Source organism: Mchenga conophoros, linkage group LG6, assembly GCF_057382185.1.
Source record: "Mchenga conophoros isolate Kocher_MC1m ecotype Shallow Benthic linkage group LG6, M_conophoros_male_GT1.1, whole genome shotgun sequence".
In the NCBI taxonomy this organism is placed as follows: domain Eukaryota; kingdom Metazoa; phylum Chordata; class Actinopteri; order Cichliformes; family Cichlidae; genus Mchenga; species Mchenga conophoros.
The window spans coordinates 21,723,237-21,867,415 of record NC_140531.1 but is presented as its reverse complement, the minus strand read 5'-3'; positions in this window follow the sequence as shown (position 1 = coordinate 21,867,415).

Below are 144,179 nucleotides of genomic sequence, written 5' to 3'. Positions count from 1 at the left end.
AAGGCAGCTGCTCACTTGGAAATTAAGCACTAGCTGATGGCAGTACTTACTGCATTTTTACACCACGAGGAGGTTCTTTTTTTAACAGTCAAAAAAGTAAAGCAACAACTGTTTTAAGGTGTTCCAAGGTATCAGATGGCAAATCAGCCAATACTGACATTTCAGATCCAGATCCTGCTGGTTTGGGAAATGTCAACCTGACAGAAGAATTAATATATATAGGTTATTGTTTATTTATTTGTTATGTGCATTGAGCAGTATGATTGTGGCGGACAACTAAAGGTAAAATTAAAGATCCAGGGTATTTTATGTTCCAGCTTCACTATTACCTTCTCTTTTCCCTGACAATGCAACTTAACAATAGGTGTGCAGATGGCAGAAGGCCTGCACTGTCAAAGTGATGGGATCATGTCAGATAGATGCTGGAGATCAAAGGGTTGGTCATATGGGGCCATAATCAGTGGCACTGTGAGAAAATCTGCATAGGTAAAATCTGAAATATACCAAGATCACCTTATGAGTGCCTACAATTCTAATGAATAATTACAGCATCAGTGTGTTGACTGCATGTGGGGAACAGGGTAAAGGGTAATTTAGTCAAGCAGAGCTCCTCAGCAAGATACAAAGGACATTCACATAATGCAGATACAAATATGCTTAATGGTATAATGGCTTAAACACATTTATCCTTTAAAATTCTCTCAAGTAGTGTTTGTTTAGTTGATCTTTAGGATCCTGAGTAGATCTGTTAAATATTAATTAACATCTCAAACCCATACATATATGTGACATGTGGCATTCAGCCATCTGCTTCATGCCACAAATTGTTGCCAAAAGTAAATAAAGAAGTTGAGTTAAAAGACAGAGTTACAGATGACAAGAGGTTACCACACCAATAAAAGATGTTAAATGCGCTGCACCAGCACAAAAGCAGAAGAATGATGAAAAGGTAAGCGTCCAGAAACCACTTTAGGAAGAGGAAGAGAGATTTTTCTTTAATCCCTGTGAGGCAAAGCAACTTAATAGAAACTTCCTCTTATCAGGCATGATGCAGAGAACTTACCATTGCCTCTGCTTCACTTTGATGTGTTTTGTGTAGAGAGCTCATACTGCTTCACCACTTCCATGCACATACACAGCATTGCAACCCTTTAGTAGGCTGCACCATGCAATAGATATTTGCTGTGAAGATATGGTACTCCAAAAGTGCTGTGTTTTTTCCTCTTCCTATATTTACACAAACACAGTGTTTTGGAGTTTCAGATCAGATTCACAGACGTAGAAAACAAATGATCATCCATTATAAACAATATTTTAATATAAGAAATGTTATATTATTATTATTATAATATTAGACCACCTGTCAAAAAACACATAATTTAGAAATTGTCAAAAACTTGTTTTAAACAAAAATTATATTGTTATTTATCAGGTAAAAAGTAAATTAAATTCACATGGTTTTACCCAGATTCTAGGTGGAACAATAGTTCTCAGAAGTCAGCAATAAATCAAGCATTACACTCAACCACTAAAACTAATTATTCTGTTCAGGAATGCAAGTAAATAATTGTAATGTGGCATCTTAATTAAAAAAAAAAAAAAACCCTAATAATGCACCTTAGTATTTATTTCTGCTCTTTTGTGAAACAGTAAATGTGAAAATTCGTGGCTACAACAATAATTATATTTTAGCATTTAAATATCTTTTTGAATAAAGAGCTTGTGCACACACTGGTGGATTTTATTTTTACAGAAACATCAAAAACAATTTTGATCATTAATAATACCGTTAATTGAAGACATCTGTGGCATAAACCTTACTTCTTAAATTGAGTAGTGCTCTAATGAGTTTTAAGTCCTGTATATAATCTACATATGTATACTATAATAGCTCATCCACAGACCCTGATCACATTTTTAAAGATGACTATAGCTGGGGTTCCATATTATTTTTTTGCTGTTGGGTCTGGTCATGAGTGATGAATGAATTTACTTCCATTATTATTTTACGTAGAGCTGCAGCTAAAAGAAAAACCAAAAAACGACCTACCTTCTCCATCTGACTTTTGTTTTTGTTGCTGTGATTCCCAAAAGATTGGTTAGCAGTTGTGAAGGAGACAGTTCACTTGTTTGGCAGTTCTAAAGAACAAGCCAGAGTGGTTAATTTTCTGTGTTATGATTTGTTCTTTTTAGCTCAAAAGGAACCTTGAAAAAAGGCTGTTTGTTTGTTTTTATTTCTGTAAAGAAAACTAACCCGATTACTCCAAGTTGGTCACCTCCTACAAAGAAATAATACCGTCCCTCACCTGAAAGTCCTGCCCTTTGCCACTGTGCTTGTCTGAAATGTTGCCTTTATTTCTTATCAGTCTACAATCACTGCCATGCTGAAAACTGAAACTGTTCCTAATCCAGTCCAGGTGATGAAGCTTCAGTGATCAGTAGAAGGCTCAACTAAAGAGCCAAATACCAAATCTCAGGTCCTGTATTAGGTCTTTATTAATGTTATTTATTTATTTATTTTTCTTAGGGACATGCCTTTTAGATGCCATTTACCTACTGTCCATATTTATTAGGCCATTTCCCCTTTTTTTCTCCATTTATTGAGTTTCCACAGTTTTCTTTAAGGACACACTGCACACCATATGTTGAGATATGCTAGGCTTTTATCTAGTAACGCTTTGGGAAGCACATTGTTTGTGCAAAAATAGTATTTTGTGTCTCTCTACTTTGTTATATTTAGCATTTTTCATAGATTGAGCAAAAAAAAAAAAAAAGAATAAATGATGTGTTTTTTGGGACAGGTTTGTATTAACACAGTGCCAATAGCACCAATGAGGACCAATGAGCACAACTCACCTTTGATTGTCTGTCTAACAGAGAACTATACTTAGCTGAGTTCCACTGCTTTTATTCTGGATATATACTAGAATAAAGTCATTATTAATGTGAATTTCTGTGTTGGTAGAATATACAATAGATATTACAAAAGATTTAGGCTTTTTGACAATTTATGATAGTTTCTGACTTTAGTTTCACAAACAAATTGCCTTTAATTCCCAACTTGAGTTACACCGTGAGTTGTTGCAGATCTGGTCAAGCAACCATTGTTGTTACGCCCCTAGTCTAGGCGGGTAGGGACGCACATAAGGTTGGAGGAGAGAGAGACAAATCCCCGCCCTGGTTCCCAAGCCAAACATCCAAACCAGTTGTGAGTAAAAAAAAGTGATTTTATTTAAGGACAAGAAGCATAGCTCCAGGGTGAGCCCAGGCCAAAATAATAAACAAAACCAACTAAGTCCCACCAGAAAAGACTAACTAAACCCTAAGAAAGAAAAAAGAACAAACAAATGACAGAGCTATCCCTCGCTCCCTGACCAAGAAAACAGGAGAAAACGATTCCAAAAGAAAAGGCAGCTCACCCCTTCCGCTTCAGCCCACGAGTGCCTAAGCTCTCAGCTAGTGCACTAGGAGCGGCTTTTACAATTCACACTCCCACAAATACACAAGATAAACACAGGCTGGGAAAACCAGGGTCAGGACTGCGACGGCTGTCAGGCTACTCGCTCGTTCCACACTCTCTCTCTCTCTCTCTCTCTCCCTGTAGATCTGTCAGAGCGGCTTTTTGAATGTGGTCACCTGTTCCATGGTCCAATCAGCTGCTCACTACTCTTCATTAGGGGAGGGACCTGTAAAGAGTCTTAAACACAGTAAAGAGACACAGAACAAACAGCCCACACAGTGTTCTTATGGCCACAGCCGTAACACCCCCCTTCCCAAAATCAAAGACATCTCCTTTGTAGATGTTTTGGACAGTCATGTTTAAGGGAAAACACGGGCTAGGGCATCCGCTAACACATTCTCTGTGCCCTTTTTATGACGGATTTCCAAATTGAAGTCCTGCACCAGGAGGGACCACCTCATCAGCCTTTGGTTCGAGTTCCGCATCCGCATTAGGAATACCAAGGGATTGTGGTCGGTATAAACAATCACAGGCGAGGGACTGCCACCGACATACACCTCGAAATGCTGCAATGCAAACAGCAGAGAGAGGGCCTCTTTCTCAATCGTGCTGTACCCTCGCTGATGGACATTGAATTTCTTTGAGAAATAGCCGATTGGGTGATCCACACCATGATGGTCTTCCTGCAGCAATACGGCACCTGCCCCGTTTGCACTGGCATCCACTTCCAACTTAAAAGGGCGTGCAAAATCAGGGGCGGCCAGCACTGGCACTCGGACACTCCATCCTGTACCACCGTGTTGGAGCATGATATCGATGTGGGGGACCATCCTCCAATCAAACAGCATGCCTACCGGGTGAATCCCACTAAGCGTGCTCTTTTCCAGACAGAAGTCTCTTATCTGTTGGAGAATTGTCTTGCTGTCCCTAGCTCTAGTGCGTGGAGTTCCCCATGTCTCCTAGTGCCTAAAGCGGATAAGACCCCACGGTTTTGTACAGATTTTCGGAAGGTGAACAGTGTGACCAAGCCTGACTCCTATCCTCTGCCCAGAATGGAGGATTGTGTTGATAGGGTCGGTTCTGCGACCTTCGTTACCAAGCTGGACTTGTTAAAGGGCTATTGGCAAGTTCCCCTAACATCACGTGCGGCCGAAATCTCTGCTTTTGTTACTCCTGACCATTTTCTCCAGTACACTGTCATGCCTTTCGGGTTGCGCAACGCTCCCGCCACATTTCAACGGCTCATGAATATCGTGCTGGGCAGCGTCTGCAAGTGTGAAGTGTATTTGGATGACATTGTCGTCTATTCAGACACCTGGTCAGAGCATATGGAGACACTCACTGATGTGTTCCATCGCTTGGAAAGGGCATCCCTCACCCTCAACCTCGCCAAGTGTGATTTTGGTAAAGCCATGGTAACGTACTTAGGAAAGCAGGTGGGTCAGGGGCAAGTGCGCCCTATCTCGGCCAAAATCCAGGCCATACTGGATTTTCCTGCCCCTCAGACTAGGCGTGAGCTTCGCCGTTTCCTCGGCATGGTGGGCTACTACCGGAGTTTCTGTCAAAACTTTGCGGACGTGGTCGCACCTCTCACTAGCCTCACTAGTGTGTTGAGACCTTTTGTGTGGACCTCTGCGTGTCAGAGTGCGTTCCGGGCTGTTAAGACTCTCCTGTGCAGTGCGCCAGTGCTGGCCGCCCCTGATTTTGCACGCCCTTTTAAGTTGGAAGTGGATGCCAGTGCAAACGGGGCAGGTGCCGTATTGCTGCAGGAAGACCATCATGGTGTGGATCACCCAATCGGCTATTTCTCAAAGAAATTCAATGTCCATCAGCGAGGGTACAGCACGATTGAGAAAGAGGCCCTCTCTCTGCTGTTTGCATTGCAGCATTTCGAGGTGTATGTCGGTGGCAGTCCCTCGCCTGTGATTGTTTATACCGACCACAATCCCTTGGTATTCCTAATGCGGATGCGGAACTCGAACCAAAGGCTGATGAGGTGGTCCCTCCTGGTGCAGGACTTCAATTTGGAAATCCGTCATAAAAAGGGCACAGAGAATGTGTTAGCGGATGCCCTATCCCGTGTTTTCCCTTAAACATGACTGTCCAAAACATCTACAAAGGAGATGTCTTTGATTTTGGGAAGGGGGGTGTTACGGCTGTGGCCATAAGAACACTGTGTGGGCTGTTTGTTCTGTGGCAACCCCTCATCCCACTCCTTTTGAGACTCAAGGCAAAATTTCCGCATCATCGATTTCAATGTCTGATGAAACCGCTCGAGCGCACCTTGCGACTCCGGATGATAGGCACTAGATTTCCGATGTTTAATGCCAAGTGACTGCAAAACCTGAGCAAAAATCCTAGACATGAAATTAGAGCCTTGGTCAGTTTGAACAGCTTTTGGTAAACCAAAAATAGAGAAAAAGTTCACCAATGCCTTAACAACTGGTTTAACCTTAAGGGTGCGCAACGGAATTGCCTCGGGAAAACGGGTAGCAACACACATCAGAGTCAAGAGGTACTGGTGACCCGATTTTGTTTTAGGGAGCGGACCAACGCAGTCGATGAGGATGTGTTCAAAAGGTTCCCCTAAAACTGGAATAGGGTGTAATGGAGCGGGTGGAATGACTTGGTTAGGCTTACCACTAATCTGACAGGTCGTGACAAGAACGACAATACTGAGCAACGTCATTCTTCAATCCTGGCCAAAAGAAATGACGCAGAATGCGGTGATAGGTTTTCCTAATACCTAAATGTCCAGAAAAACTGTCATGGGCAAGGCCAAGAACTTTGGGTCGGTACTGTTGAGGCACCAGAACCTGTTTAAACACATTCCAACCCAAATCACCAGCTGTAGGCGGATACCAAGTACGCATCAACACGTCATCCTCGACACTATAAACACGAGGGTACTGGTCGCTAGAGTTGGCAGCGGAAAAACAACTCACAAGAGTTGGGTCACTCTGCTGTGCCGAAACCAACTCCTTTTTGTTGATTTCCAAAGACAGTTGAGGTGTCACTGATGGGCTAATAGGCAGCATCGCCTCAGAGTCGCCCGTCAGTGGAACACGGGTTTCAGATTCAGACTCCGGCCCACCACCAGCACAGAGAAAAGAATCAGATAAATCCACGTCACCGTACTTGCGCCTATGCGCACGAGTTACCGCGCAAGCAGGAAAAACAGAGGAGGAATGCTCCTCAGCGACAGGGTTAGGTAATGAAATATCAGGCACCGGTATCTCAACCACTCTCGGGGTAGAAAACACTTTTCCGTTAGCCAAATCATTCCCCAGAATCATCGCAACTCCGGGCACTGGCAACTGGTCGCGCACGCCAACCGGTACCGAACCCGAAACGAGCGGCGATTGAAGAAACACATTGTGCAGTGGCACACGCAGTACATCCATTTTTACACCCCAGACAAGAGCATCCGAACCACAAAAAGAGTCATCAGAAAAAGGTAGAATCCCCTTCAAAATAAGAGTCTGCGCGGCCCCAGTGTCACGCAGAATCATGATCGGCACCCGATCCTCCTCTTTTTCATTCAACGAAACAAACCCCTCCGACACAAAAGGGCGGTAGCTCTCATCAAAGCCTTCACTTCCCACTCCATTGCTAGGTGAAGTGGAAGCTGACATAGAACGAACGAAACCCACACTTTTCGGCTTCCTCACCGTGTTGGCCTGCTCCCTGCGCTGTAGTGATGGGCAAGCAGCAACGAGGTGCCCGATTTCATGACAATAAAAACATTTGCGATCTGACATAGGAATAGCAGCAGAACGTGTCTGGCGCTTAGGGGAAACCCTATAACTTCTGACAGGACGAGGTGAGGAAGTGTACTCACGGCGCTCTGTCGAAAGTGCAGCACGATGAGTTAACACAAACTCGTCGGCAAGGACCGCGGCTTTAGACAGTAACCCCACCTTCTGCTCATTAAGATACACGACAATGTTTTCAGGGAGACATGTCTTGAACTCTTCCAGCAGGATCAACTCCTTTAGCTGAGTAAAGTCCTCCGCGTGACTGGCAGCCACCCACTTGTCAAATAAGACAGTTTTCTCACGTGCAAATTCCACAAACGTTTGACTATCAAGCTTGCGACAGGCACGAAACTTCTGTCGATACGCCTCTGGGACAAGTTCATAAGCCCGCAAAATAGTGGATTTGACAACCTCATAATCCAAGCTGTCCGCAATAGAAAGACTCGCACAGACCTCCTGCGCTCTTCCTATTAATTTGCATTGCAGCAACAGACTCCAGACGTCCTTTGGCCATTTTAAAGTGGTTGCGATGCGCTCAAAAGCAGTGAAATATGAGTCAACCTCTCCTTCCCTAAAAGGAGGTACCAAAACAATCTGTTTGCTAGCGTTAAACTGGTCTATGGTGGGAGTGTCGGGGAGTGTACTTACAGGAACGGGAGCAGCGTCACTCGCTCGAGAACGATCAAGCTCCATAGCTCGAATGCGGAGATGCATGAGCTCGACTTCCTTAGCCTTAGCCGCCAACTCCACCTCCTTCAAGCGAAGGGCAAGCCTGAGATCCTCCGTCACCAAACCCGCCCCAACCTGGCCAGCCGGGTCAAATACAGGAGACTGAATGGCGACAGGAGCTTCCGCCCCCGACGGCATCCGCCCCTTGGAAGGCTTCGGGACGGCCCCAGCAGCTTCCGCCCCCACTGCCGTCTCCAAACTCCCAGACCCACTCGGCGAGGTTTTCTGCCCCCCAAACACTCCCCTGTCCACCAGTCTCTCCACCAAACAGTGTTTAATTTCCGCCTTCTTAGCATTCAACGGAACATCCACCCTGAACAAGTTAGCCACTACCAACAAATCTGCTTTTGTGCACCGCTCCAACTTTTCAATGGAGGGACGTTGCGCAAAATCATCCATGTCAAACGACATCACGAGCAAAGCGAAAAAGGAAAACACAACACCGCAGACACCCAACCGCATCCGCGCACTCCAGAGCCGCAAAACTCGCGCACGACGTTTCCCCCCCACCACAAACGCAAAAAGGAAACGAACCAATCACACGAACGAAAAGGGACGAGCCCCCATTTATGTTACGCCCCTAGTCTAGGCGGGTAGGGACGCACATAAGGTTGGAGGAGAGAGAGACAAATCCCCGCCCTGGTTCCCAAGCCAAACATCCAAACCAGTTGTGAGTAAAAAAAAGTGATTTTATTTAAGGACAAGAAGCATAGCTCCAGGGTGAGCCCAGGCCAAAATAATAAACAAAACCAACTAAGTCCCACCAGAAAAGACTAACTAAACCCTAAGAAAGAAAAAAGAACAAACAAATGACAGAGCTATCCCTCGCTCCCTGACCAAGAAAACAGGAGAAAACGATTCCAAAAGAAAAGGCAGCTCACCCCTTCCGCTTCAGCCCACGAGTGCCTAAGCTCTCAGCTAGTGCACTAGGAGCGGCTTTTACAATTCACACTCCCACAAATACACAAGATAAACACAGGCTGGGAAAACCAGGGTCAGGACTGCGACGGCTGTCAGGCTACTCGCTCGTTCCACACTCTCTCTCTCTCTCTCTCTCCCTGTAGATCTGTCAGAGCGGCTTTTTGAATGTGGTCACCTGTTCCATGGTCCAATCAGCTGCTCACTACTCTTCATTAGGGGAGGGACCTGTAAAGAGTCTTAAACACAGTAAAGAGACACAGAACAAACAGCCCACACAGTGTTCTTATGGCCACAGCCGTAACACCATTTCTAAGGCAATGGCTGTGCCATGGTTTCAAAACAGCAAATGCACTTTAGGTGAATTCAGGTGAAGGCAGTTATAATAAAACTATAATAAAACTTGTGTGCATTACATTTGTATAAGTGGTTCAGACAGAGCCCATAGTTTCTCTGTAACAGTAAAAATAACATCTTATTTCGTATGTTTTCTTCACGATTTTCCGACAAAAGACTTTTCAGGAAGCAAGGTGAAATGAAGCTAGTCAGAAGTAATTGGAGTTTGGGGACTTAAAGAGACAAGGATATAACACTTTTTTTCAGAATACTGAAGAACTGAGGTCCAGCATAAGATGTAAACGTTTTCAAGAAAAAAACAACAACAACAGAGTTGGAAATGAACAGAATAGATCCCCTTTGAATTTTACTTAATAGTGCATTAAATCCCTTCCTGGTTTTTGTGTATTGAGCATCTTTTCCTACAGAGGTGGCTGTATACCATGAGGATTTCACCTTGTCATAATTTAACTGAGAAAGAAATATGATACAAATCAATAAAACTAAGACGCCATTCCTCATACAGTGATTAAAATACTTGCTGGTAAGCCTGACACATGATTGCAGTGCTTATAACAGATTGTGTGAAGCGCTTTGATGAAATATTAATACAATCATAACACAATGCCTTTGTTCTCTGTGCCAACACAGAGGTGGCAAATCCTCTGCAATGATAAGAGCAATATTCTGCCATCACCATAGTGACACTAGTTTGGGTTTTAATCAAAACGTTGTGATGATCATGTAACATTAGCTGGTCCCATTAAAACAAGTAAACAAAGGCAGGAACGTTGTCTTTGTCAAAAGCACTTGTTGCTTCTGCACAGTTACACTGGGCACCTTAATTGGGTTCTACTTATGTGTCATTGTAATTTACATTACTTTATACAATCTTGTTATCATAAATGGCAGTACTGTGCAAAGATAATTATGTAATTATGTTAGCTATACAATAGTTGGCCTAGCTGACTTCAAATCATTTGAGATGTCTTTTGAAACTCATATATTCTTTTCTTAAATAATACATTTTTAAAATAATATAAACAGAAGTAACAAAAATTATCACACTTATACAATCAGGTCAATTCATCGGGAAAAAAAATAGACATTATTTTGTAGTTTTAGCTCTGCACTGTGGATATGATGTGATTGAAGAGCAGACTACCAGCTTTTAATTCAAAGGGTTTAACAAGTATTGCATGAACATTTTAGGAATTACAGCCCTTTTTACTCACAGTTCCCCATTTTCAGAGGATCGATTTAATTGGACAGTTGACTGACAAGCAGTTTGGCTAGTTAAGGTCTGTTCCCTTGTGATTTCATCAAAAATGAAGCAGATATAATATCTGAAGTTGATTCAAAGCATTGAATTTATATTTTATAGCTTTGCAATGTGATTTTAAATATGAGGACCAAAGAGACATCAGTGCAAAGGAGAAAAGCCATCATTAGACTGAAAAATCAAACCAATGAGAGAGCGAAAAATTGAGGTGTGGCCAAATCAGTAGTTTTGTCATGATCCTGGGTCCTTTTGACCCAGCGTTTTGTGTTTTCTCTTCGCGATTTTGGTTCTGTTCTTCCTCTGGTTAGTGTTTACTCTGTTCTGCCCGTGTGTTCCTGTATCTAGTCCGCGTTTCTTAGTTTGTGTCCTTTCATGTGTAAGTTCCTGTTTTATTGTGAAGGTCTGTGTCTTATGTGAGTGTTTTCAGTTTGCCTCCCTAGTCTCGTCATGTTAATTACTCCCAGCTGTGTCCCCACCTGTATGTAATCCCCCTGTGTTCTCTGAGTGTATTTAAGTTGTGTCTTCTGTCATAGTAGTTGCTGGTTCGTCTGTGTTGTTTCCCCTCGGTCTCCCTGTATGTATTTCCCCGGACCTCCCTGCACCGTCATTCTTGGTTTGTGTTGTTAGTTTACCCAGTTTAGGTTTCAGTTTCATGTTCCTAGCGCCTTTGTTGTTTGCATTTTTGTTGTTAATAAACACTCACCTGCACCAGAGCTGCCGCCTTTTGGTCCTATATATATTCCACACGGCTTGCCCCCGCAAACCGTGACAAGTTTGGTATATTCTTAAAAAGAATGAATGCACTGGTCAGCAACACCAAAAGTTAGAACACTCTCAAGAAGGTAGACATATAATTATCAAGCCCTATAATCAAGAGATGTCTTCACGAATGGAAATAAAGTGAGTTTACAACAAGGTGTAAAACACGGGTTACACGTATGAACAAGAGGGGCAGATTAAACTTGGCCGGTAACAACTATCGCATTTTCTTGTTGAGGTCAATGAGATTCAGATTTTTTCCGAGACTTTTAGTAGATGCACCTGTGACATCATTTTGAAAATCCTACATCATCTAGTTCTCGAGTTATCGCATTAACAATCTTAGGTATATGTGACCTGTTATTGCTGAGGGGTTAAAAAAAACAACAACAGATAAACCCAAGACTTGTAGCAGAAAGACGGGAAGACAAAAAATATGGTGAAAGAGAGAAACAGCTCATGATCCAGAGCATACCACATTATCTGTCAAAAATGATGGAATCAATGTTATGGATGGGCATGTTTGGCTGCCAGTGGAACCGAGTTACTAATGTTCATTGATGATGTGACTGCTGATAGAAGCACAGGATGAATTCAGGGCTATACTCTCTGCTCAGATACAGCCAAATAGTGCAACATGGATTGGACTCTGCTTCCCAGTGCAAATGGATAATGACCAAAAGCATAGCGCAAAAGCAACTCAAGAGTTTCTTAAGGCAAAGAAATGGGATGTTCTTCAATGGCCGAGCCAGTCACCAGACTGAATGCAGAATGACCCACAAACATGCAGCTGCAGTAATGGCTTAGCAAAGCCTTGAAAGAGAGGAAACACAGTATTTGGTGATGCCCATGTGTTTGGGACTTCAAAGGGTTTTCATCAAAATATTAAAAAACAATCTCATGCCTAAATTTAAAAATGTGTTAATCTGTCCACTTAATTTGTAGCTCTAAAAATGAGGGACCGTGTATAAAAATGGCTGCAACTCCTAAAGTGCTAATGCAAAATTTTAAAAGTTTAATTATTCATTGATTTAATAAAGTTCCAACATAGTGGTGTATCAAGGTAGAGCTACAAACCACAATTTGTGTTTCTCTGTCCAAAAAGTTATGGACTTATTTGTAGATATAAAAATTATACATATTTTTTCTTTACAAAGTAAAAACAATAGAAACAGTAAAAAGAAATAATTCTAGGAAAGTGATGTATACAGTAAAGTTATACTGGACACAACACAACCATTATAACCCTGACAAAATCTTAGAACAAAGTTTGAGAAGGTGTGTTGCATTACATGTAAGTCTCAGAATGCCCTCTGTTTACAAAGACCAAGTTGATTGCATGTATGGTTTTAACTGCCCGTCAAAGTACAACTCCTTTATTCAGCTCAATGTTATGCACCTCCACAATTACCTCAATCAGCCAAACTGGTATTTTGATCAAAGTAGTACTTGTGGTTCACACAAACCTTGCTCTGATTATTTGAATTCAACAATATACACAATAATAAAAAAACTGGCATCCCGTACTAAGATGAATGTGATAGATTATCTACTGATGAATTACAAATTTCACTCACACTGCAAGATTAGAAAACAACAGTACATCACAGACTCCAGGATATTACTGAGATTATCTGTCTAGTGGAGGTACACATCACCTTGTTTTCAGACTCACATAAGCTCATCTCAGACAAATTCATATTTCAGTGAAATCTGATTTAACCCAGATGCTCCAGAACACCTAAGCCCTAGCTGGTTATTAAATACATCCTCTGTAACTGCTGCCATGTCAGCCCTTCACACTGTGAGAGTAATGGGGCAACAAAAGTGAAAAAAACAAAACAAAACCCTGAAACATTTGTTGCTTGCACAGTCTCGGTGTCTGCAAGAGGTCAAAGATTATAACACCCCAAACCTGAAAGCAAAGAGTCAAATTATCATCTTATCCTGATGTGTCACTGTCAAAAGCTGGAATCATTCATATTGAATATTCAACAAATGGGTTTATTCAGTCGAATCTTGATTTTACTGATGCTCTAGGAGAAAGTAATATATAAGAATGAAAATAAGGACAAATTACACATAAATTTAAGAGATTCAGAAGACGTAAATACTTGTCAACTATGACCTGTCTCACTTAGGTTACTGAACAGCTTATTCAATACACTAAATAGTGTAGCTTGAAACAGCAAAACAACAGTTTTGAGATATTTCACAAAATAATTTTCATAGGAAAAGATATTTGAAAAATATATAAAGTAGATATGACAGCTAGAAGATATATTTAACATATTCACTGATTCTTTTTTTTTTTACCTGGTACCTCTAGAACTACTGAGCACATTTCAATTTCCTATATCGTAAAATGAAAAGAAAAATTGAGCTGTTCAAAGCAGCATGACACACTATGTTGGACATTTATTTGGCTTATTACAGCCTCACCACGGCATGATGTATTGCAGCAGAGCTGTTTTGTGTCATCATTTAACCTGATCTACCAGATCAGGAAAAAGGACTACACTCTGTTAAGCCTTGTTAAGATGCCAAAAAGCAGGTCCATGTTGCATCATTCTCTTTCTCACACTACACTGCATTACAGATAAGAGTCTGTTACTGGTGCTAAGAGAGGCTAGTCAAGTGTGCTGAAATGGCAAAATCAATATTATCTTTAAATAATTGTCTGGGAACAGTAAACAGCCCTGAATATTTAGTTTCTGTCATTCTTGTATTAGGGCAAGTGAGGGTGGGAATTCATTATTACACACAGATAGCATGACACTTTCTAGAGGTTCCAAGGTTTTATAGGGTGAGTTAGTCTCCCCCACCAACCTGACATGCTGAATAAACAGTGATTTAGTCATGCTATGCACAGGGGAGGATGCACATACATGGTGCATGATTAAAGTGATGGGATCCATTTACAGTTTCAGCTTCAAGTAAAAAATTAAAAAGGTTGCATGCGAGAATATGAGAGATTGTAAGAAAATGTTAGAATGGTGTTGGGGAAGCACAACTACAAACTTTTCTCTAAAATTATATGTAAATTTTTGGGTTTGTGCACAGTTCTTGATAGACTTATTTGGTATGATTTTGCTCTGAAGGTGTTTTTGATTGATTTGTGCAATTTTTAGAGTAAATGTGTTAAAGCTGTTGAATGAGACCACTTTAAGGTCACTGCAATTTATTGAATTAAACTCACTTATGTAGAAAGGTGTGGCCCAAAAGCAAAAATCAAAATCATTATAATTTTTGGTGCTTTTTTGGTATAGATTTCATGAAGAATGCATAACAATAAAAGTATTGTTTATTTTTTGTAGTGATGTAGATATCATTGGCAGTGCTCAGATATGGGTACAGAATGCCACTAGATTGTGCCACAAGACCAGGTAATATTGAAGCAAGTAATTTTCTTTCATAAACTCTGCATTTATTGTACATTTTAACAGCACAGGACACATGTCTACAAAGATTACTTCCTGGTACAAATGTGGATAAGAAGCGAATGGGATATGCCCTTGAATCTGATAAACCCCTTGAAATAAGTGGAACAGATTCTGTGAAGGTTTAACTGGGATGTACACTTATCGACATATTGTATTTTTCAACTGGGTGCAGCACACACTGATTATTTCACAACTCAGTGGTTATGCCGAAGCAATGTCTAATTGGCCATCTGTATTTTATATATTAGGAATTTTTTGTTATTGCTCCGTTTGTTCTATACTTTTGTTAAGAGTTCATAAGTGAATCCTCACTGAGTTTCAGACAAAAAAGATGAGCTGTCAGAAAAGGGTTACCGTAATTGTCGGGCTATAAGCCGCTACTTTTTGCACAAGCTTTGAACCCTGCGGCTTTTAATCAGGTGCGGCTTTTCTATGGATTGTCCATGATTTTTGTCATATCGTAAGACGATTTGTTTTGTTTGTTCCGCTGTTGTACGGCACTACGTTGCCTGGCAGAAGGGCATGTGATCAGACACACAGTATCGGGGTTCAAGAGTGGTATGTTGGTCACATGTCCATCCGCCAGGCAACATAGTGCTGTACAAGTAGCGCGAAAAACAAACTTCAAAGTAGCACTACGCGTTCAGTTGGAGGCGTGGATGATGAGCGGCGATAAACTTGCGAAAAGCAAGTTATGCTCAATTCCACCGGTGGATTCTGACAGCGTGGAAAAGTGTGAAAACATCCACGATCACCAACGGATTTCAAAGGGCTGGATTGTGTCATGATGGAGAGGAGGACACCGCCACGGCCCTTCAGAGGGTGTTCGACTCTGACACTGACAACGAGGATTTCTTTGGTTGGTTTTGTAAGTGACAACGAAGGAAAGAAGCGGAGAGTGGATGACGAAGCCATCCTGAACCTGTTCATATCCGACACTGGAGGAGAGGACTTTGGTGGTTTCAGTGCGCAGGAAGAAGAGAAAGATGGTGGTGAATGACTGACTTTTCTTCTTGTTAAAGCTGTGTCACTGCACCTGAGCCTAAAAGGTAGTCTGAATCTATTTTTCTGGTGTGCTTTAGGTTATTGTTATGTACTACATTTGTTACTCATTTATGAAGCACAGTACATGTTTCCTACTTGTAATTACCGCTATTGTACATATACCTAAAAAGTTATGCAAATATGTATCCATAACTTGTTTTTCAAAATATTAATAAAAGGGGTGTGTCTCCAAACAGCCATCTCTTTCCTGACAATTCCCTTTGTGCATATTCTCTTACATATGATAAGTCAACATTGAAACACCTGCGGCTTTTAGTCAGGTGTGGCTAATGTATGTACAAAACAGGATTTTCCCCTGATTTTAGCTTGTGCGGCTAATATTCAGGTGCGCTTTGTAGTCCGGGAAATACGGTACTTGAGACTGTGCATGAGCTCCCGATCTCTGGATGACTACCTTTGATTACAAGACAATTGCACAGGTCACCTTCCAAACAGTTGTGGTCTAACCTGACCTGACTGCATGTACTCTCAGACATATTGGCAAAGGTTTGCAAATAACTGCTGTCTAATTTATAACTTCTCTGTAATGGGAACGTTACATTATTATAATCTAAGTACAAAGAAGGTGTTTACTCTCACTTTACTGCAATCTTTACCCTCTATCATGTGCCCACCTGCAAACCACTTGTTTATTTTCCCATATTTTCTTGCCCTATATGCCTCACACCTGAACATCAAAGGGGCAGGACACAAGAATTAATACTTCTACATCACATTACAGTCTTCCTCTCTGAATATGATGAAACAATTTGGCTGTCAGAGGGCTTTAGAGCTCATATTTGAAAGAGGAAAATGTCTCAGAATTAGACATTTAGACAATTAGATCATTTAGAAATCAATCAGTTATGCAATCAGTTAGTGTCTATATGCAATTTTAAATGCATATAGACATTAAGGGTTTTCGGGAAGAGCCATGCTGCTCTCTGAGAGGAAGCAGGAACCATGCTCTCCTGTGTTTTAAATGCACTTTAGAACAGCACACAGCAACACTACATATGAGCGGGCGTAGGGAGGTTTGGGGTCTTCACTCACCCCGGTTCTGTTAGCCGTCAGGGCTGGGGGGCTGGGAGGAGGTGCTGGCCGTTCTGATGGCTAAAGATCCAAACGGGATCAAACCAAAAAAAAAAAAAAAAAAAAAAGAAAGAAAAAGAAATCAATCAGTTAGAAAGCCAATGCCCAGAATTACTCTGATTCTGGAAATGCATCTCAAGATGGCCCCTTAAATTGGAATACCCAAGTAAGAGAGGGTTAACTGTTTACATAATTTGAATGGCACCAACATCCACACAAATTGCAGTGAGTCGTGTTAAAGATATCAAGTCATCATTTTTCCTGCCGATTCCTGACTCAAATCAGAAAATTATTCTGGATATGACCAATCTTAAGGGTAGAAGTATTTTCAGTGACGAGTAGAATGATGTGGACATCATGTGTCTGCACACCTACTTTGCCATCCTCATCCTTATTGGTGTCTACAGGTCAAGAGGGGTGTTGGCAGAAAGTCTGTGGCATCTATGAGAGAAAGTCTCTGAAAAGCTTTCATGTAGTCTCCAGGGTCAGATTTGATGATCGGGAATCAAAACCTGTTAGAAGGCAGGGGCAGTCTGCACTGTTTGACACACGTTGGTGGAACAGCTTCCCTGTCTTTGTGACACTGGGCCCAGTGTAACTGTGGACGAATGGCTTGTGGGGTTTAGAGCCCGCTGCCCCCTCAGTGGCAATTCCTTCAGTTTTTTTCACGTCATACACTTTGGGGCAGTAGCTTCTGAAAACAAGGATGTCGATGGTTGGAACACGTATTAATGTTAATAAAGACATTGCCTCAATTCATTTTTGTGGATTTTCAGCATCAGTCATAACCAAATGACAAAAAAATGAATCACACTTCTTTTGTTAATTGTGTTCTGGTATAGATCAGTTTCAGTCATTAAACATATGTTTTCCCCACTGTTTGAAGCTAAAGCTAAAGGCAATATATTTTAATGGTTTATGAAGTAATTTCAGACTTATTATTTAAACCCCAAATATGTCCTAGATCAATTTGAAGCAGAACATTGTTGTATAAGTTGTGAAGGCCATACAAGGGTTAATGTGAATTTTTGTGTATATAGACAGCAGCATCAGATTTGCAAGTTAGTTTTACAAATCCATACTTTATGGAGTTATTTGCCATATTATCACAAACTGATTGCACATAATTGCCAACTTGAAAGATTTAACTGCAAACTGATAACAGACTGAATTCATCTCCAACGCACCAAAGTCAGTTTAAAGACAGCGCCTGAATATGGTCCCACACCAGATCCCCCCCTCTTCAAGACAATCATTTGAAATTCAGCAAGCTGCAAAATAATTTGCTTCCTGCAGTTTCCTTGTGCTAGAGCCCTCAACTGCGGTGTTCCTAGTGTGACTGTAGCACTGTTTGACAAAACAGTAGCAACAGGCTGTAAATGTTCAAACTAAATGCGTCAGTTTAATAGCTGTTAAAGCTTATATCAAACAATCTTAACACAATGTTTGCATAAAATGAATTCAGTGGCTCAATCTTTCGTAGTAACTTAAACAATATTTAAGAAAGCACTTATTTTTAAAGGCTTAAAAATTTTCACTCACACACAATAGATTTTGTTACATGGCAATGCTATTTGAAAGTTTCCACACTAGTGCGTTTATGGAGCACACAGACGCTACAAAGTGAATTAAATAACAGAATGACTACTGTTACTGTTAGCTGTTACTATCATATTACAAATCTCAGAATGAAACAGCCAAGCCAAAACTAAGGTTGACCTTTTTGAATCAGTATGACCTCTTTCTGCAGAAGTATCAATCTCATCTCATACCACTTGCCATATGCCATTAACCCAGAATGATATGATGAAACCCTGCACAAAACAAATTACAACTGGTCATTTTCTCTGAAATGAAGCAAATGACACTACACAATAGCCACAGAGACAGACACTCAGAATGATTGCTGTTGTGTGCAATATGTATGCCAGTGACAGTTAAGCTTCTGACACTGGCTCACTTAGAATTTTTGTGATGCACAGTATGGTAGAGGTTATTCACAGCGGCGTCATCAACAAGGCAGTGGAAATGCCAGCTATAACCTTTGCACAGACCTATGCCAGAGTAGAGGTCATGCTAACATAATAGGATCTTAACATGCTTTTTGCATAATCACTAGTACAATATCCCAGGATCAAATTTATGCTGAGAGTCTACTGAGTCTGGACATGGTAACGTACAGTATCAGTGCACATATTTCAAAATGTGTCACATAGCAAATAGAATATGAGCTAATGCTAAATGATTTACTGATGTTTTTCAGTTTGATGCTGGTGAATCTGGACACACAAAACACTGCTGTCAGATACTAAAAACATTTAAGCAGAGGCTTTAGATCTTTATGAAAGAGCACACAGTCAGTACTTAAACAATATTTCGCTATTCTGGCTTGTGGTCTGTCTCTTTGAGGAGCTGACTATTTAGATTATTTATGTTTTCTTTTTTCTGGGAACAAGCCACGGCATGAAACAACAGGAGATTATTTCAAGGATTTTCATGACTTGAGAATATATTGTTAATAACAGGATGATAGTTACACTTCAATATTTGCTGAATGCAAGGACAAAGGTAATAAAGAAAGTATCTAAAATTGATTTAAAACTGTAAAAATACATCTAAGTGACAGAGTAAAAGCAGTGTGATAATGGAACTCGCATAGCTCATTCTCTGGCTGTCTTTATCAGTTCACTCTTAACACTTTTATAGTGTTTTTGGATGTAAAACAAGCAGCAGCAGACAGAAAGATACCAGCTGGTGAAAATTAAAAACACCTTAAGAGCTGTAAATTTTTGTCAGGAGACAGTGGAGATGAGACTTAGTGATAATGCTGTTGCATATCATATAGACTGCCTACTTACATATTCACCTGTTGCCTACTGCTGGTGGTCAGAGGGCCCAGTGTCCGGCAGCCTCGCCTCTGTCAATGAGCCCCAGGGCAGCTGTGGCTACAATGTAGCTTGCCATCACCAGTGTGTGAATGACTGAATGCAGTGTAAAGAACTTTGAGGTCCATAGGGACCAAGTAAAGCGCTATACAAATACAGGCCATTTACATATTAACTCATATCAGTCAACAATTTATCATACATAACTTATTCTAAAAACTAGTTCTCCACTGGATATATGTCACAACAAAGCAAATGACAAATAAAAAGTAAATTGCATACTTCAGTCAAACATTCAGTCCTAGGATCAGTAGACCCCCACATGTCAAAATAAGATACTGAAGTAAATGGGAGACAAATCTGGTGGCCATGGATACATATGCTTACTCAGACACTAAGAAACAATCAAGGATTAGAAGCAGATAAATGGAGAATGAAGATACAGGCTTTTGGCTTACCGTGCAGTTAATTTATTAGGATTGGCAGATGGAAAAGATGGCATTAATGGGTTGCTATAAATTAGGTTGCAGAGTCCTTTTTTTTGATCAATAGTGGCTTAAAAAAAACTATATCAGCTGTAGAAAGCCCATTTTATCTTAATAAACAGTACAGTCCTGTAGATACTGTATAAAGATATGTAACCTTTTTAGACAGCTTGCAGTCTGAATGTTCAGTAGCAGTCTGAATATAAATGTAGGTTAAGCCGGTTATCTCATGAAAGTAGGATGAATTTGACAGGCTTTTGTCTGACTGGAAACCTTTCAATGTTTTCAGACACCAATTTTCAATTCCCTAAATATTTCTCCAACATCACAATCAGCCATCTGTGAACATGGACTATTTCCAACATTAGACGTGTCTTCTTATTCCAAGATAAACAATCCTTTATCTTTATTTCTTTGTCACAGTCAAGAAATTCTGACCAATCATTCTCTTGAACCTGAATCATAGTGCTTCTAAGTTGATAGAGCACCAAATACCAAATTAAGAGGCAGTAACAACACATCTAATTTGTCTTTCACTACTACTACTACTTTCACGACTACTTTCAGTGTCATGTCCTAATTTTTTAAACACACTTCCTTAGCCATTAGCTTCTGTTTTCACTTACTATTTAGCTAGGTGTGTACACTAAAAAGAAAGAAAGACAAGACTTTGTTAGAGTAAAAACAAATAATAATAACAACAAAAATATTATAGTTACGTCTGTTCATCAGTTTTCTTAAATGCTTATCCAGTGAAGAGTGAGGCGTCAGGTAATGGTGAATTTCATTCATCATAGGGGGTCAGGGTACATCCTGGACAAGTTGCCTGCCTATCACCCTCTGCTTAACACAGAGGGACAGACAATCATAAACTTTCAAATCCACATCTAAAGAAAATTTAAATGAACAAGTTAAACTAAAATTCAAGTTGTCTTTGGACTGTAAAAGGAAACCAAAATATGTGGAGACATAACAAGAATATATATATGAAGTCCTTATCCAGCCAGCAAGTTTGAACCCAGAACTTTATTGCTGTCAGTCGAGAATTTACACCACTTCACCACTCTGCCGCCCTGGCTGAAATAGATTTGTTTCCAATTTATTACACCCCCCCCCAAAAAAAAAAAATAAAAATAAAAAATAAGAAAAGTACACCAATGGATTTAGGCAAAGCATAGAAATTCACTGCAGTTTTTTTCATTTAGTCATTTGAGGTTCATGTTTTTCTTTGCAACATTATATAAAGTGCATACACACTGAGTTTTTTATTGTTTTAAATAAAATTGGCTTTATTATATGGAATATATTACAAAGTAGCTTTAATGACTAAACTGCCTAAACAAACCTACAGTCTGTAAGTGGTAATTAAATAGGAGGTACCTCAGGTCTCTGCCAAAAAAAGTAATGTGTCAATTTTGGGTAAGCAGAAGTCAAAGTGAAAATATTCTGGTTGTGGCTTTGGTGGCATGGGGAGTTAATAGAGCTTGGCTAATAGTTAAAGTGGAAGCATTTGCCAACCTTTTTATGACAGAAAAGTGTTTAAAAAAAGAAACTAAATAAAAAGGAATCTAAGTCAGCACTTTCTGCTTATATAGATCATTTGGACTCAAGTCTCAGTCAGGTCCAGGATCTCATTATATTTATAGTCATATTCAAGTATCAAATGAGCAATTACACCCTGAACGCAAACACATAAAAAGGACTACTACGGAATACCTTCCAGGTTATGCATTTTCCAGTAGAATTATGTCTTCATAACAGTTAAGTGAGATAAAGAAGAGTGTGATGGAGCAGAGTACTTGATAAATTAAGGTCCTGCCTCTGGTTATATAGGATAACAAGATAACAATTCACTATCATTTCACTGCATCAAAGAACTACACAGCTCTGAATAAAGCTGTGAAGAGCATCAGTTAATCGACAGCAGCAGGGCCGAGTATTTAAAGTGACAATCCCATAATGGACAGGGAAAAGGTCAAAACTGCAGTCGCTTGTGCTGTCAAATTGTCCTTGAGCAAGACACTGAACCCCCTGACTGAACAATAATTGAATTCATCATAAAGAAGCACCAGTTACACTTGCTGTGCTGTAAATTTCTACATTTGGGTGAGTTATTTTGTTAGGAATGAAAAGCACAACAGCTGTCTAGAATAACAGTTTCAATGAAATGTTGGTGAAATTTTGTTTTACAAATCAATAACAGCCAATTTCACATTTCAAATGAAGTATCTAAAGGGCGACCGTGGCTCAGGGGGTTGGGAATCGCATCTGTAACCGGAAGGTCGCCTGTTCGATCCCTGGGCTCTCTGTCCTGGTCGTTGTGTCCTTGGGAAAGACACTTTACCCTACCGCCTACTGGTGTTGGCCAGAGGGGCCGATGGCGCGCTATGGCAGCCTCACTTCTGTCAGTCTGCCCCAGGGCAGCTGTGGCTACAACTGTAGCTGCCTCCACCAGTGTATGAATGTGAGAGTGAATGAATAGTGGTATTGTAAAGCGCTTTGGGTGCTATATAAATCCAATCCATTATTATTTCCCATCTTTCTGCACCTAACTGTTCTAGTTATCAGTTTTGTGTAAAACACAAAGTTTGTCTACCCTGATTCAATGCAGTAGCCGCATGAATTTCCAGGGAATATGAAAAAAACCTCACAATAACACTGACATACAGGACTTTTTTATAGCACAAAATAAAACAAAGGCATTTGCGCAAAATCTGAGTGCTCTGGAGTCCAAGGACTTCATGTCTAGAGCAAGCAAATAAATAAATCCCAGGTCTGACAGCCCAGACAGCCCTTGGTTAAAAGTGACAGGTCATCAGTTACAAGCAAAAAGAAGATAATACATCAAATAGTCATTAATTGGACAATGGAGTCGAGGGAACGCTGAGGTTGAGGACAAGGTGTCTTTCTGTAATCAGCTTAATCAGATCTGTAGAGATCAACTTGTTCAAAATGTTAAAAAAAAATCTTTCTCAAACTTGAAATGCATGTACTGAAATATTTGTTGATAATCCTTACTAACTGAAGTGGAACCAAAATAGATAAATATGTCACGGACCCGGTGCCGGGGACTCGGGGTTCGTGAACAGTGTGGACCTTTATTGTTATTAGTGTATTGGATGTATGTTTGCTGCACTGTGCTCTTGTGTTCCATGCTGGTGTGTGTGTGTGTGTGTGTGTGTGTGTGTGAGGCTGGAGGATGAAGGACAGCCACCTGCAGGCCTGATGGGTGTGGCCCTGCCAGCTGCTGGTCACGCCTAGCTTACCACACACCTGCTTCTGATCAGGATCGTCGGGGGAGCTACTTAACAGAGCGATGGAGCTTCCTCCGGCGCAGGATCGTTGAGTTAGACTCCATGTCAGTGTTTCTAGTGTTGTTAAAGTGTATGCCTGCCGGAGTTGGTGCCATAACGGCTGTGTCTGTGTTTTTCCCCAGGAGGACAGTGGAACACAGGACTGCAAGACACACGGGGTGTGTGAAGGCACAGGGGCAGAGAGCACGGGATACCAGCACTTGGGAGAAGACACGTCACGGGAGTCGAGGGAGCACTTTTGGAGATTTCATGTGTGGTGTATATTTACCTCACTGTAAATAAACCCACTGTTCATTCCATCAAGTCTGCGTTTTGGGTCCTTTCTCCTACATCCCCCACGGTCTGCCCTCCAGACCGTGACAAAATAGAAGTTTTACTTTTACAAAAATAACTGTACTTTTTACTTGCATTTTCCAAACAGGCTCATTACTTTAGGTTCAGCTGTATTATTTATTACGTTTATACTGGGAGTTAAAGTGGAAGGAGTGCACGTGCTTGTTAGTTGTTGTCACGGTACTTCAGTATCTAGCTAGCCCTACTAAGGAGGGGCGAGCTGAACGGTAATGTATTTTTTTTTAAACTATTCATTTCAAATGCAACATTTCTACTAGTAAACACACAAACTGTGTGTGCTGTGTGTGCAGCTGCTATATTTCCCAGGGAGAGGTCCGAATGAGAGCTAACGTCACTGAGAGGCGGAGAAATATATACAGTGGGGCAAAAAAGTATTTAGTCAGCCACCGATTGTGCAAGTTCCCCCACCTAAAATGATGACAGAGGTCAGTAATTTGCACCAGAGGTACACTTCAACTGTGAGAGACAGAATGTGAAAAAAAAAATCCATGAATCCACATGGTAGGATTTGTAAAGAATTTATTCGTAAATCAGGGTGGAAAATAAGTATTTGGTCAATAACAAAAATACAACTCAATACTTTGTAACATAACCTTTGTTGGCAATAACAGAGGTCAAACGTTTACTATAGGTCTTTACCAGGTTTGCACACACAGTAGCTGGTATTTTGGCCCATTCCTCCATGCAGATCTTCTCGAGAGCAGTGATGTTTTGGGGCTGTCGCCGAGCAACACGGACTTTCAACTCCCGCCACAGATTTTCTATGGGGTTGAGGTCTGGAGACTGGCTAGGCCACTCCAGGACTTTCAAATGCTTCTTACGGAGCCACTCCTTTGTTGCCCGGGCGGTGTGTTTTGGATCATTGTCATGTTGGAAGACCCAGCCTCGTTTCATCTTCAAAGTTCTCACTGATGGAAGGAGGTTTTGGCTCAAAATCTCACGATACATGGCCCCATTCATTCTGTCCTTAACACGGATCAGTCGTCCTGTCCCCTTGGCAGAAAAACAGCCCCATAGCATGATGTTTCCACCCCCATGCTTCACAGTAGGTATGGTGTTCTTGGGATGCAACTCAGTATTCTTCTTCCTCCAAACACGACGAGTTGAGTTTATACCAAAAAGTTCTACTTTGGTTTCATCTGACCACATGACATTCTCCCAATCCTCTGCTGTGTCATCCATGTGCTCTCTGGCAAACTTCAGACGGGCCTGGACATGCACTGGCTTCAGCAGCGGAACACGTCTGGCACAGCCAGAGATTTTCCTTGTTTGAGGTGACCAAATACTTATTTTCCACCCTAATTTACGAATAAATTCTTTACAAATCCTACCATGTGAATTCATGGATTTTTTTTTTCACATTCTGTCTCTCACAGTTGAAGTGTACCTCTGGTGCAAATTACTGACCTCTGTCATCATTTTAAGTGGGGGAACTTGCACAATCGGTGGCTGACTAAATACTTTTTTGCCCCACTGTAAGAAGAATAGAGAGGACAGGAGAGGAAGAAGAGGGGTTATATTTAAAGGTAAGGACTGCTCAGTAACCCTCTATAAACTCCAACTTTAAAAACAACATGTATTATCATTTTTAATCACTTATTGGATCTGTATATAGTGTGTTTTGATAGGTATTTTTATGTTTTAAACATCCTGCAAACTAAGCTATAAGAACTTTGTGTTATTGAAGTGTGGCATGAAAATACTTTTGTAGTTTTGCGCAGGATAAACAGGTTAGTTTGCAGTACTATGGTGAAGTTACAGTTAAGCACTTTGCTGGATATAGATTATACTGCTGTAGCATAGGGAATGGAAATCAGTCAAGATAGCTTTAATTCAGTTGTGTAAGTCCACAAGGACCAGCAATTCAGCTGATCAACCTTCTATTCTATACTGATGCTAGCAACATAATTTATTTTGAGTTTTCATTCCCTTTGCATTAAAATAGATGTTAGAGTCATCCTTCAAGGAGCAACGTTTTACTTGCTTACCTGGAGTGCATTTCAGAGCGTGCACTTTTTTACTTTTACTCGAGTAAAGATAAATGATAAAAAACATCAGATCAGATTTTAGTGTAAACTTTAACTTTGTAGGTTGTTCTAGATTGTTAATCATTTGTTAATCTTTTTTTTTATATACAGTATATATTTTAAAACTGTGCCTCTTTTAATTTAGATCTCCTTTAAAATGCAAACAAAATATATTAATACAGTTTTGTTGGTTCTTGTCATGGTTGCTTAGGACACATATCAAAGGTAGTGTGCTAATGTTAACTCTGGAGTGTAATTTCTATACATTAACCTTCCACCCCCAATTGTGTAGAGCATTTGGCCTGTGGCTAGAAATTGATTTTTCTTTTGTGGGAGTGTGTGTGTTTGACAGACACCATTAATCACACTTTGAAAATAATTTGCTTGGGATTCCACAGGATACATTTGTAATTTCATGAGCTTAGGGATACTTAGTATGCCACAAACTCTATCCATTTCTCCAGCCATCCATGCATTTAATTAGGAGGAATCGTTTGCAAAGGCAGGTAGCCTTCTCAATCACTTCACGTCTCCTCTACAGGCATGGAAACTCTGTAATCTACACATAATTCGTGACAAACTACCCGTGTTCTTACACACAGGTAAGTGTAATGCATATCCTGTGAAAATCTGCACCTCAAGTATATTCCAAGGCACAGGCACTGTAATAGAAGATAATGAAATACAACTGTTTGTAAAATGATTGGATTTATTAATAGAGACCATCTTCCAAAAGATGGTCAATATATTTTTCTTCCATTTCTGAATAATCACACCAACAGTTGTCACCTTCTCACCAAGGATCATCCTGATAGTCTTGTAGCACATTCCAGCCTTTTAAAGCTCTACAATCTTGTCCTTTGACAGCTCTCAAGTCTGTCTTAAATGATCCATGAAGGTGGATAATTTTCAAATAGAAGAGAATCTATAGGGAGGTCTGCTTTGTACACATTATAATTTGCAATAAGGGGTATCTGCAATTGATCAATTGATTAAATCTGCGGGAGCCAGATTTCAGGCTGGATTAAAGGGGAACATGAAATGGAAATCAATTTATATTTTTATGTATTTTTTTTTATAATTTGTCTCTCTGTTAAAATTGAACTACCATAAAAAAAATTCAGCAGGAGATCAAATAATTATTTCCCTTACTCTATCATTGTAACCATCTACCTCGTATAAGAAGATATTGGTGCCCCATCACAATATAATACACATACTGAAGCACTAGACTAGAGTTTGGAAGTAATGCTTTATCAGTGTTGCTCTAAGAAAAGTGGTCTAACTGCATAAAGTTGGCCTGAGGCAATAAACCCCAAAATGTTACATTAGTAGCTAAATTAAATAAAAATGTTGTGTATTTAAATAACCAAATACACTTCCTTTAGTATTCATTCATGACTGATATTAGCCTTAACAATGGCTGACACTGCATCCTATGTGGATTTGTATTCTAAAAAGATTTCTCCACTTGGGTTGGAAAAATCCTTACTGAACAGTGAAGTGTCTTATGTCATTAAATAATAAAATAAATTAAACATTTAAGGGGTAGTGCAATAACCAAAACTGTGGTTTGTTGCCTGAGGGCAACAACATGCCATAGAGGGTAACATCCTTTGCTCTCATTTCATTGGTAATCAGGGGACAAAACCACTACATAAGGCTGGGTGCATTTTTTATTATATTTTTAATTACCACAAGACTTTCAAGTGCATATTGTATTTCTTTAGCATTCTATAGTTATCATAATGATGCCTTCTTTTTTCAAGGAAAAGGATGCTTGGGACTTTGCTCTGACTATCAGTCAGTTTGATAGTTTAAAAGAAATGCAACGTTGTCATAGTTCACAAGTTTTTACGTATTTCGTGTGACATTAAGCTTCTTCATGAAAGTCTACAGATATACTTGCTGTCTAGATGGTTTTCAAAACGCAAATCTAAGAATAATTGGGTGCTTCACTTTAAGATGTTTCTTTCTTTTATCTCTATATTATTTCAAGCACTGAAGGGCACTTGGGTGACTCAGCACCAGGGTTTTAATAGTTTTGCAATTTTCATTAGTTTTTATTTTTATTTAGTTTTGACTTCAGATTTTCAATTTTATATGAGTTTTAATTAGTTTTTACCAATTGTTTGCTAGTTTAGTTTAATTTTTATTTTTTGAAAATCCTTAGTTTCAGTTTAGTTTTGATTAGTTTCAGTTATAGTTTTAGTTGTGTTTGCAATAATTAAGTGTAACAAAATCCCAGTTTCATCATATCAGTCATGCTCTTCTGCTTATCCTTGGGTATGTTGCTATTCCAGCTACCATACCCTGCACCCTGGACAGGTCGATGTCTGTCGCAGGGTTAACACACAAAGACTGACAACTCACATTCCCACCTATGGGTTCTTTAAATAAATAAATAAATAAATTAGGGCAGATGAACAACCATTGATACCAGGCAACTATAAAATGTATATCTTGGCCCCAATGAGACTATTAACTCTTGCAGCACCGGGTGTTTGTAATTTTGGTTCAAGTGAATTGATAAACTTTTTGAAGGCAATTGACTCACACCCTTGACTATTGTATGACACACACACATCAACGAAAACTAAACACAATTTTGCTATAAATTCAGGTAATTTTAGTTAGTTTTGTGAACACTCATTACAGTTTTAGTTAGTTTTCCTTTTTTCGTAAAGTCTCGTTTTTATGTTTATTTCCGTTAACGAAAATGTTTTTTCACTTCTAGTTTTCGTTATTTCGTTAGTTTTCGTTGATGATAATAACCTTGCTCAGCACTGAGTTGAGCTGCAGTTTGGACTGAGGTAGACAACATGAACAGGAAAAGGTAACCTAGCAAGTTAAAAACCTGACAAGATTTACAAAAAAGGCAAACATATGTCAGACTAATAACAAAAAGGTATTATTACTTGAGTATACTCTCAAAAAGAGGCTGAATATAGGAATACCAGATAATCAAATCAAATGATCAAATCATTTGGCAAATCAAAAACTCTAAGTCTGCAAAATAATTTCAGGAGAAGATTTAATGACTAAATCTGCAAATAACTCACGACATTTGACACAAATGCTGCTAGTTTAATAATGACCTAGTGTGGTGCATAAAAATGAAACCACAAAATGTCAATAGTAGTAACAACTAGACATTTGCTGTGTGAAAAATCCTTTTCAGAGATTAACAGCCTATTTATGGCCTGTTCTGGACTTTGAACAGGCCACTCCAAAACCTTCATTCTTGTTTTTGTTTTGTTTTCTTAGCCATTTAGATTCTTGCTGCATAACTCATGTGTGCTCAAATTTCAGGGCATTATCTGATGGTTGGATATTCTGATTCTATCAAATTACAGCAAGTTGACCAGGTCTCCAAGCAGCCAAGCAGCCCCATGCATGAAACTACCACCACTATTGTTTGACTGTTGGATTTTTTCTTTTTAATGAAATTTTCTGCCAGATGCAATGGCATGCAAACAAGTTCAGCCTTCTTACAGCGGCCCCTGTATCTAGGGTTATGTACTTTTGGGTGGCATCACTAAGAAGAATTTGGTTGACTACAATCCGCTGACATGAAGCAGTGGGATTTCACACACTGTACCTTTAATATATTGCTGTGTTTAAATATGGCAAAGCTCTACCTTTGCTTTAACTTGTTTTGGTCTCACATCTCTCAGACTTAAGAACAGTCACAAAAGACCTGGGGGGAAAGTCTTAAGAGAAAATAATGAGTTTGAAAAAATGATTTCACCAGTTGATGTTCAATAGGTGAAATTAGTGTCTGAGATTAATGTATATTCACATTTAATTATATTATTAATTATATGTTAGAATTGATTCCGTTCAGAAAACCTACTTTTAAATTGACAAATTTTTAAAGCATTAAAAAAACAGTACTGCCAAAACTGCACACCTGAATTTAATTTCTGCACTGCTGTTTCAGAGTTCTGACATGCTCACATTAAACAGCTCTGTAGGGACAACATGTCATGTTTTATCGCAACATTAAAGAGAGATGAGTTCGCAAAATTTAAATTAAATATGTATTCTGCAAACTTGGAGAAACCTTCACCCTTTTAAAATTATGCACACTGTATTTTTTATGTAAACAAACACTGGGTTTGATAATGTGCTTACCCCCAAGAGTGTCATAATTTGTCAAGGTGAGAAGCTTTCCACAAGCTTGAGAAGCTTTATTAATTGTCGAGGCATGTGGAAGGAAAGGGGAGGGAAATGGAGGTGAGATTATAACCGAAGAAAAGGGAAAAAAATAATTGTTGGAAACAGTTTTCATTTCATCAGGCCCTGGAGCTCAAGGAGACAGGCCAAGGATGAGGGATGGGTGGAGGAGGGGGTCAGTGGATGAATTAATTGGAGGGGAAAAATTATTACTTTGCTGTGAGCTGAGGGAAAAGGGATGAAAGAGATGAGGTGGTACCGTCTCAGCATGGTGCAGGGAGGTCAAACATTGATCATTGTAAATGAGAAAGAGTCTAGAATTTCTTTCTGGCGGCAATGCAACCATTTCCGTAGGCACTGTAGGGATCGTACTGGATAAAAATAAACATGAGATCAAACAGTTTATGTAGTACACATTGTGTTCCTACTCATATAGGTCTTCTTATACATAACTAGAACTCATTTTATCATTAGGAGAATACAATAAGATAGCAGTAGAGGGTGATTAGCAGCTGGCGAGCTCTAATATAGAAGCTCTGATCATACCAATCTATAACTGCTACACATTGAGACAGGATAAACCCTGTCTTTCAACAGAGTCAGACAACCACACACTCTCAAAAATGCCTAATAACAATTTAAAATCTCCAATTATTCACACATATGCCTTCTGAAAATCAACACAGGTACAGTAATAGGAGAAAAACTTAACACAGACAGGCCCGAGCAATCTAGGTGTATCAAACTAAGAACCTTATTGGTAAGTAACAGACTACTGAGATGCCAAAGGTGCATTACTTAGCTGCATACCGTTTTCTGAACTTGCTTGAATTTTCAGGGACCCAAGGGCCAGATTTAACTACATGCTCAAAGCCCTTCTTTTGACATTTTGAGATTTACTGAAGAGGTTCAGTGTCAGTTTCAATTCACATAAGCATAGACACAGATAGACACAGGTGTTTTCTGCAGCTGGCCTTATTGTTTATGTGTTTGTGGTTTCCTTTCAAAGCTTATTCAATGGGATTACAGAAACATGATTTAGTAAGGTTTTTGTTTAGAAATGTTCTCTTCTTTGGAATTAGAGAGAAAGAGTTAGGAACAAATTCATAATTGCTGCAATGTCAAAGCTTTGGCAAACTTGTGAGCATGGCACTAAAAACGCTGTGCCTCCTCACCCCAAGTGTTTAGAGCAAAAACCCACATACTCCTGCTATTCTGATGAAACACAGCTGAACTGAGCTATATATTAATAGTTCGAGGGAGGAGGAGAATCCCCAACATGCACATGGCTGAGTGTTGTTTCACACGCTGCCCAGTTACTTTTTACAGCAAGTTGAGCATGTTGCCATATTTAAGGATTTTAGTCACATTTCTACACAGTGACAATATCTTTGTCTTTTCTCAGCAGTACACAAACGCAGAGCTTTTATGTTAGTACATAACATATTTAAAAAACTGTTGAAAATCAAGTATCTTGTGTTATTTCCAAATATGTTGATTTGTAGAATAAATTTTAACAATTCCTTAACAAATAGGCCAGGATCTAATTGAATTAGAATCTAAACCATTTTACATGTATTATAAGTCAGCTGTCACATAAAAGTTTTAGGTTAAGCAGAAGTATAGTACAAAATAACGCAGCTCTCCTCTGGATAATTGTGTGCTGGGACCTGTGTATCACCATGCTTTTGGTGGAATGCTGCTCATTATTAAAAAGAATCGTCTGTGCCTTTGTTTTGTGTAATTAGCACATTGTTAGTAGATCACCTACAGAATTTTCCACTCTGGTGCATTTTTAGAATATGGTATCAGGCTAATTTTCCCATAGTGTAATGGGTACATGTAGGTGAGAAATAACTCCAGCCTAAGGTTTTAAAAGCTAGTGTAGTCCTAATGTTGTTCCCATGGTGGAATAAAGGGGACAGAGAGAAGAACATCAGGTGTATGACCTGTCAAATCTAACATGCAGAACCATCCACTGTGGTAAACCCACGAAAAAAGGCAAGTGCAATAAGTGCCTAGTAAATAGTCCTAAGACTTTGTGACATGTCATCTTTTAAGTTTAGATGAACAATTCCATCATAAGGCAATCTGATGAAATTATGGTTCAGCTTGTTTTACATGAATTTACTAGTTGACGTTTTTACAAGCAATAATTCAGAAACTAAACACTTGCTGAAAATGCCAGATTAATCCAGATGAATGGAGGTACTGACCATTTAATTGAGCCTCACATTATCAAAAACACTAACACTAACAAGCATGTTGTATATAATGAGAAATAAAATAATGTAAATACAACAGATGAATTACAAGCCTGTGAGTGCCTTCTGAAAGTTAGGACATGTTCTCAGTTTCAATCAGTTAAAATTTGACACAAGCACTTCTTAGGGCCCATGATTCAGTGCTGGCCCAGTCTGGAGGAGAAATTCAATTACACATATCCACCATCATCCTAGCCTTCATTTAACTGTCATCATGTAGTTTCATAGGGGAAGTTCAAACATTTCACCTCTGGTGATTGATAGCAGTTAGCTGGGTGACTGAAATTGCTGTTCTCACCTCAGTTGTAAAACAAGCCACCTCAGCAGATAGTAATTGCTGTGTGTTCCAAGGCTCATCAAAGCATTAAGTTATTGGCTTGATTAAAGTTATTAGTCACACAGAGCAAAAACTGGACTGAGAGAATCTTTTTCCATTTTTCAAGTGAGCATGAAGACTGCAGAAGGACATCACTGGTGCTTAACACCAGTTAGAATATCCTGGCAGGGTTCCCTTTATAAGACTGACAAATGTTAACAATTAACTCGAAAAACTCCATGCAACCCTCACATATTATTCAGTTTGGCATCCCTGCTAAAAAGCTGTCAGTACTGTATTACAATTTGTAAGTTCCAATGAAAAATTGCTTTTTTGTGTAAATTTCACAGTTCTGTGAAGAAAAAAAAAATCAATATACAAATATCCATGAGGGCATGATTTAGCTATAAAGCAAAAGGCTGTACATTTTCTAACATTTTATGGTACGTGCTTGATCTAATACCATGTTTGCATAAATCTCTGCATAAAAAGGCACAAATATACTTTGACTGCACTTAATAACATCTAGTGCATACATAAATGCAAAGACCTTGTTTGAACTGAGGACTTCCCATTATTATGGTGAATAAGTTATAAAGTGGTTTATGCACCCAAATAGTCAACTGTTTTTCTTACAGGATGAAAAGAAGTAACATGAAACCACCTTCTAAACAAACAGCTTGTGGTCATATTTAAGATGCAGTACTTTGGGGGGTAACTGTTAGGATTGGGGAATTATTGCAAATAATGGGACATCTGGAAAGACTTTCTTGTGTTTCTCAGACATAATGCTTTGAAAACCACAATAATGCTTCCACTATTTTCCATTGATTTTCAATCATTTTGCCACCTGCATGGTTACACTACGACTAGTGGTGTCTATGAAGGTTGAATTCAATGTCAAGGTTCCACGATGGCCAATATGATTCGTGATGACCCTCCAGTCAAGCTGATGTGTTAATGCGTTAATATTCTTATTATGTGATTCATAAGTTGAATATGCTTAAATTGAATCTGCTCTACTATATTTTCATGTTACAACTCCACATATAAGTTGGCACTTACAACATAGACAGGCATGTCTAGCCATGCACAGTATGCTGATCACACAAAATTTTAGCGTAACCTGTCTTTACTTGAAGAGATGCACAATCACCGCATGTTATTAACTTTTTTCACACCACAGGACATTAACAAATGTGTAGAGCAGGTACTTAATGTACTGCCCACAGTAAGCATAGACTACTGGATTAAAAATACACTGAGTATTAAAAAAATACAATTTCTGTAAATAACAACATTAGTGCTGCACCAATTATGGAAAGATGCAATAATTCCTATGAATAGTATTATTTTTTATGACATTTTGAACTTTTTTATTTACCACTTGAAGGTTTTTGGAAAGCCTTACAGATATATTACTGTTGTCATGTTTTACATAAAGACAATAACTGTGCAGAACATAACACAGTAGGATTTAGGTTATGTGCCAGTAGGGTAACCATTTGTTATATATGCTGGAAGGATTTGGGGATTGTTTTTCCAAAGCTTTCAGTTCAAGGTTTTTTAGAAATGAACACCAACATATCAAAGTTCTTGGTCAGTCTTGGACTGACAATAATCCCTGAAGCACTGAACACTCTTAAGAAGCATAGCTTGTTGTAGCAGTACAGCTATACCTTCTGGCGAAAACAGGGAGCTGTGGTGGTCTCACTGGTTTCCCACAAAGTCAGTGGATCCTCCTCAACACTGAGTTCTGGCATTTTGCTCTACACCAGTAGCTCATTCGTTAATTTATCACTTGTGGTGAGCTCAGCTTTAGCTGATGGGCTATCATTGCTTTTTCTTCTCTCTTTGTGTGTTTGAAAGGAGCAAGACACTTCACCTACCACCTACTGGTGATGGCCAGAGGGGAATTATAAAGTAGAATTGTAAAGCACTTTGAGGGTCTCATAAAGCGCTATATGAATGCAGTCCATTATTATTTAAACCAACTGTTAACTGTATATTTCTGTACATTTAAGTATTATTATTCATATTGCCACATTCATTGACCTTGTTTATAGGTAATTTCATTGTTTAATCACATTAAATTGTTCCTAATTTAATGTTTAAAAGCACTTGAAAAAGGCTAAATCCCATGTAAAATTAGTGCAACAAACTGTATTTTAATAGGAAAGTTATTTTCTGTTATTTTATGGTATCATTTTGGCGCCCCAGCTGCTGGAATATTGCTGTTTTTTAGGATTTTTTTTTTTTTTTACAGTAAACTCTTGACACATGGCACCAACATTCCCTGCTTTCTGCAGGAGACTTTCTTTTACATCATCCTCTAGTACAATAAAACTGTCCTTAAACTTTGGATCTTGGTGGGTGGCAGTATCCAACAAGAGCTGCAACTCCCTGCCCTCATAGGGCTACTTTGATTCTTTGATTGAACCCTTCATCTCTCCAACAAGCCTACAGATTGATCCTCTTCATCACTGAGACATGTGAGTATCATCCACATTTGTTGTGAGCCTTTCACCACTGAGTGCATCAGTAAAAGGACTCAGTGGTCCAAGAGCTTCTTTTTAGCATTTGTAAAATAGTAATGTCTGTGTCTTTTGGTGCCATTTTTTTCTTGTCCTCTGCTAGGACTGCACACACAACTTGCAGCTGTTTCAAATGTTTTTTCAGCATATAAGGAATTCTAACAGGAGGAATAAGGTCAATCTGTTTTTTTGGTGAGTTGTCTTCTCTCTAAACTGTCACCTGTGATGTCTGTGTTCATGTTCCTATAGAGTACATTGCCCATAACTTGGTTTTGTACTGGATGAAAATGGGCATGTACAGTGCTGTGAAAAAGTATTTGCCCCCTTCAATCAAAATATTAAACATATATAAATTAAGATAAACTGAATAAACATAAAATGCATTTTTTTGATGCATGATATCCAAACCTACATTTTTCCCATCCCAACCCACCTTTAAATCAAGTAGCCACATGCATTCCTGATTAGCTACTTATGAGCAGGCCTATTTACTTGTAGCCAATTTTCTATAGTGTAGAGCTTTGACTTTCCAAATACAGTCTGGTAGGGCCCATATCTGATTTCTTTGCTTCGTTTCAGTAATATTTCCTGTTCTTCTGTAGAGTGTTAAATGAGATTTCAGTTATTAAGTAGTGATGCAGATGAAAAGTAACTCTGCGAGTAAATTCATGACAGACCAAAACCTTTGTTACTTTTGATAAGCAGTAAACAGAAACAGCAGAGGCTGTACATGCAATGCATGGAGACCTGCATACATTCACATCAACACGTGCACACACAGGTAGTTGTTCTAAAATATTTTAGCATAGATATTTTATTAACGTTTACTGATGATCACTACAAAAGTTAAATTTTACTCTTCTTCTTAAAGGGGTGTTCATCATCTCTGCTTGCCCTTCTGAAAAAGTCACCATTGGTATCAGGATATTACAAAAAAACATCTGATGTTTAGCACATCTTAAAATTAGTTACATACATCTTCACATGAACTATAAAATATCACATATTACACTGGATCATTATTTTCTACCCAAAACCCAGCCAAAAGCTGTACATGAAAACGTAAGTATGCTCTTACTGCTACCATGGGAATTATAAGGGTAAGTAGCAACCTGGTGCAGCTATTCAAAAACACTTGATTAGCTGATCATCAGCTAGTTTGAACACCTCTATAAAAGCCAATGTGCTGGCAGTTCGTTGTAGCACTCTGGATCTTCTTTCTAAAATAGCATGGCAGGATGGCTACAAAGCTGGATCAAAACAAACTGTGGGAGTTTCAATTTTAGTGTCGTAATATATAAGTTAACAAAGGGTCAGCACAACAAGATGTGTTTGACAAGCTGAAAAACAAGTCATTCAGTATCTGAGAATGGGGGTGTGGCTGTATGTAAATAGTATGCCAACTGCAGCCAGGGAGCCCGCTAATTTAGAACGAGTCTGATTTACTAAAGCGGTAAGAAAAACATGTCAGAAATCTGGTTTACATCAACATAAGTGACTGTGATGATGGACACACAGGACCAAAGTGGAAATGTTTTGCTAATAAAGCCTATTTGATGCCCACCAGCAGCTGCTAGGCAGTATTTTAGAGATCGAATGATTTGTCTTTGATTTCACAGACACAAGACCAGGACATCTTGCAGTCATGGAACATGAACTCTTTTGTAAACCAAACTATACAAATGTGAGGCCACCTGTCCAACAGCTAAAGTTTGTCCCAAATTAGGTCATAACACAACAAAATAAACCCAAGCACAGCAACAAATCTACAACAGAAAAAACCCCAAATAATCAATATGTTCCAATGGCCAGCCTCCAGACCACAAACCATTTAAATTGCTGCGGCAGGACCTTAAGCGAGCTGTGCCTAAACAAATTCACACAAATCTCAATGAACTGAAGCAATGTTGTAAAGAAGGGAGGGCCAAAACACTTCCACTAAGACGTGAGAGACTGATAACGGACAAAAAACAATGATGTTAGTTAAGATCTTTACTTAAAGTTATTGTTACTTAAAGCATTTCTACAAAAATCATGGGATATATTTAATTTATTATACTATGTACTTTTCTGAAAAGTACATAGTATACGGGATAAGTTATTAATGAGCCAGACAATGTCATGACAATGTCATTCTATTTTTAGCTGTTCAGCACGTATCAGCCCAGATAGGGCCACAAGTATTTGGATAATGACACAATGTTTTTCTACTATGTTCCCCACTACAGAGGATAGTTTGAATTTACTATATAGGTATTAAAAGCCATTTTTATAGCTAGACAGACCGTTTTAAATACTTGTATGGAAACCCTCTGTCTGAAGTCTAGAACCCATGGACATCAGCAAATGCTGTGCTTCCTCCCTTGAGACGCTCTGCTAGGCCTTTTACTAGGGCTGCTTTTAACTGTTGCTTGTTGTGTGGCCTCTCTGCCTTCAGTTTTGTCTTCAGTAACTGAAAACCATACTCCATTTTTATGAGATTAGATGACTTAGTCAATGAACAAAATCTTGTTTCTTTGCCTTGAGAAATTCTTGAGTTGCTGTTGCAGTAAGCTTTTAGTCATTATCCATGTGCACTGTGAACTGCTGTTCGATCAGTTTTGCAACATTTGGCTGAATCCAAGCAGAGAGTATAACCCTGTGCAGTACATTTCAGAATTCATCCTACTACTTCTATCTGTCACGGTTCTGGGTCGGTTCGACCCAGCATGTTGAGCTTATTATGTTTTGGTTTATTCTTGAATGATCGTTTTGTTACCTTTGTGATTTGTTGATTATTATTAGAATTCTATGTTTCTGTTTATTCATGTTTAAGGATTTGTTCTTCGGTTGTGTCTCACTTTTAGTATAGTTCAGGTTCCACGTGCTATATTCTGTCTGTCTCTCAGTGTCGAGTCTGTTTCTCCATTTGCATTTTGTGTTCAATAAACCACCTCACCTTCACGAGTGCCTGCGACTGGATCCTCCTTTAATATTTCCACACGGCTCACTCTACTCGCTGCGACACTATCAGCAGTCATATCATCAATAAATATTACTGACTGATCCCACTGGTCTTTTCCCCATGACTTATTTTGGAGCACAAAGACAGCCTACCGAATGTTAAGCAGCCAGTTTGATTGTTTTGGTGTAAATCATTCTGCTTCTAGTACTAGAAGTAAACAACTTTATCATCTTTGCAACAAAGTGAGCATCATTCTGTATCACTATCATTTGAAACTAGTGATTGAGATCATACACAACATGCCATGTGTTGTCAAATGATCATTAAAAAAAAAAAAAAAAAAAAATATATATATATATATATATATATATATATATATATACACAGATCAGTCTTGTCTGTTGAGGGAAATTGGTTCCAATTTTATATATTTTATCCTCTGCTAGCTAAATGTTTAACCATATGGTATTTTAGATTGTAATGTATGGCAAAATTTAAAACATATGTGTTATTACATTCAGCTTTAACCTTGTCGTTGTTTTTAATTTGTTAACTAACTAAAACCATAACTTAAATGTCTAATTAACTATCAGTTTTAAATTAGTATTATTATTATTAGTAGTAGTAGTAGCAGTGGTAGTAATAATAATAATAATAATAATAATAATAATAATAATAATTTATTTTAAATTATTTATTATGTTGTTTTATTTCTTTAGATATTCAGATCTTATACCCCTCCAAATAAAGGGGATATAATCGTTAATTACAATGTAAAATTAAAATGCCTTTGTGAAACTGAGAAAACGCTGCTTGTAATTATCATTCTGAATCATTTATTGCACACAGACTGTAGGCCATCATCCTTGCTTGTTTAATGTAGGAAAATCATTGGTGGATATAAAAATGTAAATATACATAAAAATCTAATTAATGGATCATACACCATGTTAGTCTGGTTGCCAGGAAAATGCTATTTGTGATGGTCCTGATTAGCTTTCAACTGTTAAGGTCAACTTGTTGCTCACTGGTGAAAAGTGACAAGACTCCATTAATGATAGCCACCTTTCCAGGCAAGAGAGCTGCAAACAAAGACTTTAAAGAAAAGAGAAGGAGGGAAAAAAAGAAAATGAAGGCTTTGTGTCTTTGATAATAGGCTGATGGACAAACCTTTGATCACTCCTTCCAATAAGCCTTTCCTCAATGCATTTATATGGCTTTGGGAGCATTTGATACAAAGGTTCTATTGGCTGTGCAGAACACCACAAGGACATATTATACTGTTATTGATGAGATTATTAATCAAACATCAGAAGTTTAATAAATGTTGACAATTTAATTGTTTTACCATTTTTAGTTGGCAGGAGACGTGCGTATGAGACTGACATCCTTTCTTTCCTCTCAAAATAGGTGCTGCAGCTAAATTGATCAGTGATTAGGGTTGGACAAGATTGATGGTTTACATCAACATAGTTGACTGTGACCGTGTATGGCACTGATAAAACTTTTCTCTGTATATAATTATTTATTCTGCAATACCTAATTATGCTTATATTTATGTTAACTGTGCTTTAAATCACACACATGCACACAAAGACACATCCATTCTAGACTTTATTACCTAAAATATCTGATAAGCCTTATTACAATGTTTTTGTTCTTCTTAACATTTCATAAAATTTACCTTAAAATACCTGAATTGTTGTGTTTGAAAGCAAAGTGTGTGAAATATATTATTATGAATAGTCATAGCGATGAACAATTTCAGTTAATACAAATGTACTAGACATGTAAACTAAATATACTCACCACTAAATATTACCATCAACCAGCCAGTGTTAGGGCAAGACTGATGACTGGCAGGTAAGCTTCACATATATGATTACAAGCTGGTGTATTTCATGTATGTGTAACACACAGGAAGTAGTCCAGGCAAATATCCAGACAAATTCACAGCATCTCTCTGTGAGAGCCCAGTTTATCGTATTTGATACTTGTGTTTTTGAGAGTTTTTGAGACGTCCACATCATCAGTACAGCTTTTGTTTACCCTCAAATTATTTAAATTGCACAGCACATTTTAATGACTAAATTGCAAAAATATGGCTAATGTAGCAAATGTGATACAAATTAAAACTCATATATGAAGATTAAAATTTGACATGGTTTTTTTTATGTCTAAAGGTTCAACAAACAGGGTTAAGTAAATCTGCTGCAACTGCTCTTGTTTGATAATTTCAAACATGTCAGTTAAAGGTGGTTGTATAACCACTCATTTTCAGTTTTAGTATTATTATAATTATTGTTATTATCACTGGTGTTGCTATTTCAGTTTATACCTCTTTCCAGTAGCAGAGCAGTTCCTGTAACTTACAGCAATTTGGCAGACACTGAAAAAGTTCAAAAAATTATTTTACCATGAAAATATTTTGCATTGAACACAAGTTTATTTTTTATTTATATATGGTGTACGTGTGTGGTGTCAATTACAGTTCTAATAGCCTTCTAATACCATTTCAAATACACATTTATAGCCATATCACGCTACGTGATGTGGCTATAAATGTGTATTTGAAATGGATTACAGTTACAGCTGAAGAAACTTTTTGGATAAGAGCTGAAACGTCTTCAAGAAACTGAAAGTCCAGATGCCTTTCTTTCTACACTACAATGACCTGGATGACTGAGAACCTTCACAGACATATTTTTAAATGAAAAGAACTTTTCAGTAACCTGAACACATACAGTAATCATTGATGGCACAGAGGAGTACTGATATAGCTAGTATTTTGGTCAATTTATTTTCTTGCAGTGACATTAACGCAACAGCAAATCCAACTTTACTTGTCATTCAGTACAAATTTCCATGCAGTGAAGGTGGAATGCCTGGTTATGTCTCGGTTAATTTGGTAAAACTGATTACTTCTGATGCATTCAAACTGTAAGAAACTCAAATACAGAGCAAAGCAGATGAAAAAACAATTTTTGGGTGGATGGAGATGAGCGTGGAATTCAGGACCCTAAGATGAAACAATGATTGAGGAATGATGACATATGGTAGCTGGTTGTTACAAAAGGAAGTCACAGAGGAAAAAAATGGAGGCTTTGTTAGTGCAGGAATAAATATGCACTTATGGATCTTAAGAGTGAACATCAGTCTATCAAAACTGTTGACGGGAGCAATTTAGCGAGGAGTGGATGGAAGCACAGGGGATAGAGATACTCCAGCTTGGTGATTTGTTGTCGAGGACCAGGTGTCAGCTGATGAACTGTTGGAAACCGGAGCAAAGCTGTACCTAGAAGCTTTGCCCCCACACAAACGTGCATACACAAGGGGAAGGGGAGGAGAGCCAGGGAAACACACACAAAGCATCCCTGTAGGCATAGGAAGAATTTCACAAGCACGTGTTTTCTTTTGTTTTCTTTTGTTTTCAGATATCACACAACACAACAAAAAACAACCAAAAATGTCTACTCAGATCTCCTTATGCTTCAAAATAACTAATTTATTTTAAGCTTTGATCCTTATAAGCTTTCCCTTAACTCAATATTATCAGGTCTGTCCACGTGTTTGCTGAAATTTGTTGAATCATAAGTTACGTTCTCAAAAGTGCTGCAGAATAATCAATTTCCCAACAATTAATCCTCCTCTTTAGTGTCACAGTTCGATATTACTACATATACAATTTACATTCAAGCAGCTATCCATGTTTTTGCAAATACATAAAGATATGAAAAAGTATCACCGCACTTCCTATTTCTGTACCTGGGTAAAAAATATTTCTATTATCATAAATATTACGTTTTTTTTCTTTCTGTAAAGGACCTTTTAAATGTTCTTTTAATTTCATTGTCACGTCTGTGCTTGTCAATACCTCACAGAGGAGCACACCTTTGTTAATTACCAGAGAAAATTCTACATCACTATGGTAGGATGATGGATCACGATATGCATCCCTCTAGGCAATTATTCCTTTGTAGCACATGTAATTAAGTAGGGAAATATAATGTAGCAAATTAATTAGGATTAATGGGGCTAATTTGAATGGACAGATTAAGTGCAGTGTTTTAATGCTCTCATATTTTACGTTTTTTTTAATGAAAGACATCTCAGTCCGATCGTCCTCACTGTCTCTCACCACACATCAGTCTCTGGAGACTGAAGGTGACAGGAGAGAGATAGTGTCGTTGACAACCTTGTAAGAAGCTTAATTTAATACTCACTTTTCTGTGAATTTCATAAGCACTGCACTACACTGTCACAGTTTGAGAATGGTATGCTGTGTGATGGCGGCACTTAGTATTTAGAACATTCTCTAGATTCCAACTTTATTTATTAATGAATGAATGAAAATGAATAAATAGCTACAAAATAAATAGGAATGCATTTCAGTACTTTTGGAGGTGAGTGAATCTGTAAGTCTCAATTGACAGTCAGCTCTTCAGAATAAACTCACAAATAAATGTCTTACTGAAAAAATGACTGCTCCTTACAAGCAACTTCTACACTACATGTGATTTATGTGTGTGTGAATGGGTAGATACTGGATGTGTAAAGCGCTTTGGGGTCCTCAGGGACTAGTAAAGCGCTATACAAATAGGCCATTTACCATTTACCATTATGTCTGAGATGATACTGTTTTATGGGCATGCTGCACCCATGTGTTTGTTTGTCCATGTAGTGGAGGTTATTGTCATGCTGCCTGTGTGTCTACGTTGCAAACTGTCTAACACTCCTCTTGTTAGTTTGCAGATGCTCTGTCCTACAAATGACAGGCAGACACATGGGAGTGTGAATTAGAATTCACCTCTAATCACTCTCTAATTCACCTCTTGTCACTCTGGAGGCTCACTCAAAGCACTGTTTCTGCCACATAAGCGCTTTGTAGGTGAATGCTGATGTGAGGATTTTGAGCAACCCCTATGTGTGCACACAATTACAGCTATAGACTGCAGGTTCATATTCACTCCGTCAAGCTGGCAAGAACAATTTTATTTGTATAACACATTTCATTCTAGATGGAGGTACGCTACATGCTGCGCAAAGCATGAGCCACCATGAAGATTGGGGCAAAAAACGATATAAACAGATATAAGCAGGTGATTTCATGAACTAAAGACCATCAGTGTGTAAAACTCGATAGTGAAAATCAGTGAAGTGAGGAAAAAATGAGCTATTCACACTCGTTGTGGTGAGCCACTGTATGAGGTTAATAATAATATATTAATATTATACTTAATGCATTATATTATTTTTTTCAAAATGATAATAAACCTGATTTTCTAAATGAGCTTTTATGGTCTTTACATCCTCACAATCATGTTCAGTGATGCTTTTTATGGCAGGGAAACATTTTTGTATTAATAATATTCCGCAGTAATTTCCACACTGTGTTCTACATTTAGATCATTTTGTTGCTCAGAACTTCTGCAAAACTAGCATGCGTTCATTCAGCATAGTACACGATCGGATACTGGCCTTGTTTTAACATTTATTTAACCAGGAAACTAAACTGTGGGAGCATAAACCTGGGATATTTTCTATGGAAGGAAGAACCTTCCATAGTCCCTGGAAGTGAACCCATACAAGCACAGTAAGAACATTAAAATTCCACACAGACAGGATCAACTTGAGGCAACAGTGGTAGCCACAGATCAACTGTGGTCCTAAATTATTCTCAGTGTTAGCAGTGTAAATCTGATCTGAGAGCTTTCGCTTGGTGTAGTAGCTTTCACTGCGTTCTATCCACTCATTTTCTTCTGTTTATAAAACTCAGTTTCAGGATGACTGGAGCCTTTCCCGGTGACAATATGTTTTTTTTTCTATTAAAAAAAAAATATATATATCAGTATCTAAACCTTGTATCACTCAATTCAGGTGACCACTATAGACACATGGAGCCACTGTGGCTCAGGACATAGAGCGACGAGTGTCTATTCGGGAGAGTGGAAGAGCTAATCTCTCTACGTGTTGAAATATCCTCGCATAAGATACTGAACCTCAAACTGCCCCTGATACATTCATCAGTAACTGGGTGTGTGTGAATGTTACACAAGGTTCTTAAAATGAAGTGCTATATGACCGTGTTTGTGACGGAATGAATGAGGGCTTTGGTACTTTTATAGTGCCTTTCTACTCTGAACACTCAAAAGGCTATTTACTAGTCTATTTAGTAATATACATAAACTACCAACACAATTTAGACCATATGGTTTAATGCTATGCCAGCGAACCAGCTACAAACCTTCATGACACGGACACAGGAATTTTGTGGATTTCCTGCCGTGTTTCTCAGTTTTCTCTGAGTCCTGTGAATTGAGGAAGGGGCTGTTTGTAATCAACCTAAGTCCTGTTTTTCCCTTTAAATTCTAATCCACAATGGGGTGACAGAATCCAATACTGACATTTATATATATAAATATATAAGTTGGCTGTGATTCTTCTGCTGTTTCTACTTTTTGTGTTGGCGTGATGTGTATTGTCATGCTGGACAAAGCCACTGTCATCGGCAAGTGCTGTTGCCTTGGCGGGAGTTCATGTAGTGTGCATTTCGTTGCCAAGGCCTCACATCAGGTGGTAAAATGATATCAAAATGATCAATTTTTATTTATTTCTCCTATCAGTGATTTTTATGGGTAATTTTATGGATTGTGTTCTGTATTTTGAGCTTCTAATCTTAATATGTAAAAGTTTAACAAGGTGCTCCTAACAGCTTAACAGACAAAAATACAGTATACAGATAGAGTTTAATGTGGTAAAAGCTGATGACTCTCAAAAGCATTAACAGGGGAGTTGCAACAATCATGGTGTTTTTGTAGGAGAATGAAACATTTTCAGAAATACACAGATGGGTGTAGGCAGGTCGCTGCAGTAACTCCAAGTTATTAGTCACCAAAGACTAATGCTGAACACATGAATTTGTTACCTTGAGATGGCAGACAGTAGGACAAACAGTGGGACAGGATGTGGTCTAGTGGGGATCATTAGTGAGACTGTACTACATTATTGGCTAAGAGGCAGGTCACTATAACTACAATAAAAAATTAAAGTCGCAAGCAGTGATAATCATGTCTCACCTTTTTGCATGTGGAGATTTGTTGCTGAGTTCTTTAGACCAAGCATTTTGGCCAGTCATGTGAAAATTTTAAGTCATGTCTAACATATTAGACATGACTTTCTGTGTCCATTGTGTAACATTAGAGAACATTCAAGTATTATATTATATCACATGTAGAACCTACAATGGATGAACAATGTCTGTGGCATCATCCTAATTTTCTTTTGCCACTAGATTGAAATATTACTGACATTGATTATGTAGATATCTCCAGGCTTGAAATTATGAAGCATGTACAGTTTGAGGCATACTGCTTAATGTACATTTAAGTTTTAAGAACTTCTTGTGCCTTGGTCACAATGCAGCCAAAAGCTTAGAATCTCAGAGCATTTACCATGAAAAGGTCTTTATATGAAACAAAGATGATGTTGAGCCAGTTAAATCTCTTTGGGGAGTTTGCCAAAATACAATGACTGAAAATATTAATATTGCTCAAGGACTACTTTCAGTCTTGACACATCTGTAATTGAATTCCCTGTAGTGAAAAACTGCTGAGTGTCTAAATTTCAATATGGTGTACGATAAAGGAACAATGCTATATAGAAATTGTGAGAATTAAACTTGGAAATCGATTAAGCCTAATTTTAATGCCTGAAATATATCTGCATCCACCATGCCAAATGTCCCATTGTTTCAGTTTTACTATTTTTCCTCTAATGTTTAAAAAAACCCCAAAACAAATTCTACTCCAATGCAGAAAATTCCCCTCAGGAAGTCAACTGTATTTTTAAAGTATTGTTATTTTTTAAGTCTCCATGTAAAGTCTCGTCAAAATACATCTGATGTTTCACATGAGTCCTTCCACTTGTTGCCAAGAAAGTCATAAACACTGCAAAAAGAAAAAAGTATTCTGAGGGTCAAAGGGGATATTTTATGTATGTTAAAGCAGGGCAGATGGAAATTTTAGCAAGTAAATTATTTTTCTGACAGTCATTGTGAACACTGCTGGTGCTCAGAGCTGACAGAACTGCTCTCAAAAAGTCATATCCAGTAAAGTGATACGTGGGAGTCCATAAATTTGCCATGTTTTGCATTATTTTCCAGATATGCCATAGAGCTATTTAATAAGGACAACAAAAGCATAAGAAAATCAATGAATATAGAAATACATGTTTTAAAAAGATTCAAACAGAGGAGGAACACCAAAAATGAATCAAATAGTAGATATGGAATAGAATAATCCTTAAAATTTACTGGATTAATGAAATGCATACAATGCCTTATTGTATACTTTTCAAAATAGGATTTATGTTTTTGAGTCTCAATCTTCTTTTGTTTCTTTAATTCAATTATCTGCATTACTGTCTCTTTCTCTGTCCGTGCTCCCTTTCTTCAATCTGTTGAAATACAAAGCTTGACTAATATGGATGTTTTAGAGTACAGGTCATATGTGCTTGTCAGCATCTACCACATGCTTGGTGTCCCCCTTGAAAAATTAAAATGGTAACTTTGCTAGTTTGCTCTGTGCTGTACACAAATCAACAACATGCCCGCCTGTTGTGGAAGAGGCAACCTATCGCTCACCCTGGGTCTGTTTGATACCAAAACAAAGATATGAGGCATTGACTGCTGTCTGAAAATTTGCAGATTTACAGTTTGGACTGTTGGGTTGTCAAATACAATAGTTACAATAATCCAAAAACAATTTATGTAACAGGAGATTACTGTGACATTTTACATATACAGTGCAATGGTACTAGGATAATACAATATTAAAATGTATCTTGACCACATAAATGTATGTGTGCATATATATATATATATATACCACTACTACACCCAGCACGCCCCTGCGGGCGGTTTATCCTTCAAGCTCGGGTCCTCTACCAGAGGCCTGGGAGCTTGAGGGTCCTGCGCAGTATCTTAGCTGTTCCCAGGACTGCGCTCTTCTGGACAGAGATCTCCGATGTTGTTCCCGGGATCTGCTGGAGCCACTCGCCTAGCTTGGGAGTCACCGCACCTAGTGCTCCGATTACCACGGGGACCACCGTTACCTTCACCCTCCACATCCTCTCGAGCTCTTCTCTGAGCCCTTGGTATTTCTCCAGCTTCTCGTGTTCCTTCTTCCTGATATTGCTGTCATTCGGAACCGCTACATCGATCACTACGGCCGTCTTCTTCTGTTTGTCTACCACCACTATGTCCGGTTGGTTAGCCACCACCATTTTGTCCGTCTGTATCTGGAAGTCCCACAGGATCTTAGCTCGGTCATTCTCCACCACCCTTGGGGGCATCTCCCATTTTGACCTCGGGACTTCCAGGTTATACTCGGCACAGATGTTCCTGTACACTATGCCGGCCACTTGGTTATGGCGTATGTATGTATCCATGTATGCCTTGCCTGCTAGCATCTTGCACCCTGCTGTTATGTGCTGGATTGTCTCTGGGGCATCTTTACACAGCCTGCACCTGGGGTCTTGCCTGGTGTGATAGACCCCAGCCTCTATGGATCTTGTGCTCAGAGCTTGTTCTTGTGCTGCCATGATTAGTGCCTCTGTGCTGTCTTTCAGTCCAGCTTTGTCCAGCCACTGGTAGGATTTCTGGATATCAGCCACCTCCTCTATCTGCCGGTGGTACATACCGTGCAGGGGCCTGTCCTTCCATGATGGTTCCTCGTCTCCCTCCTCTTTCTTGGGTTTCTGCTGCCTGAGGTATTCACTGAGCACTCGGTCAGTTGGGGCCATCTTCCCAATGTATTCTTGGATGTTCGTTGTCTCATCCTGGACTGTGGTGCTGACACTCACCAGTCCCCGGCCCCCTTCCTTCCGCTTAGCGTACAGCCTCAGGGTGCTGGATTTGGGGTGAAACCCTCCATGCATGGTAAGGAGCTTTCTTGTCTTTATGTCAGTGGCTTCTATCTCCTCCTTTGGCCAGCCTATTACCCCAGCAGGGTACCTGATCACGGGCATGGCGTACGTGTTGATGGCCCGGATCTTGTTCTTACCATTCAGCTGACTCCTCAGGACTTGCCTGACCCTCTGCAGGTACTTGGTGGTTGCAGCTTTTCTAGCGGCCTCTTCATGGTTCCCATTCGCCTGCGGGATCCCCAAGTCCTTGTAACTGTCCTCTATGTCTGCAATGTTGCCTTCTGGTAGTTCAATCCCCTCAGTTCTGACTACCTTCCCTCTCTTTGTTACCATCCGACTACACTTCTCCAGTCCGAACGACATTCCAATGTCATTGCTGTATAGCCTGGTAGTGTGGATCAGTGAATCGATGTCTCGTTCACTCTTGGCATACAGCTTGATGTCATCCATGTACAGGAGGTGGCTGACAACTGCTCCGTTCCGTAGTCGGTATCCGTAGCCAGTCTTGTTAATGATCTCACTGAGGGGGTTCAGGCCTATGCAGAACAGCAGTGGGGACAGAGCATCTCCTTGGTAGATCCCGCACTTGATGGTGACTTGTGCTATGGGCTTGGAGTTGGCCTCTAGTGTTGTACGCCACATCCCCATTGAGTTCCTGATGAAGGCTCTTAGGGTCCCATTGATCTTGTACAATTCTAGGCATTCCAGTATCCAGCTGTGGGGCATTGAGTCATAGGCCTTCTTGTAATCAATCCAGGCAGTGCACAGGTTGGTCAGTCTGGTCTTGCAGTCTCGGCTGATTGTTCTGTCTACCAGTAGCTGGTGTTTTGCGCCTCTGGTATTCTTGCCAATTCCTTTCTGTGTCCCGCTCATGTATTGACCCATGTGCCTGTTCATCTTAGCCGATATGATGCCTGACAGGAGCTTCCATGTAGTACTGAGGCAGGTTATTGGTCGGTAGTTGGAGGGGACCGGTCCCTTCTTGGGGTCCTTGGGGATCAGGACCGTCCGGCCTTCGGTTAGCCATTCCGGGTGTCTCTCGTTAACTAGCAGCTGGTTCATTTGTGCTGCCAGACGCTCGTGGAGTGCAGTCAGCTTCTTCAGCCAGTAGGCGTGAACCATGTCGGGCCCTGGTGCTGTCCAACTCTTCATACTGGAGACCCTTTCTTGGATATCTGCCACTGTGACGGTTACTAGACCCTGTTCAGGGAGGTCGCTGTGGTCAGCCCTCAGATCCTCTAGCCACTGAGCATTGCCGTTATGGGTTGCATCCTTCTCCCATATGCTCTTCCAGTATTGCTCCGTCTCCAGCCTGGGTGGTGCTGTTCTCTTATTGTTCCCTTGCCACTGAGAGTACACCTTTGCTGGTTCCGTGGAGAACAGCTGGTTTGTTCTCCTGCCTTCTATCTCTCTGGTGTACCTCCTCAAGCGGCTGGCCAAGGCTGTGAGTCTTTGCTTGGCAGTTTCCAAGGCCTCAGGTATGGACAGCTTGCTGTATTTCTTAGGCACCTTATTTGTCGCACATTTCTGCAACTCCGTTAGTTGGCTAACCTCCCTCCGTGCTACTTTGATCTTGCCCTCTAGCCTCCTTCTCCATGGAGGGTACTGCCCCTTGTCGCTGTTCAACTTGTAGCCAAGCATCTCACTGATCACTGCTGCCGTATTGTAGATCAGCTTGTTAGTGTCGGTAATCGTGGTTGTAGGTATTGCCCGTAGTGCTGCATTAACATCATCTAGCAGACCTTCTGAGGGTACTTCACGTAATCTTGGTAACCGGCTACGGGGGATCCAGGTTTCAAGCTTGGCCATGATCCTATTTTTCAGGTCAGTTCCTCTCGCACTCAACGATCCTTCTCCTATCGCACTTGGGGCTATGTACCCAATCTCGGGTGGGGGTGATGATATCGCCCCCCTGACCTGGCGTCCTGACTCCTCCTTGCCGTAGCATTTGTGTTGTACCTCGTCAATCTCTAGCTGTGAGAGCAGTCCCTTCTTTCGAATGTTGGAACACTGAGCTACTAGTTGTTTTGCCGTCATTGTGGATGTTGGGTATCGAAGAATCCAAGCTCCCAGGCCTCTGGTAGAGGACCCGAGCTTGAAGCATAAACCACCTGCAGGGCGTGCTGGGTGTTTTTATATTTATTTATATATATATATATATATATATATATATATATATATATATATATATATATATATATGTATATCCATCCATTCGCTTCCGCTTATCCTTTTCAGGGTCGCGGGGGGCGCTGGAGCCTATCCCAGCTGTCATAGGGCGAGAGGCGGGGTACACCCTGGACAGGTCGCCAGTCTGTCGCAGGGCCAACACACAGGGACAGACAACCATTCGCACTCACATTCATTCGCACATTCACACCTAGTGACAATTTGGATTATCCAATTAACCTATCCCCACAAGCTATATATATATCAGGGCTCTAGACTAACTTTTTGACATGGGCGCACCGGTACGCCTAACTTTAAAAATTTAGGCGTACCGGCACAAAAGTTAGGCGCACTCAAATTTTTCAACCGCATCGCTTAACACCGCAGTTTTACATGTGCACTTTCTTTGGGGGGGGAAGTCCATACAGACAACATTAATTTCTAAATTATTAACTAACAAACTTGTGCTTAAAGTGCTTTGTCAATATTGTAGAAAATGTTAAAAACTTAATCATCATCTTGGCCTCCTCTGACGACCTGTTTGCTGCTGTCTGCTGCTGAAAGGCCGTGGGGAGAGGGGACACTTGGGCAGTGCATTTACTGCAGCATATAATGTGTTTTCTGGATACACTGTGCTTTTTCAGCATTCAAATATTGATGGCACCGTGTCAGAGCACTGGCTATGAATTTCAGACAGATCAGGCCTTAACTTAACAAAAAAGTTATCAATAGTTCTTTTCATCTTTTCTTATTACCCACAGCTACAGTACATCCACTTCTCTCAGGCCTAGGCTGCTCACTAGGGCTGAGTATCATCACTGATTTCTATAATCCATTCAATTCCGGTTCTCAAAGTCCTGATTTGATTCAATTTAGCCTCAGACAGTCAGAAATATTATAATTCTGATCATTTATCAGTACTGATACACATGAGACTTCATCAGAATTGTGAAAATCACAGCAGATGCCTTTGTGTGAAAGTAACTGAGAATAAAACACAGGAAAACATGAAGGAGATTTTCCTGGTCTGGCTTTTTATAGCAGATAACCTTAAAAATATTCTGCAATTTTGCATAATTTTAAGAAATTTAAATTTCTTCAGTATTGAACAGCAGAAATTAGGCTTTCTTGTCCGAGGTCATTTAAGTGAAAAAAGAAAAAGCGCTGTAAACAACGCTAGACTGGTGGGTAATAAGCGAATGAATAATGCAGAAAACAGATTTGAGACGGGAAACTGTTCCTGAAGTACAGAGAGAGAGAGAGCTGTGCAGGAAGTGTGATTTTTATCGTGGTGGAAGCAAAACAGCAAAAGTCAGAGGGAATTCATGACGACATTGATCAAATGTGAAGCGCAGTTTGCTGCTTCTTTTGCTGCAGGCTCGGTGAATTTTGGTTGGAGAGAGGCAAAACCTGCAGCTCAGAATCAGCGCAAAAAGACGTAAACACAGCGCGGACCCGAAGAATCGCTAAGCTCCGACAGCGTGTCCGTGTTCAGGCCGTCGGGTGAGAAAGCCGAGAAAGACGAAGCTGATTCTGATGTGTTGGGTCCGCTCCGTGTTTAGGTCTTTGTGTGGAATCCGTTAATGAATTGATATCGCTTTATTCAAGCTTATCACCTCTCTCTTCCACCTGCACTTTCAACTGGACCACGGCCAATCAGAGAGGTCCCGCCCCTGACTATCTCTGATTGGTTTAGTCCACGATAGGGGCATAATGTGTGTCTGTTGTTGACCACACGGAGAGTTACAGAGATTTTTTTTTTGTTACCGGAACAGTTGGTCGCACCTGTGCGACCAAATATTTATTTTTAGTCGCACCACTGAAAAATTTGGTCGCATTTGCGACCAAATTGGTCGCACTCTAGAGCCCTGTATATATATATATATATATATATATATATATATATATATATATATATATATATATATATATATATATATATATAGCATATAAATGAATGAAAACACACATGACTCTCTGGGTGTTTCTGCTTCCTCCAACAATCTAAAGACATGATAGTGATTATAAATTGCTCATAGGTGTGAATATGAATGGTTGACTGTCTCTCTGCATTTGCCCTGCAACATGCTGGCGACACTCACCCCATGGTAGCTGGGATAGTCTCCGGGATCCTGAAAAATACTAACAATAATGGTTTATATTTCCTTAGATGCTATAATGTACTGAGAAGAGGTTTTACTATTATGATTGGTCCTTACACTAAATAATTTGTGGTGTCCCCCAGGGACCCCAATTTGTAGTCATGTATCTTAAATATAGATACATGATATAAAATATAGGTAGAAAGATGGTTAATCTGTTTGTCCTCATTACGCAGCATTTAAAGTCACGAAAGCCCAAGATAAAATTGTTTTCAACAAAATCGTTAAGCTTCATAGAAACTTTCATTGTCAGTTCCTAAAACAGAACGCAAAGCTTGTTTTTTGCCTACAATGACACGACACTGCACAAACATGAATGAAACATAACAGGGTAAATGATGATGAGTGTTAGACACACTTGACTGTCTTTCGATCAGGAGAGAGGGGAGGGGGATAAATTATTCCCTCTGAAGCTGAGTACACCATAACAGACAGAAGAGGAGAAAGTTAATTGGCTGTCTCCTGGTGAACTGGGATCTCTATTCACTTTAACATGCAAAAGAACCACTAATTATAGGACACAATGCACTGCTATCTCCTGGCTCAGTGCATACTTCTCAGGTCAGACAATCAGATGTTCTCTGTAAAATCAAAGCAAAACACATCATGGAGGAGAGGCTGTAATTAGCCTTCACTCTCCAATGACATGAAAGGCTAGATGATTGAAAATATGCAAGAAGATACGATGGAATGGAAAGCTAGCAACCCTGTCTCCTGAAATTTGCATTCATATATATATTTTATCACTTCATTAAGTATACTTCCAAGTATTGGTTATACATCTTGCCTTCAGAACTACCTTAATTCTTCATGGCATAGCTTCAACAAGGCACTGGAAACATTCTTGACATAAATCCCCAATTGCTTCTGGATTGAGTCTATTTGAGTACAGTGAAGGATCTGTATGTTCAAGAACCCAGTCTGAGCTGATTTAAGCTTAATAATATGGTGTGTTATCCTGAGCAGCCATCACGAGATGGGTACAGTGTGATGATAAAGGGATGGACATGGTCACAATTTGCTGGGCTGTAGTGTTACATGACCAACAGCAGCCTGAACCATTCATACCAGACATGAGTGATCCATGCTTGCTTGTTGCTTATGCCAAATTCTGATCATGCCATCTGAATGTCACAGCTTCCTATTAGCTTGAATTGGTTGAATTCTGCTGCTTTTTTAGAGCATTCTCTGTCAACTTTAGAGATGGGATTTAGAGATTAGAGATTTAATGGGAAAATCCCACTATTAGAAGTTTCAGAAATACGCAGAAAAACATAATACACCGTGGAGAGGCAGGTCATCCATCACAGGGTACATATATGAATAGTTTTCATAAAGCCAATTTTGGCTGCTCCTCTATTCACAAGGGGTTGCCACAGATGGAAGCTCTGCATATTGGATTTGGCAAAGCAAACCCTAAAGGATTTATGTCTTCTCTCTGGGTCGAATGAGGTGCTTTCACTTGTTTGGCAAGTCTGTAAACCACTACACTATAGAGTCATAACATATGATTAGCATTCAGATCTCAAAATTTGTCCCTGATAAACTTCATAAACACATCAATATGTTTTATCTAAGATTGTATACACTGTTGTTTTTTTCATTTAATGCATTAAAAAAAATAATCTAATAATGTAAAATAATGTAATAATCTAAATTGTTGGTCATTTGAGGTTGGAGAGCAAGCTGTTAAGTGAATGTTTATTGATTTAATACATCCATCTATTGTGGGCGATCGTGGCTCAAGAGTTGGCAGTTTGTCTTGTAATCAGAAGGTTGCCGGTTTGAGCCCCGGCTCCCACAGTCTCGTCATTTTGTCCTTAGGCAAGACACTTCACCCTTTGCTTACTGGTGGTGGTCAGAGGGCCCGGTGGCGCCAGTGTCCGGCAGCCTCGCCTCTGTCAGTGCGCCCCAGGGCAGCTGTGGCTACATTGTAGCTTGCCATCACCAGTGTGTGAATGTGTGTGTGAATGGGTGAATGACTGAATGTAGTGTAAAGTGCTTTGGGGTCCTTAGGGACTAAGTAAAGCGCAGGACATTTACCATTTATTACACAGCAACATTCATCTGGATTCATTCAGACACCTCTGAATGAAATTCCAGTACTATCCTGTTTAGTTCTGTTTTCAGTGTACAACATGCAACGAAATATGCAGTAAGAGCTATGATAAGAAATAGTCTATGCTCTAACCGAGTCGAAATTTCTTCAATAGCCAAAAAAGAAGGGAACTGCAGATTGCTATTGTCACATTGTTACAGCATAAATTATTGTGAAATGCACTTCTACCCAACGTCAGCCTAGGAAAAAAGAGCCATGTAGGTTGTGCACCCTTCTAGTGTAAGAGCCTTGTCTCATTTATTTTGATGGTTGGACTTTTAATCCCTCAGTTAAGCACAGTAATTGTATTCACTCTCTATGCGAAGCCAATCTGACCCCTGACTCCTGGCATCATATGCACTATAGAAAATATAACATGATTTGGCACCTGGGTTTGGACCCCTGATGCAAGTCCAGTCTTAGTAAAATTACAGTCTTCAGCTGCATGAGTCGACTTCAAATGTCAGCAATTCATGGGCTCGCGGAGAGGGTTGGGCGAGTGCAGAGTTAAATGTCAAGTAATGCTTTTTAAACTAATTGCCTTCAGTGTCTTTGGAGAAGCCTCTGTGGGCTGGGACTGATTAGAAAAGGCAGTTTCATGTATCTTACCACCTGATGAGTAGAAGGATATTGTTGCACTCTCAAAAAAAGAAACTCTAAGTAGTCTTACAAGTTCGTTGCTGTAAAAACTTAGGGATGTTCATTTTGTGTTACTACAGGGTTTTTAATAACTACTAAAGTTTGTTGCAAAGTATTTTTTTCCACAGTGGGGCTTAAATCATTTCTGTCACACACTCTGCAACACAAGATTTCTGCATGACTTCACTGGTAATTTACACTTATTTGTACAATGACACATGTAGTGCTTCAATATGGCACAGTATATGTATAACAGAAAGCGATCAGTGCTCCCAGCAGAGCGATAAATGTTGTATTGCCTTTTAATAGTCTACAGTAGGGGCACCCTGTGGTGTTTTATAGACAAGCTAAGATTTGTATTAATGTTTGTTTAATGTACTTCTAAATTGTATTTAAGTGATGAAATTGTTGAGTTTTGGTGTCAGGGTTGACTCTTTAAATTCTTATCATATAATCTGGTGTTTGCTCTATAAAAATCGATTTGCTTGGCAGTCAAAGGTTATTAAAAAATCAATAATAACATATATTTTGAATTTTAAAAGTTAAGATTTGCTTTCAAGTTTAATCTATTATTTTTTTCTGGCTCAAATAATATAGCGGGGTAGCACCACCACAGAAAAGAAAGGAGAACGCTAAGAGGGTTAATGGAAAGCTGGCATGGCCTAGCTAGCACACCGAGACAGATGAAGAAAGATGCAGTGTATTTATTGTATTGATTATCTATTGTATCCATTAATGGCTTTTTTATCTATTTTGTGGTAAAAAAAAAAAAAATTACTAATGAAAAAAAAATTAAGTCACTAGGTCATTTTTCAAGTTAGAAGAATTATTTTACAAAAAGTGCTTTCTGTAGTGATTTTTGATGTTAAATGAAACAAAGAGAAAAAACTAATATGACCAAATGACTTTTATATGAAGCAAGATTTCACATCTATGTCTTTGCCATTGTACCTGAATAACTTTGCATTGTCTAAAATTATAGAAAGAAGCTTAAATTTGTATGTTAGTAACTAGTAGAGTAAAAGTGTGAGCTTTGTGTCCCTTTTGCTTTAAACAGTACAAAAACAGGGCTGGAAGTCAGTCACTGCTTAAATATGTCTAAATGATATTTTTCCTTATCTGTCATGTTTTTCTTTTTTTCAAATACAATCCAGGGGCCCATTTATCTGATCACAGGCATGTTGTCATCTTTGAATGATCACTTTGCAACCAAGTTCAATTTAAGATAAGCCAATGATGAATCAGATGTATGTGAAGTTTTGATCAGACAGCTCATTATCAGGTAGTTCCTCGAGTGGTTCACTTAATGTGACACTTCCTTTTGGGCTCTCCTAATATATGGTCTTTTGAGGATCAATTGTGAGGCCAAGGTTTTGTGAACAATCAGAAAAAAAATAACTGAAATTATATCTTCCCTAAGCTAGCTACTAATATGCCTCAATACACAACTTTTCATTGGCTGTGTGTAACAAAAAACATAGCAAAATATAAGCAGTTTTAAGATTAAGAGCCGACAGACGTCTTAGGCGCTTTTAAACAGCAGAGCCTGTAACTGAACATATAAATACTGAGAATTCAAATACAGTGTTTCATTATATGTACAGACATTGATAGTGTTTTTATAAGCTCATGCTATGAGCTTTTTGTTAGCTAACTTCACATTAAAAAAAATAATGAATTTGAATTTTCATAATACATAGGTCATATTTGCAAATGAAAACCACCACATGGCTTTTCTGATGTCATTTAAGGTGAGTGTTTCTTATGAATGGAAAATTACTCACTAATTAGACAGTCATAAAAGTGCAGAGCTGCAGTCTGATATTAATACCAATTCAGGGCCTGAGATGCAAATTTAAACTGCTTTGAAATACAAGAGATTGCTTTTTCATCTGGCCATTTTCTTCTCAATAGAGGAAATGATTTATTTTTGCGCAAATAAATTCATTCAATGAGAGCTTAATTAAGCAGTGATTCATGATTTGGGCTAAGCCCAACTCTCCCAAGCTTTCAGAAGAATCTCATTTTCTTGAATAACATTGATTCTTTTTTTCTTTCTTCAAAAACCCCTCCCCTTTCACTCAACTGATTAGATTACTTCACATCTGACTCATGATTTTGTGCATTTAGTGAATACAGAAATTCAGTGTAATGAGTGGATATTTTTAAAAAGTCTATCAACTGTACTAACAGCCTAATAACAGAAGTACAACTTAGTGTTTAGTGCTTAGTGCAAACCTTTCACTCGTCCACCCTCAAATACAGGAATACAATAACTTATATGGAACGGCATTTAGGAAACTATTAAAACAAAATGAACAAATAGTCCCTCATTTTGTGTGTCTTACTGTGTTCTTGCCTGTTTAACTCCACAGTGCTTTCCCCTCTGTACGTCATTATTTGGATTTTTCTTTCGCTCTGTTTCTGGAGTTTGCATTCTTGACTGTTCAATAATGCAAACTCCAGAAACACCTCATTAAGCGAGGTGGCACTCACCTCACATAATGACACTAATGCTATACATATTCCAGTGCTTTGTATTTGTGTCAGTTATATGAAAATAAACTTGCTTTGGTTAGAGGCTGAAAATGTAGCATTGGCTCTTAGCCTTTTAGGCTTGGAAAAAAGATTTGTACTAGGACACATGAGACATTTAGACTGTAAGCAATGGGCAACTGCTTGGCATGATATACACAAATTACACAGTGTATCTCACATTTAACTACCATTAAAACATCAGACAACATACAGTACAACATAGTAATATAATATCAAGTCCCTCATTTCTTCTTGTGTCCTTCTTTTGTCCCAATTTATCATTTTAAACAAAACACCATGCTCACCTAGTTGGTACAAAATACCATTGTATGCCTGTCAAACTCTTTTACTAGCAGCATGTCACAAAAAACATCATTTGTTCCCATTTCTTTCACTGAATCTACAAAAAATGCCAAAGATAACAAAGTGCCTAAAGATACAATTTAAAATCACTTATTTGCTAAATTGTTTGATATATGTAGACACAAGCCATATGCACTGGTTCATCCCTTAAGTTAGGTGCCTTTTTATCATTGAATGATTCATAGGTCATTGTTAGGTGCCTTAAAAACACACACACACACACACACACACACACACACACACACACACACACACACACACACACACACAAAACTTTCCTCTGCCAGATACTCAGATGGAAGGACTTAAATGGACTGAAAATAAGAAAAAGCAGCCAATGTCCAAAGAAGAACTTTAACAAATTCAGAAAGTCTAGAGAACTATTGCTCAAGGTCAGTTTAAAAAATATAAGAAAGTCTGGTTCCTTGGAAGCAAAAGAAATGAGGGGTGGCTAATGACTTTTGAATAGCACTATATATCCGATTACTTCAGGCAAGCAGAATTCAACTTCTAGAGCAGAGTCTCATGCGAGAGCATGACTCCCTTGCAGCACTCACCAAGCAGACACTTTCACGCGGATGATGCCTGCTTTTTTTGCTTGGCTTTTCAGTTCTATGAGTGTAGGCTAAATTTATGTGCAAGGAATTTAGTGTGGCACTGAATAACAGCGCTTGTGAAATGATTTTATTTGCTTGTGATTGTGCTTTGTTTTGCTTGTTGCTTTTGATATAAATGTGCTGCAATAATTTCACAAAACAAAATGCAAGAGAAAACACCAAGCTCAGCCAGGATCACAAGAGGAAGGTGGTAATTCAAAGGTCGTTACCAAAGTGTGCAAAAACAATAAAGCACAGTAGGATTTGGGAGACTTTTTCTATTCACCTGTTGGTGAAAAGCCAGTCCAGCACCAAGTGCTCTGAAAGTCAATCTTTCACTGTTAACCTCCTCTCCAGCCACCATCCAATCTGTGACTCTCAACAATGTACAATCTGCTCTCCAAAACAAAAGCTCAAACAATGAATCCTGTGCCCAGGGTTTAATATTACAGAGGGCTTCAAGGCCATTTTGATATTTCTGTCACATTACATTGTGTTAAAGTTCAAATATGACTCTGGTAACCATGACTGTTTAAAAAAAAACTCTGGGTATAAAAGGTGGCCAGAGCAGGTGTTGGTATAAAAACAAAGTCTAGCCATAGATTGTTATAAAGTGAGAAAGAAAACAAAAGGATTGATATATCTTGATATGTTTCTTGCTGGCAGGTGATAAAGGTAGAAGGCATGCCATGCAGGGTTATGTAAGTATGAATAATAGTAAGCAATGGCGGGCCGAAATGTGTCAGTGTTGGGTGTGTATACTCTCTGCAGGGTGTAGTCTGACAAAAATGGATTGTATGATTAAAATAAGCTTAATTTTTCCTATTTTAAGAAGTGACACTTTGCCTCTCTGCTTAAGCTTAGTATTTTATGGATCGTCTCGTTAATCAACTTTATATTTATGTAATAGAAGCACTTGATTGGACTTGTGTTGGACATTAAAATGCTCAGATGTGAAAAACTGAAAAACTTTGATTCACCATCCCAAGTGAGAAATGATGATTGAAGTTACAGCAGGAAGATTAGCTGAAGCTGCCAAAGACTGATTCAATTAAAAAAAAAATTGTTAATTTTTAACTGGATGTCTCTACTAGAAATTTTGCACAACAACTTATTATTCATTTTTAAGCAAAATGTCTAATTCTAGGCTTAGTCGGATTAATCATTAATCAAAATCAATATTAATTAATCAATATCAGTTGTTTCTTCTCTGTGACATCTTCTGTCATAAACAATGATTTTTCATCATGCTTTTATTAATCTGTGCTTGTCTGCAATGGATCTTTCTTTAAGATAACTTTAAATGACTTAAAGAAAATAAATGGATGGTTTCAAAACCAAAATATGGTCGACGGTGAAAAGGTGCATGTCTTGGCACGTACTTTTTGGACGTCCAGTACTAGTTATCATTTTTAAAGTAAAGTAAAAATGAATCTATACTGTAATAGCTAAATGTATACTCAAGCATTTTAAATATTAAATATTTAAATTATTACATTTTATGTATTATTTTAATTAATTTCAGCCTAATTCTTTTTTACAGTCATTATCTGTTATAGAGCTCTATGGTTTGTTCCACTTTAAAAGTTTTATTGATATGTATATACGGCAACTTTATACTTAGTTTTAATTAAAGTATTTGAGATTTAGATCCAGTTTTCTTCTTTCATTTTTAAAAAGTAAATCCCTTCATATTGTTAAAAGGAATAGTATTTTAGCATAATTGAAATAAATGAAGAGTACTTTGTATTCCGATCTCATGTACTCTTAATCACTCTCCTCGGCAGAGCATTGTAGCATAATTTCCTGTTTTGGATGAGACTTGTGGAGTGCCAGTGTTGTCCAGGCCAAGGCAATCTGCATACTGGAAAGCTTTGAGAAAGCATATTTGGCTGCCACAGAAAGGTCTTCATGATAAATTTAGTAATGAAGATCAATCACATCTTAGTACAAAACCTGCCACCTGAGAGATCAATGGTAAATGGAGCTGACACTGAGTTACTCTTCAAATTCATTCATAGTGCTAGAGAAAGAGCACTGTCTTTGCACCCTTTGAGACAAAGACATTTTTTAATGATTTATTTAAAAATGGATGATACCCCTGTCTAAAAAGAATGCTTGGCAGAAAGGCAATAATTGCAGTAATCGCGGTTTGGTGTGATGGTATTCTACATTTCTAAGATTACAAAGCATAACCATGACAGCACTTCATCAGAGTCTTTCCTTACAAAAACAATGTAAAAAGTGAATCAGAATCAAGTAACAAACCATGTAATGAGCTCCGATTATTAAAATGTATGTAAATGTACCATTAGTATTTACAAAGCTGTAATAGCTATAAATACATATTTATAAAATAACAAAAACTATTACTTTGTTTCTTTTTTTAATGTAATTAGTCTCTGAGCCATAGTTCAATGTTATAAACTCTGTAAACTTGCTATGAGTGATCTTTGAGGTCAGTATGAATATCAGTATAGTTATATATTCCATATATATCTCACAAGGTGACATTAACAACCATGCTGCTGCAGTTTGTAGCAAAGAAGGGTTCAAAATGTCAACATGTTCATGGGCGTCAAGCCGGTAAATATAAGCCAGCTATGAGAGAGATGCACTTGAGATGAACTGGAAAGTAGAGCTGAGCTGAGTCACTTAGATAATAAAGTAATGATAAACCATTTTCATGCTTAGTCAACACTTAAAGGCATTTTCTCCCACAAAAACACAAACATTTGCTGTTTTCCTGTTTGCCTAGAATATGAAGATTTCATATTTTCTATGTATTTTATGATTGTAAACTGAAGAGATGTGAGGTTTTAAATGTGTTGGTGGAATGAAGCTAAATCTCCTCCTGATAACATTCACCATTTTCCAACAACTGATGGTTGAAAGTTCACAAAGCCAAGAAGTGGATCTTTGAATTTAAGCTTTGTGCCTATAACATAGTGATGTGCTAGGAGTAGCATCATTTTGGCCTGCTATGTTTCACCATTTTGGATTTTGTACTACTTACACAAGTATGTAAACATCTATGTTTGTTGGGAGAACAACTTCTGCTCTCTCCTTTAAACAGCCTCTCAGTAAAAAGTCAGAAAGAGAAAAAGCAATTAAGTTTCATAGCTAAAGGTATGCAGCTTTATGCTGTAGTGGAGGTTGCCAATTTTCAGCATATGAGTTAGCACTCATGCCACGGTATAATATCCCCTTCCGCTGACACTTCAGTAACATCGTAATTCCCAGACTTTATGAAGAGACATGATTAGGAATTATCAAAGAGTTATCCAAAACACATACACAGCTCTTACTACTATCAGTGGCTCTACAGTTCCACTAAACTGTGACTAATCATTACATTACTTCAGAGAGTGAGATGAAATGTGTTGTTTTGCAGACCCGCCCTCTTTATAAGCCATACCACTTTACATGTCAAGTAAGGCTCTTTCTGAATCACTGACAGAAACAGTGACAGAATGGAAACTGGAGAGGAGCACCAGCACATTTCCTGTTACAAAAACAAAAAAACCATGGTGAATGCAGTCAATGTAACAGGTGGACTGGGGCCACAGACTGGGTGCTTTGCGCTTACAGTTAATCTTGGAGACAAGAATGCAGTTTCATTAAATCAGGTATCCCGACTCCTGGAGAAAGTTAGGAAAGCGACCACTTTGTTCTGTCAAAACACAAGAGCTGCCTAGCAGGAGATACAGGTATTGCTTTTTCACAAACTAATATGCAATTAATACAATAATAACACATCATATGACCTGCTAAAGCTTTATGTGAAACTGCCGGCTGCCGTGTCTTCAGCCCTGATAGAAAAGGATGTCAAGGATATTGCTGTCTTCACTGAGAGTGAGGCAAAACTAACAGAAGACCTAATCAAGATTCACAAACCTCTGAAGAATGTGACAGCCCACGTGAACACAGATATATGGCAATGATAATTCCTCTGCAGAAGATGATACTGAAATCCATGACTCAAGTGAAGAGGACAGGTCCAATATCAAAGATGTTAAAGCAGCTATCACTTAAGACCTGGAGGGCAGATACAAAGACTCTGATCTTAAGGACTCTCTGCATGGAGCCAAACCCTAGACCCAAGAACCTAATCCCAGCTGGCGGAATACTCTCTTCAGACAATCTACAGTGATTTAGGATTTAGGGATTACAGACATTGGAGAGCAGGTATTATGGATTTATTTTTATATTTAATTAAATGTATTGTCATTTATCATCAATACTACTGCTGTATTTTTTAAACGAAATACACCATAGTTATGGCTTTGCAATCATTTTCCTTTTTCCTACTGTCTATTCTGTTGGACAGGAAGGCATGCCACTATTTTTTTTTCTTTTTGCCGTTATTAATATTTCAAAACTATTATGCTATTTGCTATTTGTTTTTTTAAACTATAAGGTAAACCCGGAGAAGCCCAGGTGACCAGTTCACCCTTAGCAGCAGAGCCACGGGCATCAAAAATGTCATCTCATCCATGGAAAAAAGTGGCCACGGCAGAGCTTTTTGGAGAACTTTGTACAACAGATGATAGAACCCCTAGGCCTTTGTCCAGTATCACTCAGGTTGTGTCACATCATGCAGGACATGGTACATCTGTATATCTCTTGGCAGATAATGAGGACAACCCAATCGTCTTGCACAAGAACATGACAACAGAATGAACAGGGCATAGCTGTTTTGAAATAGTGCAGTGTGTGTTAGTTTGGTTTATGCTTATTGTTGTATTGATGGCCTTTAACAGCACAAGTTCAACTGGAAACTTTATTTTACATAAAGAACAAAAAGTCACAGAATTGAAAAAAATGTTTTTACATTTATTTTAGAAGAAAAGAAAGTCTGGTGCTGATTGATCCTATTCTGAAATAAGACAACGTTCCTGCAAGACCGTGCTGCTACATACGACATATAACAGACAATCAACACAGGACTACATAAAGTGCAATGTGCTAAAAAACAAAACAAAAACAGTGCAACACCAGACAGAATGGCACGATACAGACACAAGACAGTGCAGACACAACAGTGCAATAGAAACGTGCAAACGACTGAGCATTGTGCAAAAAGTAACGTGGTGTATGTGTGTGTGTGTGAGAGAGAGAGTCAGTCCAGTCACTGAGTGTTCAGGAGTCTGACGGCTTGGTCTGACGGCTTGGGGTAAGAAACTGTTTTGGCAGTGAGGGCCCGAATGCCCCGATACCTCTTGAAAGAAGGCAGCGAAAGAAGTGAAGAGTGTGTGTGAGGGGTGTGTGGAGTCCTTCACAACGCTGGTGGCTTTATGGATGCAGCGGGTACGATAAGTGTCTGTGATGGAGGAAAGAGAGGCTCAGCTGTTATCACTATCTGTTGTAGGTTATCGCGATCCAATACGGTGCAGTTACCATACCAGACAGTGATGCAGCTGACCAGGACGCTCAGAGTAACAACCAGAGGAAACTATAGGTCAGGGGTGGCCAACTCCAGGCTTCAAGAGCCGGTGTCCTGCAGGTTTTAGATATTATTTCATTACCTGGCCTCTGGAGAACTTCAAGAAATGTTGAGGAGGTAATTTAGCCATTTAAATCAGCTGTGATGGATCAAGGATACATCTAAAACCTGCAGGACACTGGCTCTCGAGGCCTGGAGTTGGCCACCCCTGCTATAGGTAAACTATAGGTGTGAAAATGCCCTTAGACAGTAAATACCCAAGTGATAACAAGGGAAAAGGAAACAGGTGAAAACACAAACTAACATATGACTTGGTGGAGAGTTAAGCTAAACACAAGACTGACCAAAATTACCAAAATAAAACAGGAAGTAACCACACAATTCAATTTCATTTATATAGCGCCAAATCACATCAACAGTTGCCTCAAGATGCTTTATATTGTAAGCTAGACCCGACAATAATACATAAAGTGAAAAACCCAGCACTCATATGACCCTCTAAAAATCCCTTTTAACAGGAAGAAACCTCAGGCAGAACCAGGCTCAGGGAGAGGGGACCATCTGATGCAACTGGTTGGGGTGAGAGAAGACAGGACATAGTGAAACGATTAATATACAACTGTGCACAGTTGGATGCAACGGAAAACAACAAGGCTATACTAGGGGTGGATTTTGATCGATTCATCGATTAAAATCGATTCTTGCTTGCATAACGTGATATCGATTCATTAAAATCCTGGATCGATTTTTTAATATTACTTTATTTTGCCCAAAACGCCAGAATCTCAGGTTAAACCTCACAAAATTTCAACAACCACCAAACAGCTAAAACAGTAAATGAGAGCAGGAACACGGATTCTGCACAAAGACGTAAACACAAAGCACGGACCCGCCGACGGATCAGAATCAGTGAGATGTCGTCTTTCTCACCTGACGACACGGTCGGGGCTGAAAGCCGACAGCTCACTGATTCTGATGTTTCGGCGGGTCCGCGCTTTGTGTTTACGATCTTTTTACGCTGATTCTAAAGCTGTTAGTTTTATCTATCTCCAAACAATATTGACCGAACCAGCAGCAAAAGAAGATCCAAACTATGCTTCACATAAACATCATCGTGAATTCATTCTGACTTTTGCTGTTTTGCTTCCACCACACTTCATGCACAGCTCTCTCTCTCTCTCTGTATACTTCAAGAACAGTTTCCCGTCTAAAAATCTGTTTTCTGCATTATTCGCTTGCTTGTTATGCACAAGTCTACCATTGTTTACAGCGCTGTCAGCCGCTGTTTTTTTTTCTTTTACTTACTTCTGAAAAGAAAACCTAATTTCTGCTGTTCAATAGGCTTCTGAATAAATTTAAACTTTTTAAAATTATGCAAAATGCAAAACGCTCAGCTGTGTCTGTAATAAAGCCGCTGTAACTTCAGAGGTAATGTTCATGTGTTGATTAATGGTTTTCTTTTGCTTTTGATGTACTGCAGAATATTTTTATAAAATCCCAGGCCAGGAAAAATCACCTTCATGTTTTTCTGTGTTTTATCTTCAGCTACTTTGACACAAAGGCATCTGCTGTGATGCTTTCACCTTCGATAAAGTCTTGCGAGTGTCAGCTTCCTTTTTATAGATACAAAAATATGTAAATATACTGATCTGAATTATAATATTTCTGACTGTCTGAGGCAAAATTTCCCAGATTCAAATCGAATCGAATCGAATCGAATCGATTCCGGACCTTGTGAATCGGAATCGAATCGATTTTAGAAATCAGTGACGATACCCAGCCCTAGGCTATACCAAGAAACTGAAACTGAAGATGCGAAGAAACTGCCATGATGAAAATAAGAACCAACACTCACATTAAGCAATAAACAGGAAACATCAACAACTGGAAATCCTGGGACACATTCTAAGGTCCTAAATGTGAGCTGGCACATTTATTTGTTTATTTTAGGGATAAAAAAAAAATTCACCATCCTACCCCAGATGAGTCACTGGCTTAATATATATTCAAATAACCTTCATTTAAATCCTGCCAAACACAACTGCAGATTTGTGGGGGCACTAAAACAGAGCTGTATTGTCTATTTGAATTCCTCATTGAGGCCCAGAGAAGGGGATAAAGTTAGAGTATGAAAAATAGTTAATACAAGTGATAAATTGCACTGATTCAGTGGTAAATAATAAGAAACCAATTACCATAAAGGTAAAGTGAAAATAAAGTGATTGGAAGAAAAGTGTTGCTGAGATAAGATTATTCTGCTAATTTATGCTTCTTCCAATCCTCTCCCTCAGTGACCTGAAAATCCAGCATGATGGATATCCTGTTGTGTTAAATGCATTACTGAAGAAGAAGGCTGCAGTTGAATACTCAAAAATATTAGGTCCAGTGTCTTCTCCTAAACACTCTCCTTGAACTGGAAAACAACACGAGGTGAAGAAAAGATGAGAAGAGGTTGTTTCCTAGCTACACTTTCAGTAGGCTTTATAAGTAGGAGGATATTCACATAAGATTGCCAACACTGCAGCTTAGATCTTTCACCCTTAATTGTGTCCTGGTTGTATCATACAGGCTATATAAATGTGGACAACACGGTCAGAAATATTACTTCATTACTAGGTTTGGAATTGAAATTAAAAAATAAGGAATACATATGAATTTAAATGGAGTGGCTGGTGATATGTGTTTCTGTCATCAGTTCAAAAATACAATGCATACATACAATACAATACAATTACTGACTTTCAATATTTGGTACAGACTTGGTGCAGATTTGATTTGATTGGTATTTTAGTCATTTTAAAATAATTGCATTTACCTTTTATTTGCAAGTGGTCTCGAATTTTTAATTTTTTTTAATGTGTTGAAAATATAGTTTTAGAAATAAAAGAAATATAAGCCATAATTCTGATTTGTCAAAAAAAGATAATTTACTATAAGAAGAGCTTCCCTATGAAACCACTTTGCTTCAACGTCACGGAAGAACTCAGTAACCATGATGACTTGCTGCCTCTCATGAAGACTCAGGATTAACACAGTTGATAAAGATTTTATTCATCAGTATTTTAATTGATAAGAATAAGATTAATTCTAATAAGGAAAAATAAGCAGCTCCTATCTTCTTTGCAAATTGGACACCTTAATTTAGGTAAATTTAGAGAATTTATTTTATACACAAATACACAAATTGTTTTTCTGAGTATTTACTTGTATCTTGAGTTGTTAGTGATAATATGGAGAGGTCTCTTCTGTTCTCACTGCGAGGAGCTAAGGTGTGAAAAAGACACCTGTGTCATGGTCCTGAGTCTGATGACTCAGTGTTTTGTGTTTCCTTATAATATTCTCTGTTCGTGTTTATTCTGGTTATGTCTTTCATTAAGATTTGCCATTTGTTAGGTTTCTGTTCTGTGCCTGCCCTGGTCCCACTTTTCTGTGTTCCCTCTGTCTGTCCATGATGTCATAGTGTCTGTTCGTGAATTTGTCTGTTAAGTTCAGTGGCTAGTCTGGATCTCTGTGTCTGTGTATTTCCTGTTTTACTTTGAAAGTCCATGTCTTATGTGAATGTGTCTCGTCATGTCTGATTACTCCCAGCTATGCTCTCCTTCTGTGTCTCATTCCCTCGTTATCCCTCTGTGTATTTAAGCCTTGTGTTTGCCTCTGTTAGTTGCTGGTCTGTCTGTGTTGTTTCCCTGAGTCGCCCTGTGGTTCCTCCGTGTTCTTCCTGTGTTCTTCCTGTGTTCCTCTGCATATCACCCTGAGAGTTTTGATTCAGTTCCATGTGTTTAGGTTTTCCCAGTTTTAGTTTATTTATTAGTTCCTATCCTCGCCATCTCCACTTAAAAAAAAACTTACTTCTCATATCAACCTCTGCCTGCACTTGGCTCCTTACTTCACCTCCACACGTCCGCCATCGCAACCGTGACAACCTGTGTATGAAAACCAATGACCCTTGTGTTACTGCCATAAGGGTCCCTCAGTCACTACAAATAGAGGAAGAAACAAAGTTATTGCAATCGTGTGCAATGAACTTGTAATCTTGTAATGGTTGCTTCAAAATGAGTGCGAGGTCTGTAACCATTTGCAGTCAGTTGCCGTCTTAAAAGTAACTTTGGTGTCTTGATGTAATTTATTGACAGTATGATGGAGTCTGTCTGCTATTAGTTTGCAAATGAAAAGGGTCAAGTTGATAATTACATCCACATTACAATTTGTTTGTGATAATATGGTGAATAACTGTAACCAACAGACAACTATTACAAAGCTGTTGCCATCTATGCACATAGAAGTTCACATTAAATGATAATTCACATTAAGTGCCAGTCCAGCAAGAACCTCATGGATCTAAAACAGAAATTCCTCCACAAATCATAATGCAGTTGCTACAGAACAAACAACTTAACTGCAAAAAGACATAGGTGCTCAGCAACCTTGCTTTTATATAGGAATACAACCAGTTGGCAATCAGTTGAGTCAAGTCTCCTTTTGCAAAGAGATATGTTGCAGATGAGTTGCACTCACTGGCACAGACTGACTCCGATTTATTACAGTGTTTTGGCAAGCTGTCTACATTTATAAATTGTGCTTTTACAGGAATTATTTGCAAATCTTCTAAAGTGGAACCTGTGCAACAGCCTTGCGATCACAAGTGATCACCCTGAGTTGCACATTCAACTTCTGGGTGACTTGTTGGTTGGTTGGTTGGTTGATTAGTTAATTTTACTTGGTTACTGAATGCCAAAAATTTCAGTACAGTCATGTGCAACCATCAATTACTCTAGCATGACTGAGCCAGAATGAAATGTAGCCACTGCATTTACACTCATCACCTACATCAAAACAGCTAACAACTTAAAGTGTACTGCTTTAATAAACCTTTTTTTTTAACTTAATTTAAAACATAATAGTTCATTTAGATATTCAATATAAGTCTACTCAACCCAGTATCACAACAAAACGTGTAATAGACACACCGGTCCACCGTGTCAATTTCAAACTTTGCCTCCAAAAAATGTAATAAACATGCATACAGAAACTGCATTACCAACAGGGGGAGATAATATATTTAAAGCCACGAAGTCGACAGTGATCAGAAAACGTTTTAATTATATTCCAGGTTCCTTAACTGTCAGAATGAAATAAGGTAGGCGGCTAATATGCATTTAAATGTAAATGTCTTAATAGTAGTATCTGTTTAAATATGTCTGTGAAGGTTCTCAGTCATCCAGATCATCGTAGTCTAAGGAGCTTGGAAAGAAAAGCGTCTGGACTTCTTTAAGTGGACTTCTTTACTGGCTTCTTAGAGTATCTGTTTAAACACTTTCCTGTGACTGTTTTCATGTTGGCTTGAAATAAAATATCTCTTCTGTAATTACTGAAATCTGGTATTTCAGAATATGTGAGTTTTATTGGGTGTTTAACTAGATCTGACACAGAACAAATGCTGGTTATGAAGGTGATGTTTTTTGTTTGTTTGTTTTATTAATTTTTTGTCATTTTTGTAAATAAAATAGCGTGGACACAGAAGTGATGCACTCTGAACCAGGACTCAGGGACATTGCAGTAGGCAACAAGTATGTACAGCCTGGTTGATTGTTGGGTAGTAGATTAATTGAGTCTCTGGCGTAATTACTCAGACAGGACAGCGGGCAGACACAGATCCTCAGCATCTCTGATTATGTGGTGTTTGTGCTGTGAAAGAGGTCATTAGTCACTCACCACGGCAGCTGGACATCTTCCCAAAATACTTTGTGTGCGTATGTGTGCGCGCTAGTGTTGGAAAGTCAGTGAAATAAGAGAGAATGTGACAGAAGTGGGAACACTGAGACCACACTGCGACGTATACAGAAAAATGTAAAAAGAAAAAGAAAAAAAAGCTTGATGTGAAGATGTTCCTTATTGAGGGCTTTCAGACATGGTTTACGAGTGCTGCAAGACACGCAACACAATGAAAACATAAATATTTATGTTAATGTTAATTTCTCAGCGCTCCTATAATCTACCAATCTTTTCCCCCTCTGCATTCCGTTCATTGTTGTCATTTTTATTTTTATTGCTACAGCCCCAAAGCACTGCCTCTGCTCTCTGCTGGCACGCTGCCCTGGACAGACTTGGCATGGTCCTATCCAATTTGGTGCTTTGCTAAGATGGATATGTTTGCTTTTCTTGCTGCTGACAGAACCCCCCACCTCAAAATAAATGTATAAAACAACTGAACTTTCTTTCCTCAAGTTATAGCTGTTGTTAGTATGTTTAGTATGTTCCAAAAGAAACTTTTATCAACAATGAATAATTGTATTATCTTTACATAGTGAAACAAATACACAAAAGAACACAACTGAAGCCAACGGAAAGAAATAACAAATTAATATATACTTTTTTTTTCTTTAATGAAGAGTATATAGGGGCAGGGCGAAGGACACTGTCTTAGCTGAACTCTGGACACACACACACACACACACACACACACACACACACACACACACACACACACACATATATAACACATGCAGATATACACTCATCCTCCCTCCCCTTCCAAACGCCTTCAACGCTTATTCGCTCCCGATGCAGACGGTGGATCAAAGCGGACCAGCGCATATGCTGCAGGCCCAGATGCGCTGTCTAAACGGGCTGTTTCTCACCTTTTACCCATCCCTGTTGCTTGTCATGTGTTTCTATAGTGTATTGACAGTCATGTGCTTTTTGTGCTGGGGTGGTTTTTTTCTGCTCTCAAACTGTTTTCCCATTAGGAGCTAGACAGAAAATGGAAGACAGACCGTTCTTTTCTCAGCTATTTCAGTTCGATTTAATTTGTGCAACAGTCACCTTAAAGTGGTTCACATTATAGGGTAAAGACAGATGGAAACCAAACATATTATATTTTTACCAGCATCTAATAATAAATAATCTGTTGGGAACCCATATGATGTTAAATCAGTGTGTGTCTTTAAAACAACTGAGATGGTGTGCTGAAAAAACCAACTAATTATGACATCTGAAAAAAATGTTAAAGTCAAAGCTTAATTAAAGTTAAGTTTAAGCATCAAAAATTTGTGCATAAACCTAATTAAAATAAAGTTAAATGAAATAATAACATCATGCAACTGTTCCTTCTATAGCAAAAGCTGAAGAAGCCCATTCCCTGCACATTATTAATTAATTGGTAGTCTTTAAGCTACAAGCTTCTGAACATTTAATCTTTATAAAAACTTTAAAAAAAAAACAGCCAAAACTTATTTTCATGTTTATTGTGTCATTGTATTAGTAGTATAATATTAAAGAAGAGTGTTAAGTTAGTCCAGTATTTCTCAAACTGAGTAAGTGGGAATGGACAACCAGGTTAACAATATGTAATGAAACAAAGTTGAATGAACAGCGTTTTAGGTTTTTTAAGGGTGAAATACTAAAAATGTGACATGAAATACGTTCGAGCAACAAACCACATTTTTAGTGATTATACTGTCCCTTAAAAATTATTATACATGTTTAAATTGAACAAGTATATTAAAAATATGTACATGTAAATGCATGTACATCAATACCCGAAGAAGTCTTTTTGGTTTTTCAAACACAGATTTTGAATATCCTTGATTTACTCAGATGTTTTGGTTTGTTGCCTAAGGGCAGCATAGCACAGTTAGGCCACTTTTTATAGGTTATTAGTGGAAAAGCAATGTTTTTAAACTATAAACTATAACTACAAATTATACAAGAGTCTCTCCTCTGTTTTCACTTTTCTATTTGTTTTTTCATCAAAATGTCTGTGTGTAGTACTTTTTCAGTGACCCAGGCGGGGCTGAACTAGAGGAGAAGAAATTACTTTTCCCTTGTCATGTTAATATTTAATGGAGTACAGAGAAAGCAAACATTAGGAGAAAAACATTCTGTGCGTTGTGGTATATGGTTGCATTCTCTCTGCGTTTTGTTTGTAATTGGACAGTACAGCTTACAGTTACATGGGGTGAAAAACAAGGGCATCAGAAAAAAAATATATATCACAAAGCTAGTAAAACAAGGCTGAATACATGTAATAACTTTGGTTTTCATTGGCACAAGACCACACTGCCTCTCAACTACAGTGGAACTCTTAGCTTCAAACCATAAACTCAGCACATTTTTTAATCAGTTAACTGGCTAGCCAGTCAGAACTGAGCTATGGCTCTGTCTACTACCTGCCACGTCAGCCGGGCCACTTCTGCCTTACAGCCCAAGGGGAATAATGGCTGCTCCTTCGTCACTGACACTGTTGAGCACAAGAGGAAAAGATGAATTTGAACTGACGGAAAGAAACCACATGCTTATATTTGCACACAAGCATAGAAATGCACACAGAACAATGTCCCCTGTTCGCATCAACAGATTTGTCGAGTTGTTCTACTGTGGACTGTTTCTTTTCTTTCTTTTTTTAACACATTTTTTTAAGACTCTCAAAGCTCAGACAGGTGGTTTGGCTGTTCTTTAGCCTTAATAAAACTATGCTAATATTTAATATTCCTGAACACAATTGCCAACTTTACTTAAGCAGTTATATTATCGTCAGCCCGAGCATATTGTTCAATTTGGTTTTACTTTTTTATCCACCTGGGAGAATAAAATGGTCAGTTTGCTATCTAATCTCAATCAACCAATAAGCCAATGAGCCATAGCCCTTTGCTTTTAGTGTTTCCCTATATTAGCCTTATCAGGTTGTTGCTGAGGCTCACTCATTTTGTGGTTAGACTCCACCTCTGCTTTCTTGGACTGCAGCCGGTGGCAGTAGTCCTTGTTCTGCCATGGTCATCCATTGCGAGATGCAGGGCCACTTCAACCTCAAGCGGGTGTGGAAATGTTTCTTAAGCCACTATATTCAGCTTGAGTCCATCCACAATACGAGAGTCTCTGTGAAGAGAGAGTTGATACTGGCCCGGTTACTTATTTCTGTTTAGTCATGAGTGATTCAGAGGATATGCTTTGCATTTGATTTTTCGGTTCCTTCAATTAATTCCTTTACTCCGTTTATGCTGAAGAGTGGTCCCTTGGTTCATTGCATCAACTTTAAATTCAAACCTTCAAACAGGTTTGTAGTTGATATTGATAATGATTTTACCCTGTGATGCATTTTACACACATAAGTTACGAAGCATTGGTGTTGTGGTATTTGCAAACTCAGATGAAGAGGCTTTATATTCAAGTGAATGACCATCTCAATATGACAACGTATGGTCATATATTGTAATTGAAATATTTAACACAACAGATCCGTCAACAACTTGTCCACTTTCTGTTGAGCCAGCTTAAAAATGCAACAGTGACACCAGTAGAACGTGAAACTTCAATTCAGTTTTATTTATACAGTATCAAATCACAACAACAGTTGCCTCAAGGGGCTTTATATTGTAAGGTAAAGACCCTACAATAATACAAAGAAAACAAAGAAAACCCAACAATCATATGACCCCCTATGAGCAAACGCTTTCACCAGAAGAGCACTTATTGCTACCTCAAACAGCTTAGAACTTCATTTGCTTTACATGCATTCACATTTATGTAGAATTCGATAGTTTTGAGCTGTTTCATAGTTGCTCAGTGTCAGCCTGGGTCTAGCAGGCACGACTGAATAACACTGTGAGTTTTTTATTTACTAAATTGTATCTATTTGTGCATTTTCCACTACTACGTTGTGACGAAAGCAGAATAGTCAGACGGGGAATACTACCTACAAGGTCTTTAGCTTTGTCCTCCAGCTTATTTTTGCGATACCTACAGATTTCCAAGCCAGTTGCGAGATGTAATCCCTCTAGCATTCAGATTCTGTTGTGTGTTCGTTTTCAGGCTGGATGTAATTATAGTACTTTTACAAAGGATCCAAGAAAATTCCTAAGACGCTGCTCAAACCGCCCTTAACACTACAACTTCAAGGTCAACTTGGACATCTGTGTATTTTTCTGTCTCTGTCATCTCTTCAGCATGCAGGTTTTGCATTTTGCTTTCAGTGCACAATTGCAGGCTTTTACTGTCTATACAGATGATGCCATTATCTACTGTAACAGCTGTCTTTGGCATATGCAGCCTTTGAGGGCAGTCCTCAAGGCAGCCAGTGCACATGGCCAAAAAATGAAGTGTGAAATTAGACAGACTGACTTATGCTAAATAACACACCCTGGAGTTAGAGGATATTTCTGTTTCGATCTGATCATGTCGAGCGCAGAGTGGTGAGGTCCCAAAAGCAGGAGCGGGGAGGCAAAACTAATTCTTAACCAAAAGTGAGGTGGTTTATTCGAGGCTGATGGAAAAACACGCAAAACAAGGGGCAAAAGGGAACTAAGACGAAGCTAATGATAAACTTAACTGGGGAAAGCTAAAGTAAACACTAAACACTTGAGCATACAGTGGGGCAAAAAAGTATTTAGTCAGCCACCGATTGTGCAAGTTCCCCCACTTAAAATGATGACAGAGGTCAGTAATTTGCACCAGAGGTACACTTCAACTGTGAGAGACAGAATGTGAAAAAAAAAATCCATGAATCCACATGGTAGGATTTGTATGGTAGGATTTGTAAAGGGGATTTATTTATATATATATATATATATATATATATATATATATATATATATATATATATATATATATATATATAGATAGATAGATAGATAGATATAGCTAGATATAGATAGATAGATATATATCTCTATATAGATATATATATATATATCTATAGATATATAGATATCTATATATATCTATATATATATAGATATAGATATATATATATATATAGATATAGATATATATATATAGATATATATATAGATATATATAGATATAGATATATAGATATATATAGATATAGATATAGATATATATAGATATAGATATATATAGATATAGAAATAGATATAGATATATATATATATCTATATATAGATATCTATATATATATATATATCTATATATAGATATAGAGATATATATATATATAGATATATATATATATATAGAGATATAGATATATATATAGATATATATATATATAGATATAGATATATATATAGATATAGATATAGATATAGATATATATATAGATATATATATATATAGATATAGATATCTATATATCTAGATATATATATATATAGATATAGATATCTATATATCTAGATATATATCTATATCTATATATCTATATATAGATATCTATATATCTATATATATATCTATATCTATATATATCTATATATATATATATATATATATATATATATATATATAGATAGATAGATAGATAGATAGATAGATAGATAGATAGAGATATATAGATATAAAAATCTTGGTTGGACGCAAACATAGGATGTCTGTAATCATAAAGAAAAAATATTCTAATAAAAATAACTTGACTGGCTTTTCTGATTCAACTTGAAGATGAGGTTGGGTGAAGTTTGTTTGAGCTCCATGTCTACCTTTCACATAGAGGGAGATGTGTGGGAGAGACACACAGAGATAGAGATGTTTATTTGTATGCTCTTTGTTTGTTCCCCAAATAGTCTTTGTTACAAGTTATCCTTTTTGGTCTGATCTGGTGATATAGGCTGTGAGGAGGAGATGACGACTGGGAGTGGATGAGGAGCGTTGTCCTCTGGGACACCTTTTTAAAATAGGTTGACACAAAAAGATCGAATAAAGGTTGTTTTTTGTACCAGGGGACAAAGTTGAATGTAAAATTTTAAGCTTATATGAAGCTGAAGCTTTTCAAGTCAGACAAATGAGGATTTTCCAAAGTAGCAACTTGCTCATTAAATGGTAACAGGAACCAGTGCTTTCAATTGGACACCTGACATCTAAGCCAGAACTGAAAACTGAAAACAGACAACAACATGATGCCAGTCGCAGAAAATTTTTAACAGATTTTACATGTATTTGATTTCAGTCACATTCTCAGTATGAATCTATTATTAAATATGAACATATTTGCAGTTATTGTGTTTGGCAACTTAACATTATGAATCTGCTTCTATCCATGGGAAGATTGTAATTTGGGGTTGCTGGCAAAGACACATTTTCATGTAATATTAATGTTCATGCAGCTAGTGAAACAACTGAAAATGCCATTAAAAAAGACAGATTCCACAGAAAACAGTATTTTATGTTCGGTTAAATCGGATTATTAAAAGATTTTCAGGTTCTTTGAATTTACTGATTAAAATCTTAATAATTATATTAATTAATGTAAGTGTCACTTGTCATTAATGCACATTTAGATTTTGGGAGGCTTGAAAAAGAGAAGATCTTGGAAAGGGTTTTATTGTAAGTCAGCCTTAATGGGACCATATTGGAAAAAAGGTCTCATGAGCCCAACAAAGAATTAATTTGTAGGTATACTGTACACATGTAACAATTCTTTAATAACATTCTTCATTCTTCCAACATGCAGAAAGTAGAATATAAAACTGTCATCTTTTTGAAGTAAATTTCCACAATACTTGCCCCAAGTAATAAGCACCACAAACAGATTTAAATATTAACAGCTTTTTGTTTGGGAAGCGAACAAACCCAGAAATGTTTATCAGAAATCCACAGCTGGATTAGTTAAGAAGAGCTTCATTGCTCCGAGTGTTTGAAAAGCCCTAAATGGTCTCTTATAAATACCTAGTTCACCCACACTTATATTTGCGTCATACCTATTTTTATTTAATTTTTTTAATACTTAACAGCATGAAGAGGGTTGAGGCACTGCTACAACAAAAGGAGCAGAACCAGAACCATTATTTGATATGAAATGATTGGATGTGTTTGAATACAACATATGATCCTTATTTTACCGTATTGTTTAGAACACCTATAATGTTGTTTTTATTATATGATAGGTTAATATACTTAATCTTTTGTAAGAATAAAGTGTTTGATATAGCCTTTAAGTCCCTCATTGAGTAATATGAATGGAGTAATAGTTTTGGACTGTGTTTGGATCTTCTTCTGTAGGACACTATGTTTTCTTTTTTTTTCCCCCACAACTGCGTATGTCCATACAATACAGAGTGCTTTGTTAGGTTTAGAAACACACTGTGGTTTGGATGAAAACGTCATAGAAATGACAGTGCATTTAACAAAGACAGCAGTTTGTCCTTTACAGGTGTGCATATGTGATGAGTTTAGGGTAAGTGACCCATCTCATCATTGGATCATTCTTAGCCTCTGTTTTAATGGGCTTATCTACTGTTTGGTATTTACGGAGTTTGAGATGGTTTTAGTTTGTATTCTTGTCTGAGTTTTGAGTCCTTGGTTTTTTATTTAGCTTCAGCTTCCAATCTGAGCTCTCTGTTTTCTTATGTGACTTTTTTTTATACATACATCAATCACCTGGATCACCTGTTGAGAATGAAAAAAGAAAACAAGCAGAAGAAAATGAGAGCAACAGAATAAACAACATCATGATGATATATGGGAATATAACAGTAAATACGAAATATTAAACATTATTATTTAAGATCGACAGTGCACAGTGAGACTTTTTTTTAACACTTTTTGTTTTACTGTAAAGGCAAATTTTCTGTGGTGACTCATTTTAGTTTTACTTCCTGCTGTGTGATTGTCCTGATTGTTCTCACCTGTGAGTGAATGCTTTGACACGTGCCTCTTTCCCTTCCTGTTTGCCACTCCTGAATCAGCCATTGGTGTATAAATAGTCCTGTCTTCCGATTAGGCTTCGTCACAGCATCTGTTATGTTCAGTTAGGGTTCCTCTGCATGTTGACTACCACAGTTGCTTGTGTTTGTCAAATTTATGTCTATTTGATATTTTAATGTACTTGAAAGATTTTAGAGCACCGCACACCATCCCATTGTTTATTTATGTTGGGGTTTTTTGGTGCGCCATGTATCTTGAATTTTCCTGGACTAGTCTGGACAAGTAACACAAGGTTCAAACACAGATACACAACAAAATTTATCTTCTGGCACACCAGAAGGAATAGTTTGTCCCTCGAAGAGGGTTGTTATCTGTTGTGGCCTCTGGTTTGTCCTTAACAGACACCCCTATCCAAATGTCTTCAACAGGGTACTTCCAGCAAATATGTATAACCTTGTAAACTTAAATGAGGTCATCCTCTTACTGATTTTGTTGCTTAGTAGTCACCTGGTCAAGTGTACAACATGTGGTTGAATATTGAATAAGTTGTAATTATATGCTTTTCTTCAAACATAGGATGTCTGTAATCATAAAGAAAAAATATTCTAATAAAAATAACTTGACTGGCTTTTCTGATTCAACTTGAAGATGAGGTTGGGTGAAGTTTGTTTGAGCTCCATGTCTACCTTTCACATAGAGGGAGATGTGTGGGAGAGACACACAGAGATAGAGATGTTTATTTGTATGCTCTTTGTTTGTTCCCCAAATAGTCTTTGTTACAAGTTATCCTTTTTGGTCTGATCTGGTGATATAGGCTGTGAGGAGGAGATGACGACTGGGAGTGGATGAGGAGCGTTGTCCTCTGGGACACCTTTTTAAAATAGGTTGACACAAAAAGATCGAATAAAGGTTGTTTTTTGTACCAGGGGACAAAGTTGCATGTAAAATTTTAAGCTTATATGAAGCTGAAGCTTTTCAAGTCAGACAAATGAGGATTTTCCAAAGTAGCAACTTGCTCATTAAATGGTAACAGGAACCAGTGCTTTCAATTGGACACCTGACATCTAAGCCAGAACTGAAAACTGAAAACAGACAACAACATGATGCCAGTCGCAGAAAATTTTTAACAGATTTTACATGTATTTGATTTCAGTCACATTCTCAGTATGAATCTATTATTAAATATGAACATATTTGCAGTTATTGTGTTTGGCAACTTAACATTATGAATCTGCTTCTATCCATGGGAAGATTGTAATTTGGGGTTGCTGGCAAAGACACATTTTAAAGTCAAGGATCGACTGGGGACAGGAAAGCAATTTTGCTGAAGTCCAAAACACAATATACAAGTGGTGATTTGGACCCATTTCTAGTTTTTATAGCAGGATCTGTTCTCACAAAGACTGCCATGGATTAAAGAAATACGGCACTGCGATTCTGACTCCTTTTTCTAAAACAATTGGTGGAAACCAGTATTACTGAGTACTACTGACTGATTCCAGTTCTTTGATTCTGCATCAACTATCAGACAAAATTATTGTTTCCTATCTGCTAATTCATTGTGTAAACTTGATGATCAAGAATAAAAGGTAGTCATGAAACACAGTCAAATAAGAAGCTCAAAAGAGAAAACGACTTAAAAACCTTTTTTCTAGTTTTACAAAACTCAACAATTCATACTTTACCACAGAGGTCTGACAAATGCCTGCTTTCTAAAGGCTGCTATTGAAGCTGAGAGACAGAGAAATTTTAGATGTGTAAGCACTTGAGCCTTAAAGATCAAAGGGAGTACCCTGAAGCAAGAGTAATAGATTACTGATGTGTCCTGCAACTAAAGCTAGAAATTTCATTATCTATGTGTGGCTTTCTTGTATGTAACCTGTCTGTTTATGAAAAAAAATAACTTTGAAATGGTTATAGAGCAAAGTATGATGTGGTTCTAACATGTTTACCTCGGTCTAAGATCTAGCTTCTGATTGGCTGCTTCAGTTATAAAGAGGCTCAAATAAGGAAATTGAGTGTGCCACAGTTGTTGATGTGATGCAACAACAAAACTGCTGCTAAGAAAGATATTCACCTCTGTTTTAGTTAGGGCAGAACCACCATATAACAAACTAAGATCACCATGGTAACAGCAGTCAGCTACAAAATTAAAACTACTGGTAGGTGACATGACTTACATTAATTATCTTGTTACAGTGCCATGTTTTGCTGGGAAACCTTTTGTCCTGGTATATATGGGACAAGTGGCACCTGCTTAAATACCTGCAATCCCGATCAGATCAAATCCAGATCAAATATTGTTGGGAACAACTTGAGGAACAAAACAGTATCCAAATGTCTCAAACCAAGCCTTATTTCTTCATATTTTATTGGGTAAATAGGAAATAGGTGCAGTAACGTATTGAATTGATATTGATATATTGATATGTACAAACATACATGGAAGTAGAGTAGACAGAGTTCTACAAACACACGAGCAGAATGAAGCACAACACACACACATCAATAGAAGAAAACAATAGAAAGAACGAGAGAATTAGTAGGTCAGCTCAGGAGAATGATAGGATTGCACTCCAGGCTTCATGAAGGACATTTCAAAGCAATTCTTTGGATTTTGACTGCTTTTGTTCTGTTCTCTGTCAAGATGATCCAACACTACTTCAATAATTGAGGTCTAGGCTCGAGGGAGGCCAATCCATAACTGATAGCGTTTCATGTGTGTTCTTTCTATGTCCAGAAGATGTCTAGTTTTCTTTCAGTAATACTTTTCTTGCATTTGCAATGTGTTACATCCTGTGAGGCTTTGGGAGTGTGTGGGTGGGGTGTTTGCCCGCTCTCTCGGCCTCCTCCTCTCCTGCCACTCCTACCCCCTCTGTCTCTCTCACTCTCCTCTCTCCCCAGGACACAGCTGCTCTTGATTAGCTTCGTTTGCCACCTGAATCCAGTCAGCAATCACCTCTGAGATTATATAAGCTGGGGATGAGCTGTGAGCAAGGGTGTTTTTTTTCCCCCTCTGTGGCTCTATGCAGTTTTTCTGCTAGGTTTTGGACAGACAGCCTCCTTGTGAGTAGATGGGCTTGTAGGCCCTGGAAGTGTCTCCCCGTGGTGAGAAGATATGAAGTGTGAGAAGTGGGAAGTGCCTCCCTTATTTGTTTGATAGCTTTTTCTTTTGTTGCTGCGAGTGTTTCCTTTGTCTCTTTGGCATTATTGGTAAACCGGCATTGCCCGGTCTTTAAGTTAACGTCATTTGTAATAAAACTATATCATTTGTAATAAAACTATATTATTTTAGGACAACTCTGTTTTCCTTTTCATTCTGTTTCTGGACTCATTTGTTACTGGTCCCCTCACTCGCATGCCTAGACCCCTTCGGGGGGGACGTAACACAATGTTTTCGGGATCATTGTCAATTTGAAAAATGAAGCTACTGCCGATTGGATGGTATTAAATGATGGATCAAATTCTAAAAATATTTTTCTGCGTTCATAATTGTATCAGTTTTGACAATATCGCCAACACCTCTGGCTTAAATACAGCCCCAGTTCATGACACAGCCTCTACCGTGTTTTACAGATGGCTGTAGACACTCACTTTTGTACCTCTCTCCTGACCTTGTGTGTACATTCTAATGATCATATGAAATTTAAAAAAATTACATTTTTAATTCGTCGCTCATTTTTGTTAAATTTGACATACCTCAGCTTTTAGTCCCCGTTTCACTTCTTAAAGAATAGTTTCTTGACAGCCACCCTTCCACTGAGGCTTCAGCAAACAATAGATGGATCAACTGAAGGGTCAGATGTGTTTCTCAGGTTTTGTGTTAAATCTTTTCTTTTCTTTTTCTTTTTGTCTTGATTCTCAAGGGCATGAATTTTGGGTATTGTTCATCTGCTGTAGTTTTTTTGTGTTGCATATTCTTTCTTTGTTCTGCACTTGTCCAGTTTGTACATTTTTCTAATGACATAATGACATATCATGTCAACTTTTCAGCAAATAGCTCTCTGAAATTCACCTTATGTCAAAGTTTAATTGATTCAAAAATTAGGAGCAAATTCTTTGTTTTTGCAACAGACTGTAACAAAGTGAATACAAATACACTTTAAAAATGGTTCCTTGCTAAGTTGTCTGTTACGTGATTGGTCCTGCAAGTTAAGTGTGTTTTTTATGCTTGAATGAAAGGTCAGTGTTAAGTGACTGGACTGAAAATGAGTGAACATGCAGCCGGTGTCCAAGGAAAAACTTTGAAAGACCTTCAGAAAGCCTGGAGAATTATTGCTGAAGACCACTTTTTAAAAAACAAAAAAACAAAACAAAGCCTGGCACATTGGAAGCAAATAAGAAAGGAGGAATGGCTCAAAACCTTTGCACAATATTGCATACCAAGTTTTTAGACTAAGGAAATGAGTTCACCAACTACAACTAAAATCTTTAAATGTCAAAAAAGACATTTACTTCAAAGTTAGTTGTCCATTTTGAGTGGTCATTTACTCTCTAACATCATACTTTAGTCTTCAGCTGACAGGTGTTACACCCTTGCAACAGCACATCTGCTTCACAGCATGATAACGTAATAAGGAAAAACTTTCAACCTACAGTAAAGGTCACCTGCCTGTTTAAAAAAAAATTCATATTCTTTCTAAATTACAAATGTACATTTGCTATCAAGTTATTTGGGGTTCTTTTTATTCTAATAACCAGTTCATTTGGGGGATTGATTACCTCTGATTTTAATTGAATGCTGATTTTTTTGAGCAGTTTTGTTCTCCTCATTTACACCTGTTCCTAGACGTGCCTCCCAGGTGTGCAAAGTCTGCCAACTTATTATTTACGGTTCAGATATTCTTTCTCTACATGTATCACAGTACTGTGCTGACTGAACTGACAGGATTTCATTCACAGTTCTAAATGAAAGGCCAAGGCTGCCCTGCAGTTATGCACTCACACAAGCTGAGGTCATAACAGGTGCTGTAAGACACAGGGGTCTGCAAGCACCTTTCTAGCCTAATGTACAACTGCAGAGGAGGTTTCTTTCTCTCTTGGCACCAGGATTTTGCAGATTTTAAGGTATCTGTTCGATTGAAATATTATATTTTATGAAGTACTGGTGGAGGAGTTTGCTTATTGTTCCAGAGAGGCAAATTACATACAATTTCATATATACAAAATGCGCACCTGCGTTCACACCACTCAGCGTTCAATACACACATGCTTTAGGATCAGCAGAATGTGTTGAGTGAGTAAGCATCAGATTTAGCACAGAACTTATAAAACATGGCGTTATAAAATGTAATCGCTTTTTTTAAGCTGTCCTTTTTATTCATCCAACAGAGTTGCTATCTTTTTTATTGCAGGGCATCACAGTGGTGCAGTGGTCAGCACAGTCATCTCACAGTGACTGGGTGGAGTTTAAACGTTTTCCTAGTGTGTGTGTTTCAGCCTCTTCCAACATGCATACTAGTTTCAGTGAGACTGTGTGGCTGTCATTGTCTTAGTTTTAGCTCTGTGATAGACTGGCAGTCTGTGCAGGGTGTACCCCGCCTTTTGTCCTATGACAGCTGGGATAAGCTCCAGTCCCCCAGCTGTCATAGGACATAGTTGAATTCAACACTTCCCCATATTATTTTTTAAACCAAGATAAAAATAAAAGAATTTCCTTTTGCAAAAACAAAAAGGTGAGTCATAGTTTTGATATGCCTTGACTTCAAGCGCATCACAGTGAGACTATACAGACAGAAAGTACACCATAGCTGTATCAACAAAAGCAAATATCACCTTAGAATTAAACAGCATGACTATTATATGAAACACCTCAAGTTGGCTCAGTTAAAAGATAAGTAAAATAAAACCTCGTTTTCCAAGAGGTGTCACTTTCTAGGGATAAATGTTTATCCTTAAAGGAAATTAAGACATAAATTTAGACATTGCACACACGCACGCATTAAACACAGTCAGTATTTCAAGATGATGTGTGAGAAAGCAAATGCTTGGTTTGCTGGACATAATATGCAGCCCTAAAAAAGGGAATCAAAGAAACCAGGCTAGGGAGGGACTGAACTTTATTTGCACTCTTAGATGAGTCTTAAGTAACAGACAAGTAAAGAGCAGGGCAGTCACATGTCACTGACCCCAAAGATAGGCATGCGAGGGATGCTGCGATTTATCATGGCATCGTTTAAGACATCCATGTGCTCTCTCACTCAGCTAATCAATACTTGGCAAGAGCTGTGTATCTTTCTGCTTCCGCAAAAAGCAAAAACATTTGAGTTTCTTCTGACATACACAAAGAAATTCACAAGAAAGCATTAGTACAAGAAAGCTTTTACTTCTTTATGTAAATGTTGCTATAAAATTCATTCAATCAAGGGACTAGAGCACTGCAAGAGCCTGTCCGCTAACCACAGAGTAGGGGATGTTTATTTGCCTTCCTAATGTACTCCGACACTGATGGACACAGGTAAAACAATCTGTCATGAAGAGCAAACACAAAAGCTTCTAGTCATGTCATGATTGTGATGAATAACCTTCCTGCCCTGTACAGTTAACTGTAGTGTTTAAAATACACCCACCCCTACCATCACAAAACAAGCAATACCTGGACTGAATATTTGCTGTAGTCCCAATGTGAATTTGCATTTATAGAAAGATCTGAAAATGCATGACATTTATTTAAAAGGGTTTTAAAAATAGCGACAGTTCTGAGCAAAAGACTTGACTCAATCGAACATTTAAACAGGATTAACCAAAAAAGCATATGAGCAAAAACACATGACAAAGCTAGTACAGTTTGAAAGACAAACTATTATTTCTGCACCAACAATGTGATGCCCAGAGAGCGACTGGCCAAAAAGGTGACATGTCTCTGCATGGTGTGCAGTGTGTCCTGGACAAGGGCAGGACAAAAGGAGTGCTGGGCTTGAAAGACTACAACATATGAACAGTATCTGAAGGTTTGTTGATAAAAAACAGGAGTGAACACAAAATAGGAAAAAAAATATCCAACAAAGCTCAGACACAAAGCCTGTGAGAGACATCTGATCCTTCGCTAAAGCCTCATCAGAAATGGGCTCAGTGGGAGGGTGGAGGTGAAGAAGCCACCCTGTGCCCAATTATAAAACAACTGGATTGACAATCAGTAGCAACAGGTCTTATGAAGGTATGAGTTCAAGTTTGAATTTAAGTTCAATTTTTGACATTTTTGAAATCAGTATTGTCAGGAAAGACGTACACCATCTGTAAAAGACAGTGGAGGCTCTGTGGTGGTTTGGGACTGAAATTAAGCCAGAGGTGTTAGTGATCAAATCAGATTATGAATGCATGAAATCTAATTGGCAATAGCTTCATGATAATGATCCAAATGCACTGTCAATGCAGTAAAAGCATACGTGGATAGAAAAACATACAGTGGAACACCATCAGGCCTCTTAAGAGCCTAGACCTCAACACTGTTAAAGCAGTGTGGGATCATTCTGACAGATAATTGAGCAAAAGACAGCCAACATCCAAAGAAGAGCTTTGAATGTCCTTCATAAAGCATGAAGAAGTGTTTCTTGAGATGACTTAAAGAAATTATAAAAACCCAACTTAAGAGAGTTCAGGCTGTGTTGAAGAAGGTGGTCATACCAAAAACACCAAAACGTACAAACTGTTTTGCCTGATATACTTGTTTGCAATACATTTCAGCACCTATTCCCCATTTCCCTGGAAAAATATACCAAATGTCTCAAGAATTTTGCGTTGTACTGTATATTTCATAAAACAACTATATATTTAATTTGTGGTGACAAAAAAATGAATATTGATATTTTAATCTTAAATGTCACAAATCCACTGTGTTTATTATCATATTCCATTTCTTTCTTTAGACAGTAAGTTCATGGGTCATTGTGTCTCCATGTTCTAAAAAAAAAAGTTTGATATTTCAGAAAACATGTCCGAATAAATTGGCTGTGTTTGTCTGCATTACCAATCAGTGATCTTAATCTCCTGTCTGTAGAGGCAGTTCTCTCAGGATTCTTAACTTTTCCTTTAGTTTTAATTAGACCTGATGCATTAGAGGCGAAAGGGCAGCAGGCGAGGTGAGTGCTGATTGTGTTTACCATCTGTTTGAGAATTAACATGTTGATACATCCATCTGTCCTTCAGGATTACTTAATTCTCTAAAGCACTTAAGATCTTTACTGTTTTCTGTTTTAACAGCACAAACATAAATGGGAGCATACCAAACAGGCAAAGGTCAATACTGATGGTGTAGCAGTCTTAATCATGCGCTGTGTCTGTTTTCCCAATAAATGAAGACGTTGAACTTTTCCTCTTTCGTTTATCAGCATGTATATGGTGGAAATTTTTACCATGTGAACCTCAGTTTAAGCAATAGTCGACAAAAATTTACTTAAAGGAAAATAATGATAAATTTAACAACGAAATTCGCAAAATAGTATTGTACAAAAAACAAACAAACAAACAAGAAATTCAAACATCATTGAATAATATATAATAATTTAACGAAGCTAGGTTTGTACAGTAAAATAACAACTCACCGCAAAAAGAGCACGGACAGAAAAAAGAACGGACGTTGGGGCTGAACAGCCCAAACAGTAGGGATTTCGTAGGGACAGTCACCTTGGCCATCCAGCTTCTCTTCCCTGACCCATTACCCACACTAACAACTAGGTACAAACATAAATAAAGAAAATCAACTTCCATCAAAATAGCTCGGGAGATCAGTTCATTTTAATATTCTGCTACAATGGCAGTGACGGAGATATTCACAAAAAAGCTCTCTGGCCTTTCTCCCTCTGCCACAACGAACAGGTGGAAAGAAAGCAGAGCTTAGAGGTAAATCTCTACTGTAAATATGCTCGCTGTTTGCATTTGCATTCAATCAACAGCTGTATTTACGTGAATTCTTATTTCCAAAAATTGAGAAGAAACTGAATAAAAGTGTCTTTCATAAACACCACAGTCATTATTTAAACTCTTTTAAATGACTTTCTACCTGTTTGAAAGTGCCTGTTTGAAGCATTCACAGTCAGTTCAGTCAAAAATGTTTCCATGCGAATTTGAGTTTGAAGCTATTAAAATTCCTCCAGTGCATTCTTTCTCACCGCATGACATTTCAAATTAAGGCAGGAGCTGGAGGTGGCTCACCTTCTTCTGTTTAATTAATGCTAACATAATACTGCACTTTCTCTAGTAGAATGCATAGTTGTAAAGCAAGAACAGTATTGATTGTGTCAACTGCTCAATGCAGCTCCATCTTTTTACCAGCCACGACAGCTTGGCTGGTATTGCTTTTAACTTTGTCAGTGTGTGTATGTGGGTGTCTACCATCAGGGCTGAATGTGCTCCTAGAGACACCTGGACATGCCACAAAGACAGTATTGATACTTTCATAGGTATTTATATGTCACTCTGTCTGTCTTGTCAATGCAACAGCGTCACAAAGGTGCAAGATATTATTAAGCTGGAGTTTGAAGATAGGTTTGCTCCAAGAAAAGGAGGAAAAATGAGAAAACTTTTTATCCCTGCCTGTCCATGCCCAAATTTCCTTTGAACTGTTAACTTGCCATATGAGGTACACAATAATTGACATCATGGGTGTTGTCTGAAAAGTAATTAGTGTTGGGGTTAATGTGATCCCAACTCAATGTGGTCTTTACTTAAATACTTGCATTAGTAGTAGCAGTGTTTGATAGGGAGCACTGGGATTTGGAGAGGGACTAAACAGAATGAAGTCATTCGTGATTTTAGACACCATCTCGGAGTCATTGAAGAACACTAAGCAAGCCTGTTGAGAAAGACCTTTCCTCTCTTCTGGTGTGGCTATCAATATCATCTCCTGCAAAATGACCATGCTTTTTTGTGTTTTCTCCTCATGATGACTCACTTGTTAGAGTCACCATGGGCAGAAACCTTATTTTTTCTCCTGACCTTGCCCCCATATGTTACATATTTCACTGTCTACCCCCCCCCCCCCCCCCCCTTTCTTTTGCTGCCTAGCCTGACCTGTCCCCCCAATGTATATTGTATGTGTTGTATTTGTTGCATGTATGGTCATCTAGGCCTGTTTTTCGGCTGCGGGCAAGTGCAACTGACAAATAAAGCTTATCCTTATCCTTATGCTAGCACACAGAAAACATGCCAATATCAGTCCTAAAAGCAAGTGATTGCATTAAAATGGACTGAAAAGGTAGCTGCTTTGAAATATGAAATTCCTACAGGGAGAGCAGAATTATTAGGCAAATGAGTATTTTGTCCACATCATCCTCTTCATGCATGTTGTCTTACTCCAAGCTGTATAGGCTCAAAGCCTACTACCAATTAAGCATATTAGGTGATGTGCATCTCTGTAATGAGAAGGGGTGTGGTCTAATGACATCAACACCCTATATCAGGTGTGCATAATTATTAGGCAACGTCCTTTCCTTTGGCAAAATGGGTCAAAAGAAGGACTTGACAGGCTCAGAAAAGTCAAAAATAGTGAGATATCTTGCAGAGGGATGCAGCAGTCTCAAAATTGCAAAGCTTCTGAAGCGTGATCATCGAACTTCATTCAAAATAGTCAACAGGGTCGCAAGAAGCGCGTGGAAAAACCAAGGCGCAAAATAACTGCCCATGAACTGAGAAAAGTCAAGCGTGCAGCTGCCAAGATGCCACTTGCCACCAGTTTGGCCATATTTCAGAGCTGCAACATCACTGGAGTGCCCAAAAGCACAAGGTGTGCAATACTCAGAGACATGGCCAAGGTAAGAAAGGCTGAAAGACGACCACCACTGAACAAGACACACAAGCTGAAACGTCAAGACTGGGCCAAGAAATATCTCAAGACTGGTTTTTCTAAGGTTTTATGGACTGATGAAATGAGAGTGAGTCTTGATGGGCCAGATGGATGGGCCCGTGGCTGGATTGGTAAAGGGCAGAGAGCTCCAGTCCGACTCAGACACCAGCAAGGTGGAGGTGGAGTACTGGTTTGGGCTGGTATCATCAAAGATGAGCTTCTGGGGCCTTTTTGGGTTGAGGATGGAGTCAAGCTCAACTCCCAGTCCTACTGCCAGTTTCTGGAAGACACCTTCTTCAAGCAGTGGTACAGGAAGAAGTCTGCATCCTTCAAGAAAAACATGATTTTCATGCAGGACAATGCTCCATCACACGCGTCCAAGTACTCCACAGCGTGACTGGCAAGAAAGGGTATAAAAGAAGAAAAACTAATGACATGGCCTCCTTGTTCACCTGATCTGAACCCCATTGAGAACCTGTGGTCCATCATCAAATGTGAGATTTACAAGGAGGGAAAACAGTACACCTCTCTGAACAGTGTCTGGGAGGCTGTGGTTGCTGCTGCACGCAATGTTGATGGTGAACAGATCAAAACACTGACAGAATCCATGGGTGGCAGGCTTTTGAGTGTCCTTGCAAAGAAAGGTGGCTATATTGGTCGCTGATTTGTTTTTGTTTTGTTTTTGAATGTCAGAAATGTATATTTGTGAATGTGGAGATGTTATATTGGCTTCACTGGTAAAAATAAATAATTGAAATGGGTATATATTTGTTTTTTGTTAAGTTGCCTAATAATTATGCACAGTAGTAGTCACCTGCACACACAGATATCCCCTTAAAATAGCTAAAACTAAAAACTACTTCCACAAACATTCAGCTTTGATATTAATGAGTTTTTTTGGGTTCATTGAGAACATGGTTGTTGTTCAATAATGAAATTATTCCTCAAAAATACAACTTGCCTAATAATTGTTAATTGCTATTGTAACTATGTTGCAGCGAATCTTGTGTTGTTTTTTTAATAAGTTGAATTCAAAATCCTTCTCCTCACATACAAGGTCTTACATAATCAGGCCCCATCTTACCTTAAAGACCTCATAGTACCATATCACCCAAACAGAGCATTTGAAGTCCTCTCATTTAGGCTCAAGAGTTGGCAGTTCGTCTTGTAATCGGAAGGTTGCCGGTTCGAGCCCCGGCTCCGACAGTCTCGGTCGTTGTGTCCTTGGGCAAGACACTTCACCCGTTGCCTACTGGTGGTGGTCAGAGGGCCCGTTGGCGTCTGGCAGCCTCGCCTCTGTCAGTGCGCCCCAGGGCAGCTGTGGCTACAGTGTAGCTTGTCATCACCAGTGTGAATGGGTGCTTTGGGGTACTTAGGGACTAAGTAAAGCGCTATATAAATACAGGCCATTTACCATTTAGGAAATGGCATGCACTGTGCTCAGAAACCCATTCTTTTGTATTGCCGCTATGCAATAAGGGTTTCGCACTGCGCCAAGCAAAGCGCAGTTTCTATTTCTTGGGTTTTGATTTTAACCAATGTTATCCACATATTTTTACCAGTGGCTAGGCGCTGTCCCTTTGAAAGAGCCAAGAGCTTTACTTTCCACTTCCTCCATGTAGAGGTTGGCTACAATTGGGGACGCCATCGCACATGTTTTTGTCTGTAGAAACCCTTGTTGTATTCAAAATATCTGGTAAGACAAAAGTCCAACTGTGATCAGGAGTAAAGCTGGTTCTGTTTTCTAAGAACTGCCTCAGTTGTAGGTATGCGAGTGAAGAGTGAAACAACATCAAAGGACACCATGGCTTCATCTGGTTCCAGTGTAAGTTTCTAGACCTTGTTGTTGAAGTCAGCGGAGTTATTGATGTTGATTGATGGGATGTGTTCCCCACAAGGGGAGCTAGGACAGTGGTGCGGTGCATGGAAGAAGCTTCTCGGAAGAAAGTTGAAACGTATTCAAGAATCTTAATGAAGTCCAGTTGGGGGTTTTTTTCAGGCTCCTTAGAATATGGCTTTCAGGGTTTTTCTGTATTATTGTAGAGTTTTTACCTTACAGTATAACATGCCTTAAGATGGCTTTTGTGATTTGATGCTGTATAAATAAAACTGAAATGAAAATTGAATTGACTGGAATAGTGAATAAGTTGATATAGTCTGAAATGAAAAATCCCATTAAGTATGCCACCTTAGTTACTATGGGAAGGACTGGTGGTTCTGGCTAAACATATTAATTTTCATTTATGTAGATTCTTCATTAGACAAAGATGTGCTTAGAGTTCATTTTGCCATACGACCCATACTGCTACAGCAAACATCTCTTATCAGATGTTAAAAAAAGCCTAAAAAGAGTAGGATGTTTGTCACAGGTGATGATGGCGATGAGACTTTCACCAGGTGTCTCTTCACCAGCACTCTCTCTTCAGCTTTTTACCTTACACATATATATTGACATATTGCTGTAGTCATGTGTGATGTTATGGAGTTGAGGGTGGTTGAGGTGTAACAAAAAAAGGCAGGTCTATCTGAGAATAATAAACAATGCACAAGAGAGTGAGAGTGAGAAAAAGCCTCATTGGTATGTGCAATCCTAACCAGGAGACATGGAGAAAAGGATGAGGTGAGAAAGACATTTATTGATAGGGAGAGGATGGTTTGGTGAGGGAGGCAAGAGACAGACTGAAGGGAGACAAAGACTGGAATAAGAAAAAAGAAATGGACAGAGTGTGAGAGCTCCACCCAGTGGCTAATGAGTTTTATTCTTTGGAATTTGAGTGCAGGTCTGTGGCTCTAAGTATGACGTACGAGGATTCTGTAAGTGCAACTGTGTATGTGTCCATAACACTTTTAATCATTGATGCAGTCACACAGCAGCCACATGCACAAACCATTTGCACAACTGTGTCAAGTTGATCTTATTTGCTATGTTATCCCATCGAATCAGTGCTAGCTGTGGGTGGCTTTAATGAGGTAATGCTGTTTCTGCAGTTATACATTAAACCGCAATTTTAACAGTTTTTTTTCTTTTACAAACAATCAGTATATATAGCAACTGCTGTTCTGTTTGTTATGACAGTTTCATTTTCATGGACAGAGACAGAATATCAACCAAAAATCCAGAAAAAAACAAATTACATAAAAGTATAAATAAAGAAATTGAGTTGTATATCACTGATTATTTGAAGTATTTGAAGTATTTGATCCCCAAGATCCCCAAGCTTAACAAGACTTAGCACTTTTTTCTCAGCTTTTTCCCCTTTCAGTAACTAATGCATTGCAGTCTCAGCTGAACAGACTGCTTAACAGACCCTGTTTTCTCACTTCTGCCACTTCATGGATGAGGCGCAGTTATACCACTTACAGTTGTTCATGGACTATTCAGGAAGGAACAAATTTCACACACTGACTTGTTGCAATGGTCGTGTCGTAATTGAGGAGCAGGTTAAAAAATTGATGAGCCCTTTAGATCGATCCTTTCTTTACCAATCATATGTTCAGTTAGACTAGAGTTAATTAAGAGTTCAGTTAGATAGATTTAATAGGTGATTTGGTATCTGCTCTTGTTGTGCTCCTCTACGTCTGTATTCTTTCCACGTACTGTTAACTAACACTAGCTGCTTCCTTAAAAGAAATACTGGCAGCCACCAGTGCTACCCATCAGCCTCGTAGTAGATACACCTATAGTATCATTCTCGGGTTATTGGATTCACAGACTTGCTTGTCCACATTGACCCACCCGTCCGCCTGGTGGGCTGGAAACAATACCACACCAGCACTGTATGGCTGAGGGTTAAAAACTACTCTTCCCTGCACTTTGACTCATAGGTGTGTCTACAATTTATAGCTGATCTGACCCATTCACTGCAGCTTGGGGGTCTTGTTTAGCTTGACTGCATGTTGTAGCAAATGGAGCACAGTTTATAACAGTGATATTTATATATACTTGTTTGTGATGAATAAAAGACTAAAAACCAAGAATATATTTCACTATTAGTATTTTTTTTCCTATACTGTGCAGAGATAATAGTGTAATTATTCATTTATTTATTTATTTTTCAGCCACTAGAGTATTCCTATATCCTGGTTGACAATCTCTAGAGCACTTAGCAACAGTTTGTTCTTCCATTTCTGTTTCCATTTTTGTATTACTGCTTCTGAAAAATGTTTTCATAGTCGCCTCAGTCGAACAGTAAAAATAACATAACTTTATCTTCACCTTTTCTGTACACTGAAATGTACATCCAAGCAAGACATATAGCCTGTCTGAGTTTTAAACCACAGTTTAACTTCAGTTTGGTTGGTCAACAAACATGGATTTTCCAGACTACTTCTATGGAAGGGGAAAGGAAGATGTTTTCCTGTGGCAACAAAATGCAGACAAACGTGGAGCTTTTTCAGTCAAGTTTAAGTCAATTATTTTCTGTTTCTCACAATATTCAAATTCTGAAATATCAACTACTAAAAAGAATATTAATTTGTTGATAACAATAATTAGTTTTGAATTATTATACAATATTTTCTCACAAAAACACTGCAAATCATGATTTTACATTGATTTTACATTCATAATATCACCATAAGTACAATCCATATGTTTCATCCCTGACCTCAGGAGGTCTCAGTGATTGATCGAGATGATCAATTCCACCAGATGCTTCTAGCCTATGGTGAATCCTCATGCATTACAAACATATGCTCATTGAGAAAACTGACAGAATCGTCACTTGGATCTATGTAGCAGTTCAAAATTTCCTTCTGATGTGTTTTAACTATGTTCAAGGCAGGAGATGGTGAGAAAAATGCTGACAAGAAAAATTTCATAGTGAACAGTCCAGTTATTAATCCAATTAAAAAAAAAAAAAAAAAAGGCCAGCAGACTGTTTGCTGTGGACACTGACCTTCTCTGTAGTGAGAAAAACCCAAACAGTCATTAGGCACTTTTAATTTTGGCAAATGTTGCATACAGAGCTTAATTCTTAGAGAATATTAAGTAGTAGTAAGTTATGCTTGAAGCAAAGAGCTGTTCACTTAATGTGTCAGTAGCATTACATGTTGATATCATGATCCACAGCAATATAATTTAGAATAATTACTGTAGAAACATTGAATCTACTTTTTTTTTTTTTACAAGTCAGATTATTATCATATCAAGAGAGAAAGCTAATTCCCTAAGCTGACAGCATATTGTAAACACACTCTCCAAAAGAGCCCCTGTGTGTACAGGAAGCTTCGAAAAAGCAGCTGTGCAGTTTTCAATTAGGATCAATGCTAATAAGGCGAGGGGAAACAAGCAGAACCAGTAGAAAAATTACAATAGAACCTAATTGCATTGTGTTATCGCAATGCATTAAGATGTTGTAGTATGTAATAGTGATTTCTTTTTCACTTTTATTGCATCTAATTATTCCAGTTGGCGGATAATGGAAACTATAAAAGACAGTAGACATTATCATGTAATTTTGCTCATTTTAAAAACTAATTTGGAAGAAGAAGAGCAAGAAGTCATGTTTGGAATGAAGCCTATATGCATGCAATGTTTTATTTGGATATTATGATTATTTAACTATTTTTATTGCTGTTCCAATTGCTTTACATGTTAACAGCGTGGTTTTAATGAATCTTAATCATCTGTATTATTTTTATGGTGAAAGCCGGTGTTTTCTTTAAGAGAATTCAGTGTACAAATGCACTTTTGTATTACTGCATGCTATGCTATTGCCTGTACATATAATTTCAAATACTGTATGTGCAAGCACTTCCTGTGAGCTAATAGCTCACAAAAGTGCTTTTTTGTCTATGCTTGGCTCTGTATGATGTCAGGCACACAGCTCTGGTTGTGAGCACAGAACTGTGAGACCATCCAACTTTTTATTCAGATCTTAGTTATTGGACCTGCGATCCTAGCAGAGTCCAAGAATAAAAATGTGAAGCTTGAAATGAGCTTAATAGTTCCAATTTAAATATGGAAATGTCATATTTTTCCTACTCCTGTGTTATTAAATTGAATTTCCCTTGACTGTTGGTCAGTCACTAAAACTGACACTTTATCTAGGCCCAAATACACCCAAACCATTGCATTAAACACAAATAGTAAAGTGAAGAATTCCCTGAAATCCATTTTAAGCAAATTTAGCTGTTTCATAACAAAGTGAGTGAAAGTATGGCGCTATGAGAAAGAGCAAACAATGACAGAATGATGATGTGCAGCTGTCGGATTAAAGGTTGCATACACAGAGGAGTGCTTCAGAAACAGTGTTTGTTATTTCTACCGCTTCCGATAAGCTAACATGAGACAGATTAAGGTGATTAATCTGGTTTAAAGTAAGACAACAGTTACATAGTTTATTTTGTGTTTTCGCAGATACAAAAGAATTCTTCTGAGAATACAAAACAACACACTTAAAGCATTATTTCTGAGAGCCCATGAAGAAAAGTCCTGAATAACGTTTATGTCTAAATAAGCTATGTTAAAGTTTATGATAAAGACTTCAAGTTCACAGAAGTTAATCATGGTGTTGCTTAACAATGCTGACAGGTTTTTTTGTTTTCTTTCATAAAGAATGCTTCAGTCTTAAAATCTAATCTAGGAAGAATTGTAACTGCTGTGCTACAAACAAACATAAATTATTAGAGATTTTAGTTTTGAAGCTTTTTTGCTAATCAGAGCTAACCACACAAAAAAAGTAAAATGTGTTTTTATGCCTGTCCCTGCTTTATTCTATGGACACTACTGTGTTATTAATATTTGCTTACTTCTTGATCTAAAACAGTGTAAAAATATACAGTGCTATGGAAAAAAAAAAGTTTTAAGCTTTGTCAAATACTTTCTCTTTAGATATTTGACCATCACAGACAAGTCTAATTTGTCCCAAATGACAACGTGCATAAACACAAAGAGCAGTTCACAAATGTACTGAGTGGAATATTGATTTTTGTCCTCCTTACAGAAGGCATTAAAGTATGGGCTAATATTTATAGCTATTAATTCAATAAACAGCTGCTGAGCTAGTAATGTGTCAATCACATGGCAGCAACTGCAAGATGGGCTGATAATTATAGCTTTATGTTTATTTACTAAAGGGATTATTTATTATTACTGTTGCTATTTTTTTTAAATTAACACTGTGAACTACACAATATTCTTCATCACAAGTTTACTAGAGCCAATGAAAGGACCTAAAATGTGACCAGGAAATCATTTTGATGCCTCTTTGCATTTTGCCTGAAGTATGCTGAGAAGTCTGTAGTCTTCTGAAATCATGAAAAGGATTTAATGGATAGAGAATATAAAAGAAATAAGATGCTTCAAGCATTTTAATATAGTAAGTTTTCAAAAAAAAGAAAAAGAAAAGAAAGAAAAAGATGTTGAGAATGGTAGGAAATCAGACCAAGTCTCTGCTGCCACTTCTTTCTCACAGTTTTGACAAAATGCAGTAATCCATAGTAATGATAACCTCTGCATAAAACTGATTCTGGTTTTTCCTAAGTTGTTGCCTGTGGCATTCCTCTTGTCTAGACAAATTGTTTCTTTGAAAGCCAAGAACAGGTCCCTCTAACAGCACAATCCACCAAGCGTTTGACGTCTACTGTCTGTAATTATCACAGGAGAGATGTATCACTCTTTCTCTGTGAGAAAGAATGGTGAAATTTAAATGAGGGGACTGGTGAGGCCAAAGTTATACTTCACAATATCTGCTATGTGCTAAATGATATCTTGACACAGTCTGCATATAAAATGTATCGCTCATCATTGGTCTAGCAGGGGTGTGAACAGGGTCAGAAGGTTTTCGTTCTTAATATAAAATGTATTAACTAGTAATGAGGAGGCTGTAAAAACAGGAAAAGATGCCAGTGAGTGCACTGAATAGAAGAATAATCAGTCTTTATCACACACACACACACACACACACACACAATGTGGGGATTCACGCACTGAGATAAATCAGCAGTATTTGCAATACGAATAGAAATGCCACCCAGTAATATGTTAAAGTCTTCTAGGAAGAGAGGTGTAGTACGCCCCGACTAGGTTGCCAGGCCATCACTTGGCTAATACTGTCATGAACTCTGTGGTTTTTGGCTAGAGTTTGGTATTTTTTATTCTTGTGTTGTCGTATTTTGAATTTTATTCCTAGTTGGTTTAATTATATTTATTTTGAACTCTGTTATTCTGAATGGCCAACAATAAAGGCTCACTTTATGGAAAACATAAGATAAGATAACTCTTTATTGTCATTGCTCAGTCATACATAGTACAATAGTACAATGAAATTGGAAAACTGTCCTACGTCGGCACTACATGTAACACATAGAATAGAATATTCTTTATTGTCATTGTCACAAGTACAATGAAATTGAAAGATGTCTCCGGTCAGTGTAACATCACGAAAGATAAATACTTAAAAACTATAATAGATATGATATAAAAGATAGAAATACATACAGTGTTCTCATACAGTAAATACACCCAAGCAATCCAGGTCTAAGGCCCCATATAGACACTCAACATACGACCTAGTTGAAATATCACTCAAACAATCAATCACTCAGTCAATTTGTTAGCGCATCCAACAAAACATGTCTGAAAGCATTCCAACATCAAGGGCACAAATGACAACAGGGGCAATGAAAGTCATCTACTTTTAGTAGCATTGAGACATGATATTGCAATTGGGTAGAAACTGTGTTTGAGTCTGTTAGTCCTTGTGTATGTTGTTCTATACCGTTTACCTGAAGGCAGCAGTTCGAACATGGAGTGTCCAGGGTGTGAGGTGTCCTTTATGATGTTATGGGCTCTTTTGAGGCAGCGGGAACTGTGTAGGTCTTTCAGTTTGAGGAGAGGGCACGACACGATACGACACATCACAACGCAACACAAACAACACAACACAGTATATTAACTTAGTAATAAAAAAGAAGTATAAGTGTATTTGTATTGCATACTGTTATTATTGCATATTAATTATTATTGCACTTTGTTATAAATATAAATATTATTATTATTACTGTTTTTACCATTGGTAACCCCCCCCCAAAAAAAAAAGTCCAGGTAGGTAGCCAGTCAGGTCAGCTATTTGCATTGATCAGGCCTATTGCTCTGTTGTAAAAGCTGTCCTTGAGTCTATTTGTTCGGGACCTCAGCAGCCTGAACCTCCTGCCAGACGGCAGCAGCTTAAACACCCCGTGTCCTGGGTGTGTACCGTCCCGTAGGATGCTGCGTGCCCTCTTGAGACAGCGAGTGCTGTACAGGTCCTTCAGGGAGGGAAGAGGATGCCCAATGATTTTTTGGGCCATATTGATGACCCTCTGGAGTGCCTTTCTCTGTGCTGTGGTGCAGCTGGAGAACCACACACCGATGCAATATGTCAGCACACTTTCAATGGAGCAGCGGTAGAAGACGGTCAGCAGCTCCTTCTTCAGGTCCATTTTTCTGAGGATTCTCAGAAAATGGAGATGCTGTTGGGCCTTCTTTAAGACCGCAGAGGTGTTAGAGCTCCATTGGAGGTCTGTGTCTATGTGCACACCCAGAAACTTGAAACTGGAGACCCTTTCCACACACCCCCCGTTGATGCTGACAGGCTGCAGCTCAGACTTCCTCCTTCTGAAATCAACTACCAGTTCTTTTGTCTTGGTGGTATTGAGGTCCAGGTTGTTATCACCAATCTGACAGCCTCTGAACTTCAGCTCTGTACGCCGTCTCATCTCCTCCTGAGATGAGCCCCACCACGGTGGTATCATCTGCAAACTTGATGACTGCGTTGTCTGGGTGGGTACTATTGCTGTTTTAGGTTTTCAAACTCTGAAAGCACAGAAAACTGAAGTGTTTTCATCACTCTCGCTTGCTAATTGCAGGTGAGCACAAAATGCACATTTCAACATTTCTTAAGAGTGGAAAAGTAGCTACACACTGTGTCAGAAATACTTGTCACAATAAAAATTAGAAACAAATTACTGAGATGATTCTTTACTTGGAGGACTTGTAAAAGTGATTTTCATCAATCATTGCAATGTTGAGTGGCGAAACCAACTAATTGGGAGATTTTTGGCAAAGAGAAAAGATTCATAAACCAGAGAGGCAAAGGATTTGTCCTTTATTCTCATCATTATACATAATAGTTTGTTATGTGCTTGATTTTTGCATAAAGTTCTACTCAAAAATCTAAGGAGTCAGAGGCCCACAGTTTGCTGTAATTGCCTGTAATTTGCATGCAATTTGTTTGGAAAGATTTGCTAAATAACCACTTAAACTGAGGGGATTCACCTTAAAGTTACAACTTTTACTTTGAAGGCAAACATTCTGTTTCCTGTTTGCATCACAGTTTTTTAAATTTTTGACTATGCATCCCTATATAAAAACCACAGATGATTATTTTAATCATATGTGATGAAGCAGTGTGTTCTTTACATAAAAAACAGAATACTGTAATCTATTACATAGCCATCTTACATTTTTGTAACATATTTAAATCAAATCCATGCAGGCTGCAGATAACCAAAGGTTCACCATCACGTACATTAGAGTGAAAAACACTGAAGATGAGAAATGTACATTAGATACTTCTAACCACCTCCCCAACCTCATCACAAGTCCACTTTTCATGAAATTCATTCAAATGTGTTCATTTCACAGAGCTCTGTGATTTGAATAATATTCCAGCAAATTTAAAATGTTCAAAATAAATATGAGGCGGGTACAGAAGTTTCATACATATGCATGGGTGAGCTATTCCCTATTTATACCACTCAACTCCCTCTTCTCTCTTTCTCTCTGACATATAATGGGATGAAGGATTGCTGCCTGAAAAGCATAACCAAGGACTCATAGGCCACCTATGATTATAGAGTGGAAAGTACAGGTAGGGATACAAAACCCCCAAGTGACCTAAGCAAATCTGGCTGTTTGCTTGACAGTTTTGTTATAAGATATTTTATTTGCATACCCTGTCCTCCAAACACATAACACTGTCCTAAAACTGCGCAAAATGCAAGAAGAAAGTTGCTTTGTTGACAGAATATAATATTGCATAATAGGTATTAAATGATAAGCAACTCTATCTACCTCCCCTGTGCTACAAAGAAACGTCTGCTACTATGTCTATGTTCAGTATGAGATGTATTTCTGGTGATTTGTAAGATCTCTCGAGACTAATGTAAAGAACAAAATTAAGACCAGGCTAGTATGAGCGTGATAAAGTAAAACACACTCTGAATCAGCTGTTCAGCCCAGTTTTAACTATTAATGCTCAAAATTCAATGTTCACGTGTTTGGAAGTTCCAAATGATAGTATTATGGTGTCAGTAGCCACATGCATGCAGAATTGTGTAGTGAAAGTCATACTGTTGCAGTGTTAATCACCTTTCTTCCCTATTCTGGTGCTTGAATTGAACTTCAAGCTGGTTATCTTGACTTGGTTGGCTAATGAACTGACATTCTGACATATAATTTGTCTTAATGACCACTGAGTAACAGAATAATGGAAAAAAGGGGAATATTTTTTTAACCTCTTGAGCGACCATGGTGTCCTAGATGAGTTTGGTCTGAGTATTTCAGAAAGTGTGGATTTACCCACACAGCCAACTCTAGGGTTTACAGACAATGGTCTGAAAATGAAAACATGTCCAGTGAGCAGCAGTCCTCTGGGTGAAAAAGCTTTGTTGATGTCAGAGGAGTCTGGCCAGACTGGTTCGAGCTGATAGGATGGCAACAGTAACTCAAATAACACAAGAGCACTCAGGGAGTGCAACTTCCCCCGAGGGTGAAGGATTATATTAAAACTTTGATGTTTATATGCCGATGTCAGCACAGGTAATATGGAAATAAGGCCTGGTATATTAATCTTTTTGTATCATTATGAATTCATATAATATTATATTGAAAAAAATGTTTTAAATAGCTCAAACAAAGAAAGTGTTCATGTCCCCCAATGACTAAAATGTTGCGTGTAATTGGTCACAGGGCTCGGTGGCGCCAGTGTCCGGCAGCCTCGCCTCTGTCAGTGCGCCCCAGGGTGGCTGTGGCTACAATGTAGCTTGCCATCACCAGTGTGTGAATGTGTGTGTGAATGGGTGGATGACTGGATGTGTAAAGGGCTTTGGGGTCCTTAGGGACTAGTAAAGCACTATACAAATACAGGCCATCTATTCACACAAAACCTGGTATGCTGTGTATAACTGGTCATGCATTATGTTTCTCATAGAATTAGTTGAAAAGTTCTTACTAATGGTAACTTTGACTGCAGTGACAAAAGATCAATATGAGATAACTTGCGTCTACAATAAGTATAAAGCTTTTTAAAATAAAGGGTTTTTCCTGTAGTGCAGATTTTTTAATGAACAGTATTTTTATTTATTTAATTTTTTATTTATTGTTTTGTCTTTCCTTTAAAAAAATGGTTCCACTTTCTGAAAAATCACAATTACCAGCATCCTTTTCCATTTTCATTTAATGTGCAGCTCTGATAATCATGTTCCCATTAAATGTGACATGAAATGGCAGGGATTTCATTTGATGTCTGATGGGTAATAGGCATAATATAATTTCACCGACAATATGATTAATTGTTTTGACAGAAAACAAAAACAGGTTTTTAGAAAAAGTGTGAGTTTGTTTCCCTGCTTGTTTACTGTCAAGATAAAATAATATGACCTAACCTTTGCTCCTGCTATATTTTAAAAAGACATTTTACTTAATTTATTGGAAGTTTTGAGCAAAAAAAGTTGTCTTGTGTTTGGTTGTTTGCAGGAAAGGCTCAGTAACTTACAGCAAAGGGGTAAACCAAAGACACTCTGATTTATTATTAGTAATGAATGATCAACATACCAAAATCAAAAACCTAACACATCATGAAACCAACGGCACCCACATGAATTAGACCATATCATACGCAGGCGAAAAAAGTGTCCTGAATTAGAGACCTTCAATTCCCACAGCACCCAAATGTGATCATTAGCTCAACAGAGCGCCTGACAGCTCATCCCCAGCCCGTGGCAGTTTTCTGATACATCATTTTTGCTGCTGCTTGTTTGTTTGCTTACTCAAGCAGTGGCCTGACATTCTGATAAGAAGCTGACAAAGAGCCCTCAGGGGAAGATGAAAAATAAAAATGGCATCAGACATTTAGACCTTATCTTCAGTGCCCTCAGTGTAAGGGACTATAGGGTATGGAAAGGAAGGATGGGGAGTGGTTACAGGCTGTATGTCTAGGACAGAAAGACAAGTATACAGTGGGAAAGAGAGAGAGAAAGAATTAGGAAACTTCTAACTTGTTTAACTTTAACAAGTTATATTTTAAGATTTAACAAAAAAAAGAAAACCAAACTACTGAACTCTCAAAATTTTAAAATTTTCCTTGGAGAAATACATACCTCACTGACCTAGACTCACACACATTTCTCCGCAGAGAGACAGATTATATTTTGATTCTTTCTTAATATTTTTATTGAAACTTGCACGCCAATAAAGCCTCTTTGAACTGAGGAGAGAGAACGAGAGGAACGAGAGTGTGAAGCATCATCTTTCAGCAAAATTAATCGAGAGGAAAAGGAATTTCAGTGCGGCACACGAGCCGCTGGGATGTGGTGAAAAGCAGCATGACATCTGATACATCCAGTTGGGCTCCACTTATTTTCCTGTCAAGCTGTTGTTTTGCATTGTTGTTGTTGTACATTGTTGTAGAAAAACTGGACTGCTTTCAGGGAAAACTGAGAGTTAAAGTTTCAACAAAATGTCCCTTCAGATTTTGCTGAGTGTTTTGCTGATGGTTAGTGGTCATTGGTGAGAGATGTCTAATGCAAACGTGCAAGTGAGGTGCCGTTCAGAAATTAAATATCACCATTAACAGTGCATTTGTTTGCCTCTCAGTAGCAATGCTTGCCTCATAAGAGCCCAGAAATTGTACTCTTAGAAACTTTTTCCAAGAAACTAAAAGCTTCCTTCTGAGTGTTTTTGTCTGTGTTTCTACTGAAGTCTAACAACCCAAAAAGATTGGGCAAATACGTGTGCTGACATAACAGCAGCATGTAACATGGGTGTTTATAAAAAAAACAAAAAAAACAAAACAGGGCTGTTTTGGTCTCCCTTCTTTGCTCTCTGTCCATGTCAGAGCTACAGGTACATGTCTCTGAAAGACACTTGCTCTTGAAGCCTGTTACATTCACACAACATCGGGTAATATGACACCTTTCCAAAGTGACAACGTCTGGGGCTGAAAAATGAAACCACAGCAAAAGTGTGAAGAAGAAGAAGAAGAAGAACCTGAAGAAGAACCTGAAGAAGAAGAAGAAGAACCTGAAGAAGAAGAACCTGAAGAAGAAGAACCTATCTAAACTACCAAAGGTACACCCTTGATAGGTTGCCAATCTGATGCAGGGCTAACACAGAGAGAAGACCATTCGCACTCACATTCACACAATTTAGATTCAACAATAACCTAACCCCATTAATGCATGTCTTTGGACTGTGGGAGGAACCCCAGTATCCAAAGAGAAGTAATATCCAGTAAACAGAAGTAATACGGTTCCCTTTGCAATTATTTGTACTACCAGTTTGGGTGAGTGAACTAGTAATTCAACAGTTTTTGTGTCTGCACAGTGCACCCATATATTACATGGATGCACTTTGGTAACCAAAGCTGCAAGCATTAGGCGACATCTGTCATCCAAACATGTTCGCTTCTTGTGTTTATAATGATAAATCAAAAGCTTAAGAACCAGGCTTCACTAACCAGTGGGTGACATTACGGTGCCATGACATCCATCCTTCTCTGACCTTCTCTCAGGTCTGTGCAGAGGTGTGGGAGTGTTCATTCTTTAGAAAGCAACCACTGTGAAAAAAATGACCCCACTCCCGTTTTTATTCACCGTGTGGTTCACTGGTCCTGCACTGCTCTCTCTCTCTTTTTCCCTTCTCTTATTCACTGGATCAGGCACAAAGTTTGAGTGTTGTGTTTAAAAAGAGTAACCGACAATTTGTGCGATATACTTTGAGTTTTACCAGCTAGAGATGACTGAAATGTTGCAAACAGACTACTTGAGCAATCAGAAAAAGCCCAACCCACACGTTTAGGCTGTAGTACGGAGCCCCGCAGGGGACATGGGAGAAAAAAAAATTAAGACGGTGTAAACGACCACGGCAGACCCAATGGCATTTTGATGCTTTTATTAATCCCTACACGGTTGCTGTACATTCGCACTCAGAGCTGCAGCTCTCCCGCTTCCAGCTCAACATAACACCAACAACCCAACCACAGGACCCAGTACAATATTTAATTCGGCGGGGCGTGATTGCGGATGCCGTGCAGGTGCGTCCGCCTCCTCTGCACGGCACCGCAGGCCACGCCCCGCCACATACCCCCATCGCCCGACTGAGGCCGGGGAACCATCCGGCCGAACGTACTCCCCCCACCGCGAGCGGGAGAGGGGATCAGCCCGGACCGTCGGCGCCCCCGGGCCCTGGCCAAGCGACGGGGAGTTGTGAGTTCAGGTGGCCGCCTGCGAACCCAGCAGCGTCGGCGAAGCTGGTCCGGAGGTCGGCCGCGTGGCAGGTGGACGCGGCGCTGTTGGTACGGTCGTGCGCCCCAGCTCGCAGGCGGCTGGGCAGATGTCCGGCAGGCACCGGCCTCTGGTGGAGGTGAGGCCGCTCTGCTCACCCCGCTAACCTCGGGCTTCGGTGGCGCGGACTCCCTTAGCACGTGCACCACCGACTTATCCCGCGGCTTCTCCGCCCCTCCCGGTGGGAGCAGCTCACGCTGCACCTCCACCGCTGCGCCTCCGGCGCTGCCTCTACCGGCTGGAGCAGCTCCTCGGGCGCCGCCTCCACTGTTGTCTCTCCCGGCTGGAGCGGCTCCTCGGGCGCCGCCTCCACCGCTGCCGGCTCCGCCGCCTTCTTCCGAGGCGCAGGAACGGGCACCGGGCCCTGCAGAGCCCCTGCGGCTCCCACGCGAGGTGTGGGGACAGGCGCTGTGGCAGGCTGCGTGCTAGTTGGTCGCAACCTGGGGGCCGGCACGGGCGCCTGCACGGACTGGATCTCCTCCACTCCAGCGCCATTGGGGAGCGCCGGTGGGGGTGGCGGTGGTGTCGGGCAGGACCGGATCAGCGCCGCCAGATTCTCCATCCTCTGCAGGTGGCGTTCGGTCTGGTCCTGCAGCTCTTCCCGCCTGCGGCGCCACACCGCCGCCTGCTCCTGCTGCGTGGCCGCCAGCTCGGCCACCATTCTCGCCAGGTCCTCCCTCTGCTGGCCCACTCCTGGATCTGCCGTGCCTCCCGTCCTGGGTTTCGGCACCACTGTAAACGACCACGGCAGACCCAATGGCATTTTGATGCTTTTATTAATCCCTACACGGTTGCTGTACATTCGCACTCAGAGCTGCAGCTCTCCCGCTTCCAGCTCAACATAACACCAACAACCCAACCACAGGACCCAGTACAATATTTAATTCGGCGGGGCGTGATTGCGGATGCCGTGCAGGTGCGTCCGCCTCCTCTGCACGGCACCGCAGGCCACGCCCCGCCACAGACGGACTTTTGCGAGATCTCGCAAAACAAACTCGGGATCTCGCAAAACTTTTAGCTGCATTCTTCGGACGCCGGCTCGAAGCCGACCGGGAGGTCGAGGCACGATGTGCCGGAAAAGCGGTGTTCCTCCCGGCTGTAGTAGGTCTCGACCTCCCGTTAGCTTTGAGCTAACAGGAAGAATGCGGCTAAAACTTTTGCGAGATCTCACAAAAGTTTTGCGAGATCTCGAGTTTGTTTTGCGATATCTCGCAAAAGTCCGTCTTAATTTTTTTTCTCCCATGTCCCCTGCGGGGCTCCGTACTGTAGGCTTATGAACCAGGATTTTTTTTTTTGACAGGAAATAATCAAAATATATTTTTAAAACACATAAAAAGCTGGAAAAAGAATTGTGGGTAGTGGCTAATATGCTTCATTTTTTAATACTTAACCGCAAGCAAATTTGTTCCTTCAGCGGGAAAAAAGGAAACTTTGGACAGTTAGCTAAAAAAAAAAAAAAAAAAAAATCCATACAAGATTTTAATCTATTAAATCTACAAATAATACACTTATTGAGTCACAACACTGCGTCAGTCAATCCTGAAAGTGTTTTGTAAGCCCAGTTTAACCTGCTCAAGCTTCTGAAGCTGCTTTTGGTTTTTTTTTTGTTTTTGTTTTTTAATATCTCAAAATAATTATATGTAAAACAGCTAAAAACTAATTCAGAGTGTCTCCCCACAGCTTTGCCCTGACTGTGGCAACAAACTAACAAGAAAATGAGTTAACAGTCAACAATTACAGCTGTCACAGATGATGAGCTCTAAAAGAGTGAAAAAGGCTGTCCAAGAAAATTATTCTAACCACTTCAAGAGTGTGACAGAAGAGAGTGTGGGGTGTTTTATAAAATAAGGGTTTTATACATTAACTGCATTTATGGTTTCATCACACAGACAGGCATTCAGTGACAGGTCTTTGTGGATTAGTTAACAATGTCGCCGGGGAACTTTTCCAGTAAGAAGATATGGAGCAACTATGTCCTTATTTTAGTCGTTTTGAATTTACTTTAATGTTCTCAACAGAAATGACAAAGGGGAGGGCAGTCAGATGATAATCCGGGTCATCCTACTTACGCTGCACTGTCCACCTTTAATTGGGAGAGATTTGTATGCCACATTTGAAACATAAGTGTAGCCCAGGAGTGGGCAATTAATTTTCCCAAGGGCCACATGAAAAACTGGGACTGTGTTGGAAGCTTAGAAAGAGATAAAATTAACATTGAACTGCTCTGTATTCATTTTATCTCCTCTTTGGAGGCTGGCTGTTCATTTGGAACCTAAATGGTCTCAAAAAAGAGTTTTTCTGATCTAATATAATAATTTTAAAGGACTTAGACACTGTAAAGGACTTTTTTCACAATAAAGACAGATGACATCTTGGTAGGCATATCCTTTCCATTACATAGAAAACAAAATAGGGGTCAAGAACAGTCACAGCTGCTTATGCATTTCTCCTTCAAACAATAGAATACAATTATTTTGAGCTCTTTCTAAAAAAACCTTTTTAAGAATAGATGACAGACAGTCATGGCCCCTGCTCTGACAGGTGAGCGAACCAATGGGAAGATCCAATCTCATTAGGTTGGGACTGACAAACAACTTCTGTCAAAATGTTAGTCAAATTGTCACACAGGCATGCAGGTTAAACTGTAGCCTGACACAGCCGCACCATCTACCAGGGCTTAGGGCATTAATCTCCTTTATGACATTCCCCAGTCCCAGACTGGTCCGGGTTTATTGCACGGTACATGGCAGGTAGGTATGACCAAGGAAAGTCTATCTGCCACCCTATGTTTGCAATATATCATGTCATATTATATCTTATATCAAGCTTCCAATTCAGTTTTACACTTAAACATTAATTTCCAATCAAATGTGTCGAGTACAGTTAGCAGCTACATAGCTGTACATCTCATTACAAGATGATAAACACCAGCAGGCGCAACAGTGATTTATAAGGTAATTAATATTGTTACAACCAAGCACATAGTGTGAAGTACACGAGGTCAATCTCATATGAACTAACGCCTCACAGTATAACCCTTTTTCAATATTAACATCCCAGCTACTGTCTAGTGTGCATCACATTCACATCGGGTGCTTCTGTAACTCTCAGTTTGTGTTCAGACAACATTCAATGCTGACGCAGGAAATTGGATATGATGGTCAGGATAGAAAGCCAAGTTGAGAGATCATTTTTCTTTCTTAACAAAACAGCAAGCCAAAACATTTATTGCAAGGTCATGCTTTTATTAGTTATATCTGCTATCCTTCTATTTTGTTTGCCTTCCTCACAGCCAGTGCATTAGTGGAGGGAATTCAGAATGAGGAAGTACTATTTGCCGTGTACAATACAGCCCTTGTGCTAAATGGACCACAGGGATATTTTCACTTGGTGGCTTGGCCGGCTGGTTGTGTAATTGCAGGATGGATATACGCCATGCTCTTACTGCATTTGACTATGTGCCATGGTTTATCCCTAAGAGTTTTTTGTTGTTGTTGTTTTGGGAGGTTTTTTGGTGCACTTCTGCTCCTGTTGTCATGCAAATGATTTATTTTAGAAAATTGGAACAATTTCCTTTTAAAGCTGTATTTAAAAGGTTACAGAAGACAGAGTGAGAGAGAGGAGTGTAACTGCACCGAGTAAGATGTAGTTTATGACAGGAAGTCAGACTGGCAGTTGTAAGAATGGCACTGCAATCTAAGCTGGAGGATTTGTGATCACTCCGTGGTAAGTGTTTAGTGAAGGCGCTTGCCAATAGCTTGCAGAAATAACATTGCCAAATTCTTATTCATAGAGATGTGTAAGGATTTATATGACAAATGTGTTTCACTTGTTTAGCCGGATTGGCATCAGAGGAAGTGAGCAGGTCTCTATATCAAAGCTAACCCTCCCTTTTTTTCTGGAGGCACATTGTTGTGATTCCATTTCAGAAAAAGTGAAATATAAGGAAAACGGATGTTACAAGTGTTTTCCTTCTAGTTTGCTTAGTGGAGTTATTTGTTTTTAAGTATAGAATTGTCTAAAAGTCTTGAGCCACCTCACAAAGTGAATCAGGCAGGTTGTGTCTACACATAACTTCATGCCTAATGGCACAAGCCACAAATGTAGATACCAACTACTCACCAAGACACAGCAGCTGAAAGCAATCATATTAAAGTTGGACTCATTAGCAAAACTGGGTATGAGCAATAGCGCTTTTAAGAGGAATGTTTATTTGTTTGTTAAGCCACATTACACCGACCTGTGAATGACAGAAACTTAAACTAGTGTGTCTACATATAATAGACAACTTCAAAAAGAACCGGTTGTTTAGACACTTTGCTAACATGATTTGTCCTCGTTTCTTTAGATGAATATATTTTTAAAATCCCAGAGAGAACAGAGTTTGAGGGGGCATAAAATAATATTTTTTCACCAACAAGGTGATTCCCAAAGAGCAAACTTGACCTGTCTCAGCACAGCCTGCAGTGTGTGCTTAAAAAAAATCAGGAAACTGGAGAACTGAAGTTCAAAAGAATAAGAAGAAGGCTTAAAAAGATGAACACTATCTGGTAGACACATCCTTAAGAAATGGGGAAATAAAATCAGCAAAAACTTGAGATGCATCTGGACCTTCAGCTGATCCGTCTCTGTTGAAGCCTCATCAAAAATGGTCTGAGTGGAAGAGTGGCTGTTAAGAAGCATTTCTTAAGAGAGAGAAACAGGGAGAAAAGGCTGAGGTGTACCAAATTACGCAAAAACTAAACTAAAAATCAGCGACGAGTAATAATTCTCTGTATGACTTCATCAGTCTCTCACGTCATGCTGGAGGAATTACGCTGAAGGCTTTGGTTTATATACAATTCTCTTAAGGACCCGCTTCAACATTTTCTTGGAACATTATGTTACTGATAGCAGAAAGATCTAATTTTGTATCCACGCCATTCTAGGAGGTCCAGGTCCCTGTTCTGGAAGGATCTGGCTCGAATATAAGAATGAATTAATGAAGTAGGTCTTTATGTAAAAGCCAATGCAGAGAAGCAATCTTTGATCCGAAATCATAACAACCTGCATTTCTACTGTTCTCATAAACAATGCTCTTGTGTCTCCTGAGGAAAAATTGAGGCCTTTGAACAGAATGTGTCAGGAAGCACGTGTGCCTTTGTGCGTGTCTGTTCCAAATATCAAGAAGTGCCCCTCAGGTTAATATGGAGATGAGATCAAAGCTGACCGAGAGCCATTCAAACACAGATGCCACTGACAATGGACCGCTTTCAGCGCCTGTCCTGAGGCTGGAACTCAGCTGACATTTAAAAGGAAGGACCTGGATTACGTTTTCCTCTCCCTTTTCATAGCTCTGCAAGAAGTCCACTTGGAAGACACAGCTGTCCGATCAACTCTCACTTGCTTTTCTGCCGGGACGCTTTACATTTGTTGCCCCTGCATCACGTGACTCCTTGGGTTCTGGAGATTTCATCATATCCCTCAGAATTATATCACAGTGTGTGTGAAGTGTACAAATAAATGTTTTAGCATGATGGACAGCCTGTGCCCACAAAAGTGTACATACATTGTATGTGCACTTCTTGGCTTCAGATCAAGCTGAAAGTGATTTCAGACATTCACAAGAAAACCTGCTCCATTCACGTCAAAGAGAAAGGTGGAGGTGGGTCAGGATGACCTCAGCCTACCCCTGCTCCTATTGAGAGCTGAGAACCGATGTGGTGAACAGACGAGAGCTGAGTAGAAGGAGCCAAGTGGGAGTAGAGAAGTGGAGAGAAATGGGAGCACGAGGTGGGGAGGGTGTATGTGTGGCTGGTGTGAGGGTGAAAATTGATTTATTGCGGCGCTGATGAGGAGCGGCGTGCCAGGAGACAGTGGGTGCTCTCCAAGCCCTTGCTGCGGCAACATAAAACGAAACGGGGGCCCTCCCATCCGTTATAATTGCTGCGGAGATCTCAGCAAAGGCTTGAGGTCTGTGTGTAAAAATTTATGCAACCCTGACTGCTGGCACCCAGCTTGTTATTTATAATATCCATGTCTAGATGCCGCAAGTAGAGATATAAGGCACGCTGTTTCCGCTCTGCACTATTGGCAGCTTCAACCTACAATGTAGACACTAGCCCCGCCCACTCATAGATCAAAGAATACTGTAAACATAAACACAAACACACAAACATTCATGCGGGAAACGCATCGGTTGCCGCATTGAGCCGTCCTGGAGCAAAAAATAAAAAATAAAAAATTCTAGTTCTAAATATGTGAAAGAAAAATAAACAGCCCCGATCTGGTTAGCTGCTTAAAACCGAAAAAAACAAACAAAAAAAACCCCCACACACACATGAGATTTTGTAATGGCATTCATAGGGATTTGGTACTGGTTCAGTGTAAAAGGCATGACTATTTGAGTTCAAGTCAATTACCAAGCTATAAATCATTGTACCTCATGGCTGTTGTGGGAATAATTCTTTAAAATGAGGGCTGGCAGCCGCTGTTCAAGTGCAGACACGCACACTGGGAAAAGAAAGGCGGAGGAATAACATGACGTTTTGACCTTTTCATTGAAACGTTTAGCACTCGTTCTCCCCACACATTTTATTTCAATCAAATGAAATATCCCACAGTTTTAAAGAGGTTTAACCATTCATTTGTGGCTCATTTCTACAAGACATAGTTGCTAATCTTAGGATAAACACACATTAGTGCCCATGCTTGGTAAATACACAAATAACATAAAACGATCCGACAGCGCTTGGCTAATGGTGACTGTCTGCGCCACACATGTTTAAGTACCATATAAACAACCTGCCGTTTCGCACAGGGAATTTTTATGGTGCCTGAAGCTTTGACAACAGAGGAATTTCCTTGAGCACCTGAAAGAGCTTTGGAGCATGCTGCAGTGGTTTAAAGCGGACACAACATGAGGGCGGGGGATGCGGGAGGGGAGTTAGCCAATACTGCTGACAAAGGTGCTGGTAAGCTTGTTTGTCTCTCTTCTGTATATGTGTGCTTGCGTGTGTGTGAGATCTGCCTACACATGTGGACGTCTAACTGGAACTGACTAATACAGACTGTGAATTCAGCACTGTGAGAGGCTGTTTTTTTTCTTTCTTCACATTCAAATGCCACTTCCTGTAATCACGGGTAAATCTTCCATCAAAATGTCTCAAACAAATCAAAGCAAACTCATTAATAATCTATGTTGGTGTTATCACTGCGCCATCACTAATGACATTTTGAATGACAATTACAAATGGCACACTGCGATGAAAAGCACAGAAGAAAGCCGACTGATCCGAGGTGAGTTTAAGAGAGGTCAGCAGTCGATCCCTTGCCTCTTCAGACGCCTCACTCCAGCAGTGCGAGCAAGAATCTTAAAATATTCATCACAGCTCTTTAAAATTGAAATGATTGGCTCATTAAAGGATGGCGTTCAGCACAAAAGAATCAGAAACTATTGTTGCCTTGTTTTATACATCATGGGCAAAGCAGAAACATGTGATGGGCATTTATTAGTGAGATAAAGAGCAAGATTGTTAGCAAGTGAAAACTGATGTAAATGGTGAACAGTCCAAAATATGAAAACTAGAGATGGCACGATACCACTTTTTTATGTCCGATACTGATATCATAAATTTGGATATCTGCCGATACCGATATGAATCCGATATAGTGTTTTTTAATCAATAAAAATGTTTTTTTAATATCTTGCTGCTTTTTGTATAAGTTCATACTCAAGTTAAACAAAAAATCAAACAAACACTAAAGCTATTCTGTTATACCTGTATGTAAAAAATACACTGCACCCAAAATATTTCATAGTTCAGCAACACTGATCAATCTAATAAACTTAAACCTACTCCATCCTCCCTATTCTGGTATTTCAAAGAGTACTTAGCAGAAATATTAAGCAACCTAACTAATAGGGTTCTAAAACTCCCAGCAAAAAAATAAAAAATTAGGGAACCACCTCCCACCCTCCACCTCATGATGCTTAATCGACGTAATCAACTTTAATTTGATGCAGTGTGAAAAAAAATGCACAGAACTCAATTATTTTTCAAGAATAATTAAATAGATTCAACATCTTTCTTCAACAGAATTGCAGACTGCACAGATGGTACCTTCCCAAAGGAAAAAGTACTATAGCTTACTAGGGTATATATATTAGACTTAATAGTTACTATATACAGTAATGGACTTCTATACATTTTTCATCAGATTAAAACTTTGGGTGTAAGATTCAGATAATTATTTATTAAAAGCTAGACATTTTAAATGAGAATAAGAAAGAAAAGTATGTCTTTGTGCCCCCTTTTCCCTGTTCATGCCCTATCGTCCCCCCTGGCTAAACTTTGCTAGATCCGCCCCTGCACATTTACCAGCCGTCAGCTGTGTAGAAAAGGATCCTGGTGTAAAAAGTAATCTTAAATAAATTCTAACAACAGCTTATCAAGGTTAAACGTGCTGCTGTTGTTCAGCCACTGGTTTCCTCTTTCTGGCGTGAAGTGGGCCAAAAAGAAACAAGAGAGACGGACTCCCGACAGAAAAGCCGATCAGCTGATCATTAAGCAGTTTCATGATTGAAGTAGCAACAGGAGAGGGAGGGAGAGAGAAGAGGCAGTCGCTCCATTTATCGGTTGTTAAGCTTAATGTGGGAATGCTTTACAAACATTCAGAGATGGACTTACACACTTGCTTTACTTCTCTCGGGGATAACTTCGTCGGAGATGAAATGCCGGTTTGGTAGCAAAGCTCCAAATGCTCAACCAGACCACTGACAGGTGCCACAGCCGCTCTATCACGTGACGCATACTGCTCCAACGTGCTAAGGTTATGAGCCGAGTTACTGCGTGTTGCAAATTTTGTGAGGTGCTTTTTTGATATTTAACGGATCGGATTACATTTTCTATTTCTCTCCGATATCCGATCCAGTAATTTAGGTCAGTATTGGACTGATACCGATACTGATACGTAATATCGGATCGGTCCATCTCTAATGAAAACACAAACTTTGTTTTATAATATGATAAGGATATATTTGTTTGTTTACACAGTTTTGGACATGTGTCTACAAAACTGTGGTTGTTTACAAGAAAACTTCAAAGGGAACCTGTAATTTCTCAAGTCAAAATAACACCAATGCTACCTTTTTTTGGGGGGGGTTCAAATAACCTATCAAGATTTTATCGTCTTATATGACAGTAAACGAAATATTTTTGGTGGTTTGTACTGTTTTTAAAAGAAGCAATTTGAAAACCTTAACTTGTGCTTTTAGGAATTGTGATGTACAATTTTCATATTTGTCATCACCTTTTGGAGATAATTGATGCTGCTCTACAGTTGTTATATATTTCATTGGTTTGTCTCGCAGAGTAGGCTTTACCTTTCTGAAGAATACAAGACAAGATTTCAAAGGGTTTTGAAAAACAGCACGGACCTGCAGGACAAAATAAGTGGAGTGAGACTTCAGCAAGCCTGACAAACATCACATGCATTATGATTACCCACATCAAGCCCTTCTCTAAATTCCTAATGCATTCTTTACCTGCTCATCAGCTAACATGAAATTAATTTCCAGACCAAGATGAAGAAAACAAACAGACAAATAGGAAACAAAAGCAAAGCACACGGGTGGAGAACGCACAAATTAAAAGAAAGGCAACTGAGGCTGCACAGATTTCTGCTGCAGAGCAATTCAAGAGCTGCCTGTGATGGCTGAGACTCAGAGGAACAGCAGACCCAGGAGGCCTGCAGCAGCACACAGTGATGGGAATGTAAAATGAGGTGAAGAGCTATGTCAATGAGATCTTATGGAAAACAAGCAGAAGCTTTTTCGTGGGATGGGGGGTCCATGCTTCATTAGGGCAGATTTAACCTCTACTTAACCTCTGCTGACAGAAACCACAAACCAGATGAGATGCATGAAGATTGTAACATTTCTTAAGTCTCAAGGCATCCATCTAACACAAGAGTCAGAAGTTTTGGTTGTAGCAGGCAAAGCAAGAGTGTCTGAGGCTCAAACTGGTAATTAACCTCAAAGCTTGCGAAAAACAGGACAAAAATCCTGCCAGGCTTTAATCTGCTTGTCTGTGGTCGGTAAATAAGAAGCCCTGGGTATACTACTTTATTGAAACACTCTCACAGGTTGGCCTGCCAGGTAGTGGGGCATTAATATTGGCTCCAGCGAGAAGCTGTCAGGATTTATTAGTCAGTATCACTGGTACTCAGCCAGCAGGTGTCAGCTCTGGCAGAGAAAGAGAGAGCGAGATATATTCACAGATAGTAAGAAAGAAAGAGAGAGAGAGAAAGCCAGCCGCCATCACACAGAGATAGGCAAAAAGACTAGAAAACAGAAAGCTGGCTTTTCTCTGCCCCTCTCTCCTTATTCTGCAGCAACATTTTAAAACTGTGTGTACAACTCCAAATCAGCAACATACTCTGCATTTCAACAAGTCACATGTTCATCATAATTTTGCTCCAGTCTTGGTTACATGCCTGCGTGCATGTAATGTATGCATGCTTAAGTTATGATAAACTTGAAGGAAAAGCCATTAGGATGAGCTTATTTGGTTATGCTAAGAGAGTTAATATTTAATTTGCACAGCAATACTGAGAAGCTGTCAATGTGTGTCATAAAAGACGAATATGAAAACTACATTGGGAGTATGTACATGTGCTCTGTGATTTATGTTTTGGCCTTCAAAAGTTCCGTTAGCTGTTTATCGTTTAGCTCTTCTTTGGACTGCCTTAACATCGCCAAGCACTCCAGAAGGGGTGCATTTTCCTCTGTTGCTAAGCAACAGGCACAGCCTAACTACCCTGCCAAAGAATACACAGCCAAGCAGTTAATGAGGATACAAAGGACTCGACGTGAATTGCTTGACGGTGCAACAGACAAGAATCAGTGCTCATGATTTGGACTGAATGGAGAATGCTAACTCGACATGAGACATTACTGGAAAATGCAGTTCATACATTGCAACCTAAAGCATGTAAGCTTCATGTCGAGATATGTGTGTGTCTTTTTAGATTAATGTCTCCATCTAGTGACAAGTCCCTTAGGCAAAGTAGGCTAAAGACACAGTATGTCTAGGAGAGATAACGGCCAGAAGGTGTGAATTTAAGATGAACCGAAATTCACTGTAATTATAATAAGATACAGATAAATACAGTAAGTACATACTGGGATACGGATACAGTGTAAAAGTTTAACAAACTGGCACAAAGGATGCAACTACATTTATTTTTATTATCAGTTAATACAGTTTTTTCCCAAATCAATAAAGAAAATGAAACTCATTGTATGTTTTCCGCTTTTTATCAACCTACCTCCTGTTCAAACGGGTGCCAATACGCTCAGTATGCCTCTACTTCATTCTGTGAACGATCAACCTGAAATTCAAAGGAGAAAAAAGTTGTTGGTTGTGTATTATGTAGGAACATTATTCCCAAGGCAATGTGCATTGTCACAGTAGCACAGAATGTGTTAAACACTCAGTTCTTTAGAGTTCCCTGGTTTTTAATGAATTTCAAATATTTGCATGTCTAGAAGCTAATTCCCTCTTTCTTTTCCATTCGTGGCAGGCACATACTCATTGAAATTTTCATTTCATTTTAAATTACTCAAAGAAAAAAACTATAAAGGTGGCCTCATTTAACTTGCCATAGACTTAACCCTTCTCATATTATCCTGTGATGTGTCTGTATTCATTGCTCAGGAGCGAGTGCGATTGAACAATAATGTATGGGATAATGTCTTACCAAAAAAATTGACTTTAAGCTCTGCTGGAAAAATTATGAATTCGTTTTCAAAAATGCATTGTCAGAAACAATCTTCTTTCCAAAAAAATATTTTTTTGTGCTTTTTATGAGAGTTCAGTCATAAAATACAGTAATTTAATACTGGTATTCTGCAATGTCAGATAACTTAACACTCAATTTTCACAGCAATGCATATAATTAAATCAGAATATTTTTCCCCATCATTTCTTAAAAATGATGGGCAGCTAACCTTGTTCCAGCCCTCTGGATCACTGGTTGTTCTTCTCTCTGCATTTTTCAGTTTGGTTCTTGAATTTGGTTAATGCGTTCCCTTTAAAGATCTGCTCTGCTCAATCAGTTTTTAACATCTGTCTGTCTCTCTTTGTAAGTTCATGTCTGTGTACACACTCACCACCCACTTTGCAAAGTACACCTGATCACCTGCTCATTAACACAAATATATAATCAACCATTCACAGGGCAGAAACCCAATGCCAAGGTATGTAGAGATGTTCTAGGCAACCTTATGGAGTTCAAACTGAACATCAGAATGAGGAAGAAAAGTGATTTAAGTTACACTGAATGTGGCATTGTTGTTGGTGATAGATAAACTGACATGAGTATTTCAGAAACGTTTGATCTTCTGACATATCTCTACACAAATGTCTATAGAATCTATAGAGAACTGTTGATACTAGAGAAGGCAACAGCTTCCAGCAGGATAATGTATGATGTATCAAACTGGGTTTTTTTAACATACCACTGAGTTCACTGTCCTCAGATGCCTTTGACAGCTGCAAAACTCAATCCAATAGAGCATCTTCGGACATACACGTATATTAAAAATACTAATAATTTGGTAGTTTCTGTTACTAAGACTCTCCAGGATCCCATTTTACTGTGATGAAACACACAGACTTACAAAGTTCAACTGGTAACGACAGGTCAAAAAAGTTACCTGTGGTGCAATTTGGTTTGGTTTATGCTAATTGCAGTGAAACCGTACTGAATACTAAACAAACAAATGGCACAGCTGCAGCCAACCTTAACATAAATACACCAAAATGCTGTATAAATTAAGACAGACTTAGTGTTTAATTTTAATAAGCCACACTGGTTACTATAGCTGTCCACTAGCAAAAAACAACAACTTTTTACTCCTTTTAAGCTATGAGAAGGCAAGGCCATTGCAGGGAAGAGCTTTTCCATTAATCTCTCTCCTCTAAGCTACCATTATTTTTCAAGGTTGAATGTCACCTACTTGTGATCTATTGATTTAGAGTCCACTTTAAACCTGAAAAGATGTTTAGCTTGAGTTTTGAATCAACTGCACGGTTATTCTTGAATTACCTTTGAGTTTACTTAATAATTAAATACATGAAAGATTTTGTTTGCAAAACATCCATTTAATGAATTTGTGTTCCTTAATTTCCTCACAAAACTCAACACCAAACTCTAATCCAGCATAGATCATCCATAAGAAGAGGCAAAGATGTGACTTATAAAAGCAGCGTAATCAATAACTATACGAAAAAGGTACGTAGCCTCACAGTGGCCTTACAGTAATGCATTGCAATCAATAACAAATACACCAGATTCAGTGCAAGCTTCTTTTTTTTTTAAGTCAGGAGTAACATGACAGGCTTATAGTGGTGTGCAAGGGAAGCAGGGTGTGCAGGGCTTTTACAACTTTATAACCTATTTGCATGTATGAGGCTAATTAATATAATTGGATCAAGGAGGATTAGACAAGGCATCTACAACATGGAACTGTGAGAGGTGAAAGGCCAAATGGCAGATGGAAGGCTAAAAACTACTGGTGGAAAGCAGAAAATGTCATTTTATTTCATAAAATACATACCTATTCTCTTGCATACATCTGAAAAATTATTGTTCCTTGGTTTGGATTTGCCCTCAATCCCAAACTACTGTGGACAGTCTGCTTTCAAAATTAATAAAAAAATATATACAATAGAATAATACCATACTTACTTTTTTTTCGATATTTCTAAAATGAAGCTGAATACTGAATTCAATTTTCAGCTGAAACTGTGTAATTATGTAAAAGAAAAATGGCTGAGGTGTTGGATGTCCTCTAGATGGGTTGAATTGGCAAGAAATGACAACAATGTTCAAGATCACGGATATTTGATTGTAGCAATCTTTTATTGAGAAGCACAACAGTAATGTAATAAAAGGTAAAAATATACCTTTTTTCTAAAGATAAACAACAAAGAAAATTTTATTCATAGAGCTCTTTTCTTTCAATAGCCACAAGGTTCTTTTAAAAGTACCAAGCATAGAAATTTCAAAAAAAGTAACACAGATTTTACAAGAAAGATGAAAACAATAATACAAATAAAATGCAAACTAAATAAAGCTGAAATGAATGGTTGGCAGGTGTATAAAAGTGTTTGTGATGCAAAAATAATAAGTTACTTTGTGAGAAGTTTTTAAAATAATATATGAGAAAAGATTTTGAAATGTTTTCTCTTAAAAAAGAGATTCAGTGAGACAATGATTGTGTAGCTTTCAGGTAACTTTTTGTCTTTATGTTTTTATGTATTGTCTTTTTTAATATTTATGTTGGTAGATGCTATATAAATACGATTTTACTTTTACTTTAGCAATAATGGCCCCAAACATCGCCCCTTCTTTTGTGGACCAAACTGCCAGAGAGATATGGGAGACTTCTTGAAGTACTTACCTACAGTGGTTTCCATTTAACACAAATTTGTCATGATCCTGGGTCTGCTGACCCAGCGTTTTGTGTTTAGTTTATGTAGCCTTCAGGTTTCCTAAGTTCATCGTTATCATGCCTAGTTGTTTTTTACCCCTCGTGTTCCCACTATGTTAAGTCTATCATGCCTAGGTGTTTCTAGTTATTTACCCCTCGTGTTCCCACTATGTTAAGTCTCTCCTATTTTTCATGTATTTCATGTCTGTGGCTTATGTTGTCAAGTTCAGGTTGTCATGTCTATATCTCACTGTGTTTCCTGTTTTATTGTGAAGAGGTCTGGCGTGTCTGTGTTCATCATGTTCAGTTACTCTCCCCCTGTGACGTAATTATGTTCATGTGTCAGCTGGGTCCCCATGTGTTGCCACTTCCCTCATTATCCTCCTGTGTCCATTTAGTCTGTGTGCTCTCAGTCATTCTTGGTCAGGTCGTCCGTTGTACTGCTCCGTTGTTCCTATGTCTCCGCTCCAGGTATCCCTGTCAGTTCGTTATGTTTAGAGTTTTGTATGTTTCGTTTTAGTTCACCCAGTTTAGGTCATTGTTTAGTTTTCATCGATTCCCTATTATTTTGTACCCTCGTTTCTTGCCTTAATAAACGGCTTGTTTTGTTATTCATATCTCATTTCGGTCTGCGCTTGAGTCCTTCCCTGCAACATACGGTCGGCCCTAGCCAGACCGTGACAGTACGACCTGACCAAGATGGACTCAGCAGACCGCGAGCTTTACGAGCGTCGGGAGGCAGCCTTCGCCCAGCTGGAGGAGGAGCTCCGCTGGAAGCCGTGGCGCGCCCCCGACTATGAGCGGATTTTCCACGGGACTCGGCTGGCTCACGGAGGTCCCAAGAGCTGCCGTAAGTCCCCGCCTGTTTCCAAGCCTCGTCCGCTTCAAGTGGGAGTTTTTCGCGTGGCTACAGGCGCTCACGCTCCAGCCTCGTTGTCGCCGTGTTGTGTGCCGGGGGCTCAGTCGCTCGCTCCGCCGGCTTCCTCCGCTCGAAGGAAGCGGCGCGCCCGTCGCCATAAACTGGACAATGCCGAGCTCACGGTGGTGAGTAACAATGACTATTACCCTCACGTCCTGTCTGATGCTAACAACAATCAGCTCACTTCCGATCCATGGGAAATTTCCCTTATGGATGACGACGTGGACTGGGAGGATCCGTTTTGTTTTACCCCCTCTACACAGGGAGGGATGAAAGACAATTCCCGCTCGCCTAAGCCTGCACATACGGTTAAAGGAAAGACTGTTAATTACGCTACCAGGACAAACACACTCGGTTCCGCTTCCGTCTGTTCAGGTTCTGTCAGGTCCGTTTCAGTTATACCCGAGTCAACCCGCTTTGCTACCACTAACCCACGGATTTCGAAAGCTGTTAAACCTAGGACTGCAAATGCTAAGACTGCTAAGCATGAAGTGGACGGCGGGTTCATTTTTGATAGATCCGTTTTTGTCGACCCTGTATGTGTTGACCCTGAGCCTGCCGTTTCTACGACTGTTTTTTCTGAGCCTACTCCCGTTCCTGCTCGTGTTTCTCCCCCCGGGGCAGCTCAGGCCCAGCGTACCTCCGCACCCGTGTCTGTTCCTCGGGTGGGGGAGACTGAGGCCCAGTTGGCTCCCGCTCTGGTTTTCAGGCCGGCTGAGGCTCTGACCCTTTCTGCACCCGTACCTGCTCCTCGGGTGGGAAGGGCAGTTGCCCAGCCGTTGCCGGTACCTGTTCCGGTCCCCAGGGTGAGGGCAGCCAGGATGCAGCCCGTCTCCGCACCCGTACCTACTCCTCGGGTGGGAGTGGCTAGTGTCCGGCATGCTCCTGAACCCGTCCCTGTCTCTACTGAGGGCTCAGGAGAATTCGGTCTGCAATCCACACCGCCATCGCTACTGCATGCCTTTCAGTCATTAGCTCAGTCGTTAGCTCTGTTAGCAGCCCAGTCCGTAGCTTACATTCCTGTGCTTCCGTTAGCCCAGCCTTTAACCTACTGTGCAGCTCAGTCATTTGCTCCATCACCTGCTCAGCCTTCTGTCCAGCCGGTGGTCTCTACACCTGCTGGTCATGCCTCGACAGCTGGAGGGTCCGAGGGGCCCGCCCAGCCTCATGCCTCGTCAGCTGGAGGGTCCGAGGGGCCCGTTCAGCCTCCTGTCTCCGCTGGGGGGTCCGAGGGGCCCGTTCAGCCTCCTGTCTCCGCTGGGGGGTCCGAGGGGCCCGTTCAGCCTCCTGTCTCCGCTGGAGGGCCCGAGGAGCCTGTCCAGCCGCCACCTGCGGCCGCCTCGTCCTCGCCTGGTCCAGCTTCATCCGAATCTTCATCCTCGTCTGGTCCGGCCGCCGCCTCTGCCACGCCTGGTCCGGCCGCCGCCTCTGCCACGCCTGGTCCGGCCGCCGCCTCTGCCACGCCTGGTCCGGCCCCGCCATCGCCTGGTCCGGCCTCAGCCTCGGCTTCTGCTTCTGCTACGCCTGGTCCGGCCTCTGCGTCTGCCTGTGCTTCGCCTGGTCCTGCGTCTGCCTGTGCTTCGCCTGGTCCTGCGTCTGCCTGTGCTTCGCCTGGTCCTGCTTCTGCCTGTGCTTCGCCTGGTCCTGCTTCTGCCTGTGCTTCGCCTGGTCCTGCCACGCCTGGTCCGGCCTCTGCTTCTGCCTGTGCTTCGCCTGGTCCTGCTTCTGCCTGTGCTTCGCCTGGTCCAGCTTCATCAGAGTCTTCATCCTCGCCTGGTCCAGCTTCTGCCTGTGCTTCGCCTGGTCCTGCCACGCCTGGTGCAGCCTCTGCTTCTGCCTGTGCTTCGCCTGGTCCTGCTTCTGCCTGTGCTTCGCCTGGTCCTGCTTCTGCCTGTGCTTCGCCTGGTCCTGCTTCATCAGAGTCTTCATCCTCGCCTGGTCCAGCTTCTGCCTGTGCTTCGCCTGGTCCTGCCTCGCCTGGTCCGTCTGGTCTTGCCTCGTCTGGTCCTGTGCCCTCCGGGCCTCGGCCGGTACGCTTGACACTGGAGCGCCGCCGCTGCCTTCTGCACGGTCGGCCCCCGGATCACCGTCACCTGTGTCACCGCCATTGCCGCCCGCACGGCCGGCCCCCGGAACTGTTTGACTATTGTTCTCCTGTGCCGTCTGCCGCCGGGCCGGCCCCCTGAGGAGTTGCGAACTGTTTCCTGTGCTCTTGCTGGACGTTTTGTGGCCTTGTTTCTGGCCCTCCGTCCTGGGCCCCCGCCGCCCGCCCTTGGTGGGTTGCCTTTTGGTTTTGTCTTTTCGGGGTTTTGGGCGTCTGGAATCCGCCCTTGAAGGGGGGGCTCTGTCATGATCCTGGGTCTGCTGACCCAGCGTTTTGTGTTTAGTTTATGTAGCCTTCAGGTTTCCTAAGTTCATCGTTATCATGCCTAGTTGTTTTTTACCCCTCGTGTTCCCACTATGTTAAGTCTCCCCTGCTTTTCATGTATTTCATGTCTGTGGCTTATGTTGTCAAGTTCAGGTTGTCATGTCTATATCTCACTGTTTCCTGTTTTATTGTGAAGAGGTCTGGCGTGTCTGTGTTCATCATGTTCAGTTACTCTCCCCCTGTGACGTAATTATGTTCATGTGTCAGCTGGGTCCCCATGTGTTGCCACTTCCCTCATTATCCTCCTGTGTCCATTTAGTCTGTGTGCTCTCAGTCATTCTTGGTCAGGTCGTCCGTTGTACTGCTCCGTTGTTCCTATGTCTCCGCTCCAGGTATCCCTGTCAGTTCGTTATGTTTAGAGTTTTGTATGTTTCGTTTTAGTTCACCCAGTTTAGGTCATTGTTTAGTTTTCATCGATTCCCTATTATTTTGTACCCTCGTTTCTTGCCTTAATAAACGGCTTGTTTTGTTATTCATATCTCATTTCGGTCTGCGCTTGAGTCCTTCCCTGCAACATACGGTCGGCCCTAGCCAGACCGTGACAAAATTTGTTGAAAGGTTTGATGGCAGACAGGTAATTTGTATAAGAACAAGAATCATTAGAAAAAAAAATACAGTGCAATACCAAAGTTTTTATTCATACCTTATTTCAAATGGGAAATCCAAGTTTGGAAGTCAGTATTTGGTCATCATTAGCCTGAACTCTCTTAGGCAACCTTTGATTTTTTTTTTTTTTTTTTTTTTATGTATTCATCAGGAATAGTTCTTTGGGCTCCTTAAAGGCCATTCAAAGCTCTTCTTTGGATCTTGGCTTCCTTATGTTCAATTCTCTGTCAGGATGATGCCAAACTGCTTCAACGTTGAGTTGCATTTCTCAATGCAAATGTGTCATACCTCAGAGACCATGTATGGTTACGTTTTAGCAAACAGATGGATCACCTGAAAATGCCAAATGCATCTCTCAGGTCCTGTATCAGGTCTTTGCTTGATTTTCCCCTATTTTCTATGGATTTGACTTTCAGATACAGTTTATCTGCTGTGGATAGTTTTTCTTCCTTTGGCTTCCAGTTGTCTAATTTTCTCACATCTTTTAAGAACACACCATGCTGAGATATGTCATTTTTGGCTAATAGCTCTTTGGGGATTACCTTGTTGGTGCATAAATACCAACAACTGTCAAACTCTGTTATCTTTAGCATTTTTTTGTGTATTCAACTAAAGAATGGGGACAAATTATGTGTTTTTGTATCAGGCTAACTTTGCTAAGTTGCCTGTTATGTGCAGACAGAATACTGGTTGATGTCTGTTTTATGGTTAAACGATTTATTGGTCAGTGTTGTGGTTTAACAAGCAAACAACAAAAAACAATCTTATGACTGTTCAAAGAAAACTTCAAAAGAACTTCAGAAATACTGGAGAACTATTGCTCAAAACATTTTTTTAAAATGATAAAGTCTGGGTCCTTGGAAGTGAAATAAGAAGAAACGAGGGGGGGGGGGGCTAAAGACTTTTGCATAGTAAACGATATATCGTTTACTATGGTTTCAGTTGACACATCTTGATGTGTCAACTGAAACTTGAATCAAACACTGCGATGAAACTCTCACGACCGCCAGAGAAAAACTAAAGCAGAGGTGTCCAACTCCAGTTGTGTTACTTCTGCTGCAGAGGAAAGCACATTAGAGTTACCAACCTCCGAAATGACCAAAGATCAGTGAGATCAGAGCCCACTTCAATTCTTTCCAGAGTATAAGTCATCACATCAAATGTTCATGGACACTATGTAAATCAGGCCTCCATGGCTGAACAGTTGCATGGGAGCCCAATGAGAAGAAGACAACTGCTTTGGCCTAATGAGTCCAAATGCAATAGTTTTGGTTTCAGCTGTTCTGTCTTGGTGAGCAATTGGTACCTACAGCTGTGCCTTCTGCCATTAGGCATGAAGGGGCAGGTGTGATGGTGCACAAAGCTAGTATCTGCCTCACAAAGTATCACTTAAGCAATATTACAGACCCAAATACCTTGTCCAGCTCACGCTCACTGGAGAGTTCACCTCAGATGACTTTGAAGACACACGCCACTACAGAAGCATGAGATTATTATGTTTTTTCCTTTTTCATGGTGGCTCACCAGTTGATGGGCTGTGGATGAAAATCTATAAGCTGATTTAACAGAGACAATATGGACCCCAGATGTTAACTTGTTATTTGATACACTAAAAACTCCGTTTGATTTTGCCATGTGGAGCTTCTTTGTTACAGTGCTATCTTTTAAGTGAAAAATAGCACATTGGGGAGTTTGTATTACATTTGCATCACCAATTCTCAAGGAAAATATAAACTGAGCCACAATTCACTTAAAACAACGAAAAAAAAGTTGGCTGATTGAACTTTTCACGGCATGAGACCCTAAACTTAAATTTAGAGTTCCACCTAGTTATCACCCAGTTTATGATATGTCCAAGATGTCTTTATATGGATATGCAAAAACTGAAATCTAAGGGACAAGCTTTCTGGTATCTTCTAAATTGTTTTTAGTCTGTTTGTAGTCGTATTTAAATAGGAGGCTCCATAATATAGTGGTTAACACATATTATTGGCAAGCAAAAGGTTGCTGGTTTGATTCTAGCCATAGACACAAATCCTCCTTGAGGTTTGAATCAGGATGGGCATCCAGTATAAAACTCTTGCCAAATCAAAACATGTGAAACCACCTGCTGTGGTCGGTGGTGAGACAAGGGAGCAGCTGAAAGTAGCTTTTGTTGTCGTGTTTAAATGGGCTTTGTAGCCACATGCAGACAAAAAGTCCACGTGGAGAGGAAGTGTCTGAAATGCAATCTCAACACCATGTGCTACTGTCTGAAAACAAGTAGATTTTTAAATCTAACTTTAATTTATCTTCATGGACTTGACCCACATATGCTGAATTAAAGGAAGAATATATTTATATAAAACAATGAACTTCAATTTGAACAGAAAGGGTGAATGTCCATCAAAACACAATATATAACATTTTCACAGGCACTTTAGAAACTTTTATTTCAATTGTCATTTTAGTCTTGTTAGTGGACTGACCCGGGATTAAATTCTTGATATACTATATAGTGTGAAAAGCAAGTATTCATCCTCTTTATAAAAGTATAGAATGGGTGAGAAATAGAGAAACTTTGCTGTTAAAGCAGATTGAAAAGTAATGTTTCATGCTTTGTTTTCAAACCCCACTGGCAGCTGTCTTTTAGAAGTTGCTGAATTGATCTCTTATATAGTCATTTATCTGTTTATGCAGTACTAGAGGGTAGGATAAAGACACAGGCTGAAGAAAGACAAAATAAAAACTCACTGCACTCTTTGGTGGTTGAGAGGAGGGAAGTGTGCCTTGTTTCCATTCCCTCCCACTAAGTAATTGCAGCATAGCGAACAAGGCAAAGGTGCACAGAGGTTGAGAAGCAGAGCAGATTGAAATGCTGGCGCTGCATGCTACCTGTCCCTGTAAAAAATGTTTGTGTGCATGCTGGAAAGACAGTGAAATCGCCGGTCGGTGTAGCCTTCATGGCCCAACATATCCCAGACTTCATAGCGCGGCAGTGGTGTGGATAATTTTGCCGAAAAAAACGGCGGAAGCGGAGCCGCCGAAGAGTAAACTTTCAGAAGTAAGTACTGAATATTATGTCACTTATTTATGCGCAAATGTTTTTATAATGAAGAACATTAAAACATTACTGTTGGCCAAATGTCGGGAAAGTTAAGTGACATTAGCGATGTTTGTACTAACTTGGTTTTAAAGCCTTTACTTCAAAATATACTCCGTTCAGTAGTTGACTTTAATCTTACAGAGAATGTGATGATTTTATGCATAATTAAAGTCAGTCATATATCCACAAACACAACAAGCTGAAAGTCAGTGATGCTGCTCGGTTTGCAGTCCTGAATATCACGGCACAAGCAGGATTCACTGCACTGTTAATGTTAGTTATGTTATATTGCTGCCTCTGTTCGGTGGTGTCGAGCCAAACGGACTTTAATGTGTGTTTGAACGAGCTGACGGTTCACTCGTTAAGCTGAAAGAAAGATGCTTTAATCACAGGAGTCACACATGTGTGTCCACTGTACCATCTGGGAACTCTTCTTGTTTCGTAATAACACAAACACTAAATCCTCCTTCTTTTGTACTGTTTTGTAGCAGTGTATACACCTGAGACTGTAACCTGTCTGTCTGTCCTGCACTCTCTCTCTGTTTCTTTCTCTCTGATTGTGTAATAAAAGTATGAACATGTGTTTATAAGTCACACTTGTGTTTGAATCCTGCAGCTTATCACACATTTGATTTCCATGTGTGACAACTGCAAGTGTCCAGAGTGAGGACAGACTGAGGGACCCACTGCTGCACATCATCTGTGAGGCTTTGCACCCCTGATGATCCACCAGGACAAACTCAGCAGTGTGTGAGGAAGAGGAGGAGGAAGAGCCAGTAGCAGCTGACAGATGGAGAGAATAGACAGACTGTTCCCTGTTTGTGAAGGACTGCTAGGAAAGTTTAAAATAACTAATTGTGTGTCCTGAATCAATCGCATTAGGTAATGTTCAAATAATTTTATCATTCCAGTGTTTTCAGTGTGGGAGAAAGTACTCAGGGCCTTCAGGTTACACACTATGAAAGGCAGCAACAAGTTTAATATTCAGAAACCTAAAGTATGTATCAGCAGCAGAATGGAGCTAAAAATAAATGTTTGTTTTGCAAATCGAGCTCAACACTGTCCCTAGCGTCCTGGAGCACTTCCGTTGTGTTTTGGAATTTGCAAGTGTTTTGGAGTTTGCAAGTGTTTTGGAGTTTGTACGTGCTTTGTCTCTAGGGGCCACTGTATATAACTGATACCTTTCTATTCAGCATTTCACACGCCCATTTTCACAAACTTACGACCTGCACCCCAAAAGCTCCATACTGGAAACAACAAGTTACTTGCCATGCCATTGTTTCCAAGCCAGTAACAAGATTGTTAGCAGTGACGTGCTTGATCTGAATTGGGGTATTTTTAGTTTCAAATTGTATTATTTAGATTTGAATATGTCAGTGGTCTTGGTCTCCAACTGATGCTCTTCACCTGTTCAGTGTTGTAGTTTTTTTTTTTTTTTTGGGGGGGGGCGTTCAGTGTACTGCATTGCAGGCAGCAGCTAGTAACTGGACTGGAGACTGTAAAGTGTATACTTTAAACTGGCGTCTGCTTTTGCCAGCTTCACTTAGCCTCTTTCCTTTCTCCCAACCAGACTGCAGTGAGCTGTGATGTGAATACCATTTTCGAGTTATCAGACTGACCTCGTCTTGTATGTTGTAAATGCCCTCTAAAAGAGTCATCCAGCTAGCCGTAGGGCCTGGTTTCATAAAATTATGTATGACTAACACACCAAGTCATTTTAGATGTTTTTATTATTATTATTGCTTTTTGCTTTATTTCATGCCTTGGAAACTTCAATGCTGACTCTAACCATAACCTCCTCATGTGCCATTTGAAGTACCAAAATGAAACCTGAAAAGATTAAGTTGCATTGACATGGCATCCAAAATAAGTTTGAAATGGCATGGAGCTTGAGGGTTCTGCGCAGTATCTTTGCTGTTCCCAGTACTGCGCTCTTCTGGACAGAGATCTCGGATGTTGTTTCTGGGATCTGCTGGAGTCACTCGCCCAGTTTGGGCACACTTCCCTGAGCACTCCAATCTCTCTCAGCCCTTGGTATTTCTCAAGGATGAAAGAACAATTAGTATTGCTACATCTATCAGTACGGCCATCTTCCTCTGCTTGCCCACCGTGTTATGTCTGGCTGGTTAGCCATCACCAGTTTGCCCATCTGTGTCTGGAATCTTAGCTCGGCCTTTCTTGACCACCCTATGGGGCGAATCCTATTTTGACCTTGGGACTTCCAGGTTGCATTCAACACAGATGTTCCTGCATGCTATGCCAGCTACTTGGTTACGGTGTTCCATGTATGCCCTACCTGCTAACATTTTGCAGCCTGCTGTTTTGGGCTGGATTGTCTCATGGGCAACTTTGCTTCTTATGCTTAGAGTTTTACATCTACATTTCCTTCACTGGCCATCTTTAGTCACTATGTTTCCTAAAAAGGATTCTACAAAAGCAACTAAACTTTTTAATTTTACTCCATATCAGCTTAATGATCAGTCATGTCTGCTGGCATGGTTAAATATAAACAGATTCTCTAATGTCCCTGCTCCAGATGGTACCTATAAATAACTGTTGCCATATTAGAGCCAAATTCCATTGATATTGTAGGGTGCCTTGGCATTCAGTAAGGAATAACTGCCACAGATCCTTCTTGGAGTTGTACCAGTTCAATCAGGGCTTTGAGAGAAAAAACATGAGAGAGGGGGAATTTTAGAGTTATCACTTGGTCAACAACATATCAATCACTCAAAGCAAAATGCTATATTCTCTTTTGTATTTGATGACCCCAATTTACCTCTGTCACCTCTTGTCCCTGCTGACTCAAACCAGGCTAAAAGAAAGCCATGTTTTTCTATTTTTTATTTTGTCCATCAGCACTATTCTATTGCTTGTGGGCGGAGGAGGAGGGGGCACTGTTTACGCCTCTTCCATCTTGATATTCTATCCAGCACAGCAGGTTTGGAAGCACTACAGTGAGCACATTAGCGTGTGGTGCTGAAGAAACCACATGGTATCTCGTCTTTGCTGACAGACACAGAGAGCAGAGGAATACATGTTGGCCTATTTTTTCTGGACACCTATCATCAAGAAGCTTTTTGTTAAATTATGAAAAATGTACAATACATTGCTCCATCTCTCAGTTGTAAAATTTTAACAGCACTCATTCCTTCTACAAAGACCAAAGCAACGAGGTGGGTTGGTCTGAAGATAGCATTTCTGTAGTTATGGCTGCCTGTTTTGACAAGCCAGCTGCGTTGTAGAAAATCAATTTTTTGTCAGGTTGTGTGTGTGTGTGTGTGTGTGTGTGTGTGTGTGTGTGTGTGTGTGTGTGTGTGTGTGTGTGTGTGTGTGTGTGTGTGTGTGTGTGTGTGTGTGTAGAGCTATGTTCCCTTTCCTTTTTTGTGTAAAAATGTAAGAGCCAATGGCTAAATAGGAAATAGCACTGCCCATTCTAGTAATACATGGTAACATACTAAACATAAGCAGAACAAAAAATAAATTATTTAATTTAAAAACTGCAGGAACCACTTAAATAAAAGACAAGCCATATAGCACTTGTAAAGGGAAAGGAGGTAGCCATCACGATGATTCAAGTGTACATACTAATAAATATATATGTGCCAAACACAAGCCCAGTTTCAAAACTGTTACTATTTTTATGGAAGTGATTGAGCAAAAACTTCTGGGAAAGCTACACACTTTTTTTTCCAGGATGTCTAAAGCCACCACATACTTCGTTTTTTCAAGGGATTTCAAATCTGCCAAGATCCGATAGTTCATGAAGTGACTCAGAACTAAATGCATCCCACACAATCAGAATACTAATTGTCTACTTTATTCAAGGGCTTAAAAATCTATTGCAATTAATGAACAGAAACGTGTGGTGCCTTTTCCCAGCATGGCATGAAACATTAATCAGTTCATGTAAACTGAGTACTGCAAACTGACAGTAACAAATCAATTTGCCATTTTAAATCAGCTCATCACTATCAGCCTGTTTGAGATAGCCTACAGTGGTCTCTCTGTGTTTTTACTAATGATCAAGATCTTGAAAATATGCATTTTTAGTGTCTTATTTCAATGTTTTTTTGTTGGAGGGGTTTTTTTTTTCTTTGCTTGTTTGGGTTTTTGTTTTTTTGGAGGGGGGAGGGGCACAAAATAGATATTAGGTAAGTAGTATATTATGGTCATAGTTAGAAAGAAAAACATTCAAACAATTACACTTCAGTTACCAACAAGTGAGGTGTATCATTAGGTAAGGATTTGAAGTAGTAGCAGCATTTTTTGGTAGCTTGTATAGGTTAGGTGGTAATGGTGAATTTGCTATTGTAATTACATATTTCTTTACAGTTAAAAGTTCTAATGACTATTTGTTCTCTTTTCTCTGTGCTGTGGAGTTGTGTGTAAAGTTACAGCTGTGTGCAACAATTGTAACTTTAAAATAATATGTTTTAACCTCGCCAGTTATAAATCTTAAGAAAAAAAACTATTAAAATAAAAAAACTATAAAGAAAATATAGAAGAACAGTTGTTCGTGGGAAAAGAAATAAAAGAAAACAATTCAAACAAAAGACCAATACATAAAGTTAGCTAGAACGAGCGGATTTAACAGATGCTGATTTTGCCTGCCAAAATCCCTGGTTATATTTATCAAACAAAGACTAAATGCTTTGCTTGGTTAACCTTAGTATCAAATGTTGATAATCTGTGAAATGGATTCAAGGCTTATGGTTGTTCACACGAGCTCTGCGATGCACTGATATAGTTGTGTTTTAGTTGAGTGTGCTCTCATTGCTGCCTGTCTCTTTTCAGATAGTGTAAACATTTTCCAAATCTCTCCAAGTACAGCTTTTCAAAGAGGGTACTCTACCATGCTATAGAACCTTCTGGGCTTTAAATACATGTCACTAAAATGACTTAACTGAGGGGTGGTTTGGAGGGAGGGTGAAGGAGGGGGATGTCTGTGGCTGATGTGGTGCGCATTCATAAATACACCTAATGGCTTGTTTTATGAAAAGCAGCGATTCATCCTTCTTTTTTCTGTTGTTTTCTTGAGACTGATTGGTTTTGAAAGATTGAGACGATAATGCTGTGAGATACAAATAAGGAGGCTGCGAAAAATCTCATTTGAAAAAGCAAGGAGAAGCGTAGCCTTGTAAACAAAATTCTATTTCACATTGTTAAAAGGTAATTTGTCTCCATTGTGCCTGGCAGAGCCTTCATAAATAAAACAGGAGTGCACACTGCAGGTGAGCACTCCTCATCTTTAGTTTTTTCTCCACTTTTTGTTTTGTTTGCTCCAATGTCCACATTTAAATTACAGATAAAGTAAAATAGATAAGAAGGAACAGAATAAATATAGGTAGCTCAAGCAGCTGTGCTATATGTTGACATTTTGCATGTGAGTAATTTGTGTTGTAATTTTTTCTGTTCAGTGAAATACTTTGTGACACTTTTAAAATAAAGGACAATGTTTCAAAGTCATTTGATGTAGGAAACAGCATTATAGGCAAATTAATGGCTAAAAGTAAAAACAATAAAAAAAAGCCACTTAGACACTTTACCTAAACAGCCAAGATAAAAAAGAAAAGGCAACCCAGAGCACTTTCCTACAACATCTACATTTAAGTACAAGAGTGTCATACTACAGCAAAAAATAGATTTATTAAATAACACCCCAAATGTTGATTCTGTGCATTTGGACGTAGCGTTTTCAGTGGGGGAAACGTTTCATCACTCATCCAAGTGACTTCTTCAGCCTCGTCTGACTGCAAGTTTCTCCAATCTTATGAACAGTACATTTGCATAATGACTGAAACCAGCCCACTGAAGGAACAATGAACAATGGGCTGGCAGGTCATTTCCTTGACCATTAATATGCAAATTCTCATGACCATTGATCAACAACCACTGATCAAAGCCCACTGATCAATGGCCATGAGTATCATTGAAGGCCCTGAGTAAATGTGGTTATCCGAGCTGGACATTTGTCAAAGCAGGGAAGGCACATAAAGAAAGCTCCAGCCGATCCTGTCACGGTTCTGGGTCAGTTTGACCCAGTATTTTGAGTTGTTATGTTTTGGTGTGTTTTTTTATTATGGATTGTTTTCTTATTCTCTTGTAGCGCTTGTATTGGTGGTGATGATGATGATTATTATTAGAGTTTCATGTTATTGTTATCCGTGTTTAAGGAATTGTGGTCTCATGTATTGTTTGAGATTGATGTGTTATATTCTGCCTCTCAGTCTGCATCTTTGTTTAGTGGTTTATTGTTTCCTGTTTTATTTTGAAGGATTGTGTCTTATGTTAGTGTGTCCAGCTTCGCTCCCCCGTCTCGTTAGCCCTAATCTCTCCCAGCTGTGTCTCCCTCCTGTGTATATTAACCCTGTGTTTTCCTGTGCTCAGTGTCGCGTCGTACCATCAGATTATGCCTGTGTGGTTCTGTTCTCAGTATTCAGTGTTCACTTCATGTTTTGTTTTTGTGCCAGCAATAAAGCTGAGGTTTTGAGTTGTATTCAGTGTCCGAGTCTCGTATTTGGATCCTCCTCTCCATCCGCCTGCACACAGAGCCCTGACAGATCCAGGAGAGAAGGACAACCGCTGACTAAACGAAAACCCGTAATGATCCCATATGTGTCAGGAGTATCGAAACAGTTGAGACACATTTATTCTAAACACTGTGTCTCTGTGGCTTTTCAAGCCCAAAACAAGCTACGCCAAAAATTGGTCCACCTCGAGCATCAGGTCCCCCGACACAGAGTAACATAGTGTACGCTGATTGCCAGGATTTATACATCAGGGAAACAAAATAACCTCTAGCGAAGCGGATGTCACAACACAGACGAGCCACCTCGTCAGGCCAGGACTCTGCAGTCTATACATCCTGGACTGGGAGGAACGCTGGTTTGAGCGCAGAGTCAAGGAGGCCATTTACGTGAAAAGGGAAAGACCATCTCTGAACCGATGAGGGGGCCTAAGGGTACATTTGTCACCATCTTACAATGCTGTGATTGCAGCCATTCCCCAACTCACTGCGAATGGTACTCATGGCCATTGATCAGTGGTTGTTAATCAATGGTTATAAGAATTTGCATATTAATGGTCAAGGAAATGACCTCCCACCCCATCGTTCCTTCAGTGGAGCTAGTTTCATTGTGTAAATGTACTGTTTATAAGATTGGGGAAACCTTCAGTCAGCTGAGACTGAAGAAGTCACTTTGATTAGTGACGAAACGTTTCTCCCACTGAAAACGGATCGTCCAGATGAATAGAATCAACATTTGGGGAGCTACTTACCTGGATGATTGAGCATGCATCAAGACATTATTGATTAACACTTTTCAAATATAAAATAGCAATTTTCCCTTTGCAAAGTACTGTTGTTTGTGATGGTCTTGGACCAAACAAGGCCGTCACTTTCAGACTAAGAGAAAATAAATAGTAAGACTAATTTTCCGGGTTTTAGAATAACTAGGCCTTGACAAGACTGTAATTCATTTTGGATAAAAAAAAATTGCGTTTGCCTGTCTGATAAAACTTATTTTTGGGGGAATTGAAACATAATATACCAACTACACCAAAACCCTACCCTGAAAAAATATCTTGCGTCATAAAGTAAATCCTAACATCTTTTGTGCTCTACAAACAAAAGGAGATGTTACTTCAATAATGCCTGAATAGACCTGGTATAGCCAATAAATGGGTAAACTCTCCTCCACAACTGTTAACAAATGGCTTAATAATTTGAATTTAGCCACTCAAAATGCCTAAATGTTACTTTTTTAAATGTTTAAAATAAATTGTTTTCTATTGCTGCACATATAATCTTCTGATTCATCTCTCTTTGTGAAGAGAACTAAATGTTTCTTATTTTTGAGATGAAGTATGAGTTTTAACTTGTTGTTTTACATGAGCATTTCTAGATGAAGTAAACGCCTAAAATTCCCCCAAAAAAGAAATTACATTTTACATATCTGACAGTCTGACAAGCATCTCAAACAAACAAAATACTTTGCAAACACTGATAGCACTAAATGGTAATCACCCACACACCTCAGAGACACTGGAAGAGACGAACAAAGCTGGTGAAAGGGAGCTGGACTTATGCCAGCAAACATACTTTCAAGGAGGAACATCTCACATAATAAGAGCTCGTGTTCTTCAGTTTCTTGAAAACAAAATCTGAATCTGTATTTTAGAGCAACATAAAAAATATACAGAAGCAGGAGGCATGTTCCACTTACATCCGAGCTGTTTAAAGCACGTTTTTTATATTCACATGGCCTTTTTTTTGCCAAACCACTAACCAAATGTTAAGTATCAATATTTCATTATTCAAATATTCATGTCATATATGATACATTTTTGCTTAAATTGGAAAGAAGGGATCTTGAAACTGCAAGATACTAAGCGTTCTCTAGCATATCGAGACTATCACTCCACACCGTTACATATTCCATATGTACGGGGTACGACCCCGATTGGTCGTGGCGTGTGGATATTTCTTTAAGACACTCCGGCACGCCCGGCTACGCCACACAGCTTACATATAAAACAGCTGTGCGGACGTGACACCGGTTATAGTTTGATCTCCACTTGTGTTGTGTATGTGTGTGCGTGTGTGAGTGCCTTGAGAGTGCTGTATGAATGTGCGTCCATCAGGAGCGTGTTTCAGCATCCTCCGTGGGCGCTGCCTCTCCCCTGGTAGCCCCGGTATTCCCCCTGTATGCCCTGGTGTTCCCCGGTATTCCCCTGGTATCCCTTAGCTTTGTTCCCCCTAGCTGGCCCTTGCTTCCCCTTGGTTGGTCCCCCTTCCCCGGCATATCGCCTCGAAAAAAAACAGGCTTATGCGCTGGTCGGACCACGCTGTGCGGCTGCCAGCTAGCGAGTAGCTCGGCTGCAGTGAGGAAACACAGCAGGGACACTGATTCAGCGTTCTAGCATACGCTGTCGCCTTGGCACTGTGCAGCTCGGCTGCTATGTGCGTTAACACAGAGGGGATACGGCTTCAGCGTTCCAAGCGTTCGCTGTTGGCCTGCTTAACACTGTGGGGAATAAACAGTGGGGAATTATGCTACGGTTCGTGCCAGCTAATCGTTAGCCGGCCTGCGAGTAGCATTTCAGCCGTTTAGCCTGTCTGGTGTGTCGCCTGCAGCTCGCGGGTTAACGCGGCCAGCAGGGCTCCGCTCGTAGCTCGGCTACATTGGGGAAATGTGTCAGAGTTCCAAGCATATGCTTTTACCTGTCAGCACTGTTACGCAGGGGCTAATAAACAGTGAAAGGTGAAAGAATTCAGGTTGCGGCTAGCACCGGCTACCTGTTAGCACTTCCTGGTTAGCGTGTGGCCCCGGCCCCTTGCTTGGTAGCAGAAGTATGGCAGCCCACATGTCCCAAACATGTCTGTGTATGACATTTTTGCCTTTTTACGATAGGCACGAGCAGTGTGGCTGTGCCTGGGTGAAAAAGGGCAAATATATAACTAACATGAAAGCAGCCTAGAAATTGCTGTGCTGGCTGAAGTAGCTGATGCTTGCATGCACTGCTTGTTGCCAGCACGAACTAGGCAGATTGTGCTTGGTTTTTGAAAGCATTAAATGGCCCGCCCCTCTCCCTTCTCCTGCCTCCAAAAATGAGAGAGCACGCTCCTATGGGGAACATGGCTGCCCCTGCTGTGACTCCAGTTAGGCAGGCCATGGGCTGGGTCCTCCCCCACACCTGTTGCTGATTTACTGCTGGCCCCTCCCACAGCGTCCCTCCCATGGCTCCGCCTCTGTGAGGCCTGGGCTTGTGGAGGTTGACTGTCGGGTGGCGGATGTCGAAGAAGCTTCCATCCTCTCCTCTGGTGTTGCCAACCTGTCCCTGGTCTGCCCCCTGCTGGTCCCTGGGTACAGTGTTCGGCGAGATGGGTCCCCTCAGCTCTTGATTGGAGCATGCCGGGTGGACCTCAAGGTTGTTGCTATCACGCAGCCTCGGCGCCTACTGCCTAAGGTGCCACTGCTGCCTGGTTGGCCTGGTTGCAGGCCGTGTGTGCCCCGCCTCCTGGCGTTTATGTTCCCCTGCCCGTAGTTGGATGATGCCGTGCATGGCGGGAGTAGTTGCCTTTGCCCCCCCTCCAGTCCCTGGTTGCCCCTTCAGGCCCTCCCTGGGCAGGGCGGCGTACCCTACAGGGATGTGAGGGTTACTTATGCTCTGCTGGTGGCCATTTTGTCGCTCCCTCTATGGGATGGAGCTTAACATGACAGCTGCAGAAGGGCTGGGCAAGGGGGTCCGCCCCAAACCTGTGCCTCTCAGGCTATATGAGGATGATGGCTGCAGCGTTCCCTCCTATGGCCTGGGCCGGTGGAGGTTGGTTATCGTGAGGTGGATGTTGAAGAAGCTTCTGTCCCCTCCGGCTGCCACTGGAGTTGGGTCCGGACGGGTGTACCCATGTTTGGCTTCCCTGGTACTGGGGCCCTCCCACATCATTCCCTCCCATGGCCTGGGCTGGTGGAGGTTGGTTATCGTGAGGTGGATGTTGAAGAAGCTTCTGTCCCCTCCGGCTGCCACTGGAGTTGGGTCCGGACGGGTGTACCCATGTTTGGCTTCCCTGGTACTGGGGCCCTCCCACATCATTCCCTCCCATGGCCCCGCCTCTGTTAGGCCTGGGCTGGTGGGGGTTGATTATTGTGAGGTGGATGTTGAAGAAGCTTCCATCCCCTCTGGCTACCACTGGAGTGGGGCCAGACGGGTGGACCCATGTGTGGGTCGCCTGATTCTGGGCCCTCCCACAGCGTTCCCTCCCATGGGCCCGCCTTCTTGAGGCCTGGGCTGGTGGAGGTTTGATTGTCAGAAGGTTGATGCTTATGTCGCTTGGCGCCGGTCAGCCGATCAGGGTTACCTGATGGAACTGTCTGTCTACTCGCTATGAGGCCGTGTTCAGTTGAGGCAGGGAGGACTCTGCGCCTAGGCTCAGCTGTCCTCCTTCCTCGTGACATCCTTTGAGTTGGGCCTAGTGGCCAGCACTGCTGCAGGCTGTGTTCCCCTGGCCTGTTGCCCATGCTTCGCCGGCTTCATACGCCAGTCGGACCTTGCGGTTGACAGTTCTCCGGCCTGCGGCACTGGCTCACTGTCTGGCCCAAATGCTGCGGGTCCACGTGGCCGGAGGGGCCCGCTCAGTGAGCTGCCACTCCCGGCGAGTCACGTCCCTGGCTGCACTGCAGCTCCGGGCTGTCTCCCCCTGGCGTGTTGCCCGCATTCGCCTGCTTACGCGCCAGTTGGGCCTCGCTTCAGCGAGTGAGCATTCTCCAGCCTTTTTTAGCTGGGTTCTCTCTGGCATATCAGCTGCTGCAGCTCCTGGCTGTGTTCCCCTGGCGTATTGCCCGCGCTTTGAGCCACCAGCACCTCCCCTATCATGGATGGTGCAGGTCAGCTGCTCTACTCCTGGGACAGGCCCTGGGCCTCGTCCTACCTCGGCCAATCCACTGAGTGGCCGAGATGCTTCGACAGGCTCTTTCTCCCTGGCACTGTGTCACTGCCTAGTGCCAGGCAGGGCTCTGTTGTGGCTTCACTTCTCCAGCTGGCGGCTCCGCCTTCCCTTCTGGGGTCATCCGCATATCGTGGGCTTCTGTCACAGCGATAGCCAGCTGCTGTGCTCGAGTGGCTTGGTAGGCTGTGTTGCCCTGGCGTTTTGCCCGCGTTCGCTGGCGTACACGCCAGTCGCACCTCGCTGCGGCGAGTGGCATTCTCCAGCCTAGTGTAGCCATTTCTGTCTGGCGTGTTGCCCACAGTGTGCGGTTCACACGGCCAGCAGGGCTCCTGTTGTTGATCGAGTGGGGTGGCTTCTCGGCTCTGACCGCAGCTTAAGCGGCCGCCGCTGCTGCTCCTGTTGCTGCTGCTGCCCGCTGCCCGCCTTTGTTTCACGGACTTAGATGGCCAGCACGGGGACTTTGTGTCTGACCTCGAATGTCTCATTGCAAGTTCACTCTTGAGGCTCCTCTGTCTACAGACAAGCACGTGGTGACGGTGCTGGGGGTGGACCTTCGGATCATCGCCTTGCTCAGCCCTCCACTTACGCAGGCTAGGCCTCTCCACCGTCATGCCGCTCGGAGACGCTTTCCGATCAAACTATAACCGGTGTCATGTCCGCACAGCTGTTTTATACGTAAACTGTGGGGTGTAGCCGGGCGTGCCGGAGTGTCTTAAAGAAATATCCACATGCCACGACCAAGGGGGGGTCGTACCCCGTACATATGGAATACGTAACGGTGTGGAGAGATAGTTTCTCACTAAGAGAACCAAGGTTACACCATAACCGACCAGTTTTGCCCAATTGGAAAAATTCCAATGGATTCTACATAAGCCATACATTTAAATATGTAAGTACCTAAGTACCAAGTACTTAGGCAGATATAGAATGCCAGGAGCAAAACCCAACTACTCCTTTTCAACAAAAATGTACACATCTTCACACAGAGCACAGACACGTGTAGAAAGACCAAGAACAAAAAACACCACTCAAGTCCTTCAACGACATCCATACTTTATGTCAGTCTGCCCCAGGGCAGCTGTGGCTACAACTGTAGCTTGCCTCCACCAGTGTGTGAATGTGAGAGTGAATGAATAATGGAATTGTAAAGCGCTTTGGGTGCCTTGAAAAGCACTATATAAATCCAATCCATTATTATTATAAACAGTATTGCAATATTTAGGAGATATGGCCAATTATTGCAAATCTAGAATAGCAACACCCAGCAGCAACAAATTGATCTGCAGGTACCAGTTGGGTGTTCTGTTGTTCCGTCTTACTCACATATATTTGAAAAAAAAAATGCATGTAGCTTACTTGTATGCAGTACCATACCATTACTGGTCAAATTACCAGTAAAATTTCGGACAAATGGCACAACAAAAATAAAGAGAAAATTCTTCTAACCTTAAGTTCAGTTGACAATATAAAACAGCTACTAAAAGACTGGTTAATTTAAATTAAAATGCTTTTAATTACAGTGTTTACGTGCTTTTAGTTGTTTATCAGTTGGTGTCAAGGCTCTGTGTGCGGGCAGGCAGAGATGAGGATCCAAATGCAGGACTCGGAAAATGGAATGTAACTCAAAAAACCTCAGCTTTATTGCTGGCAGGAAAACAAACATAAAGTGAGGACGGAACACTGAGACCAAGAACACACAGGCATAAACTGATGGTACGACGCGACACTGAGCATGGGAAAACACAGGGCTTATATACACAGGGTAGTAACGGGGAAATCGGCAACAGGAGGGAGACACAGCTGGGAGAGATCAGGGCTAACGAGACAGGGGGAACAAAGCTGCACATACTAACATCAGACAGGAACAAGAACCTTCAAAGTAAAACAGGAAACAAAACACACTTTACTAAGACACAGACTAGACAGAGACAGACTTGACACTGACCAAAGGCTACTAAATGATAATCATAATCACAACAGTATCAGATCATAAATCATAATATAGAAAAACACCAAGATAACTGAAACACCAAGTACCAGAGAAACATAAAGGAAAATCCATGATGCAAAAGTACCAAAACATAATGAACTCAAAATACTGGGTCCAACGGACCCAGAACCGTGACAGTTGGAATATTTTAGCTTTTGCTCTACTATTTTAGATATATCATTGGTTGTAAAGTGTTAAAGATTAATGTCAAAAATTATTCCTATTACCTTATATAATAAGAAGTGGTAAATTAGCTGTTGTCAGTACACAAGTTAGCATCATATAGAGTTAATTATAATGAATAGTTCTGTATTTCCATATAATGCCGAACATGAATATGATATTTACAGTACAGTCCATTCCAGTGCACTAACAAAGGAACATCCAGCCTTAAAATTACCATGAAAAAGTACTGAACACTACTTTTTCATGGTAATTGTAAGGCTCTCTGATATAAGATGAAGATTCTGAACTTACATGCTTCACAAATATAGCATGCACTTTATGAGCATTATTATTGGACTGCATTACATACTTGAAGCAGAGTGCATTAGTGTAGTTGCTCCATGGTTTTAGTGTTTGGTATCAGTGGAGTGTTGGCATTTTTAAAAGCGGGAGGTCAGTTTCAGCTCAGTTTACTGTAGTGATTGTAATTTGTCAGTCATTTAATAACAATCAACAATACAAAACCTAACAACTAAGAAGAAAGCTTGCTAGCGTTTGAAGACTGTCACATCAGATAAACACGGCATATAGCAACATCCAATCATTTGTAAAACAAATCATCCTAGCAAGATTAGCACTATCATTGCTCATATAAGTGATGAAGAGTGATGAAAAGCAACACATTTTGCTGTTACCTTTGTGACGGAGGTTTGTGTCTGGGTTTGAACTGGTAGAAACAAGATAAGAAACAGATAACAGAACTCTTGTTACTGTTGGCTCCTGCCCTAATCAGTTCTGTTGCAGTTAGACAGCTGTATCTAGCAGAATCTTTCTATTAAAAATGTAGTACCAACATAAAGAAGCATGGTTCTGTTCGTAGTCACTTTTCTATTCACTGTAAACACAACAAAGGAAGAGAGGTCAGCAGTGAAGTGCTTCCAGCTACTCTGTTATTAGTCTTTAGAAAGGCTTCCAAGAGAGGCTGGCATTCAACCATGAGCTCCCGACCATTATTTCAATCCATTACTCTAAATCATTTGGTGATCCTTTATGCAACATTATTTCTGTTACATTAAGGCACAATGTGAAATACTGAAGTTCTCAAAGACAGTTTAGACCAAAGTATCAAATACAGACTTAAACATGCGTCAGGTTTGCTTCATTGCTTGGCAACATATGGCTAAATAATTGCATACATACATACAACTTTAAAAAAAAAAAAAAAAAAAAGACATCCATCCAACATATATATATATATTTTTTTTTTGCCTTGTAATGAGTTGTTAAGAGAGGTACGAAAGAGATAACTTATACACTTGTCAGGTTACTTCTATCAAATTATCCACCATTTCACAAATATGCAAATATATGTATCAGGACACAGTTTTTACTTATTTCCCTTTTAAATAGAAAATTACAGTTTGGACCAAGGGATCTTGAGATCATTTAAATTGTTAATCTTGTGAAACTTTGGTTGGGTCAGCTAGGTTTGGGAGCCAGTGAGCTAATTAGTTTCACTTGAACTAACTGCGAAAGTGAAAATACTTACTGATGACTCATGAATATTAACTATCTGATAAGATATCATTTATTAGTAAAATTCAGTCTTTGTGCTTAATCTTTTGTATTAGCAACAGCTGAAAGCCAATGTACTGCAGCAGAATTAACCCAACATATTTTTGGTGGAGGGACAAATTAGAGCCCCAGAAAGAAACATGCCTAGGTTTTGACCCGGGGACCCTCTTACTGTGAAGTAACGGTTCTTAGCATTATGAGCGACTGCGATTTTTTTTCAGTGTTCATATACCTGTGGGTGTCTGCCATGGACCAAGCATGATTATTTCTCTCCATTGAAATCTCTAGGCATTCTTATAACACTCAAATTTTTCATGAGAGTCTAAAGATGCTATAGATTTCCACCCCCAGCACTCATAAGAATTCACATAAAAGATATAGGGAGGCATTGCACTACTTCTTTATAGTGGGAGAGCTGAAGAAATGGGCAAATGTGGTTATCTCCCCATAAGATTCAATCAGAAACACCAGAGCCTGCACAGCTCATCTCACCTTCATTTTACTCATGTGGAGTCAGTTAGAGATATTAGTCCTCTTGGCATACATTCAGAAAAAGCAGCAATCCCTGTGAAGAGGATATTATAATCAGATTGGCCAAAACATGCAGAAACATCGTGGCTGCCCATTAAATCCAAACCAGATAAATTTTGCTCCATTCTATCGTACACGTTTATGAGAAAATCTTCTTCTGTTACTACATATATTGCCTTTTCATATGATATAGTTGTAGCTGGGTTGCAGTTGCATCCTGTACAAACACAATAACAGGATTTTGTGATCATTTATCTCATCACTGATTAGATTCTCTTGTCTCAAAGCAAGACAAAAATAGATAGATAAATAAATAAATACATTTTTTCATAAAAGCTCATCTATGTCGGAACCCAGATTGTCAAAGATATGAATGTTAATAATGTAGCATTCCCCACTGCTCTTGTCACTGTTAATATTCATGGTTACAAATGCAGCCTTCAAAAGGACATTGTGTTTTATTAGATATTTGGATATGTTTGTGCTTAAAATATTTTGGGATCATAAAAACAACAATATTAATTACAAAGTGCTTCACACATGCTGTAAATATCACTTCACATTTATTTTAAATACTCCATGTAAATAGTGGACTTGCATTATTATATGTTTTTCATTTGCATTTTAACAGATGCTTTATGTTAAAATAAAAGGTATTTGCCCTGGAATAAAATTAAATTACCAAACAATACAGTTATGCACCACTGTACTACAATTAAAATAAAATTACACAACAGTATTGTTATTATTTTGGTCTCATTGTGTCATTCTATTTGAAAAATAAATTTATATATAACGTGATAAAATTTACATTCAATATAATTTAATATATGTTTAATGTTCTAATATGAAATGAAATGGTAGTAGCTTTATTTAAATGATAGACAGTGTGGTTGAATAACACGAATTATAGAATGATGGAATTTAGTTTTATAATCACGTCTCTTAAATAGAAAACGGCCGCTCCTTTAGAACCAAAACTAACAAACAAACAAACAAACAAAAAAAAGAACATTTAGCAATTAAACTAAAACCTAAACTAAGAATCATATTGAATCCTTCTGTTGCTGCAAACACCTCGAACAATTTGGCCACAGGAAATCTGTGTGACAATCCAGGCAAAAAGGGTCAGGTTAATAGTGAAACTACTACCCAGGAAAAGGGATGGTACCTGCAGCCTACTCAGGTTACACAGGTGGTCCAGCTCCTCCAGGATGGCACATCTGTGCATAAAATTGCAGCTACACTATGGAGTCACTCACTGAACCTGAAACTGAGGTTGCATTTGGCACTAGCTCAACAAAATTGGACAACAGAAGAACAGGAAAATGTTCTGTGGTTTGATGAATCTCAGCTGTACAGCAGCATGTAACATGTAATTTTGTAGGGGATATTTTCCTTACACACTTTTAACCAACTGAGCATCGTTTAAGCACCACAGCCTTCCTTTGCTGATGACATCCATCCATCCTTTATTACCACAGTGTACTAATGGTCTAATGGCTGCTTCCAACATGATAATGCATCATGTTATAAACCTGCACTTATGAACTTAAACACCATTATGAAACATCAAAATTGGCCACGCCGCCAAAGACCTCACTTTTAACAAAAACTCAAATCTACCATTACAAAGGTCTTTAGATTTGAATGCTGTCAACCTGGCTTTGTGACTCTGTAGGAGTTTTTAAAGTGTAATGCCCAAAGATAATGGAAAATGCTTTTCCCTTTTTTTCCCCATTGTTTTTTTTTTCAGCTCTGCAATATTGTTTGACACTTCACTAAGACAGTCTGTGGCCACAAAGTCTCCTTCAAGTGCAAATACTTCATTCCTCTGTCCTCTGATTTTCCATTGAGCAGTCAAACAATATTGCAAAGCTTTTAGAATTCAGTACATTGAACTGGTTGACACAAGACCGCCCACTGCAGCACAAACAGCTCTCCAGCCAAGAGCGCAGAAGTCATTAGAAATGCTGTGTATTATTCATGCACACACTCCCAGCATCTGCCCAAATACACATTTTCTGGGGAGTGTGTGGAAAACCCATCTTGCGACATAGATACTTGACACAGAGCCTGATTTTAGTTAGCATTGAGACTTTATTTAACATTCACACTGAGGCTCACAGCATCATCTAGGAACACTTACTGTAGGATTAAATTATCATTCAGGGCTCTCTATGCACATTCACTTAACAGGATTTACATTGATAAAACAGCAGTGAGGGTGATAGATGACAAAACAAATTCCAAACAAACTCAAACCAACTTTAAGTAAATGTAATCCATTACTGTAAATTTTGTTCAAAGATCCTATTAACTCAGAAAGATTCACATGTACCTCCAGATAAAAAAAAAAACCGTAAAAAAAAAAGGGAGACTGAAACTAGCAATCGAGCAATCACAGGCATAACAATAAAGCATATTATAGTTATAGTTGTGTAATGTAAATGTCAAGGTGATTACATTTTTTAACCTATTTAAGGTTCCAAACTTGATCCACGTCCATATTGAAAATGTAAAAATTGTTAACAACTAAATTTAAAATTGATGACCTCTTCATTCCCAGACTACACACTTGGGGTTTTTTCATATAACTTTATTTATGAACAAAACAGGACGGCAACATAAAAAAAACGTATCCAGAACGAGAATATAAACTACTTTAAACACCGACAGGAAAACAATCATTGACACAAGGGAATATAGGAGTGAGTGTGGTGTGTATAATGTGTAAGGAACCTCCACGTAAGAGTTTTAACTCAGTGATTAAGCAAATCATAACAACAGACTAAACACTGTCAAGTGCTGGTCACCCATCCAAAGGAAAATAAATGAATAACCTGACTACTATAGAAACAAAAATTATAAAAGTCTAGCTTTAAAGGTTCTGTCTAACTAAAAGGACAAAGTTATCATTTTGAGAGCTCAGAATAAAAGTCAGACTATAGTTGTGAACGTAATTTCAA